Source organism: Antechinus flavipes, chromosome 5, assembly GCF_016432865.1.
Source record: "Antechinus flavipes isolate AdamAnt ecotype Samford, QLD, Australia chromosome 5, AdamAnt_v2, whole genome shotgun sequence".
Lineage (NCBI taxonomy): Eukaryota > Metazoa > Chordata > Mammalia > Dasyuromorphia > Dasyuridae > Antechinus > Antechinus flavipes.
In genome coordinates, this window is record NC_067402.1 from 191,293,267 (window position 1) to 191,410,390 (window position 117,124).

The following is a 117,124-nucleotide window of genomic DNA, read 5'->3' on the forward strand; positions in this document are numbered from 1 at the left end:
CTGCTGACTCCTAGTGGACTCCTGATGAACTCTAGGTCAAAGAAAGCTCCTTCTTTCTCCCCATAGCTTAAATAGGGTCTATGAGGTCACACGCACGGCCAATCAGAGAAGGAGAAGCCTCCCATTAATAATACATTTTCAATGCGCCCACAGTTCCCGTCCAGAAGGCAGTCCCTGTTTATTCACAGAAATCACATCTGGGAATCTTAGGCTATATTGCCTGTTTACTTCCTGATTGTGAAGTGCCTGACTCCTCCTCTGACCCTTACAATGTAATATAATTAAAATTATCCATTTTGCATTTCATAATGATCTCTATTTCTTTGGCTATAAATTCCTCCCTTCTCCACAGATCTAAGAGGTATGTCTTGTGCTTTTAATTTACTTATAGTATCACCCTTAATGTATAAATCATGAGCCTATTTCAACCTTATATTAATATAGACTGTTAAGTATTTGTCAATGGCTAGTTTCTGCCATACTATTTTTCCAGTTTCATGATTCCCAATTGGAGCCTTATCTAGAGCAGTAATCTATTCTTTTTTTTTTCTTTGTGATTATGGTTGCTTTTTCCCTCTTTCATTTATTTTACTTTTGAATTTACAAGCATTTATTTTCTCTCCCTCCCATGTACTCTAAGTTTCAAAGAAAAAAATGTAACAAATATGCATAGATAAGCAAAACAAATTTCCATATTACCTATGACTAAAAATGTGTCTTATTCTGCATCTTGAATCTATTATCTTTCAATCAAAAAGTTGGAAGCATAGATCATCATTTTGTTGATTAGAGTTCTTATCCTTGTGATAAGTCTAATAGTTGCCCACATGTTGCCTCATATTAGGAGATTCACCATGAACCACAAAGATTTGGCATCATATACCACATGGATGTTGAGACTTAAGATTTAACTCTTTTAAAGATAGAGGGTAAGGAATCTTTGGCTTTGGTTCTCTATATTCTTCTTATTTTTCTTCTTTTTCCTCCTCTTCCTTCTCCTCCTCCTCCTCCTCCTCCTCCTCCTCCTCCTTCTTCTTTTTCTTCCTCTTACTATTTTGCTTCCTTGGGAGATGTAGCTATAATTCTCCTCCTCTTTTTGTTCTCTCCCAACTTTTTTTTAACTAACCATGCCAGGAGGAATGCCAAGTAAAACCCTCATAAACATTTAAATGGTAGAAAGTCCTTTAGAAGATCTTTAGGACCTTGCTACCAAACGGTAGTATGTATCCAAACTAATGTTTCTCTTGATATAGTTGTTCTTCTCTTACCCACTTGCTATTCACATGAGTAGGTATAAATACCTCTTCCTTCTCCAATCCTTAGAGATTTGCTTTTCCTAAAAAGAGACAAAACTATTCCCAGAACATAATTGGAACCTTTATATAAGGGCTACCCTTACAATTTTAAAACATTATTATGGGGTCATATGGGCCACTTAAGTAATATAAGCTTGTCTCAGTGGAAAGCATTTAAGGGATAGATTCAGTTTTGTATCTCAATAGCTCTAAATATTTATGAATTTCAAGGATATTAAAACTTATTTTGTGGTTAATAAATGGCAAAAGCATCCTTCCTAATATTTCTATTAGGAGCTTCAAAATCCAAAACCAAGCTATTGTTTTGGAAATTCAGTAACTTTTGGTGATGATCGATCAGTCAAAAAGCATTTATTAAATGCTTACTAAGTGCCAGGAAATGTGCAAAATGCTGGGAATATAAATACAAGCAAAAAGAAAGCTTCTTCATTTACAAATCTTACATCCTAATGGAAGCAGACAATTCATAAAGTGGAATGAGAAGGAGGCTGCCTGGAGAAGTCTAGTTTGCAACTTGTTAAGAAATGAAGGGACCCTTGGCTTCAGAGTCCTCCTTAAATAGAGGCTCCGAGAAGAATCATTCAATGAGAGAATGACTGATGGATGGTATTTGTGGCAGAGAGTATTTCAGAGTTGTGAGTTCCATCTTTGAAGTGTTCTTCTCAGGATGAAAAGGTTCCTGGGATATGATGGAGAAGTTCAGAATTCAAACTAATGAGAAATGAAGAGATAGTTGGTCTGGGTTTCCTCCACAAATGAGGAATGAAGTAGTATTTGCTAATTAGATAAATAATATTCAATGGCTCTCCATTAACTATAGGATAAAATAGAAACTTCCTAGTTTGATATTTTAAGTCCTTCATAATCTTCCTTTACAATCTTATCTGTGGTGATGGCCTAATACAAATTTTCCACTCTACGTAGACATCCTCCTATTGTCCATTAAACTAGCCATACTCGGGGTCACTTTAGTAGCCTTTATTCCCTTGTGTCAAATAATTTTGGAGATTGGGTTCTATATCTTTTAAGGAAAAATTAGCCTAGCTTGCAATGTTGTAAGCTAGCCTAACCTCTATGGCAAGATATTATGAGATGTTGTTTCTTCTACAACACTTAATTAGGTATTAGTTAGTAGTGTTATTCAATTTTTAATGTGTATTTTTCTGAATTGATCAACTAGATTATAAGTCAACCTCTTTCAGCCTCGTTTTTCTTATCTGTAAAGTGGGGACAATGACATCTACCTAATAGAATTGTTATAAGATTCAAAAGAGAATCCGTATGTGTAATTTATTCATATATGTATGTATGTTTATATATACATATACATATTTCTTGGCTCAATATTATTTCACTACATTTATAGACCATGGTTTGTTTAGCCATTTCTTAATTTGTCTCCTTAGTTTCCTTCTGCAAGACCACAAATCTTGGATATCTATATCTATATCTATCTATATACATATATATGTATATATTTACACAAATATATACACATACAATATGTGTATGCTTACATATACACATATATAAATATATACTTTGCACATTTAGATCATGCTTTGCAAATCTTGAAGGCATTACATAAATATTGGCTATGATACTTGATGGCTTTACAACTTCTAAATAATCTCAGTGTGGCTGAAAACACAGAATTTCAGGGATTTGCCTAGTTTTCTACAGCCAGTATATACCAGAGAAGGGTCTTGATACCCATCTCTATACCGGAAATTCCCCTTTCTCCATAGATCCTTCTTTAACCTTTTTTTTGTGTCCTGTCTAACTCTTTGTGACTTCATTTGGGTTTTCTTGGCAAAAATACTAGAGTGGTTTACCATTTCTTTCTCTAGATTATTTGACAGATGAGGAAACTGAGGCAAATGGGGTTAAGTGATTTATCCAGGGTGACACAGCTAAGTGCCTGAGGCCAGATTTGAACTCAGGGAGATGAGTCTTCTTGATTTCAGCCCCACACCCGATCCAGTGTCCCTTCCTCAATCTAATGGATTTGAAATGCATCTGCTTAACAGCTACTTTGTCCAGATGCTCAGAAATGAACAGTGCTGAAGAAAGTCTGAACCAGACTTTAGATCTTTAGCCACAGGGCTCTCTTTGCATATATATCCTTATCCTGGGTGAAGTGAGGTCAAAGAGGCTACAGTGACATCTTCTGGCCACCAGGGGCCGTGGACATGTTGGACGATCTTATGGATCATCTCCTTCCCTTTTTCCCCTGACCTGTCCCCTTTTGTTTTTCTTTTCTTTTCTTCCTACCTACAAAAGGAGCCGAATCAGTCCGAATCTCGATGATTGGCCAATTATAGGCCCCAGCCCAATTCTCTCTTGATCTTTGTTTTCTGAAAGCTCAGAATGAGGGTAAATAGCAATTATTGTTTCTGTTTTGGCCAAAGCCCGGAGGGTCTTCCTCTCCCAGATTGAATTTTTTAATTAAGTAAAAGAGGTCTTTTTTGGGGGGAGGGGGAAGGTTCTCATTTCTTACCTCGCTTTAACCATGGAATGGGCTCTCAGACAAACTGAGCTTAAAAACACGAAAGTCTCCCATTGAACCCAGGGCCACCTCCATTGTGGATCCACATTTTGCCACTGGACTTAAAGGCTGTGGAGGAGGGTCGTGAGACTGGTGACTTTGCACAGCCTTGTCTCACTTAAATCCAAATCATTTGCAAGTCCATTTTTCGACTTCCTGATATTATAGGTCAGAACACTTAGGAAAGAGCCTTGATGTTCTCCCAGGGACTGACTCAGTTGTTACCAAACAAGAACTAATAAGAACCATTTTAGATGGTGTTTTTAAAAGCATAAAACCAAACAATATCCTGATTCCGTTGTTAAGTCTACTGAGCTTCTCAATCCTTTCTCCCATAAAAAAAAAAAAAAAAAAAAAAAAAAAACCTTCAGGGAGTACGCCTATGAATATCATATAACAGAGATGTGATTAAGGCACATTGTAAAGGCCAGTATAATGTTATATGAGCCAGATTTTTCCAGTGCATGAATTCTTGGGGAATAAGTTTGGCTTGATTGGAATCCACCTTATGTCCTAGGGCACCACTTAAAACACTAAATGATACTCTAGTGGTCTGAAAGTATTACTGCACCTTGCAGTAAGTGCCTAATTTACTCTTCGGGATTACTTTAAATGCACAGAGAGAATCTGGCTCACAGAGCATTTCCACTCGCAGTGTGCTTTTCAGGCATTAATCACATCTTTGTTATTTGATATCCATGTGAATACTCCTAAGTAAAAGCAGTTCTTGGTCAAAGTACATTGAAATAAAGCACTGATTATCTGATTGAGTGATTCTCAGTCCTGGGTCTGTGCCATTCCAGCGTGCCTCTAGTTACCCAAGTATCATCATAGAATTGTAAAAACAATAAAAAGTCAATACAAAATCATTTTTATTTATTCTAATTTTTTAAAAAGTATGCTACATCACACTTTTTGGGAGTTTGTGAATACAGAGGACTCATGTTGTAGGTCCAGAAAAACTGTAAATCACTGGTTAAATTTAAAAAGTACCCACCTTGTCAGGTGTATAATTAATGAATTATAATAATTTAAAATATATTATTTACCTTTCCTCCATAAAGCACAGTGACTTGGGAAATCTTGGCTTGGGGGTTTACATTACAAATAGTAGTGGTTTGAGAAGTTTGTCCAGGTTTGTCCTCATGTAAGAAAATTCGAACAGGAAACAGTAACATGTTTGTGTGTTGTTGGTATGAGGGTTTTGTTTGTATTGGGGGGGGAGGATTTTACATTTTGGATTTAGAGATTTAAAAAAAATAAGATTTGGCTACCAAATGTACGAGTTTTCTTAAGCTTCCTTTTCGTTAATGAATCAACTGAAAACATCCTAGGAAAACGAGAATGGTTTTGAGCATAAGGTAAGGAGAAATTTGTTGAACAGCCATCCTATAAAGATCTATTATGGGAAAAGAGCAGGGAGGGAAAGGAAAGCACAGGAGACAAGAAAAGCACCAGGATAGAAAGAAGGAAAGGAGAAAGGGAATGAAGGAGAGAGGAAGAGAGGGAGGAGGGAAGGGGAAAAAAAAAAAGAAAGAGGCGGGAACTAGAGGGAGAAAGAAGGAAGGAGTGAGGAGCGACTTATTTGAATAGCGCCTCATTGTGCAGCCAGGCTCCTCCCAGCTGCCGCTTCGGAACCTACTTGTGAATCAGCCGAATGCAAGGAGGGAGAACGTAATTCTATGCCTTGCACAGATGACAGAGAGCAGAAGAAACACTGTTCTACTATTAAGCATGGAACATTAGACCTAATAAAAGCCGGGTTCGGGTCACTGGGATGGAGGAGCTGGAGCTGCTGTCTCCAAGCCTGGCTCCCGACTCTCCCACTTCGCTCTCTTCCTCCGCCTGTCTCCTCCTTTCCCCGGGGCTCTGCTGAGTTCATTCACTGGGATTGGTTTCAAATGACGCCATCGCTTTATTTTTAAACCAATGACCTCATCCTAGCTTGAAGTTTCCTGACCAGCGACTCTTTCTCTTTTCCCCCAACCCTCCCCCTCCCCCCTGCCTTTTCCCCCACTTCTGTGTATCCCTGCTTTTTTGGGGGGGAGGGAGATTTAATTATTTTAGAGAAAAAACTATTATTATTCATCTTTCTCCCCCTTTCACTTTCTCCTCAAGTGTCTTTTCCTCCCGAAGTTTTTCATCCTTTTAGACTTTTTTTTTTTTTAACTCAAGGCAGGTTGGGGGTGGGAGAAGAAGAGTTGCAAATTTCCTCTCCTAACCCTCCCATCGCTAAGCTTCGGAGAAGGAGAAGATAATAGAGAGAAGAGGAGGAGGAGGAGGAGGAAGAGGGGAGGAGGAGGAGAGAAGCCGGGCCAGCGTTGGCGGCGGCGGCGGTGGCTGCTCCTCGGAAGGGGAAGAGCCCCCGGGAGACGGACGCGAGTGACAACTTTCGTTTCTTCCCGGGCAAGCGAGGGGAGCGCAAAAGAGAGGTGGGGAAAAGTAAGTGGGGTGCTGAGTTGGGTCGGTTTTTTCTTAAGTCAGGCGGCCGAGGGGTGAGCGGAGGCGCCGCAGGGGGCCCCGGCCCAGGGACGGCCCCCCTCCCCGGCCGGGGACCCCGGGAGCAGCAGTGCGCCCCGGCTCACCGCGCGGGCCCAGCCTGCGCAGCGCAGCGCAGCGTGGACACCTCGGGACGGGCGGCCGGCGCGGCTGCTACTCTCTTGGGGCTTTCATTCACTTTTTCCCTACCCCTAGCCACAGCTTTTAGAGGGGAGGGATGGTCTTGGGACCGGGAGGAATCCGTAGGCCTCTACTGGGGGGGTCGGGGGGGTACTCCGGTGAAGAGGAGCAGCAGTTCCAGGAGTTGGGGTAGGGGTCGGCGCGCGGGGCGAGGAGGAGCCGGGGGGTCGCCGCCCCTCGCCCGCGATCCCCTCAGAGCTCGCTGCTCGCGCCCAGCCGGGAGGCGCCGCTGCCCCTCAGGGGGGGCGGCCCGGGCGGCGCTGCTCATTTCCAGGCACGCCACTTTGCCCCGCGCCTCGCGCTCCTGCCGGGCTAACGTGCTTTGGCTACCGGGGCTGGGGGCATTCAGGGTTCTAGCAAACGCGTCTCTGTTCCTCGGGCGAATCGCGCGTGGGCTTGGGTAGAAAGAGGGCAGTGACATTTCCCTCTCTGGCCTGGGGTCGCGCTTTGGAGGGACGGGAGCCTCAGGTGGCCAGCTTCTGGGGATCCGGCTGCAGTTTATGTAACAATAACAGTGACTCACTTTTCTCTAACCCTTTGAGATCGGCCGAGCTCTTTCCTCACCTCCTCCCCGCCCTCCGCGGAATACTAATTCAGGATTTAATCAATTCTTCCACAAGCCTAGGTTGAGGGCCTACTGTGTGCCGGCACCCGGCTAGGCTCTGGGGGCGCCAGGATTGAAAACAAGCCGAGCACACTCGTGCAGTTCACGTTCTGTGGAGGACCTTGGAGGCAAAAAAGAAAATATAAAATATTTGCAATATAAAAACAAAGTAATGGGGAGGGGGGGAAGATGTATTGACTGCTGGGATCTAGGTGGGCTGCCTGTGATGGGAGGCGGGGGGCGCCACTGTAGCAGCTCTGGGCTTCAGATTAGGCGGAGTGTAGGAGGTGGCATTTAAAGTAAAACTTTGAAGGTAAAGAGGAATTCTCCGGCGGAGATAGCGCATTTCAGCCATAGGGGATAGACCTCGTGTACAAAGGCACGGAGGTGGGAGATGGGTAATTTGGCTTGGAGCAAAGACTGCCTGAAAGGGAATAACGTTATAATTCCGGAAAAGTAACGTGGAACTAGGTATCTCCCAGAGCTAAGCAGAGAAGCTTGTGTTCTAGAGAAAGATATTTTTATTTAGAACCAATGAAGAAGCAAAGGAGTTTGGCTTTAATGTTTAGTTTATTCTTGATGGAAACTGTTAACTTTGGAAAAAATAAAAGTGAGCATTTTTAAAAAGAATAAACATTTTGCTGTAACAAGATCTTTTCAAAAAGTTTGTTGATAACCTGCTCCTCACAGCAATTTGTGAGTTAGGTAGTATATTATTTCATTTAAATTATTTTAATTGCCAGGGGCTAACATCTTTGATTTCGTACTCAGCAGATATGACTTCCGAATTTTTTTTTTTTTAAAGAAATCTCAGTGGAGGAAAGATGGAGACAGCCTGTTGTATAACCTGATTTGGAGAGTGTTCTGGGTCACCAGTTAAAACTCTACTCTCTTGAGCCTATAAGAAAATGCCGGACATAACCTTTGAAACCCTTTGCTTCTCCAAGATTCATCCCCACTGCCACTTTGTGGTGATTTCTCATTTTGCCCATAAAAATGAAGAAAACTCATTCAGAAAATGGTCAGACATTTTGTCTTGCTAATTTTTTTTTTTTTTTTTTAGTAGAACTTCATTTTCTAGAGGAGGACATGCTGGGAAAAGAATGCCTATTTGTATGTTGGGAATTTATAGGGTTGACTGTGTGTATCGTGGAAATATAACTTTTTCTTGAAAGTATGAAAGAGTGCTTCCTTCATCTTTGGTCAGGAAAACAATCATTTTTCCTATTTCAAGTTCTAACTGAATTAACCATATTAACAAATTGACTCAAACCCAGATTTACATGTCAGTTGATCAGTGTGGTTTTTTTCCTTAATCCCCCCCAAAAAATCTGTGGGTGTGAAATTTAGGTAGTCATAATCAAGAAAAACCTGCTGACTTTGTAAATGGCAAAAGTGGCAGTGAGAAATTAATTAAATTTCTTTATCAAGAAACTGTTGGCAAAACATTGACCACACACTTTTATATTTGTCAAAAAAGCATTTTTCTTCAAACTTATGAAATTTATCAAGTAGTTTATATGGAATGTTAATATTTAAAAATTTTTATTACATTTATTTTGAGTTGCAGCAGGCTTAAAATATGTTCCCTAAATAAGATTTACAGAATCATTCTAACTGAATAGACTAAAAATACATAGGGCAAATAACAATAATTTGAAACCGGAGTTCTTGTTTCTGCTAATAAAATAAATAAAAACAAAAAGTAATGACTTTATGTTGACAAAGTCAGTCCATATACCGGCAGTGTAAAATTGGAGTTTAATCTATCATTTTACTAATATGATATAGAAAATTTTTCAAACTGTGAGCAATGAGAAAGTAACTAAAAGTTGAATATATAGTCTTTGGTCTTAGAAATACACATATTTTATTTGGGTGTTTATATTCCAGCTCTTGGAATATTGCTGTTCCAATAAAATATTGTGTTGGGAGAGGGGAGGGAAAACAGAAGGGTAGAGTTTCACAGTTCTACCATCCTCTGGACTGAATGATGGTGGATTCTTGTTTTTTGTTGTAAAGATTCAATTTAATTTAATAATAATTCATTAAGCATCTATTAAATCATTGTGCTAGGTGATAGGGATACAAGGACATATCAGAATCTGGCCTCAGGGAGTTTGAATTCTGACTGGGGGATTGAACAGGTACAGATAAATAAATACAAGATAATTTCAGATGTTACCTGTCCTGAGGCTTGAAGGAATTCTAGGAATTCTGGGAGCTGAAGTCAGGAGGGAATGCATTTTAGACAGGGGATCTAGATATGGAAGTTAACTGGTAAAAGGGATGGAGTAATGCTTATTGAATTTATTTTATGTAAAGCCAGTAATTTTGGATTTTGTCTTTTCAAAGCCTTCCTGGAATCATCTGGAAAATCTCTGGAGGATCCTTTATTATTTCTTTACCATTTTTTACCTTCTTCCTTTACCTCTTTACTTCCTTTTGACCCTCAGTTTTTTTCTCTTTTAAATTCTAAAACTGTGTCTGACTATAGTTTTGGGTTTGAGTTGATGCCAAGGTCGGATTTAAGAACAGGACCCAGAGTGGCTGCTGGCCTTGGTCAGTGACTGGGAGCAGAGCCAGCTTTGGCGTTTTGGGTTTGTTTTGCTGTTGTGATATCTTCCTCTTCTCATTTCCTCCAGTTTTTTAAAATTGCTTATGCTGAGAATTTAATGGAGCTGAGCAGGTGTGTAATATGGAATGGTCGTGATCAAATAAACTTAAGGAGATGTCTAGCATTCAACTTATTCAACCAATAATAATTTCAGTTTGGGATTCATAATTGATCCTTGATAAAGTGTAATTTCTGTTGGAAAAACTGTGTTTTCCTGGATTATCAGGTAAAGTTATTGTAGTTTTTCTCACTTAAGTTCTCTAAATTACGGCCCAGGAAATCATGTGGCATACAGAAGTATAAGTTTTAGTGTTTACATGCTTGGGCTTGGAAGAAAGGTTTTTGACAATAAAACTATAAACCAATTTAACAAAATGATTGAGATAAAACACCCAGAAAAAAAGTCAAATACCTGAGAAAAATGACATTTTAAGAAAGATCTATATAATGACAAGATTGTCTTCTATTTCCCTTCTGCTCTGACTTCCTGTGATTATATTAGACAGATGGAGGGAACTGGGCAAAAAGACTCATCATAATGTAAAGAAAGTTCTTATTTTCTACTTTTTTGATTATTTATGACAAACTCTTAGTTCCCTGTTACTTCCTTTGCCCCAAGCATCCTTCTGGACAATATCCTCCTCCTATTAATTTGAACACCTGTTAATGGTCTAATCAGAATATATGTAGGTAAATATGGTAAGGAGAAAAATATTAAACTTCAAACCTATTACATTATATAAGTAAGGATATCGTAAGATAGCCCCAGCTGGATTTTATGAATTCAAGACACCAGGCCCAGATGAATCTTGCTTCACACAAGTAGACTGGACCTCTATGTAAATGGATTCCTTATGTAATTCGAATTTGCCCTGGATGTGGGAAAGGGAGGGAGAAAGGCAGGAAGGGAGGCCGGCACACCATTCAAGGACATGTGGGGGCCAGGGACTGAGAAGGGACAACATTGTCTGGTGGCCAGCCACGTGGGGGGCCTGACCTCAGAGGAAGAAGGGGGAGGAGGGCCAGACAGGGACATAGACAGGTGGGGGCTGGGGAACGATACTGGGTACCACAGCAATGATGGGGAAAACCACTCAGTGGCCAACAGGCAGTAGGGTGGCCCGATTATTAAGAGTGCTGTGATTGAATGAATATAGAAGGAAAACCGTCACTGTTCTCAAGAAGCTTACATTCTAATAGAGGAGACCACAAGTGAATGATTGCAAGGAAAGGCATTTTAATCTGGGAAAGCACAGGGACAAAGTGAGTAGAATAACTGGGCAGTTAGGTTACCTTTTCCTTCCAGAAACCATGGTAGGGTTAGTTAGATTACAGTTCCCAGATCTTGTAGCTGAGTTAGAAAATGACTAGAGGGTTTTATCCGGGTCTTTGCCCAGCTAAATAATGAGGAGTTACCAATCAGCATAGCCCAGTAGCAGGACAGGATTTCCATAACACAGTCTCTGAAAGTCCAGTGGGAAGATGTCAGAGCGGGGGTGACAGGTTGGGAAATGCCTGCCATAGAGAATATTGTCACATCTGGGACTTAACAGAGAAGTTAATGTTTATAAGCCATCTAAAACCAGTGTAATTTTTAACAACTATTGTCCCCTTCTCTGCTACTGCATTACTGCAGAAATGCAGACTTCTTTTTCTTTTCTTTTCTTTTTTGTTTATTTTGTTTTATTTCATGAGTTTCCATGTTCAAAGAATTCTTCACTAAGTGACCAGTCTGATTGGGGATGAGTTGCTGGGTACTTAGCCAGACTGGTCCTTGGAAAGCAGACCAAATCTGTTGCCAGGACCAAACTTGAAATTTTTTTCTTTGAAGGCTATTGCAGTAGCCTCCTAATTGATTGCTGCTTTAAATCTGTCCTCATTCTCTCTGATCAGGCTACCATAGAGATTTTCTAAAGATCAGGTTAGCCATTTCACTTTCCCTGAATGTGTCATGCTACCTCTAAGATGAAATATAGATCTTATTTGGCCTCTTAGGCACTTTACAACTCGGTCCTTTCCTTAACTTTGTTTGGTCTTCTTGAATCTTTATCCCCTTCTTGCATACAGTTCATTCATAGTAGCTTACTTGATGTTCCTTATATATAGTTCTCCATCCACCATTTCTGTGCCTTTGCATTTTCCCATGACTGTAATTCTTCCTTTATCTCTCTTCTTTTTTTTTTTTTTTTTTTTTTACCTCCCTTCTCTGATTTTCTTCAAAAAACAATTCAAATGCCACTTTCTGCAAGAGGCCTTTGCTGGCCCCATCCCCAACCTCCAGTGTTTTCATCTGTAAGGTTACCATATATCTACTTTATATGTCTCTTATAGTTATTTATATAGTAATTATCTCTTTCCTTAGAATGTAAGCTTTACTTATTCTTTTGTATCTTCAGAGCTTATCTTGGTGCCTGACACATAGAAATGACACTCCTAAATGTTCCTATGTTTGATTGAGAACCCCAAGGCCAAATGCTTGATGTAATGAAGCCCTTGAGAGGAAGACTTTGTGGAGAATCTGTAGCTAAATGAAAGGGTGGCTTACTTCCTCTTGGAAAGGAGAGTTGGTTTTATCATACATCCAAATGCAACAAGAAATATTTTCTGGAACACTTGGTTATCTCATACATAACACAGTGATCATTATACACTTTTTCAAAGGGATCACCACAAAGATAATTTCAGCTGGGACATCAATATGTGATGAAAGAGAGAAATTTTAGGAAAAACTATATAAGACTTTAAAAATTAAATCAACTCATGCTTTTGTACTTAGTATACTTGTGTGGGCATAGGGAAGAATGATAAAAATATGTTGTGAAAGCATGGTTAAGGAATAAGAAACAAGAGATTCTTTGATCTTGTATCATGTGATACAAGAAACCAGAGGCTTAGAGACTGACTACATACAGAAGCCTCTTCCATGTATATATGTGTATATGTGTATGTGTGTGTGTATATATATATATATATATATATATATATATATATATATATATGCATATGTGATTTCTTCAAGAAGGATCATGACCAAAATTATTGATTACTAATGAATTAATTTCTGGGTCAGCTATCTGTACAGTTATTCCTTCCACGTTTTAGGGGAAGAACAAGATGTTAGGAGTGAGCCCTGAGATCTAGAGAATTCCTGTAAAAGTTTTTGACCCTGCCCTTTGTATCAGAAAAGTCTGAATTATTATGGTGTTAAAAAAATAAATGTGTTGTGATTACACAATACTCTACATGTGTCTTATACATTTCTCAGTTTCTCAGCTTTTTTTGTGTTTTCTGCTGGCCAGTGTCATCTCTGGCTTTCACAAAACTTCCCCCCAAATTCCCATTTAATTTCTTATGCTTACTTGCAATATATTAAAACTGGAATGCGGAAAATTGTGGAAGATATAACCATATAGTAAAGACATATATAGTAAAGAGAAAAGAAGAAAAATGTTAATTTAGAAGGAAGAATAAAAATGATAAACTATGGTATTATGCAAATGATTTATCTCCAACCTGACCTATTTAAATAAGTGATTTGTTACTGAAGAATGGGGAAATGAATAAATGAAAAGTCATTGACAGATTTTCACTATTTCATAAGGAAATTTAGTTTACATAAATTAAATCTTATAGTAAGGAGAATAGAAAAGCCCAGAAACTATGTTAATTAGCAAAAGTTTGGGTCTCCTTGTTAAGCAGAGAGTTACCAACCAAGGGCAAGGATAATTTAAAATATAAACTCAGTGGTAAAATACTGTGAATAAGGAAGCATAGAAGATTATGAGTAGTGTTGCCTCAAAAAAAGTGGAAGGTAATAGTTAATTGACAACTTGACAGGAGACCCCAATTAATCCAGGTCATCTCTAAGACAAAAAATGAAAAAGTCTTAATAATAATTTTTTATAAAAAATTACTTTCTCCATGAATCATATTAGAACCATATTTGGACTCTTAATATCCCCTGCATGAGAAAGCAAAGAAAAAGATGGAAATTAAATTTGGACTAGATTAATATGCATACTGAGGTCTGTATGAAGGGTATTGAAAAATATATCCTTAAAGTATCTGAAAGAGGAGTGAGTGCTAAGAGTGGAGAAAAAATATTAGGCATTATTATTACTGGAAAAAAATACAGCAAACAAAATATCTTTGACTAATGAGCCATGACCACTTTGCTGTCTCTGTAAGATTTTTTATTAGAATAATCAAGCAATCAAATGACAAGTTTTTATTAAGCCTACAAGTGTGCTAAATGTAGGACATTTAAGTCAATTCATGTCAACAAGCTTTTATTAAGAGCCTGCTATGTAGTAGGCACTGAGAATTTTTTGTAAGAAGGGAAAAAAAGAAGTAGACCTACAAGATAAGTTTAATTGGATTAATTGGAGATCATCTTAAAAGGAAGATACCAATATCAAGGACAGTACTCTAGCTAGTACTTTAAGGAAATCATGGGAGGCCAAAAGACAGTGATAAAGAGGAAGACAATCTAGGGTGAGGGTGAGGGAACATTCTATAAAAATGTTCCAACAAGAGGGAGATGGAATATCTTATACAATGAACAGCTGGGAGGCTTGTATAGAATATGAGGAAGGTAGTAAAGTGTAAGATTAGAAAGTAGAAAGAGACCATATAATGAAAGACTTTAAACACCAAATAGAGGTTATTACAGAGCCATTGAAATGTAGACAAAGACAGAGAGAAATCAGACCTGTGCGTTATTTTTTCTATCTAATAATATTTTGTTTTTTCCAATTACATGTAAAGACAATTTTTCAACATTCACTTTTCTTTTTAATTTTAAATTCTACTTTTTTAGGTTATATATGTAAATTCATTTTTTTTTTACATATTTCCATATGAATCACGATGGAGAGAAAAATCAGAACAAAAGGGAAAAACCATGAAAAAAATAGGTGAAAATAGTATATTTTGGTCTGCATTCAGTCTCCATAGTTCTCTCTGGATGAGATGGCATTTTCCATCCAAAATTTATTGGAATTGCTTGGATCACTGAATTGCTGAGAAGAGCTAAGTCTGTCATAGTTGATCATCTTGCTATTGCTGTGTACAATGTTTTTCTGGTTCTGCTTGTTTTACTCAGCATCAGTTCATGGAAGTCTTTCCAGACTTTTCTGATATGGACCTGTTCATCATTTCTTATAGAACGATAATCCATTACTTTCATAAACTATATCTTATTCAGTCATTTCCCAAGTGATGGGCATCCACTCATTTTCCTATTCTTTGTCACTGCAAAAAGAACCACTATCAATATTTGCATACAAGTAGGGTTTTTTTTTTTTGGCATAAATGGGTCCTTTTCCTTCTTTTTTGATCTCCTTGGAATACAGACCTAGTAGTGACACTGCTGGATCAAAGGGTATGCACAATTTTATAGCTCTTTGGGAAAAATTCCAAATTGCTCTCTAGAATCAATATTCACTTTTATAAGATTTTGAGCTCTACATTTTTCTCCCTTCCCCCTCCCCAAGATGGCAAGCAATCTGATAAAGGTTGTACTTATACAGGAGGAAGATCCAGCAAAGGAGACTGAAAAAGAAGAGATCAGACAGGCAGGAGGAGAACCAGGAAAACTTAGAGAGAAGAAAGTCTCAAGAAGAAGGTTATTCATAGTGGCAAAGATGGCCAAGAAGTCAGGAAGGACTGAGAAGAGGCTCTGAGGAGTGACAATTAAGAGGTCATTATGGCATTGGAGGGAACAGTTTCAGGTGAATGAGATTGGAAACCAAACTGCAGGGAGTTTTTGGTTTCTTACTTTACCATTTAATGCCTCCTCCATCCTGAGGATCTGAGCTAGGTTTCTGCCTAGAGGAAACACTAAGGGGAAGGAACTGGTGCCATCTGGGTTACCAATTCTATTGGACATGATCTTTCCTCCCAAAGAGTTTTTATTATTATTTTATTATTTATTTATTATTTTAATTTAGTTGCTCTCTTTTTAAATTTTCGCATGGATCGGCGGATTTGGTATCTGCTTCCTCCTGTGGGACGTGGTAGCATCCAGCTTGTTACTGCTGTGGGAATACCAGAAAGGGATCCCCCTAAATCTGTGAGGTTTCTGGCACTGGCCAAGCCCACCATGCTGCTTGGTTTGGAGGGTGGGAATGCTAGGTGGGAGATGGAAATAGTACAGTTGCATTGTTTTGTGAGGTTTTTACCTTGTGTGGCACTTCTGTCTTACAAATTATTTCCATCTGCTTATCTTGTGGTTTTAGTTGAGTTTTTCTGTATTTGAGGCTTAATGGCTCTTTTCTGAGGTTTCTGGGTTGAAGATGTTTGCAGAAAGCAACCTGACACTCAGATGATTCCTAATTCCTCATTTTATAAGGAATGGTACCTGTAAACCCACGATAGAAATGAACCCACTGTTAAATTAATTATTTACAGATATTATGCTTCTTCATGTATTTAGACTTCACCAAATGTTTAACTACTCACTATGTTCAAGGCATCCTGCTAGACTATAGGAAAACAAATAAAAGAATAGTAATCCTTCTTTCAGATAGATGGGGGTGCAGTAGATACAGTGCTAGTCCTGGAGTTAGGAAGAACTGAATTCAAATCCAAGCTTAGATACTTATCTATCTATCTATCTATGGTATTTTTTTTTTTGCTTTTGTTTTTAATTTTTTAATTAAAGCTTTTTCTTAAAAAAAAAAAAAATCTGGGCAGCTAGGTGGTGCAGTGGATAGAGCATCAGCCCCTGAAGTCAGGAGGATCTGAGTTCAAATGTGTCTCAAATACATAACAATTCCTAGCTGTGTGACCCTGGGCAAGTCACTTAATCTCAATTGCCTCAGGAGAAAAAAAAAAGTTTTTTTTATTTTCAAAACATACATAAATAACTGTTAACATTCACCCTTGCAAAACCTTGTGTCCCATATTATTTTTTCCTCCTTTCTCCCATCCCCTCTCTTAAAGGCAATATATGTTAAACATATACAATTCTTCTATACATATTTCCACAATTGTCATGCTGTACAAAAAATTAAATCAGATCAAAAAGGGGGAAAAAATGAGAAAGAAAACAAAATGCAAGTAAACTACAACAAAAAAGTGAAAATACAACAACGTGATCCATACTCAGTCCCTAGAATCCACTCTCTGAGTGCAGATGGCTCTCTTCATCACAAGACCATTGGAAGTGGCCTGAATCACCTCACAGTCGAAAAGAGTCACATCCATCAGAATTGATCATTGTATCATCTAATTGTTTATGTGTATGATATTCAGACACTTATTTAGCTATGTGACTTTGAGCAAGGAACATAACTTCTAGAGATCTGCCTCATCTGCAAAAAGGGATAATAATAGCACCTCCCTTTCCAGAGTTGTTATGAGGATCAAGTGAGGCAATAAATAACATAAATGTTAATGATAATTAAAATGAAAAATAAATAATAAATGAGATAATAAATTGCAAAGCCCTTAGCTCAGTGTCTGGCAAAAGGAGTTTTTAAATAAATGCTTATTTCCTCTTCCTTCAGGGAGCATAGTTTCTTTCTACTAATTAGATTCTACCTTTACATAGCTAAGTAAATGTAAGGTGAATTGAGGAGAAACATGGAGGAGTTCTGGGCAGGCTTCACAGTGGAGGTGGCATCTGAAAAGAGCCCTGAAGGAAGATAAGGATTCTGAAAAATAGGTAGAGGAGGGGGAGGGAGACAGATGAGGAGAAAGGAGGTAGGGGAAGAGAGAGACAGAGAAGAGAAAGACAAGGAGACAGAACAGAGAGAGACAGGGAAGAGAGACAAAAAGACAGGGACAAAGAGAGAAAGAGATAGAGACAGAAGAGAGACAGAGACAAAAGAGACCAACAGAGGAAGACAGAAGGCAGAGAGGAGAAAGGAATAGAGAAAGAAACAAGAGAATAGAGGGAAAGAGCTCCCATTCTGGGCATTCTAAGACTTGAGTGAATCCACAGACAGGAGATGACATGTTCGGTTTGGAGAACAGTTCCTTGTCTGTTTGACTGCACTGCAGAGCTCTTGTGAAATAAGGCTGGAAAGGTAGATTGAAGCCAGATTGTGTAAGGCCTTAAATGCCAGGCCGAGGAATCTGTATTTTATCTCAGAGGCAGTCCAAAGCCACTGAAAGCTTTGACGGGGGAAATGACCTGGTTAATCTTGTACATTAGGAATATGTTGTTTGGGGAGTTCTGTGGAGGATGATTGAGGTGGGACTCGTGCTGAAAGGAGGGAGCCTGGGAAGCTGTTGGAGTACTTCAGGCAGGAGTTCATTAAAACTTGAATTATATTGATCTGTGCCAGTGGAGAGAACAGGACTGAGATTGTAGCGAGAAACTGATGGGACTTGGCAGCCTGATGACTCTCTCCGTGGGTTGTTAAAGAGAGAAAAGGGAAGACTTGAAAATGATTCTTGGGTTGTGACCTGGATGATTGAAGAGGATGCAGTGGTACCTTGATAAGAAATAGGAAACTCAGGGATTGGGCAAGTTTAGAGGCAAAAAGGGTGAATCCATATTGGATATGTTGAGTTTGAAGTAAAAAGAGCAATAGATGAATTAGAGGAGATGGCTTCAAATCCAGTCTTAGTAATGATATTTGTAATATTGAGCAAGTTATTTAATCTCTTAAGTCCCTGGTTTTCTAATCTACAAAATGAGGGTGGGAAGAGAGTTAAATTATATATATATATATATATATATATATATATATATATATATATATATATATATATATATATATACACACACACACACACACACACAACACACACACACACACACACCTTATGTTTCTTTTGGCTCTAAATCCTGTACTGTAAACCTCTGACTTATTTCATATTAATCCTCTTTACCATGGCCTTTGAGGCAGCATTTATTAATCACCTATATTATGTGCCAGCTACTACTAGGTACTGGCAATACAAATATAAAAACCAAATTACTTTTGACTTCAGTAATCTTATATTTTGTCAGAAGAAATAACCCTTAATAAGTGCAAAATGATTTTTTAAAGTGGGAAATATTTATATCATGGCAGAGTGTAGTAGTAGGTAGAGAGTTAGCCTCGAAACTGATGAAAAGCAAAAAGTCAAACCAACAAAATATTCACAATGATTTCCACAGTGTAAATGGAAAGAACACCAAAAAATGGAATGCTGTGTAATTATAGGATCTTGACCTCAGAAAGAGAAAGAAAGAATTTACCTCATTTATTTTGGGTATATATATATATATATATATATATATATTATACATATATATATTATATATATATATAAAATAAGTAATAATTATTAGCATATGGTATAATAAATTAATGCATTTTAATATTATATACATATATACACACATATATTTTTTGTTGTGCTTAGTTATATCTGACTTTTTTTTACTTCACTTGGGGTTTTCTTGGCAAAGATTCTGGAGTAGTTTGTCATTTCCTTTTGTAGCTCATTTTTACAGATAAAACTAAGGTAAACAGGGTAAAGTGACTTGTCAAGGTCACACAGCTACTTAAGTGTTCAAGACCAGATTTGAACTCATGAACATGATTCCAAGATCAGCACTCACCACACAGTATATACTGTACCACCTAAATACTTAAAAAATGTGTGTGTGTGTGTGTGTGTGTGTGTGTGTGTGTGTGTGTGTATTTTAGAGGTCGTATTTGATCCCACATCTTTCTGACTGAGGCTGGCTGACTTTCTTCACTGTGATGACAGTGCTTTGTATGTGCTTGTGGATTTATTAATTTGTATGTCCAACACCTGGCACATTATCAATTTTTTATTGAATGGAATATGACTTTAATTGTTTTTATTGATGGGAGGCTCCTTTAAAACAGCTAATGAGTTACCATTTGATTTTACTGCCACAAAAGGGTCAAACTATCACTGTCAGTGAAACTATTTTTCTTTTAACAAATCCTTTGAAGTGACTAGCAATTGCTTTCATTTTTGATTTTGTGAATGAGTACAAGTCATCAGTAATGTAAATATTTGATTTGATAATTTCTTTATGATCCTCATTGAAGAACTTGTACAGGAAAACCTTCAACCCTTCTTTCCCATATACCACCAAAAATCTTAAAATAAAAAGAACTAAAGCACTGTTGATTCAGTTGAAGGATTTGAGCTTCAAGATGGCTGTTAGTGGCAGTCCTAACAGAAGTCTAATTGTAATGTGGAAAATGCATTAGTTTAAAGAGATATATGTTTGGGGAATTTCTATGTACTGAGTGTTTAGGAAGAATGATATCCATTTGCCAGAAGAAAAAAAAATAAACAAACAGCTTTTATAGTCCTCTTTAGTCAAAAGGATTATGAATGGAATTAATGGAAACTTTTGTTTCAGAAAGGACCTTTAATTCTTTCATTAAAACAAGTTGACTTCTGAGATTGTCAGGGATCTATTTCCCATATTTTTTGAACAAATTACCATTTCTTTTTTTGAAAAGTTATCAAAATCAAGAAATAAGGGACTATGAGGGGGATCATAAGGGATTGAAAGATGTATCTACAAACCCTGTAGTATTTTACTCATCAGCATTATGGTAATGTTGATCTTGGTATTGAATTTAAACCCCCACTCAGATATTTGCTACCTCTATACCATCTTAAAATAGGAGTAATAAAAGTTGTCTGTTGGACTCCAAGAGCAGGTTATAAAGAAGCAAATTTGGCCTTGAGGTTAGGAAAAACTCACTAATACTTAGATCCACTAAAAATGAACGAGTTGTCTCAGAAACAAGAGCTCTTTCTCATCGGTCTTTAAGTAGAAGCAACTTGACTGTTTATAGGTATGTTGTAGAGGGGAGGTGATTGTTCATGTTGTTGTCATGGGTTGTGTCTTACTCTTTGTGGTGCTGTGGACCATAGGTGCATAGGATTTTCTTGGCAAAGATCCTGGAATGGTTTGCCATTTCCTTCTCCAGTAGACTAAGGCAGAGGCTGCTGGAACCAGTTTCAATCGTCCCATTTATTAAATTTTCATTTATAAATAGTTACACCTAAGAAATCACCAAACTCAACAAATCAGTACTTGCTTTTTAGTTTGTTGATTGTCTAGATTTAAGAAAGTGATGGGGAAAATGTTGACAATACCGATTAAATTTGAAAGTGTGTCATGAATACTTTATCCACCCAGAGCCTGTTGTTAGATATTTACCCTGTTATTATCGTTTCTGTTCTGACTAGAAACTCTGAGATTTATTCTTTTATGAAGGCAAAATAGGTCATCTTTTACTTCAGTTCTTATCTAGTCTTTTTTTTTTCTTTTTCTCTCTTTCTTTCTTTATTATTTTTTAATCATTATAACTTTTTATTGACAGAACCCATGCCTGGGTAATTTTTTACCTATCCCTTGCACTCACTTCTCTTCCCACTTTTCCCCTCCTTCCCTCCACCCCCTACCCCAGATGGCAAGCAATCCTATACATGTTAAATATGTCAGTATTTCCTAGATACAATGTATGTTGTGCAGAATCTTATCTGGTCTTTACTGAATGGGTGTTGCCTCAGACAAACTTGAATCTTGGGGAAACATTAGAAAGACCAAGGTCTCCCAGTGCATCTGGGGCCATCACCAGTCATCTTGATCTATGTCTTATCTTTGGACTCTGATGAGAAGAATGAGGCTGATGATTTTGCACAGCTCTCCCTCACTTCAGTTCACTTACAAGCTAAAACTACATCCTTCTGAGGTCATTGGTCATCTTCAATAATCCTCAGATTAAAAACAACAGCTTGATGGGTATGAATTGTTTTTTCAGAATTGTGTTAATTTTCATTATTCTGATAATTAGTCATTTAGGAAACTTTTCTCAGTCTCCTCATTTTACTTATAAAGAAATGGAAAGCCCATACAGGTTGTAATTTTCCTAGTGTTCTGCAGGTATCAGTGGCTGAATCAAGATTTGAACTCAGTCCACTCTCTCCAAATCTGGCAGGGGGTGGGTATTGAGGTTTAGAGCTGTCTTTCTTTCCATTTTAAACATTTTATCATGTGGATGTGGCTCTTTTCAGCATTGAGGTGATACAAGGCAATTCTAATAGATTTGTGATGGAGAAAGTCATCTACATCCAGAAAAAGATTCAATGTGGCTCATAATATAGTATTTTCAACTTTTGTTTGTTGTTTGCTTTCTTTTTTTTCTTTCTCATTTTTCCCCTTTTTTGATCTGATTTTTTTCTTGTGCAGCATGATAAATATAGAAATATATATATAAAAGAATTATACATATTTAACATATATTGGATTACTTGCTGTCTAGGAGAGAGAAGTGGGGAGAAGGGAGGGAGCAAAATTTGGAACACAGAAGTTTTGCAAGGTTGAATGTCAAAAACTATCTTTGCATATATTTTGAAAATAAAAAGCTTTTCAAAAAAAAGAAAATAATGCAAATGAAATTATATTCCAAATTGGGTTTGCCCTTGAGTTTCAGTTTTTTCTACTTGAGAAATAACATTTAAAAATATATTTATCATGATGGTTATTTTATACTTAATCTTCACAGTATAATATAAGACACTGGGTCTGACTCTGTTCTCAGTCTCCAGTATTGTCAAACTGAAAATCTTGCTATCAGTCTCTACCTTCCTGAAGTGAACTCCTAGGAATATATCTGTTACTCAATGTGTCCCAAGACATTGCAGCAAGAGATGGTGTTGGCCTTTGAGTGATGCGTCCTTAGTGGAGAAACCCCGAGATGTTCCTGGAGAACATAACTTCTACGTCCAAGAGATTACAACTATGAAGAAGGGAACCATGTTGTAAAGGGGTAGAAATTTTGTTTTGAGGCAGCTAGGGTTAAGTGGCTTGGACTCGGTCACACAGCTAATAAGTGTTAAGTGTCTGAGTTTGAATTTGAATTCAAGTTCTTTTATTCAGGTCTTCTTGACTCCAGGGCCAGTGGCATAGAAGTTTTTGAAGTCTAGCTTTCTAGAGGAGTTTTTTAGGAAAATATAGGAAGGGATTTCTTGGCTTATGCTGCATTGTTACACAAGTGTAGATCTTTACATTTTAAACCTCTTGAACCCAGTCTTCCCAAGAGAGAAGAGACAGCAGTTCATAAGTCTTAGAGAGAAGGGGACTTTGCACATACATGGCCCTGAAGCTATGATATTGAAGGGAAGACTCAATTCACCTTTGACTATTGTGGGTATCTATCCATAGGAAAGGGAGTTGCTTCTCTTACAATCCCAAGTTCATTTTCTTTTTTGAGGAGTGTAAACCATTGGGCAATGGCATGAATCCCAAAGTTTGCATGTCTTGGGTTTGCCTTCTCCTTAGCCCAAATGTTGTTTCTCTTCTGAGACAAGTCCAAACCACAGGGTGGCACTATGGGTCTGGATAATTATCTAGCTCCTTGGGGGGGAAGGTGGGGTTTATAGGAGAGGGAAGAGAATTGTATCGATTATTTATGGACTCTTCTAACCCTTGAGTTTTCTTTTCTCTCTGGAGAGATAAAATAAAGGCTGCCCTCTGCTTGAGGGTTTACACTGGGAACTCCTTTATCTGTGTCTATGTTCTGGGATCAAAATGGGCTAAAAAACTCTGATATTGAGCCTGCTGTATAAAGCTTGAGGGATAAGTAGGAAAAATGTTGCAGAATTAGTGATTGAAGGTTGAATAAGACCTTATGGCTAATCTAGGCTAATGCCTTATTTACATATGAGGAACTGACACAGTTAAAGGGACATGCCCAAAATCACCTGAGTAGCAATAAGTCTCAGAATTAGGCTTCAAGTCCTCTGATTCTAAATCCAGTGTAATATTGCCTGTTATATATAAGATGATATGTTTGATGTACGGCATCCAGGCTTGTCTAGTACAATGCTATGCTTATTAATTCAGCTTATTAATGATGGTTGATTTGTATTTACCGCAAACTCTTTTGGTTCCTTTTTAAACAGTTGATTCTTTCCAATTTAACGTGATTCAATTCAACAGATATTTATTAATTATTGGCTATGTTTCAGGTGGTATAGGATACAAAGATGAAATCAGATCCAGAACATATGTTGAAGCAGTTTTTAATATAGTAAATGTCCTTGATGGTAGAAGGCCCGCCATCCTTGTAAGGAAGACCTTCTGCTTCAACACTTGTTGATTGGCTTAGGAAGACAGAATGAAATGAGCTTGCCAGTTTTAGTCAAACTGGCCTACTTCTCACTGGTATTCCCATCACTTATTTTTTTAACTTTGCCCAGATCATCTCATATGTTTAGAATGAACTCTTTTATGTCTTCCTTTTGGAATTTCTGACTTTTTTCAAGTTTTGGGTCAAGTACTACCTCCTCTGAAGAACCCATCCTGATCCTCTTCCTTCTCAATGCTTTCTCCCTTACATGCTTTATATATTCCATCCTCATTTGTTCCTTAATCTATATAATACCTTTGAGGGCAAGAAATTTATCTTGTTTTATCTTTGCACCTCTAGAATTTATGCAAATTTATACAAATAGTGGATTCTTGTTGAGTTGCATTGGATTGAATGAAATCCATTCTCACTTACTACGGCAGTTAAGTGGTCCCATGGATAGAACACCAGGCCTGGTAGGCAGAAGGACTTGAGTTCAGATTTGTCTTCAACCACTTATTTACTTTGTGACCCTGGACAAGTCACTTTACCCCTGTTTGCCTCAGTTTCCTCATCTGTAAAATGCACTGGAGAATAAAATGGCAAACCACTCAGTATCTTTGCCAAAAAAAAAAAAAAAAAAACAAACCTAGGTGGGGTTCACAAAAGATTTAGACACTGAAATAATTCAACAACAAAAAACTCCACCTCTTTGAACTTTGAAAGAAAAGAAAACTTGCATCTGGCAGAGATTGCAGAGTAGAATTTTATGTTTTAGGCATAGAGGATAATCTGAAGAAAGTTGGAAATGAGAGAGGCTGGGAGGATGGAACAAAATTGAGTTATTTTGGGAGCTTTTTGGGGGGTGAAGGAAGATTGTCTTCATATCCTCGCATTTACATACACAAGAAGAAAATCTTTGAGCTGTCCTATTCTTCATACACCTCTAGCTAAAAGTTTGGTTCTATAAATGAGGAATAAATATAGCACATACTATCAGGTTCTTTTGTTCAGTTTGACTGAACTGTTTTTCTTTGTTGTAAGTTGGGGTTTGATGGGGTGTTTATCTGGAAATGAGTATGATGTACAAAACAAAAGGCATCAATAAAAAACTTATTTTAAGTGGTTCAGGAAGCAACCACTGCTTTGGAGACAGGAAGACCAAGCAGAGTTGCTGTTGCTGAAAGACTCCTGGGAAATGGAATCAACCATGCTATCTCTGAATTTCCCACAGCTGCAAGAAGAGATAGGCAGGTGAATGGGGGAGGAATGGGGGACAGGTGTCGGGGTTGGGGAGTGTGATTGCATTATGTAGGCAGAATAGTGAAAGGGAAGGATGGTGGTACACTGCATTTGAAATCAAAGGACTTATGATACATTCTAGTCAGTCTGCAATTTATTAGATGAATGATCTTGGACAAATAATTTAACCTTTCTGAGTCTCAGTTTCCTTACCTCTAAAACCAAAGAGGTTGGACTAAATGATCTTTAAGGTTCCCTCATACTATAAATTCTGCATCTGTTAGGTCCTTTACAGGTCTTAAATTATGATTTTTTCTTTTTTCTTTTGCTAAACCATCAGGACTTCCCCAGCCAGGATCACACAGCTAGTATATAAAATGATGATATTTGGAAGACCTGTTGTCTTTATCATTGTCTAGGTCTAGAGAAGACCAGAGTCTCTAGATCTCGTGTCACTTTGGTAATCTCTTGATTCAGAAGTTGGAATAAGGTGTTATTTTAATTATCCTTTGAGTTTTCTAATTTCTCCTGCATTGCTACACACACACACACCACACACACACCCCAATGGCACTTTGAACACACACACACACAAAAAGCCAAGGTCTCCCACTGACTTGTCCCAGTCTATATTTTACCACTGGACCCAGATGAGAAAGTGAGGCAGGTGTCCCTTAAATTCAATTCACTTGCAAGTTATGACATTGTCACTTTCCTGATGACATGGTCCACTTCAAGAAAGCAGAACAGACAAACAACAATAACTTTGAGCACACAGTTCATTTGTTTTAACTTTTGCTAGAGATGAGTCACTTAGGAAGGTGTGCTATAGCCAGAGAGCCCTGTACTTTACCCTAGAGATGAAGAAGAGATTGATTTTTTTTTTTTGGCCTACTTACAGATTAATGAAGTAAGAACCAAAGTCCATTATGTTAAGTTAGACAGCTTGACGTGTTGGTTTTCCTTGAATTTTTTTAAAAAGAGATTTCGACCAGTTGGTTTTTACTTAAACTTAGCTATGTTCCTAATTCTTAAAATAAATTTCTCAAAAGCAGTTTAAAATTTTTGTTAATTTTTTTTTTTAATGATTTCACCAGTGCCTGATATAGCTCCTTCCCTATTCCCTATCCCTAAGTGATCAGACCTGGATACAGAGTAAACAAGAAAGGAAATAATAGATGACATATACAGTGTCTTACATCCATTTTCCTCCACATCTACAAAGAAGGGTAGAAAGACATTTCTCATCTCTTATTTGGGACTAGTTTTGGTTATTATAATTATGTATCATGTTGCTTTGGTTTTTTTGTCTGTTCTTTTTGTTGATATTCTTTAGTCATAGTATTTATTGTTTCTTGATAATTGTTGACTTCACTCTATATTGTTCCATATAGTAATATTTGCCATACTTCTCTGAATTCTTCATATTCTTCATCTTGTTTCCTTATGATGCAATAATATTCCATTACATTCATATACCATAATATGTTTAGTTATTCTCCAGTCAATGAAAATATGCTTAGTTTCCAGTTTTTTGTTACCATAAAAATTTTTCTATGAATATTCAAATCTACATGGTACTTTTCTGGATTTGAACTTCTTGGGGTATATACCTAGCAGTTAGATTTCTAGATCAAAGATTATGAACATCTTAATCTTATTTTTAACACAATTCTGAATTGCTTTTGAGATTTGTTAGACTAATTCACAGCTGGATCAATAATATGTTACTTTAAAAAAACCTTGGTTTTTATTTGAATTTTTAATATTTATTTTATTTAAGTTTTTGTTTCTGTGATATTTTCCACAAAAACTTGGTTTTTATTTGAATTTTTAATATTTATTTTATTTAAGTTTTTGTTTCTGTGATATTTTCCTCTACAGTGATATACTCATTATGATTTTTAATTGTTAAGATTTAGAATTTAACTTTACTTTTTTTTTTTTTTTTTTTGACTGAGGCAGTTAGGATTAAATGACTTGCCCAGGGTTAAGTGTTTGTGTCTGAAGTGTTAAATGTTTGAGATCACATTTGAACTCAAAGTCCTCCTGACTTTAGAGCTCTATCCACTGCCCCATTTTTTTTTTTAAATGGAATTTGTTCCCAGCTACCACCAAGAAACCTGGAATAATATGGACTAGAATCAGTCTTGGTAGTTCCATTTTTGTTCATTTGAGTCATTGCCCTAGTTCTGGGAAATCTAATAGATTTCCAATAACTCCTCTCTAGATTTCCATAAACGTGAATTTTGTTCCTAGGCTAGTATTCAAGGCATAGTATAGATATTGGGTCTGGGACAGTTTTATTTCACTGATACAGAAAATGTGCATAAGGTACAGAAAACTTACAGGAGCTCTTACCCAAGAAACAATAAAGCTCATCAGTTCTCTCCTCCATTTCAGGAGCTGAACTTGAGTTGCTATCAGATAACCCTTTTGAGATACTAGTGAGTCTCTCTTTCCCATAGAGTGCTACATAGTCTCCCTAAGACTCATAGTATCACTGTGTGGTTTAGCCTCCTCCTGGAAGGTAAATATACTTTGAGGGCTGCTAAATAAGCAATTCCCTTCCCATCAGACCCACATTCTGAGTAACTCTGGTTCTCATCCCCAAGTAGGATGCTGTATAGTTACTCTGTGAACTGCCCTTATTTCTCCAAGGAACATGCTACGTCAGGAAATTCCCTTCTTTCCCTAGAAGGTGCAATTCCTGAACTCTTGACCTTGGGCTAAGTGGACGTGTGCCTATCTGTCTGGGCAATAAGCTCTGCCATTGCCCCAGCTGCCATCATGGCTGAGGCTTGGGAAGTCTGCTCTCAGTTCTCCTTTCTCTGACTTGTATTCTTAGAAGCATGTAACCTTTCTGAATTTTGAACTCTTGTCATTTTTGAATGGCCCTAAACAATTTCATGGAGACTTAACAGATTTTTATAGGGTCTCTATTAGTACATGTTACTGTGCACATATCCAAAAAGTCTCTAATGCTCATAATATCTAGTAAATCCACACCGAAGAGGAAGAAGAGGAACTCATGGGTTGCATCCCCTCATTGTCAATTACTGGTTAATTAAGGTCCAGAAAATGCTCAAATAACAGATTTCTTGCTGAGAGAACAGAACTATTTAATTTAACTAAGAACTATGGTTATAAAACTAAGAAACCTAAATCCAAAAGCCAAAGAAAATCAGTGCTAGCTAAAAAGGAATTAAGCAGTAGGTGTATATTAGTGATTTTATTGAGTTTCATTTGTTGTCAAGTTAACTCAGGTTATTGTCTTTCTTTCATATTTGAATCTGAGGCTACCAGTTCTTCATAATATATGTGGGTATGTCATCATTAACCAACACTTTTTTAAATCTTTAACCTGTGGGAAATATCCTTGAGTTTGTGGTTGTAAGCTACTGTTTGCAGAACCTAATGCTATTTTTTTGTTTGTAGCAGCTCTTTTGTAGTGGCAAGGAATTGGAAATTGAGTGGATGCCCATCAGTTGGGGAATGGCTAAATAAGTTATGGCATATGTAATGAGATATTGTCATAAGCTTGGAAAGACTTACATGAACTGATAAGCAAAATGGAATGAGTAGAACCAGGAGAACATTGTACATATTAAAAGCAAGATTATGTGATGATCGACTATGATAAACTTAACTCTTCTCAGCAATGTGGTGATTCAAGATAATTCCAGTAGATTTGGGATGGAAAATGCTATTTGCATCCAGAAAGAGAACTGTGGAGACTGAATGTGGTTTGAAAGCATAGTATTATTACTTCTTTTGCTTTTTCTTTCTTGTGTTTTTTTTTTCCCTTTTGGTCTGATTTTTCTTTTACAGCTTGACAAATATAGAAATATGTTGAAAAGTATAATACATGTATAATCTATATCAGCTTGCTTGCTGTCTTGAGGGGGAAGATAAGAAAGGGAAGAAGAAAAAATGTGGAACACAAAATCTTACAAAAATGAAGGTTAAAAAACTATCTTTATGGGACAGCTCAGTAGCTGCCTACCTGTAGTGGATAAAGCACCAGCCCTGAAGTCAGGAGGACCTGAGTTCAAATCTGGCCTCAGACACTTAACATTTCCTAGCTATGTGACCCTGGGCAAATCACTTAACCTCAACTGCCTCAGCAAAAAACAAACAACAAAAAACCCAAAAAACCCTATCTTTACATGTATTTGGAAAAATAAGATCTGTTGAGGATAAAAAAGAGAGCGTGCAGAAACTAATGCTATTTTTGATTCAGGAATTGATTTTAATTTAGATTTCAGACAGATGAGCAGACCTAAATCATTGCTCATCACATAGCATATATTTAGCACCAAGCTGGGAATTAGGAATCAGTTCAGAAGATCTGAATGTTACTTCTGACTTTTTCATTGGCTTCCATTTCCATTAAGTTGCTGTGTGACCTGAACCTTATTTCTTCAGCTATAGGGTTTTAAAAAAGGATTTGCATTCATTGGCCTCCAATATTTATCCAGCTCTTTCATGCTTTGACTCTGTGTACCTATGAAGTAGTAAGGTCTAGAGTACGATTGAAAAACAGAGACAGAACATATTGCTGAGACTCATTGTGAATTGGTAGGTATCTAAGATAGATTCCTGAGTACGTACGGACATATGTGTGCACTTTCTGCTATCCATCTGAGCAGTTATGTTTTGGTCAGGTACTAGGCCTTGATATTACTTTCCATTTCTTTTCCATACATGACCACATACAGCTGTTTGTGGAAGTAGGGAAGTTAATGAAGGAATAGGAGAATGGTTCAGAAAATCTTTTGGGGAATTGCCAACATGAGCTGCCATTTTGGATTTGCCATTTTGAACTTGGATAATAATTTAGGGAATGATACTCTATTTAGGCAACTTTTTAATGTCTTAGTAAGAGATTCTACAGGCAAAGGATTGTCTAAATCATTTGTATCACTTCTTCATTCTCTTGACTATTGGTTCTTGCCATATTAACAATTTAAAAGCATCTCTTCTCTTGTACTTTACTTTTATTGGAAATAAAAAGATAAAATTCTAGCTAATAGTGGCTACTGTGGTTATGGATAGATAATAAAATTAATCACTCATAATTTTTTGTCTTCTAAAATATGATTTATTAATTATCTAAAATTATATTGACAAATTCTTGTTATTTGCCCAATAAAAAATTCATGTATTCATTTGTGTAGGAAATCTATTGATTCTATGGCAAAACATTTTAGGGTTTTCAAAGGATTTGATAATTACTTTTAATTATAGCACCATTACAATAATTTTAGCTTATTTTGCTTCATACTTGTGGCAAAGATATATAAAATTATGAAGAATAAGTAAGAATCATAGAACTGGAAGGGGATAGTAAAGGTCATATAACTTCATAAAATGGGGATGATGATAATTAACATCTGCCTCACAGGTAGGATAAAATTGTTGTGAAGATAAAATGAGTTCACATATATAAAGCTCTTTGCAAATCTTAAAGCATCACATAAATGCTAATTATCTTCATTTACAGACATTTACTTAGTAGCTCTACATTTTTCTTTGATGAATTTTTTTGACATTAAATTGTCAAAATGATTATTCTATTAAGTATTGTCTTTTGGCACACAGAGATAGTGTGACATAGTGGATAGAAAATTGCCTTAGAGTTGGCAAGAGCTGTCTCTGGGATTTACTAGCGGTGTAAACCTGGACCTTCTTGAACCACAAAACCCAGTACACTTTTATGTAACTCCCTAGGATTTATCTTCTAGGTCAGATAATATTTGTCTTGGTACAGGAAATATCAGAAATCATATCTTCTTTGTCTGCTCATCTCTTAAGCATGTCTCTTTTTCTTTTTTAAGCTTTTTATTTTCAAAACATATGCATAAGTAGTTTTTAACATTCACCCTGAAAAACCTTGTGTTCCAATTTTTTTTCTCCTTCCCCTCTCCCACCCTGTTCCTTAGATGGCAATAAATGTCAGACACATTGTGTGTGGATTACAATATAATATTTTCACTTTTTGTTGTTGTTGTTTGCTTGCATTTTTTTCTTTTTGATCTGATTTTTCTTGTACAGCGTGAAAAAATTCTTTTGTACATATTTCCGCAATTATCACTTTGACCAAAAAAATTATGAAGTTGGTTTCCCTCCTTTACTCTCCCCTCTACCCCCCAATCTATTTCCCTTCTCCTACTAGTGGTCTTGGTAGTTAAGACTGTTGTAGATCAAAACTCTTTGACCTGAAAGGAGTTAGGAGGAGAGATGTTTTGTTCTAATGAATTGACTAGTTACCAAGAACCTTGGAAAACCATGGAGATATGAAAGATGGCCATCTTCCCCACTTATCTGTAATTTCTTCATTCTTGAAGAGGACCATGACATCAGGGAGGTGATACAATGACATGCTAGTGATTTGGATTTAAGGGAGGGAGGGCTGTGCAAAGTCACCTGGCTCACTTCCCCTCCAGAGCCATCTGGAATGGCCTCTTTCACCTAGTCCAAAAAAACCCTAACCCCATCTAAATAGTTTTAAGACTTGAATTTAGGTTCTCTGACTACAAATTTAGTACTCTCATAGCTTTAATGTTCTGTGCTCTATGACTGCTCCCAACTCAGACCTCAGTTCTATGTTGTCTCCTAATATAGATGTTATATACTCCAAATCCCTTCCAGCTCTGCCACCCTGTAATACAGTTGAAAATATGGTTATATTTCAAATATTCGCCATCCTCCCAATTTCTCCAATTCATTACTTAGGTGTCATCCTCCACTTCTAACAAGGCTTGGTGCAGACCCTCATCATTTCACACTTGGATTATAACATTGTCTTGTTGTGGGTCTGCTTTCCTCCCTATTCCAGTCCTCTATTCAGTATCCAAAATGATATTTCTAAAGTGCAAGTGAGTCCTCTCCTTAATAATAACTCCCTATAGTCTCCAAGATCAAATACAAAATCCTCTATTTGACATTCAAAGCCTGTCATAAAGGTTAACTTGTTCTTTCCTTCCCAGTCTTCTTCTTATACCTTATTCCCTACCATGTCTTTGGGGGATGTCTTTCAATTTATGCATAAATTGGATTTCAGTGATTGTCAGATACTTGCTGTTATTCTTTCTTATGGTGTTTTACATATAAGTACTAAATTTTTGAATGAGTCACAAGTGTTACACACTTATGTGTGGGGAGAATTGAACTTAATAAATATTTTCTACTTTGAGGTTTGTAAATAAATCTTCAAGATGAGAAACTACTTGGCTCTTAGAATGCTATCTTTTATATTTTTAGTCTCAGGATTGGCATGGGGCCTAGTTTATTTTCCATTACTACCTATTTTTGTTGAAGTTTTAGACAATTGGCTTTGAGGGAGAATTTCTAAAGGAACTGTTTGCCTTTTGAATGGTAATTCATTCTTTAAAAAAAAAAAAAACAAACAACCAAAAAAACACTAAATTAAATCCCTGGCCAGTGGCATTACTATAATCTTCTTTCTAAAATAAAGTGAATTCCTTCTTCCAATATTTTCCTTCCTGAACAATTTCCAAGATTTTCTTTTTGGCAACAATAGATTTGAATTGGTGTAAAATTTTAAGGAATCTTAAAATAAATACTTTCAAGGGGTTGGCTCAGGGAGAAAAGACATGAAAAGCATAATCTTGGGTTTTTGAGAAAGAAAGAAAGTTCCTGATATTTTAAGTTTTTCTTTCTTTTTAAGTCTTTGGTGGTTCTTGAATTATTATAAGACCAAGATTTATAGGTTTATACTTACATTTTTTTAGGAGCTAGAGTTGTGGGTGGAAGGAATAAAAGTTATTCAGATGTTTTTGTATCCACTAAAGTAAAAAGATTCCTCAAAAACTCTCCTGTTTTGTTAAGCAGTAATTAAAAAAAAAAAAAACCACCACAAATTAATCGCTATTATTACATGCTCTCATTGTGAGCAGTTGTCCAAAGAATTTTCTAATGCTTTCTACCTGGAACAAAAATTCTGAATTTTTCTTTCAACTACTCTTTTGAAAATGTTACATACACTGTTGGCTGACAGATAACAGAGCAACAGATTTGTGACTAAATCCAAATGCTACAGTGCATGAATTTGATCTGTAAGGTGCTTTAGATCTGGAGTCTCTTTTGTGTTTTGGACTCCTTTTGGCAGAATGGTGAAGCATATGAACCCTTTTTCAAAATAATGGTTTTTGGCCTACATCCATAATTGAAGAAAAAGAGAACTTCAGTTAGAGGTCAGTGAAAATGAGTATGTAATTCCTTCTCCCACCCCCCCAAATTTATGGATCCCCTCCCTGAAATCTGCCCATTGACTCCTTGGTGATTTGTGAACCTCAGGTAAGGAATTCATTTTAGAATTTTATTATAGTGGGTCCTTGGTATGCTAGTATATGGTGATGATACAGAATAGTACAAACTTGCTATTTTCAGATTTTCTGGGAATATGTTTTCAAGAAGGAATGAAATAGGCATTTATTAAGTACTTCCTATGTGCCAGGCATGTGTCAAGTACCAGGAATATTGTTGTTGTTGAATCATGTCCTTCTTCATGACCCTATGGACCATACATAGCATGCTGGTCCCTTCCATCCTCCATTATTTCTCAACATCAGAATCTCAAAATCAAAATTCATACTGAGGAGACAGATACAAGTTTACAAAAAGACATCTCCTGCCTTCAGGAAGACCACATATTATAGGAAGCTGAAAAGGGAGGGAAGCCCCAGGAGGAAGTCACTAATGGGAGAAGGGGGCAAGTTTTGCACCCCAAGTTGAGAAGACTTCTGGAGGCAGTGGTTGAACATTCCTGGCCAAGGAAGCCTCAGGTCCTAAGGGAAGTTCCCGAATGAGACAGTAACTAGAAACTTGGTTTTAAAGTTGAAATTAGACCTGGATTAGGGATTAAAGTGATGATTTCCTGTATCTTTTATCATCAGCTTCATATTTATTCAGAAAAAGAATCAAGGAACTACTAGAAGAAATATGCCTCTAGAGAGTAGGTGAGGAAGATCTGGAAAACTCAGTTGTTTTAACCATTAAGTATATTTATAAAACCATAACACAGATCTGTACCTTAGCATGCACACCCATTAGTTTAATCTAGTAGTATCTAGTATTCTTATTTCCTTATTAAGGGAATTTCAGAAGTAGTTGTAGTACTAAGAATCAAATACATGGCCAGGGAGATAATTAATTCTATTTATCCAGTTATGTCTAATCCAGTTAATAGATATGACCTAATCATATTTATATGACTGTGCATCCAGAATTTGAAATGCCTAACAAAGATAATAAGTTACTCCTCCCGTAAAACTTTAAAACAATAAAATGAATTGAATCACTGTTCTCTGTAAACCATACGTGCTCTTAAACCTTACAGTGCTTGAAATCAGAGTGTTTGGACTCAGACTTCTAGCTTTTTCCTTCATACTTTGCCAATGAAAGTGACCTGGACTTTGTAACTTCTTGCTACAGAGGATGGGAAAAACCTCAACAAACTTCCTTCTGAACACTCCTTAAATCGCTACCAATACCCTCTAACCCCAGAGAACACATCCCTAAGCTGATGGCCAACTATTTGTTTATTGATATATTGAAACAAAAAATAGTCTTTAAGGATTAGGAGATCCTGAGTAAAAAAGGCCCTTCCAAAACCTTTTAGGAAAAGTTTCTGCCTTAAGAGATAAGAAAAAGGAAATGCACATTTATACGGTACCTACAGTGTGTTAGGCACCGAACTTAGTTCTGGGAATGCAAAGAAAGGTTAAAAAAAAAAATCCCTGCCCTTAAGAAGCTCCCAATCTAATGGGAGATACAATATGCAAACAGCTATGTACCCAGAAGCTATATATAGAATAAATTGGAAATAACCACCAGAGGGATGGTACCAGAATAAAAGGAATGTGTCAGATGTAGGACTTGAAACCAGTATTCTTGCCAGTATGTCATGTTACCTCTATAGTCTGCAGGAATAAAAAGGTATAAATAAAACAACTTGCCCTCAAAGAGCTTATTTTCTTCTAAAAGGGACAGAGGGATTCTTGGGAAATAATTTTAAGTGGTGGGGACCTTGGAGACCATGAACCAGTGAGTAATCAACAAAGGTTTGATGTAGGCAATGGAGCCTTGAGCAGGAGCTGGGAATTCCAAAAAGCTGATGTGGAAAGAGAGAACATTCCAGGTCTGGGTGACAGTGCCATGGGCTAAGAGGTGGGATGTTTTTGTGCAGAGCATCAGTGAGACCAGCCTGGCCGTGGTATAAAGTGTAAGATGGGAAGTAATGTGCACCTAATCTGGAAAGACAGCTTAGAGAATATTGAGAAAGACTGGAAAAGCTGAAGAAAGAAGATTACCTTTTATCCCAGAGACAAGAGGCAGACAGCAACTTTTTGAGCAGGTTAGTGACATGATCAGATTGACACTTGAGAAATAATAAAAATTTGATAATTGTGTGGTAGAGAGAGGAAAGATTGAAGTTTGAAAAGCCAAATAGGAGACTATTTAATTGTCCAAAGGAGAGATATTAAAGGTTTGAATCAGAGTTAGGGAGATATGAAGGGGTAGGCATGTGATTACAGAGATGGGGATAAATGTGAAAGAGGTGGGAAACTAGTAGAGTGGGAATGGAAGCTTCTTAGCAACAGAAGAAGTGGTCAGTCTTTCCTGTCATTTTTCCCTGTCACTTAGACGCAAATGGATGATTTTTATTGGAAGTCAATAGTCATCTCAGAAAAATGAAAGACAATTCATGTATGTAACTTATAGATTTGAAGTCAGAAAATGAAACTTTGCATTTTTTTACATTAGAAATATGTCAGAAATTCAGATGTTCTTGGCTCTGAGTGGCAAGCAAGTGTGAGAAGAGAATGACTTCCTCAATCTGTCTAGTCTGTGTTCCTAAATACCTTTAAACTTTTGTAAATTTTTTTGAATTTTGGATATCTTTTTAAAAGTAAATTTTAATTGTTAAATTTTGGGGTTTAGTTTTTTTAGTTTGAGGAATAATGACAATATCCTTAATGATTATATGTTCAAATATATATTTTCACCTTAAATAAATGCAATTGTCCAGTTATGTGCCTTAGTAAAATGTGCTACACACATCTATGACCATCCATTGCTTTCTTTTTACATGATGTATAGATCTGGTGTTTAATTATTATCAGAATTTATTTCTAGAATTTGTTCAATTAGTTTTCAGTCATGTCCAACCCTTCATGACGCATTTGGGATTTTCTTGCCAAAGATACTGGAATGGTTTGCCATTTCCTTCTCCAGTTCATTTCACAGATGAGGACAGAGGTAGTAAGGAGTCTGAGACCAGATTTGAACTCAGGAAGTTGAATTTTCCTGGAAGGCCTGGCACTCTATCCACTATGCCATCTAGCTTCCCCAGGCTACCAACCTGTAAAGCAAGTGATTTACACTCAAGTCTTCTTAACATTTTACAGGTAAAACTTGTTTGCCTGTTTTTTGTTGCATATAAATGGAAATTTTTTCTTTTGGGTTTGTGTTTTGATATGAGTTTTCTCCTTGTATTCTTTATTCTATCTAATAACAAAATTATCTTTTCTACTACATTCTAAGTGTTCTTTTGGCTTTTTTTCTTATGTCATTTTAGTTTTATCATCAGGAATCTGCCTTCTCCCACTCTCAGAGAACCATCCCTTATAACAGAGTATTTTTTTCAACACTGATCAATACAGTGCAAGAGACCTCTTACTTGCACAAAGAAATGAGTTGGGGATGTCCTTTCATCTCTCTTGATTTGAGACAGGTTTGTTTTTTATAATTTTGTTAAATTCATTTTTGATTTTTTTGGGTATATAGTTTTTCATTGTTGTAATAATCATGGTGTACACTGTTTCTTGGCTCTGCTTACTTTACTCTTCATCAGTTCATGTATTCATCACATACATCATTTCTTACAGCATAGTAATATTCCATTATATTCCTATACCATAATTTGTTTAGCCATTCCCAGATCAATGGGCATCTACTTTAATTCCCTATTCCATGTTCTTAAAAAAAACTCTTATCTCTAAATATGGGTTTCTCTGTGCTTACCTCAAATATCATTTTTCAAGTTCAGTGTGACAGTTATTGCCATAGTCTAATATGTCAAAATTTCTTTCACTTTGTTTTCATTTCATAGAACTGAAATTGAGATCATTTTCAGCCTTTTTTTTTTTTTTTTTTGGTCAGCTTTTTTTCACTATGACTGTGCCAAGTCATAGTAGCTATGTGAAACATAGCTGTTGTGAAACATCTGTGACATTTTATAACCTCAAATTTTCCCTCTGCTCTTTTGCTTTTTTTTTTTTTTGGGGGGGGGTACTCAGAATTCCCCATACATTCACTGAGTTATACTTCAAGAAATACAAACTTTTTTTTTTAATGTTGTAATAGTCATTGGGGGGAAAAATACAATACTAAATTACAAATGCTTCTGAAGGCATTTTGTTGGCCAAATAATTGCATTGATTAATTAATTAAAATTATGGGACAAAATTAAGCTAATTGGGAATGGGATGCTTTTTTTTCTAAAATCATAGAAAGACATAGTCAAAGAAAATAAATATGTATTTTTAAATGCCAATTATATCATCAGCAATTTTGAATGGCCTGTGTTATTACTTCAATCATTATACATATATTAATGGCTATAACATTTTCTCCAAATTTTACTTCTTTGGGACACTTCTGAAGGCCTCCTTCTTTCATTCCTTCCTGCCTTGTCCTCTCCTGACTTAAGTACATTAAATACACTGACTTGTTATTTTTTCATCTGGATTGTAAATATTATCAACCTCTTCACTCATCTAAATATCCTCAAAAGAGAGAGCCTAAATTCTTGCTCTTTTTGTTTTTGTCCTTTACTTTAAATTACTTTTCAAAATTCTTTTTCAGTATTCAGAATTTTTAATCTGTCTCTCTATGCATTCATTTATTTATCTACTAATTCATTCATTATTTGTTTATGACTTGCAACTTCAGCATCATACTCAATATTTCATTCACACTCACCCCACAAATCTAATCTATTGATAAATATTTTCGTTTCTACCTTCAAAGTATCTATCCACTTACAGAGCCAATTTCATAGTCTATCTACATCACCTCTCACATAGACAAAGAAGCCTTTTTAAAAATTCCTACCATAAAACTCCTCATTCTTATACAGTCTTTGCTTTTTTAAAGTCTCCTTCAGTGGACACACCTAAAAGTCATTATTGGCCACCCTTGCCCTTTCCATGACAAATACCTTCTCTCCTCAGAACCTGACGGAGGCAATCCAGGACCCTGAACCTTGCAAATAGACTAATTATGGTCCAATGTCCTCAGCTGTCATCCTGAGAGGTATCCTTTATGAAACTGTTCCCATCATAGGCACAAATACTAAAGAAGTTCTTACCATCAAAGAAACTTGGCACTGTCCAGTGGTTTAACATCATAAAAATGATTTTTTCCCAGTGGAAATGACATTTAAAAACAAGCATCAACATCTGTTTTGCTAATGCACCCTAAGGACTACGGGCCCTTTCCATTTCACTTGCAGCTGAAACCTCCCATCTCTGTTGTCTCCCTCATAATAATGTGAGTAACTGGAGAGCAGAAGCTCTCTTATCTTTCTAACTATATCCCTAGCACTTTGCAGCTTTGCCTGTAGTAAGAGGTTAATAAATGTTTCATTCATTCATTTGCTGACAATTTTGGGTACTGCTCCAGCCAGGAACACATCTCACCCTTCAGTCAGCATAACACAAATCTGAATCAATTTTTGTTTCAACTGAGAGAAGATTTCTAGGACAGCAAACTGCAGACCATTCTATGATCCAAAAAATGATAAAATTAGGGATGGGGGCAAGAATTGGTTTACTTCTGCGTTTCCCTTCCTTATATTTGGAGACATTTCCAGGTCTGTCCTCTTGATTCCTGACCTAAGAATCTTCTTCTATTTCTATTAGACTATAACTACCAGTCCTACTATTCTTAAAGATTATTCATTCTACAACTAGGTTTGTTACCAAGGACTTAATAGAGTAATTTTAGGTTCTGAAATAGTGTTGTGTCATGAAGTTTTCTTAACTATTTCAGCTAAACAAATGCAGAGAGCTTCCTTCCTGCAAATCTTTATTATTCTGTAATATCAGAATACTTGAATTTCATGATATCTATAGTAGCTAGTAATTCCGGAATCTAACCCCGAAAATAAGTCTTAATACCATGTGTCAATTACACTGTTATCTTGTATGACTGCTGCACCGCTCAGCATGTTAACCTTCAAAATGTAATTGCAAGAGAGTTTAAATGACTTAGCTAAGTTTTTAAAGCTGGTCTAAAATTCAGGTATTCCTGCATTTAAGTCTACCACTCTATCTATTGGTCAACCTAGCTGTCTATTATCATTATTATAGTCAATAAAGGTTACTATTTTTATTTAAAATATATATGTATACTTATACATAATTGCAAGCTCAAACTATAAAAAGGCATATTTAACTAATCTGAACATTTCTATATCCTTGAAATGTCTATTGGAAACTCATCTGATAAGCTACTTCTATAAGTTCTGTTAATGTTCTTGCAGACAATGAGTTGGATTATTACATTCGTAAATTTTGGCATTGGTATATCAAATTGAGAGTAACCTTTTTTGGGGGGGTTGAAAAATACAAAGTCCAGAAATAGCTTTTACCACTGTTGACTTTCCATGTGCTACCTGGCCATTTGCACATATTTTGTTGTTGGCTCATTTGCTGATAACTTTATGTGAAATCAGAGTCAACTGGATATCATTTGAGATGATCAGATTTTATGGAGACAGATTTGGCTGCCTCAGAGCTGCTCCCTCTTCAGTAGTTTTTATTTCCAACCCCCATCCAATTCAAGCTTCAGTATTCATTTTATCATGGTTTTCATTTCCCTTTCTCTCTCACTTGTTCCTCTTTTCAATCTCTTCCCAGATTTACATTTTTAAAGCTATGCTTTGAACACGTGTACTTTACATGCTTTGTTTCTTTTCCCATGTTAGGTTTCCTCTCCTTTTCACCCTTTCATATGTACCTTATTCATGACATGTATTCTTTAAACATCTATCTTTTGAATGGGAGAGCCAATGAATACCACTTTCAACTTTGCAGCTTAGTTTTATTTTTCTTGTTATGTAAGTTAGTAAGGGTCTGTATTTCCAGGACTTGAGAGAATAAACAACCCCAGCATTTAAAAACAGTTTCCCATAAAGTGAATTTTGTGGATACTTATCATGCTTTACTATATTTGAATCTGTGCTGTTTTGCTAGAGAATTTTGCTACAACGGTGTTAGTTATTGAAGGAATCATCTTTCTATTTATCCAAGTTGACTGCCTTTGAATCATCTTCAGCTCTCTGAGCCTCATCCCCATTCTCTAGTCAATTGTCTCATCTTATTGATTCTGCTTCCTCCTTATTTCATATCCATCCCCTTCTTTATACTCATATGGTTATGACAACAGTTCAGGGCCTCCTCCCTTCTCACTATTGTAGTAGGCCCCTAACTTGTCTCCTTATATCAGATCTTTCTCAATTTATCCTTCACAAAGATACCAAATAGCTTCTTTTAAAAAATAGCTTTTTCTTTTTTCAAATACAGGCAAAGATAGTTTTCAACATTCATTTTTGCAAAACTTTATGTTCCAAATTTTTCTTCCTCCCGTTCCCCCATCCCCTCTCATAGACAGCAAGCAATCCAATGTAGGTTAAACATGTGCAATTCTTCTAAACCTATTTCCATACTTGTCATGCTATACAAGAAAAATCAGATCAAAAGAGGAAAAAATGAGAAAGAAAAAAAAACAAGCACACAACAACAAAGATGAAAATACTATGTTTTGATCTACATTCAATCTCCACAGTTCTTCCTTTAGATGTCAATGGCACTTTCCATCACTTGTCTATCAGAACTATCTTGAATTACCTCATTGTTGAGAAGAGTTGATCACAGTTGATCATCATAATCTTGTTGTTGTTGTGTATAATGTTCTTTTGGTTCTGTTTACTTCACTTAGCATAAGTTCATGTAAGTCTTTCCAGCCTGAAGCATCTGTTTTCAAGCATCCATGTGGGCTTCTTATTCTTATGTTAAAGAAACTCAGACAAGACTTCTTATTGTCTCTGGAATAAAATACAAACTGTTCTCTTGTTCTCAGCTTACATTTTCAATTTTCTTCAACATTACTCTTCTCCTTGGGATATTCTCTTCACTTCTGTTTCATACAATCCCTAGCATCTTTCAAAACACAATGCAAGGGCTTACCTCTATAGGAAGCCTGTCCTGATTCACCTAGAAGCTAGTTGCTATTTCCCTATTTTTACTTTTTATCTGCTTTGTATACATTTTTGTTTTATTTCTCAAATAAAAAACTCCTCAAAGGGAGGGTGTTTTGCATCTGGTTTGTCAGGGTCTGTTTGTTTCAGTATCCCCAGTGCCTGAAAGGCAATGGTACAGTGGAATAGGAGCCCTTAGAGCCAGGAAGTCTTGTTTCCAAGTCCTGCCCCTGACACATACATAGCTCTATGTGCTACAGACAGGTTTATAAGACCATTGTTGAGAAGGTGCCCATACTATAGAGTAAGCATTGCTTCTTAATTCAACAAACACTTATTAAGTAACTACTGTTTACAAAGTACAGAGACTAGAGGCTCAGCCTTCAAGTCAGAAATAATTGTATTAAAATGATAAAAAACCTCAGACACAATGCTAATTGTGTCATTGAATATGAGCAGCTTATCCAGCATTTTATAAGGATTTATAAGTAACCCAGGAGTTGTAGATTTGTGAAGGTGTTTCCCCACTAGGAGTTCTCCATGTTATTGAAATCAGAGATCTGGAGTAAAAAACAAAATAATCAAACATCTTCAGAGTACTGTGACTTTTCTGGGTATATTCAAACCCAAACTGAATGGTCCCTGCCTTCAGGAAGGTACATAGAAGTAATGGGGAGAGGCAAAAGGGGAGAGAGAGACAGACAGACAGAGAGAGAGAAAAAAAGGCATAGAGAGAGAGATAGAGAGGGACAAAAAGAAAAAGCAAGATAAAGACAGAGTGACAGACAAAGAGAATGAGACAGAAACGGAGGAACAGAGTGGGGACACAGACAAAAAGAGACAGGGACAAAGAATGACAGAGAGAGAGAGAGAGAAACAGAGAGGGACAAAAAAAAAGCAGAGGAACAGACAAAGAGAAGGAGAGAGAGACAAAGGAAACAGGCAAAGAGAAAGAGGCAGATAGGGGCAAAGAGAGACAGAGAGGGGCAAAGAAAGGTAGAGAGAGTAAGAGACAAAGAGAAAGAGACAGAGGGATAGAGAAAGAGATGATACAAAATAAATCCGCATTAATCATCAGCATTTTTATATATTACCAACAAAGTTCAACAGCAAGAGATACAAAAAGAAATTCCATTTAAAATAACTGTCAATAATATAAAATATTTGGGAATCTATTGCCAAGGGAAAGGCAGGAACTATATGAACACAATTACAAAACCCTTTCCACACAAATAAAGTCAGATATAATCATTTGGAAAAATATCAAGTGCTCATGGGTAGGCTGAGCAAATATAATAAAAATGACAATACTACCTAAATTAATCTACTTATTCAGTGCCATCAAGTTCCCCAAAAAAATTACTTTATAGATCTAGAAAAATTAAAACAAAGTTTATCTAGAAGAACAAAAATTCAAGAATTTCAAGGGAATTAATAAAAAAAAAAGCCAATGAAGGTGGCCTAGCTGTGCCAGACCTAAAACTATATTACAAAGCAGCAGTCATCAAAACCATTCGGTAATGGTTAAGAAACAGAATAAGATCAGTGTTATGGTTCACAGGACAAAATAGTCAATGACTATAGCAATCTAGTGTTTGATAAGCCCAAAGACCCCAGCTTTTAGAAAAAGAACTCACTATTTGACAAAAAGTGTTGGGAAAAGTGGAAACTAGTATGGCACAAACTAGGCATTAACCTACACCTATCACTGTATACCAAGATGAAGTTGAAATGGGTTCATGATTTAGATATAAAGAGTGATATTATAAGTAAATTAGAAGAACACAGGATAGTTTACCTCTCAGATCTGTGAAGAAGGAAGGAATTTGTGACCAAAGAAGAACTGGAGATCATTATTGAACACAAAATAGATAATTTTGATTATATTGTTAAGAAGTTTTGTACAAACAAAACTAATGCAGACAAGATTAGAAAGGAAGCAATAAACTGGGAAAACATTTTTATATCCAAAGGATCTGATAAAGGCTTCATTCTAAAATATATAGAGAATTGACTCAAATTTATGAACAGACAATTTTCAAATGAAGAAATTAAAACTATTTCTTCTCATATGAAAAGGTGCTCTAAATCACTATTGATCTGTGAAATGTAAATTTAAAAAATTCTGAGGTACTGCTACACACCTCTCAGATTGGCTAAAATGACAGGAAAAGATAATGATGAATGTTGGAGGGGATGTGGGAATACTGGGATACTAATACATTGTTGGTGGAATTGTGAAGTGATCCGACCATTCTGGAGAGCAATTTGGAATTATACCTAAAGGGCTATCAAAATGTGCATGCTCTTTAATCCAGCAATGTCTCTACTAGGATTATATCCCAAAGAGATCTTAAAGGCGGGAAAGGGACCCACATGTGCACAAATGTTTGTGGCAGCCCTTTTTGCAATGTCAAGAAACTGGAAACTGAGTGGATGCCCATCAATTGGAGATTGGCTGAACAAGTTATGGTATATGAATATTATGGAATATAATTGTTCTATGAGACAGGAGGATGATTTTAGAGAGGTCTGGAGAGACTTAGATGAACTGATTCTGAGTGAAATGAGCACATTCAGGAGATCATTGTACATGGCAACAAGACTATACAATGATCAATTCTGTTAGAGACAAAGACAAAAGAGACAGATAAATAGGGACAAAGAGAGAAACAGAAAGAGACAAAGAAACAGAATGAGAAAGACAAACAAGAGATAGAGAGGGACAAAGAGAGACAGAGGGAGAAAGAGAGAATAGGATACCTAGGGGACCCAGTTATAGCAAAATTGTGATATGTTTTGAGTATAATCATTTTGGTATCATTGGATATGTGCTATATCATAGCACATGATTCTGCTTGAGTCAGGTAAACTATAGTATTAACAGATATTGGGTTAAAAAAAAAAAAAAAGGAGCCTAGAAGAGTGTTAGTTTCAAGGGGATGCTTAAAAACAGTTAAGTTTTTGATCTTCCATGCTGCTGAAATTAGGTGTAATACTAAATTATAATCCAGTTGATACAACAATAATTTCCATCTGTCTTGTTTAAGAGACCAGGTTTAATTAAATCTCAACCCTCCTCTTCTCCACAGTGACATTAGTGGTCAATCTACATGAGCTTGGCTGTTCTGTTTTTAAACAGTAACCTGACTACAAATCTTGTCAACTGTATAGCATGTATTTTCTGTGGCTGCAGTGTGAGCTGACAGAAATTAGACAGTTTGCTTAATTTAGCCTCCTCTGAGAGGAGTTGCTATAAGGTGTTGACACAATTTTAAGGGCCATCACACAGGGATAATTTAAATAGCCTAGTAAGGAATGTCCTGTTTGGTAACATCATTTGGAGCTTTTAAAGCACCCACATCCATGGGCACTTTGTCAGTACCAAATCTCTTGGTTTTATGAATTCTTTTTAGGTTTCACAGTTACCCTTAGACAATAGTAGCCATCTGGGACCCGAAGCTGTTGTTTTGGGTTTTTTTTTTTTAATTCCATTATTCTAATTCCTTTTCTATAGAACCAAGAATGCGTTTCTTCCTCAATCATGGTTTTTTCATCATCTTTCTGATCTAGTACTTGTAGAAACTCTCTGAGTTTCACTTGCAAGATGCATTGATATGACTATCCCACTCTCACCCCACTTTTACCTTATCAATCTAATTTATCCTTATTCCCCTCATAAGTTACATCAGATAAGCAATTCCAGCATCATCTGCGTATAGATTATTTGCTTCTACTTCCATATATGCAATTCCTTTCTTCTGGAATTCCCTCTGTCTTTCTCTCAGCTGACCGATCAATCAATCAGCAAGCATTCATTAAGCACCAGCTATTTGCTAGTTACTGTGCTTGATGCTACAGATAGAAAAATAAAAATGAAACAATCTCAGCACTTTAAGAAATATAGATTCTCTCAAAGTTTTAGGGGAGAGGTGTGGGACTCCGTGTGTGTGTGTGTTTGTGTGTGTGTGTATACAATGTACATATATATGCATATTCTTTTTTAAAAACTCAAACTCATTTTAAAGGAAATCTTCCAACTTAACTTTCTGTATAATCCTTTTTTATTCATTTTTATGATAATTTTTATTAAAAATAAATAAATATATATTATAAATGTGTTTATATCATATGTAATAGAAATGTTATTTATATTATGTCATATAATATCAATATGTATATTTCTACTTTGTAGTTTGTAATATAAATAAATATATATATATATCTGTCCTGAAAGTATGCTTCCTTCCTAATTAAGTCTTTAATCTATTTTTCCATAATATTTAAAATGATTTTTTTAAAATCGTTGGATCTAATGGGTCAATGCACTATTGACCAGAAATAAGAAATTTACTTCTTTATTTGATAAATTTCTCTCAGTTTTTGATTTTTGAAAAAGTAACCCTTTATAACCTTTCTTTCCCCACAACTCTTCATTCTCCTTCTTCCTTTACCCCACTTAAAGCCCTCACAACTTCTTATGAGAGAGGAAGTGGCTTTGGGGGGAATGATAATTTCCACCTACCTTACCTGTATATAAATTAAGCAGTGGATTAACTTTAAAAGATTTTTTCCGTTGCCCTGCCTTTCTTTCATTTCCTTTTGATGTTTCTGGTTTGATCTCATTTTCAATTAAAGAGGTAAATAATAACTAAGTGGAGCCCCGAGGGTGAAAGGATGAATAAGGTAAAAGCTGTTGAGCCTCTTGCTTCCCTCCCTTGGCATAGGTTGCATTTTCAACTCTCCAAAACTATAGAGGAAGGAAATCAGATTCTTGATGAAGACAGCTTTCCCCACCTCCATACTTTCTGTTTCAAAAAAAAAAAAAATCTCAGCATTGAAATATTAACTTTTTAGCAAATGGTTGTAATATGAACAGCATGATATTCTTTTTGCAGTGTAGGAGGAGGAGCTTGGTAAGATGGCTCCAGAATCCTTCAAGTATCTCCTTAATCAGGTTAATTACTTGGTTATAAGTTTGTCTTGATCTTAATGATTTATCTGTGAATAAAATTTCCAAGGGATGGGAAGGGAAAACAATTTTCCCACTACAAATTTTCCCATTACCAAAAGCCATCATGGTACTTAGGAGAGCCATTCATTGGTTTAGGGCCAACTAGATTCTCTTCTGCAAAAGCATGTAGACTTTGAAGGTTGGGAGATACTACAACGTACTACTGCTTGAACACAATCTAGTTTCTACAGTTCTGACTTTGATGGTTGGAATCCCCTAACCCTAAAATGTTATGTAGAGTGATAACCAAATGTTGGGAAATTTATTTTACAACCTGTATTTCATAGTTGTATATCTGGAGTTTCTCTTTATCTAAGAGCAAAAATGTATGTATTGCTTTCATTTGGGGACCATTTTGCAAAATTCCGCCTGTTCAGTTTTGAGGCAATGAGAAACTTTTATTGATAAGAGAAACCTTAGAGATAGTATAATGAAACCTGTTACTTTATAGATGAGTAGCTCAGGCTGCTGGATGAGGGCCAGTTACAAGTCAACAAACTTTATATATATATACACACATATATACACACATAATTTTTCCAGTTACATTTAAAACAAAATTTTTACATAAGTTTTTAAAACTTTGAGTTCCAGATTCTTTCCCTTCCTTCTCTCCCCCCATATTGAAAAGGCACATATGAAATTATGTAAAACATTTCTATAAAAATCATTCAACAAGTATTTATTAAATGCTTACTTTGTGCTGGGTCCTGCAAATAGGTAAATGAGCAAGAAAAAAGATCATTCCTGCCCTCAAAGAGCTTACCTTATTTATAGAGTTAATCAGTAAATAAAGGGAGCAGAAAAGTTGGAGGGGGAACATACAAACATGAAAGGCTTGTTGTAGATTGAGGAGTGAATGGTCTCTTTTCACAACTCACCAGTTAAGGGGATGGGACAGAGGATATGGACAGAGGAAGAAAGCTGGGAGAGAAAAGATCCAAGTTCTGAAGAGTTCTCTGAGTTAGAAGTGGGGCAAGAGCCAAACTTTCCTATATCTACTCCATCATTCTTTTCAATAAAGAACGACACCACCTTGAAAGTTTAGGACTTTTTTTTAGCCATCAGGACTTCATAGTTTGGAAGTGGAATGAGGGCTGGGTGTTGGGAGTGGGGATGAGATCTGCAATCAGTTGTAGTTTCCTGTAATTTTTGTTTAGAAGCATAAAGACTTGTTTAATGGAAGGGAAAAGCCTGTTGTCACCTTCTGGTCTGGCCAATGTCCCACTTTTAAAACCCCAAAGCTATTTTTGGCTCAATGGCCTTGGAAGCAGGTGTGGTCTTCACATGTAGGTCATGAATGGATTGTATTCAGGTCTTGGTGCACACATCTGAGTGGAAACCTAATGTAACGAGTCCCCTGTAAATATGCTTGAAGCAGCTTGGTCTCTGGTTATTTGAACTGGGCCCAAGTGTTTTAATTTTGTTTACTGAATGCTTTGTTGTTGTTTATTCGTTTTCACATTCTCTGTGACCCCGTTTTGAGGTATTCTTGGCAAAGATATTAGAGTAGTTTGCCATTTTCTTCTTCAGCTCATTTTACAGATGAGAAAACTGAGGCAAACAGGGTTAAATGACTTGCTTAAGGTCTCATGCAGCTAGGAAGTGTCTAAGGCCAGATTGGATGAGTCATCCTAATTCCAAACCCAGTGCTCTATCCTCTTCTCCACCTAGCTGGCCACATTTATTTTTGCATTATGTAGCTGATGTATTCCTGAAAAGTTCTAACTTGAATTTTAAAAAATTACTTTAAATGCACTACTAAATTCATTCTAAAAAAAAGAAGCAATTTAACAAGACTTTTTTTTCTTAAAGGATTCCTTTGCAGTAGGAATAATCAGAATAGTCGGTCACACCTTCCTTTATCTGTTTTCTAAGCTTACATTTAAACATCCAGGTGTGCCTTTATATAGCATGACACACCCTATGGCACCTTTACATAGTGGAAAACACATAGTGAACATTGTACTATATAGAAGACTACTATTTGCAAATATGATCAAACTTTACATTCACTAAGACAGGCTATATTTAAAGGGTCACTAGTTAAGACAGGCTATATTTAAAGGGGTACTAGTTAAGATCAGCTATATTTAAAGGGGTACTAGTTAAGACAGGCTACATTTAAAGGGGTACTAGTGTGAACCTGGGTGTGATGACTAGAATTTATGTAATACTTAAAGATTTTCCAAGCATTTTCCATACATTATCTTATTTGACCCTCTTCCAAACCTTATGAAATAGGGACTGTTGTTATCCCCAATCCTCAGATAAGGAAACTTGAGGCTGAGAGCTTAACTCTGTTGCTCAGGGTCACATAGTCAGTTAAGTGTCTGAGGCAGAATTTGAACTTGGCTGCAGACTTCATTACCGCCTCTGAACCTTCAAGCCAAGATGTTCTCCTATATAGCTTCAACATAAATTCAGATTTTTTCAGCCAACATGAATTTGCTTAAAGCGAAATACACGGTCTAGATTTTCAGTTATACTTAGTGTAGACCTATCTGGTTTGTCAGGGAATTTCTGTCAGTGCTTTAAAAAAAAAAAAAAAAACGAAGTCAGTTCTCCTAATTTTTGTTCAGTGGTAGCCTTAGTGGTTTGCTGTGGGACATCTCAGGTCCCTTCCCCATCCTCCCACACTCACCAGCCTCAGGTGGAAAATGTTCTGCTACTTTCAGTCCCTTAACCCTGGCCCCTAGGAACTGTGACAACCACCCACATTCCATATCTGCTTACTAAGGGTTTTTTTGTTTTGTTCTAAATGTGGTGGTAGGGGAGGGCATGGAAAAAAACACCAGGCCTGGAGTAAGAGCATTAGCAGCCTATTTCATGAATGGTGAGAATTATAAACTGCCCTTTATTTCCTTTCCTGGGCCCTGCTGTTGTTGCCCTTATGAGAAAGTGATATTATGCCCTTTTCATATAATTCTGAAGGTGCCAAGAGGAGACATGCTGAAATTGTGCAAAGACTGATGTGGCAGCAGAGCATGGCAAGGTGGATGGAGAGGTGGTGTCGGGTCAGGAAGGCCTGAGTTTATGTTCTGGTCCATGCTGGCTTGGATTTCCTAAGTGATAAGTCACTTAACTCCTCAAATCCCCCAGAAAACTCTAAGCTAGGAAGAACTGAATTAAAGCCTCAAATACTTGTTAGCTGTGGGATCGCATTAAGAGGAATAGCATTCAGGACCTGGAATGCCATATCCCTATTGTATTCTTCCCTGATCACGTATGGCTCAAGTTTTGTTTTCAGTTTTCTGGGTGCCATAGTTTGGTGTCCAGAGGATGGTATCTGGAGTATGGTAGGTGCTTCAAGATCATGTTAGATGAAGATCTGTGGAAGAAATTGGAAATGTTTAGCATGGGGGGTGGGAGGGAGACTTGGAACACTGTCCTGTGAAAAGATTAGAGTTGATTACTTGACTTTCGAGTGCAGAACTAAGAAACCACAGGTGGGAAAAGGTCACAAAGAGTATAGTCTTCCCTAAAAGTAAATATGGTAGGCCTAGAATTGTGGTGCTCTCCTTAAACTTTTTAAATTTTGAAACATTTTAATTTAAATAATTTACTAAAAATGGCAAAATTGTGGGATTGGGTGGGTGGAAGAGCATGGTTCTTCCCATTATCATGTCTGGATGAAGTCTTCATAAGCATGTTAGATAATTAATTACTTATTTAGTGTTTTAGAGGAGATTCCTATTGAGGTTGGATTAGAGTAAATGATTTGTGTGCTTCTTCCCTAAAACCCCCCTTTTGAAAATACATTTTTATTTTATTGTTAAATATTTCCTGATTATATGTAGAAAAAAAATTTTATCATTCACTTTGTAAAATTTTTATTTCCAAATTATGTATTCTCTTTTAAGGAGATTCTATTATTCTTTAAGTTGGGTCACAACAGGAAGAAAGGGGTCTGTTGAGGGAATTTTCTAGTCTTGGGTCTTATGCCATAAAATATTACTGAGATCTATGGAGTCAATTTGCTTCCATTTTCTAGAATACTTAATTCCATCCGCATATTAAACATATTTTATATGTAAAAGCACAAAACTTACTTGGGTCCAGTGGTAAAGTAAATCCTGGAGTCCACTTCTTTTTTCAACAATTCTAATACCAAAATTCAGTCATTTGACAAACATAGGTGCTTCTGTGATGAACATACATAATCTTCATCATTATTGAATTTCAGACTGAATTAGAATAGGCATAGAAACTGAATGTGTGGAACACAATGGTGAAAAATAATAGGCAATATAGTCAGTCTCTAACTTTCTCTCCAAGATTACCCTAATTCTGAAATGCTGTGGGACTCAGAATCAGTTTTGTATAGTTAGCAGTACAGCTAGATGATGCAATACCCTGGGCCTAGAGTCAAATCTTGCTTAAGATACTAGCTTTGTGATCCCTGCCTCAGTTTTCTTATCTGTAAAATGAGCTGGAGGAGGAAAAGGAAAACAAGTCATGGGGCTCTAAGGTCGTCTTCTAGGTACTATCTGACCACTGGCCATTTGTATTTCTTGTGGATTTTGACCTCTTGCAAGGGACATATTTTCATTAATGTACCTTTTAGAAGGATAGTCACATCCTTACTCGCTACTCAATCTGGAAGGCCAATTCCTAGAACTTAATCTCTTGCAATATCTCTGGTTGGCAGGGAATATATTAGGGATGAGATGCCAGTTAGGCTAGCACAAACTACAAGTGCATTTCACTTATTTCTTTTCTCTTCTTTTTTCCTCTTCTTTTCTTTTCTTTTTTCCTTTTCTTTCTTCATTTCTTTTCCTTCCTTCCTTCTTCCTTCCTTCCTTCTTTCCTTCCTTCCTTCTTCCTTCCTTCCTTCTTCTTCCTTCCTTCCTTCTTTCCTTCCTTCCTTCCTTCCTTCCTTCCTTCCTTCCTTCCTATGGTATCCAGTGTCACTGTGACATCTGTGCTAATATTGTACTAAAATTTGGGGAAAATGGGAAGGTGAATTTATTATATGTCCTCTGAGAAACAAATGAGAATATATGACATAAATATCTTAATATAATTAGTTATAAATGTCTTGCTTACAAGCTTAGAAAGCTTAGATAGAAGAAAGTTTTGGGGTTTTTTAGGATGAAACAGCAAAATGTGGAACAATGGCTTTGGGCTCAGAGATCTTGACCCCTGACCCTAGCTCCTTGTATAATTTTAGGCAAGTCACTTGACTGACTCAGTTTCCCTAGGTGTAAATCGAGAATAGGACTTGATGTTTAAGGTTTCTGACAGCTCTAGCACTGTGATACTATAATTCTTTGATAATTGTATTTCTCATTTGATAGAAATAACAAGTTCCTTGGATTCTTTGTTGCTTTTCAGGGAAGCAGGAAGGATGACAATCAGTTACCGATATTAAGTTTCAAATTTGGAAAAAAAGCTAAAAATGAACTCTTTGTATAAATGATGCTCTCTCTTCCTTGCACTTTTAAACTACAGAGTATGCATGGGCTACACACACACACACACACACACACACACACACACATACACACACACAGAGTTCAAGTGCTAAAATGAGAAAACTGGTTTTTCTTCTTACTGTCAATAAGACTGATAATAGCATTATCTTCAAGTTGAAATGTATTCAGAATATATTTTACCTCATTCTGAGTCACCACACATTTTGAATTTGGTGGTTTGGCTTTATTTATTTATTTAAATAGCTTGACCTAGGACAATTACATAATTTGTATTGTTAGAAATTCAGAAATTTGACTTGGCTTTTTTTTTCTAAAACAGTAAAATTTACTTTTAAAATATAGGTTAAGTTCTTTCTTCATCCCATTCTTATAGTACAGACTGTATTTTTTTTTTCCTTTGTAATGTTTTGTGGGTTGATAGACAGATACAAAATTTACCTTCACTCTGCAAATAAGCCTTTTAAAACAACATACATATCACATATGTATGAATCTCACTTGATCAAATAGCTTCATTACTAAAAGTTTACTATAAAGTAAATTTCAGTAAATCAAATCATACTGTCCCAGGTGTTTTTCCATGTAACAGGGGGAAGATATGTGACCCCAAATACAAAAGTCATCCTTTATAGGATGGTAAATATTTTATAATTTCACATTTAAAGGAGAAAATGGAAGTTTTCTCATAAATCTGATGATCTATGAAAGACCTGTGATTTCATTAATTTGGGAACTCCTCCAATTAGGTGATGGCATAGTGTAGAGAAAGTATTAGCCCCAGATTCAGGAAAACCTGAGTTCAAATCCTGCATTTGACACTTATTACCAGTATGACTCTAGGCAAGTCATTTATAACCTGTGTTTGTCTCCCTTTTCTTGTATGTAAAATGGGAATAATAACAACACATACCTCCCAGGGTTGTGGTGAGAATCAAATGAGATAATATTTGTAAATCACTTAGCACAGTGGCACATTACAGTTGCTTAATAAATCCCTTCCTCTCTCCTTCCTTCCTTCCTTCCTTCTTTTTTTCCCTCCTTCCTTCCTTTTTTCCCTCCTTCCTTCCTTTTTTTCCCTCCTTCCTTCCTTCTTTCCCTCCTTCCCTCCTTCTCTCCTTCCCTCCTTCCCTCCTTTTCCTTCTTCCTTCCTTCCCTCCTATCTCCTCATGGAAATCTCCCAATTGTATCTAAGTTAGAGAGTTGAATGTGATGGTTTTTTTTAAATGGTAAGTTTTGATAGATATAATGCATCGAAATTAAAGTTCTTTGTTCGGGCTAAGTGATTTTTCAGAGTGTAAAGGGGTCCTGAGAGCCACTGATCTGCCACGTTGTGCAATGCTCCCCCATAAATCTTACAGTGTTAATAATACTATCATTTAGGTTTCAATGATTTCATCTAGATGGGAATTCTTCACTCATATACATTTCAGTCCCTTTCATGTCTTTATAGAGAGATGATCTTCACAAATGTTGTGACCTACTTTAGTCATGAGCTTTTGAGGATGATCTTAATCAGGTCTTGGCAGAGGGTTCATACAGTTGATAGGGTGCTGAGCTTGGAGTCAGGAAGACCTGATTTCAAATGTAGCCTTAGATACTTCCAAGCTGCGTGACTCTGGGCAAGTCACTTAACCATGTTTGCCCCAATTTCCTCATCTATCAGATGAACTGGAGAAGGAAATGACTAACTACTCCAGTATATTTGCCAAAGAAAACCCCAAATGGGGTCAGGAAGCGTTGGACATTACTGAAACAACTCAACAACAACAATTCGGTTTTAATGCTGAGTTGGTTACAAAATGACTAGGAATCTGGCTGTTTATGTTCATTTTATTACTAAATCTCTGTCTAAACAGTAAATTAAATTTAAAAAAAAATTTGGCTATTAATAATCATCACTAGTAATCAATCAATAAATATTTATTAAATGCCTGCTATATGCTGTTCACTGTTAAATGCTGGATATGAATTGTGTTTACAGTTTCTTCTCTCCTTCTCAATTCCCTGATTTCTGTGCCCCAAGTATCTGTTTCAGAGTTTCAGATTTGTGAGTTTAGGCAAAACCAGGTGGATTCAAGAGTTTTATAATTCATTTGTTATAGATTTGATTTTCTTCTTCCTGCCTTGTATTTCCTCCATCTGCTAACCCAGAGGAGGATATTGACTTATCCTGATTCTCAACATCAGTCATTTTAGACTGTAGGGGAATCGTCAACTTGTTTTTGTTCTCAGATTCCTCCCATCTTTGCCACCTGGAAGCTAATGGACTAAATGTCACCACCTGCAACAGCTGCAGAAGCAGCATTTATTTAGTGCCTTAAAGTTTGCAAAACATTTTACAAATATCTTGTTTCACCCTCACAATAACCCTGCAAGGTAGGATTTAGTTATTATTCCCATTTAAAGATGAGGACGCTGAGGTAAAGATGAAGTAGCCAGAATCACACATTTAGTAAGTGTCTGAGACCAAAACTGAATTCAAGTTTTCCAGATTCTCAATCCAGTGCTTCGACTCCTTCACCATCTGGTCATGTGGGATATGTTCAGTCTGATTTCTTTCCCGGGTAAGTTACTCAGGGAATAACCAAGAAAGAGCCTTGGTTTGAGAGTGAGAAGATCCTAGTCCCAGTTATTATCCCCAGGACCTAATACATAATGCAGCATTACAATCACTATTAGAAGCCATACATTTTGATTGACTGGTTAGGAAACAACTGTTTTGCTTTCTCCCCTCCCCATTTCACCGTTTTTCCCTTCCTGCTCCACTGAGATTCTAAAAACATGAGATAACATAGGTTTAGTATCCCAGAAGTCCAGAAACATGTCAGTAATGAATTGTTTATTAAGCTCTATCTGAGAAAAGCTCAGCTATTAGAGTACTAGGGGATTTAAGCGTTTTTGTGTAGGTGCATTCAGATGTCTTAGAGACTGTATACATCTGCCAGTTTTCATGCCTGTGTTCAGTTTTAACATCTTAAAAGGATTTTCCCTTTTTGAGATGAGTCTGGACCTGTAAGTTCCTCAGTATGGGAAACATTAGGTGTGGAAACTCCATTCACGAATGCAGATCCAAATCACTTTTTATTTTATTGTGTTAGAGGTACTGCCAGTCTAGATGATTTCTTCTTGGTCATAGAGCGAGCATGTGAAGATTCACAATCTTACTTCTGACACTGTATAAATGTAAAATGTGGGGGGAATCAGGTCATTTTTTTCAGCCTCAGTATCCTTATCTGTAAAGTGGACATAATAGCACCCATCACCCAGTTATTGTAAGAATCAAATAGACAATATATGTAAAATGCTTGTCGACCTGCAAGTGTTGTGTAAATATTAGCAATTATTACATGTCAGAATGAGAAGCTTATTTCCAGTGATCCACCTCCCTCCTCACCGTCTTGTTATGCTGTTTCTCTTATATTTTCTTACAAGATTGTATTATAGAAATGTTGTGTTTCCCCTTTTCCTCTGTATGAAGTATAGCATAGCATAGTATAGTATCATTGTCTCATACTGGGGCTAATGTATCATGGCAAAAATTATCTTACATTTATATAGTACTTAACATTTATAAAGCCTCTGTGCATATAAGTGCATACAGAAGATAAGAAAAAGGCCTGGCTTTATGGCTGGAATGGAAAAACTGATGGTCTTGAAATCAGGAAGACTTTATTTGAATCTTATTTCAAAAATGACTGTGATTTTATGCAAATCTCTTATTTATCTTACTCTCAGTACCCTCATTGGTAAAATGGGAATAATATTAAACCTACTTCACAGGGTTGGTTTGAGGATAAAATAGTATACATAAAGTTATTTGCAGACTTCTGATAATTTCGCTTAATTTTCACAGCAATCACATGAGGTAGAGAGGGTAGGAATCATCCAAATTTTAAATTGAGAAAATAAGGCCCACTTCACTGAATCAAAATCAGTATGTTCCTCCAGAAAGTGACTCAAGAAAAATTCATAAGCTTACGCTCCTAATTTGTAGTTATTCAGTCATTTTTCAGCCCTGGGTGACTCTGTAACCCCATTTGGGTTTTTCTTGGCCAAGCTATTGAAGTGATTTGGCATTTCTTGTGGCTTATTTTACAGATGAGGAAACTGAGGCAAGCAGAGTTAAGTGATTTGCCCAGGATCACACAGCTACTAAGTGTCTAAGGCCAGATTTGAAGTCAGCGACTCCAGGCTGGGCACTCTATCCTAGCTGCCCGGTCCTCCTAATAGCTAATGGCAGAGGCAATTTAAAATCCTAGGTTCTTACTTTTGCTCACCTGCCTCTTTCTTCACACTCTCCCCATTTAATGAGACTGCTGCTGCTCGATCTTTCTTGTTCTTTCTTGTGTGTACTATCTGCCTTATTATGTCTCTTAATTTTTTGTTTCTCTTTCTGTCTTTTTGTGTGTCTCTGTCTCTCTTTTGTCTCATCTTTGTCTCCTTTCTCTGTGGATACAGAATATTTCCTATTCCTGCTCTAGAGGGTTCTCTACTCTGGAATCTTGGGATATTGCCAAATATTAAGCAAATGTGGTGGAATTGATTACCTTTTCCAGTGTGACTTGGTAACTCTCCATAAGGTCATACATTCATGGAGATCGCTCAGTTGGCCCCCACTGCCATTTTACGTTCTGAGTTGGGCGTGAATTTGCTGCTCCCACCTGAGCTTTCTATGGGTATAAACCCATTGCTTTCTTTTTGTTTAAATGAAACAAGCGCCAAATGTAATTATGTAAATATTATTAATTGCCCAGACAGTAATTTAATGTTCTTTCTGTCTTTGTTTTTTTTTCTGTCTCCCATGTTTTTGCTCTTCATATAGGCTTTCATTCCTTCGCAAAGCTCTTGGCGAGAGGATGCCAAGGTAAAAGATGATGTAATGCCGGGGCAGCCCTGAAGCATCTTTTGTTGGAATTGTGAAATGGTTACTCCAGTCATTTCTTTATGAATCAAATGTGAGGGGCCGCTTTGTGGAATGAGCCTTTTGTAACAGCGAATCAACAGGAAAGAGAAAGAGACATTCACTTGGAGGACTCTTGCTGCAAATGGGTTTAAGTTTCATTTTGCCAGTCGCTACCAGGCTGACCTCATACATCTTGGGTACAATGGAGTGGCTAAGCCTTTGAGTACACAACCATTACATCATCGGTGCAAATTTTTAAAAAGGAGGTAATAAAAGGGGACTTATTGTTGACATGGCTGATGAGATGACTGGGACTCAAATTGTTACTGAGAGGTTGGTGGCTCTGCTAGAAAGTGGAACAGAGAAAGTACTCCTAATTGATAGCCGGCCCTTTGTGGAATACAATACATCCCACATTTTGGAAGCCATTAATATCAACTGCTCCAAGCTTATGAAGCGAAGGCTGCAACAGGACAAAGTGTTCATTACAGAGCTGATCCAGCACTCTGCAAAACATAAGGTAACTTCTCTCTCTTTTTCTCATAAATAGATACATTGAATGAGGAATCATCTAAATAAAACATTTCTCCTTTCAGCTGGAAAAAGTAAACGTATGAAAGCTTAAAAAGTACATTAAGTACTTATAATTTGTGAGGCGATATTGTTAGATTCAAGAATATTTTTCAATTACACAGATTTACATTTTTTAAAATGAATTATTTTTTATTTTCTTTCCACTGATATGCCCTTTGAATAACTTTTACTAATTAAATTAAAGCATCATTTACTATATTTTACAAATGAACCCAGAAGTTAAATGGTTGATAAACTTAGAGCTGAAAGAGACCATAGGAGTCATCTAATGATCTCCATCCTCAATTTACAAATAAGGAAACTGAGACTGGCTCAAGATCATACACATAGTAAATGGATTTGGAGTCAAACCCAGTAGCTTTCTGCTCTCCTTAAACACCATTTTTTCAAAGTACTGTGGGGAAAAGTAGACCAATATACATTTGAGAGGGACAAATAAAGATAGACTTATTACTGATTTTGTAGAAAGAAACATAAAACTTTGCCCTGTTTTAGTTTCAGGGTTTAAAGTTCATCCTTTTTTTTTTTTTTTTTCTTATTTTTTTAAAAATTAAATCAAGTTTAAAAGTTTTCCTGAAATATTTTACAAAATGGTTTCCTACCAATAACTGGCTTCTTATATTGTAGGAAATACTTTTTAAAAAGATGCTTTAGTAGTACAAGATTAGTTTTATTTTCTGACCCTGGTTTCTCTCTGTAGTAGTTTTACAGGGAGATTTACAATTGTCATGCTAAGCTGAACTCAGGTGGAAATGGCATCATTATTTTTTCCTTCTAAATTGGTCTTAATATATAGAATGAATATTTGTGAAATCCTATATCCAGTTATCCAGCCTCATCATCTTTTTGTTCTAACTACAAACAAAAAATAGGAGACATCAAATATCACGAAAAAAAAATAAATTGAATATGGACTACAGATGCAAACAGTAATAATAATAGTGGCTAACATTTATATGGTGCCTATTACATGCCAGGCACTGTGCTAAGTGCTTTACAGTTATTATTATTTCATTTCATCTTCACAATAACCTAGGAGGTAAATACCATTAGTACACCCATTTTACAGATGGGGAAGCTAAGACAAAGCCTACACAGCTAGTGAGTGTCTTGGGCCAGATGTGAATTCAAGTTTTCCTAATTTCAGGTCCGGCACTTTATCCATTATACCACTAGTCTAGTTGCCTAGACAACTGCTTTAGGATAATTACTAGCTGGTGGAGTTGAGGTGATCTCTCGTTTTGTTCTTCCAAATATCCCACTTATTTACATTTCAGGTTGACATTGATTGCAATCCAAAGGTGGTGGTATATGATCAAAGCTCTCAAGATGTCGCCTCTCTAGCTTCAGACTCTTTTCTGACTGTACTTCTGGGTAAACTGGAGAAGAGCTTCACCTCTGTGCACTTACTTGCAGGTAAGAATTGGAATAGATGCCAGAAGATACCAAGTCTTCTTTCATGAGGGATGTGCACACCTATAGTAGTTCTTCTACAAGCTGTGGAACAATTTTATTTAATCATAGATTTTCCAGTAAAAAAAAATTTATTCACTTGTAATGACCAAATTTGGATCTGGAGAAAAACTGAGAAAACATACCTCTCTCCCTCCTTTGCAGAGGGTTGGGACTATATATGTTTATGGAGTTATTGCATATCTTGTCAAACATGGTTAATGTATGAATTGTTTATGGTGAACCACTTTTTAGAAAACCTTTGTTACTAGAAATGGTTCATTGGATTCCTTCATGTGTGTGATATAGCCAGAAATCAATACAATAAAAACAAGCTATTTTTAAATGATTTACTTATGACTTTGAAGTGCACCTTAAATCTATATTGATTGCTTTGTGTAAACTGAATATTGTCATTCTTCCAAATGGGTTCTTTTTTAACTCATTAGTTGTGTGCTAAAATACGTGATTGCCACATTGATCAAACTGAAGACTCCATCTTAATCCAATTTATGTTCCTTTCCTCCTGAATTTACTTCTTCTATTGGGATCTCATGCCTATCCCTATCCCTCAGTCCCTCTGTTATACCTCACTGATGGTCTCCCATCAGTGGATCTGTACAGGTACAAGAATAGAATAAGAACTAGAAAATATTTCATAAATTTGTAGTTGAGAATAGATCCAAGGTAATTTTAGCGCCAGTTGCAGAAATTTTTAAAAAAGGGAATCTATTCAAAAGGGGTATGAAGGGGTGTATGTCTGTGTGTTTTTTATATCTGTGTGTCTGTTTCCTCTATATAATTTTGAGTACTGGTTTTCACATTATTATAGGGAATGATTGTGTATGTGTGTGTTTCCTCTGTATAATTTGGGGGACTTTTTTGCTTTATTATTATGGCTGATTTTGTGTGTGTGTGTGTGTGTGTGTCTACTAACTACTCTCCATATTTCATGGAAGGCACTTCCTTACTGATATTCACATGGAGAAAAGGAGAATTGGAAGATACCTAGAGTTCTGATGAGAGGTCTGACTGGTTGAGGTCATTCCTTATTGAATATGCAGTCACTCAGTTGAGTGACCTGGAGTTTTGATTCCTCGGAGACTGAGGCTCCTAGGTGACATTGTAGAGTGAGGGTTAGAGTTGTAACCAAGAAGATCTGAGTTTAAATCCTGTCTCAGCAATTTATTAGCTGTGTGAACCTGGGCAGTCACATAACTTCTATCTCAGTTTTTTCATCTGGGAAAAAAGCATGCATTGTGGTAAGAGTCAAATGAGGTGATATACGTAAATTATTTTGCAAACCTCAAAGTGGTACATAAATGTTATCCATCATAGTTGACTTCTTAGAACCAGGTCACCAACCAAAAAGAAGAATGTATTTAAAAGATGTTTTTTGGTTTTTCACAAAACATCTTAAGATGGTTGTAAACAAAAACTGTACAATTTCCCAGATGCAATCTGCACACTTTCTTATTTTTTACATTTAACTAACTTATAAAGTGCTTTGCAAACCTTAACTTGCTCTCTACTAAAGCCAGCTATTCTAAGGCCAACATATTGCCTGGCTATCTGTCGAATCTGTCCAAGTTGATTGTTCTACTCAGAGTTATGTCATAATCTAGACATTCTCCAAAGTCAGGACTCTGACGGATGTAGTTGGATCCTAAGGGCACTTCAAGTCCAACTTCTGATCAGGGACTTAGCCCAGCAGCTGTTCAGGGCCATTAAAATCTTCCCTGTCTGGAATCTACTCGTTCCCTTGTGGCTAAAGCGGAGATTTGGTTCTATGCTAGGGATTACTAATCACTAAGGGTTCTGTTGTTTGTTGTTGTTCAGCCATTTGTTCATTTTTCAGTTGTATCAATGACCCTACTTGGGATTTTCTTGGCAAAGATACTGAAGTGGTTTACCATGTCCTTCTCCAGCTCATTTTATAGCTGAGGAAGTTGAGGCAAACAGGGTTAAATGACTTGTTCAGGGTCATACACAAATATTTAAGGAAAGATTTGAATTAAGAAAGATGAGTCTTCTTCCTGATTCTGGGCCCTGCCATACTCTATTCACTATAGTACCTAGCTATCAGTAAGAGTCCTTTTTCATTCCTTTTTTTCCCTCCAAGGGGACAGTTATCTATAGTATGAGAATTCACAGGTATGTTATTACAAATCCCAGATTTTGTTTCATTCTCCATGCTCTTCCTTCAACCTACCCTTTTTCTAAACTTTTTCATACAGTTAAGGGGACTGCTGTATTTTCCAGTTACCCAAGTTGATAACTTTTGTCATCCTCAATTCTTCATTCTTCTTTACCTTAGATATTTAGTCAGTTGCTGAATCTTGTTGTTTCTCTCTACAACTCCTCTCACAAATATCCCTTCTAGCTATTTGTCTGACCATCACTCTAGCTCAAGTTATCGTTACCTCTCATTTGAACAATTACAGTAGCTTCCTATTGGGTCTCAAATCTCTCTCCCTTCTACCCAGGTCTAAGTGATTTTCCTAAAGTATAAATCATATTAAGTCAGCCCCCTAACTCAATAAATTCAAGTATTTCTCTGTTGAATCAATGATCAAATATTGTTTAATCTTTTTTTGAATCCTTTAACAATGTATATTACACATAAATATTAGCATATGTATCTAATTTATAAATTAGTAGATAAATATTGGGAATTATTCTGAGAATATTTTTACTGATGGGAGTGCAGAAAAGTTTGGAAATAAATGGATTAAACAAGAAACATTTCTTATCTATTTGGTTTTCCCTGTGTGGATTATTGTTACTAGTCAAGCTCTTTTGATGATTATAGACCTCATTTAGGAGCCTTTGCAACATTCTAGGATTTGATATAATCAGCTCAGGGCTGGGTACCATCCAAAGCACCTGGCGGACTTCAGAATCTATAGAAATCCTTGTCTTTGGACTTTGTGCTAGGCTTCCTTCCTGACACTTTTTAGAGTATTGTCGTTTCAATTGTTTTCTGATGCTTCGTGACCCCATTTAGGGTTTTCTTGGGAGAGATAACTGGAGTGTTTGCTATTTCCTTCTCCAGCTCATTTTACAGATGAGGAAACTGAGGCAAACAGCATTAACTGACTTGCCCAGGATTACATCACTAATAAATGACTGAACCTAGATTTGAATTCATGAAAATGAGTCTTTTTAAGTCCAAGCCTAGGACTTATCCACTCTATCCACTGTGCCACCTAGCTGCCCATTTTTAGATTATATATTATTTCCTATTTTGGACCTTGTTCAATAATGCCAAAGGCAATAGAAATACATAGGCTAGAAACAGGTATCAATGTTAATGCAAACAAAATGCAAACAGAAAAAAAAAATGACATCCAAAAAAATGAAAGTGGGTCATGAATGAGAGAACAGGATAAACAGATAAAGAGTAGACTGGGTCCTTCACTGGTATCCATGGAAGGATAAGGAAGATAAAGGAAGAAAGACTGGATAGGATAGGTCCCCAGCAGAGGATGTGTGAGAGTAATTTGAAATAGAAAGAGGAATGGATTATTGTCAACATGTTGAGAGAGAGGGAGGTATCTCAAATTGGTGATAATAATAGCGAGAATTTACTTAGGGCTTAAGGTTTACAAAATGGGTTTTCATTGGTTATCTTACTTGATCCTTGAGAACCCTGTGAGGTAGATGCTATTGCTATCCCTATTGTACAGATGAGGAAACTGAGGCTGAAAGAGACTACATTATATAGCTAGTAAGTATTTGATAGAAGATCGGAATTCAGGTTTTTCTGATTCCGTCTGATTTTATCAGTGGTATCAACTGACTTGTCTCATCCATGTTGTAATGTATAATTGATTTTAATAGTGTTGTTGGGAGAATCTTAATTTTAAACTTTTTATTTTACTTCTTTAGAGGCAGCCATGGCAAATTGGATAAAGAGCTAATCTTTATCCTGAATTTATGTTGCATATTTGACAGTATTGACTATTAATCCTGGGTACATCTCTTCATCTGTGATTGCTCTAGGCAAATTTTTAAGACTATTAGTCACAGAAAAGGTACTTTTGCATTAATAGAGGGACTTTCCTTGCGTAAGACCACCCTGTATTAATGAAATCACAAGTTTAATCCCATTCCCTATCCCATTAGAAGGTGAGAATTTAAAGCCAGTTCTGTTATTTGATTCCTAAATATTCATCTTCAGTTTTCAAAAAAAGGAGCATTAATCATAAACATTTGTGTAAAAACTGTTAAATTGATAGCAAGTAAGCTTGAATAACTTCTCTATTCTCAAGTTCTCTGAAAAACAACTTTAAAAAAAATCATATTCAGTGAGTCCCCCGTCTCTTCCTTCCTTGTTGTCAAAGAAAGAAAAGTTTTGTTTCATTTTGTTTTCTCTTTGGGACTATGCTCATGCCTGCTGCTTGTGCTATGATCTCATCTTGTTTCTATATCAGTCAAGAAAACTTCAAAATCCAGAGCTGAGAAATTATTACAGTGTTCAAATTCTTTCTGCCCTGATGGTGAGGCATTAAATCACTAGGATGCAGAGGGCCACTGTGTTGCCAGAAGAACTTTCTGAGATAATAAAGGACTAGATATTAAAAATTGATACACCCTCTTTGGTAGGTGTGATTAAAACTGGCTAATATTCAACATTATGCTGAGTAAGGATGGTTCTACATCTCCGGCTGGCTACAGCCAGCATCTCCGGATACCCGATTTGTAAGAATCATTCCTGTAAGTGAGCAGAGATTATCCTAAATGTACTCTGGTTTTTGTCTGAAATCTTTTCACATGTATCTGTGATGGATTTAACAGCTTATCAAGCAGTCATTTACCTCTTCATAGAGGAAGCATCTTCAGCAGTTCCCTGTATATAAGTTTATTTACAATATCTCCATCTCAGCATCTGTTAATGATTCCTCTCCCCTTTGGGAACAAGTGCAGCATCCATAAGCAGACAGAAACTTTCATCTGTTCACAGTTATCAAAAATATATCTTTAGCTACCTGTGCCTCTGACCTGTCAAAGATGACCTTTTTTCTTCAAAGCCAGCATAGTGGATACAGCAGTGGTCTTGGCAAAAGGGAGATTCATCTTCATGAATTCAAATCTAGTTTCAGACATTAGCCATGTGACTCTGGGCAAGTCACTTAACTCTGCCTCAATTTCCTCATTCTGTCAAATTAGCTGGTGAAGAAAATAGCAAACCATTCTAGTATTTTTGTCAAGAATATCCCAAACAGGGTTACAAAGAGTCAGACAAGCTTGAAAAATGACTGAACATACATCTTTTCTACAAACAGAGAACTGGGATAGATGGGAAGGCATGGTGTGAAAGATGTCTGTGATAACTCTGGACAATATATTCATATGCTAAAATTAGATCAGTTAAATCACATGGTAAGGAATTAGGGCATAAGAACAAGTGTGATACTATCCTATTTGGGTAAAAGAAAAAATGGATCAGCATGGAAAGAAATATCTACATCAATAGTTAGAGGAAATAGCAAAGTTGCTGGAGATGATCCATTATTTAAGCCATCAGTTTTAGTTAGAGCTCTTGTTTTTATTTTTAATTTTTACATTAAAAATTTGTCTTTCCATAAGAAATTTTGTTGTTGTTCAGTAATTTTCAGTCGTATCCAACTTTGTGACCCCCATTTAGGATTTTCTTGGCAAAGATACTGGCGTGATTTGTCATTTACTTCTCCAGCTCCTTTTACAGATGAGGAAACTGAGGCACCCAGGATAAAGTATCTTATCCAGAGTTATACAGCTACTAAGTGTTTGAGGCTATATTGTGAACTCAAATAGATGAGTCTTCCTAACTCCAGGCCCTGCCTTCTATCTGCTGCATTACAATGTGTTGTTTTTTTTTAAACAGTTAAAAAAAGACCATCCACTAGTATGATTGGATTTTTTCATTGCTTTTAATAACACAGCTAAAGTGTTCCCTTTGTGTAATTTGCTCTTTAATTTATATTTGCAAGATACTTTGAGATTTTTCAGGACAAAAAGTGCTAGATATGTGAGATAGTCATTATCTACACATGTAAAACGTATGACAAATTATAAAAATACAGAGAAAAAAGTCACAAATGAAGAGAAGTTTATAACAAAAGAGAATAATTTACCTCATAGAATGAAAATATAATTGCTTTATTTAGTAGGATATTTGCATTTGATTCATAGTTTGCCATAGTCAAAAAAAAAAATCATTTCTAGATGGTGGTCCTCTTGGTGATGGACTTCTTTCAATGATTAATCATTGGCTCAGTTTGAAACCAGGATCATACTGAAAGTATTTCCAGTATGGTAGCACCTACCAAAGCTTCTTCTCTGCTACCATAACCTAGAATCATCTCCACAGCTTCATGAGGTTTCATATTAGTACTTTGTGAAAGTCTGTTTTCTTTCTTTTTTGCCATGGCAACTCGTGAAATAAAAATTTAAAAATGACCCTGATTTCTATGTGTCCTCCTATCTATTCTGCAGTGATGGTGGCAAAGTGGGTTTTATCCTATGCCCCAAAGCAATGTGATTTCATAGGAAATTTGTGCCTCATATATATAGTATTAATTATTAGTATTTGCAAGGATATCAGCATATTGCAATTTACTCCATAATACTAGTTTCTGAGGACAAAGGAATAAAGAAATTCTATGAAAAAGCTGAAAACATTCTCCAAACCAAATCGGTATATACTATAATACTTGATAACTTCAATGTAAAGGTGGGGAAAGGTGAGAATCAGGAGAAATGTGTAGGAAAGTATATCTCAGGAGAAGACCCATAAATTTAGATTATGCAGAAGCTTTATGCCTCTTGATCATGAGTATTTAAAAAAAAAACAAATTAGTAGGGATAAGACACAGTTTCTTTTTCTATATTGAAATTATATTTGGTGGAGGGGACGGGGGAAAAAGACACTTTGTGAGAAGAATAACAGATCTGGCAGAAAACTGTTTTTCATATTTAATGTATTAGAGCTGACCTGTTTGAAAGCAGCCCAGGAGCAAGAATACTGTTCTTACTGAGCATAAATATAGCCACAGGGCAGTCTGCTGGGTCTACTTGCATTAAATCTTTCCCCATTTCAATCCAACGTCCTTTCAGCCATTAGTGATTTTTCTAGAATACAGGTCTGATCATATCAAATACTCCTCCCCATTCCCAATTCAATAAACTCCAGAGGCTTCCTGTTGCTTCCAGGATCCAATACAAATGCTCTGTTTGACATTCAAAGCCTTTCCACAAACTGTACACTGTTCCACAAACAATACACTGCATCTCTCAGCTATTTTTCTCTGTCAGTGCTCCATACCTGGAATGCCCTATGTGAATTACCTGATTTCCTTTTTTTTTCCCCTGAGGCAATTGGGGTTAAGTGACTTGCCCAGGATCACACCACTAGTTAGTCCCAACTAAAATCCCACCTGCATCTGGAAGCCTTTCCTAATCCCTCTTAATTCCAATGCTTTCCCTCTTTTCATTATTTCCTCTTTCCCCTGTATATAGTTTGTTCTTGCACACTAGTTTGCTTGTTTCCTCTCCCTATTAGAGTATAAGCTCCTTGAGGACAGGGATGGTTTTTTGCTTCTTTTTGTATCCCCAGTGTTTATAGCATAGTACGTGGCACATTGTAGGCTTTTAATAAATGTGTACTGCATTGAACTGGTCCATCAGTTCCTTTCCATATGATTTCAGAGTTTTGAAGGATAGAGCTGGGAAACTATAAGGCAAAGGCTTTTTTTTGTGGACCATGGGAAACTTTGTGAGATGTCTGCCTGTTCCATAATTGATAAAATTGAGAGTTTTTCATCTCATGTTAGGGGTTGGTCCCTGAGAAGAGGCATCAGAGCAGAGGCAAGATATCCAGTTACCCAGCCGAGATAGCCAGAACACAGATTACAATAAGATAGAGCAGCATTGGCTTCAAGCTGAGGGAGCAGAGATAGAAAAGGTCTCTGACCGCTTTGCTTAGGAGCTATGCTGACTGGAAGAGGTTTTGCTTTGCTTCAGGATCATTCTCTGAAGAAAGGCTATATTGTTCTTTGTCACCATTCATAGCTTGAAAAGGGAGTACTCTTTCTCTTTCGAGCTGTGTTGCACACCTTTAAAAAGAGGGGATGAGAAGGGGAAAGACGGACTGCAGTTGTTTGCTGGGAGCTTTGCTGATGAGAAGCATTGTTGCTGGGAGCTGGTTGGAGATAGCAGAATCCAGTTGTGTGAGGATCTGGGTGGGTTAATCTTGATTGCATTTCAGTACTCAGTAAGGGACAGACCCAGAACTCTGCAGGTGCCAGACGCAGGACTGCTGTATTTGGAAAAGTTGTAGTAGTGATCTATTTTTGCTGAGAGAGGTTAACACTTCCCCAGCGCCTTGCCAAGGGTGGCTGTGTTCCAAAAGAACTTGACAATGCTTGAGCAGTCCAGGGGTAACAGAAAAGAACCTTTGCCTATCAAGTGAAACATGTTCTAAACTACATTTACAGCCTTAACTCCTGCTACTCCCTTATTGATCATTCATTGCAGCCATCCTGGATCTTTGATTTTATTCTTACCATTTGATATCAGAGATGACCTCGCTTTTATCCATGAATAAATATCTTCACCATCTCTAAATCTTGACGGTCCTAAAGTTCACATTCTACCTTTTCTATCAAACCTTACCTGACCAGTGCTCTTTGAACTTTTTATGGTAATTATTGCATATCTAATTTATTTGGCAAATATTCATGTACCAACTTGTAATATCTTGGACATTGTTTTCCTAAACTATTATCTAAATCTTATGTCATTGTTTATCTATGACTTGTTTCTACCTTGTTTCCTTGATTAAATTTTAAACTCCTTGAGGCCAGGAACCTCCAAGACACCCAGGACAGTGTCTTACACATAATAGGGGCTCAAATAACTATTTCATATTTTTGCAGTACTTTTCATTTGTAGGTTAAGGCAATTCTGTTTTATAGTAATATCGTATAATTGCACAAATATGGATCCAACTATGTAATTCTCCTGTTTAATGCATTTCAGTATTTGTCTCTTATCTCTGGGATTAAATTCCTCTTTGTCTTTCAAAGTGCTTCAGAACGTTACCTTCAACCCACCTTTCCAGGCTTTTGAGATATTGCTTCTCTTAAACTTTAAGCTTCACTAACACAGGCCTTCTAATTCTTCTTCATACACTCCATTTTATCTCCTTTTTCAGCAAATTATATATATCAATCCATCTTTATCTCTGTCTTTTAGAGTCTTTCAAAGCTCCCTCCCATTTGAGATTTTTCCTAATTCCTAGCTCCACCATCAATGTCAGTGTCTCCTCCCAAAATTATTTTTGTCTGAATCTCTCTTTCTTTCTTTTGTATTCAATGCCCTTTTCCTCTCTCAATAGTATTTTATTTTTCCACTTACATGTAAAGATAATTTTCAATGTTCATTTTTGTAAGGCTTAACATTTTTTCTCCCTCCCTCACCTCCCTGTTCAAGCAAGCAAGCTTATATGTTAAACATGTGCAATCCTTTTAAAAACACTTCCATATTAAAATGGTTGGTTGATTAATTGGTGGATTGGCCATCTCCTACTTCTGGATATCCTCCTGACTGGCTTTTCCTGTCACATTTTTGTTTTTACTTGTCTGACAAGTAGAATCTCTATGCAGATAACTTCCAGATCGGTATATGTAGCCTTATCTCCCATCTCTCATCACCTGGATGGGTGATCACATCTTCACTGGATATCCCATAGACATCCAAAATGCAATGTATCTGGAAGTGAACCCATTATATTTTCTCCTTAATTTGCACACCCCTCCCCAATTTTATTGTTTCTCTGGTTTTTAGCTATGTAACTTTCTTACCCAAAAGAGATTCTTAACTCCTCACTTATTCTCTCTCTCCTTCCATAAATCAGTTGCCAAATCTTGTAGATTCTATCAATAAATCAGTTGCCAAATTTTAAAGTAAATTAAAATCTCTTCCATAGCTCACATCTGCCCCTTTCTCTTATGATTCAAATCCAAACCATCCCACTTCAGGCCCTCAACATTTACAATAACCTCCTAACTAGTCTTTCTGCATCTTGTTTCTCCCCTTTCTAATCTTCCATACAACTGTCAGATTGATATTAATCAGTAAGCCTTCATTAAGTACCTACTCTTTAGACATAGATGTGCAAAAAAAAAAAGACAATCCCTGGCTTCCGTTGGTTTCTAGTCGAATGGGGAGGACAAAACACAAAATGAAATAGAAAAATGGGGATGGGAAGGAGTCTTGGAGAAGATACCATCATTTTTGGAATTCATGGCTCCAACATCCAATCAGAGAGGCTGAGGATACTTGATGAGGTAGATTACTGAGGCTAATGCAGGGTTTTTACCGGATGATGAAGTTATCCCAATAATGAGCTTCCTTGGGCATGGTGGAAAAGTCCCAAACTAGTGCATCCAGATGAGACATGAGTAAATGGTATTTCTAGAGTGTAACTCTCACCACATCACTCTCCTGTTTGAGATGTTCCAATGGCTTCCTGTTGCTTCTGTCAGGAAATAGACTCATCTGCTTGGCAATTAAGCTTTTCATAATTTGGTTCTGGCATTTCTAGGCAGATTATAATTATTTCTCTAAGCCAAATTGGCTTAATTGCAGTTCTCTGTATACTGCCTTCCTCATGCCTAGAAGGCCCTCCCTCTTCCCCTTTGTTTTTCAGAACTCATTCAAGTATCAGAAAATGCTACTTGGTTCAAGAAATCATTCCTGATTTCCCTACTTGATATTCCTGTGTCCTTCACCCTTCTCTCACCCACAAAAGTACTCTGCTTTTATTTGGCATTTTCTGTTGTATCATTGTAGTAGAATATAAGCCTCATGAGAGCAAGAACTATCTCATTTTTATATTTTTAACTCCGTACTTAGCAAGGTACCTGATGCATAAGAGGCATTTATTGCTTATTTTATTTATTATTATTTAGTGCTCTTCCAACAAAATCAACAAGTCTAGTCTTCTGAAAAATTAAAAGATATGAGAAAGTGGAATTGTGTAAGTGATTAAGGATTGGAAGTTTCCTTTGTATAAACAGAGCCAACATAATGTCTTATGGGAAAGTGCTCAATATCAAAATGTGCCTTTCTGTTTATTTGAGCTAAATTACAGTAATATTAAAATACAATGAAGTAAATGCCCTGAAGACATTTAATATTAATTTATTTTGGCCTTAAAATAGTTGTTTTGAACAAAAATGAGGGATGATAAACCATCCATAAATTAATAACTTCATATTCAAGGGATGATAAGGAGTTGAACGTGTACATGTTGTATGAAGTCCAAATAAATTGTACCAAGAAGAACTTGTTTTACTATGGCAAGGAAAAAAGAATTCCATTTAGTCATCAGTTTACCATGTAAGCAAAGAATTCCATTATAGTAAATAGCCTATATTTCTTCCCAAGGGATACTTGCTGTAACTATCGATACAATGTCGTCTTGATGAGGAAGAATAAATTTAGTTCAGTTTGGAACCTTTTCTTTAACACTGTAGTGACTTGCCAAACTTTATTTAAAATTGAAATTAATTAACAATCCATGAGGTCAATTCCTATCCCACTTTTATTGTGCCTCAAGAATATAAAGAACAGTAATTTGGTGACATTAGTCTTTTCAACTTCAATATAAAACTTTTATAATGGAAAACTGGCAAAGATCCCTGTTTTGTCCAAGAGGAATATATGAATTGTAATGATTTTAGAACTGTTGTTCACCTAATTAGACAGTTTATAATGGAATTGTTGTGAGCTTGAGTCAGAAATATTTATATACTTACGTTAGCAGAAAGACACAGTGTAAGTGAGCTGGAGTAGGGAATATAAATTTCTTGAGAATAGGGATTATTTCATTCTTTGTATCTTTATATCACCCAATGCTTAGCACATAGTAGAGCTGTTAATAAATATTTGTTTATTGATTCATTATCACTAAAACATCTAAGACAGGGAGAAAGGAAGAAATGAAAGGAATAAAAAGAAGAGAACAATATCAACAGTAGCATAAATGTAGTGAATTTAAGGCTTATAAAATACTTTATAAATATCTCATTTTATTCTCACAACCTTGGGAAGTTGGTATTATTATTAGGTTGCTGCTGTTGTTATTTCCATTTCACAAATGAGGAGACTGAGGCATATAGTGGTAAAGGGGCTTGCCTAGCGTCACACAACTAGCAAATGCCAGCGACTGCATCTGGGCTCAGGTTTTTCTGACTCCAAGCCCAGAACTCTTTCCATTGTACCATCTAGCTGTCATTATGGAAAAAAAAATAGTAAAGTACCAAAGAGTGGGAATTATAGATTATCAATAGTATGTTAAATAGTATTACAATAATACTAGTAAACTTCAAGACTCAAGACACCATGTAATTTATTTTTTTTTTAAAGACAAAAAATAGCTAAAGAAAATGAAATAAAAGTGACAGATTTAATTAGCAATTCTACTTACTCTTCTCTCCCCTAAACAATTCCCTGCCTTCTTTAAATAGGAGTAGTAAAATGGGTCATGAATATTTATGCCTAATCTGTGGCTCAGAACCACAACTTTAGATTTATGGAGAACAACTTAAGTCTTAAAGGCATCTTAACAACTCCTCTGGCTAAATAATTACTCTATGTGGGAAACCCTGGAAACCTCTGATTTTATCCTATTTTTATTTAAAGACCACTAAAGTCTTTAGTTCCCCTTCAAGTATCGGTAGTTTGTTGTTGAGTCATTTGAGTTGATTCCAACTCTTCCTGACCCCTTTTGGATTTTTTGTGACAAAGATATTGGAGTGGTCTGCCATTTCCTTCTCCAGCTTATTTTACAGATGAGAATACTGAGGTAAACAGGGTTGAGTGACTTGCCCAGAATCAACACAGCTAAGAAGTGTCTGACACAAGATTTGAACTCAGGAAAAGGAGTCTTTTTGCTTCCAAGCTGCATTCTGTATCCATTATACCATCTGGCTGTATTTAAATACAAGACAATTTTAATCAAAAGTCTTATAAAGAATTACATCAGAATCTAATTAGCAGAGAAATAGTTAGAAGCTCTCTTTTTGATGAGTGACATTCCTTGCTTCTCCCCTTAGGAACCCAGTCACAATCCCTATAAAAACCTTATGGCACTTGTACTGTCATCTTGGTGATTATCAGTCAAGTATCGCTCAGCAACCTGCATCTGTCTCTCCTCCTGCCGGTGTTGTGATGTTACAGAAAAAGCACTGGGTTTGGAGACAGAGAATTCTGGGTTTGCATCCCAGATTTGCTACTTATCTCCTGTGTGACTTTGAATAACACACGTACCCACTTTCCCTTAGGTCTAAAATAAAGGGAGTGGAATACATGTACTTTCCATTTCCAAATCTGATTCCCTTATTTCTTTATCCCAGCTCCTTCCTCTGCAGATCTAGGCTTGGCCCACATGATTAAAAACCTGTAAAATCTGTAAAATGGGAATAATAACTACCTCCCAGGGTTGTTGTGAGGATCAAATGAGTTCATAATTATAAGCACTTAGCATAGTGCCTGGTACATAATAGGCATTTTATAAACATTATCTATTGTTATTATTCATTTCCCTAAACAAACAACAGTAGCAGGCAAGATCTTTAAAAAAAAAAAAAAGAACACTTGGAGTTTGGGGCCTGGTTATTAGTAATATTTACAATAATACATATTTGTATATATATATATTTCTATATTTATAATATAAAATATTCTATTGTAAATTCTGAACAAATTGCCTCAATCTGCTTCTTAGAGGAGCTAGATGTTATTTGGCTAATAGTGGGGATGGGGAGTATTTCTGAAAGGCAGATAAAATTCAGTGAGGCTAAAATTACTTTTTAAGGTTTCAAAGAAAATAGGCAACCTCATTGGCATGTAATTGACAGATCCCCAAGCTCTCTTTTAGTTCTAAATCTTGTGGTCCAGATGACACTGCTTATAGATCTCTTTTGGGAAAGCACATGAGTCCGTACCCAGCTGTTTGGGCTATGGGTCTAAGCTGGTCCCAAACCTAAATATATAAGGACAATTTAAGGCATAGTAGTGGAAAGTTAAATCCTGGGCAGGAGGAGCTTTTGTAAGCAGATTTTTAGTCCCATGGCACAGTAAACAATAGATTATAAAACATGACTGATAATATTGAAATTATCCGATTATAGATTTAAAGAAAGGATCTTAGAAATCATTTCTTATCCAACCCTCTCATTTTAGAGGTAAGATTTTTTGAGGACCAGGAAGTCCAGTACTTTGTCCAAGATCACAGAGATATGCACATTTAAATTTAAAAGTGCAAATAATTTATAAAGCAGAACCAAGATTCAAACAAATGGACCTTCTGACCACTACTGTCTGACTTCGTGAGTCTCCATTTCTCATCTGTGACATAGGGGATTTGGATTACATTTCTCATTTCCTCTCCAGCTCTAAGTGATTTAGGATTTCTGGGGTTCTGTATCTTATTCTTTCTACAGATTCACACTGTAGAATCCAATTACTCCAACTCTAATGTTGTTTCAACTTCAGGAATGCTAGGGATGATTTCTTGCTGGAATAGAAACTAATTTGGGCTTCTTAGGACAGAGAATTATAGTCTGATCCAAGAAAATTATTCTTTATTCTAAATTGTCATTTTTATGTAAGTGAATATATATTCACTTAAAAAGCTTCTATTGTAAGTTTTGAACAAATTGCCCTAATCTGCTTGTTAGAGAAGCTAGATACTATTTGACTAGTAGTGGGGATGAAGAGCTTATCTTAAAAGCAGATAAAAATTCAGTGAGGTTGCAACTACTTTTTAAAGTTTCAGGGAAAATAGGCAACCTCACTAGCAGATAATTAACAGAGTGCACCACGAAGTACACATAGCAATGAATGAAAGGTCAGTGAGTGGAAAAAAATTGTCAGTGAAGGAGGATGTCAGCAGAATGGAACATTGTCATAGATAAGGATCAGGGAAAATGTAGTTAATTAATCCTGAGATAGTGTCTTTCCTAGGAAGTGACATCAGTCCATTGCTAGGGGCATTTAAAGGTAGACTTTGACTCAAAGAGGCTTAGTGTAGAAAACAGTGGTACCCTGACTCCTTCAGAATGTTAGGTTACCTAAAGTTACCTGTGTTTTTATTCCAAATATTATACCATTGTTTAACTAAGTTCTTGTAAAACTTTCCATAAAACCTTTTAAATTAAGATTTGGGGAAAATGGCATTCATTTTAGTTTTGTCTCTGTAAACCAAAATAAATTTCTTCTCTTCTAGAGATCATGTTTTCTGATAGAGGATGGTCTGAGAATAATTTTTAGAAAAAACTTCTTTTGGGGCAGGTAAATGGTACAATGGATAGAGTACTGGCCCTGGATTTGGGAGGTCCTGAGTTCAAATGCGGCCTCTGACACTTAATACTTACTAGCTGTGTGATCCTGGGTACAATTGCCTTGCCAAAAAAACCCAAACAAATAAATAAAAGTCCCAAGAGTTCTCAGAGTGGCTTGCTTGTCTTTATCCCTATCTACACTTTGTCCTTGTGCTGTTCTGTATTAATATTTCATTCATAGGCAGAATAAGAAGGTCTCTTGAAAAGTGACCAGGATGAGTATGAAAGCTACATTTTGTTTGGACACAACAGATTTTCCCCATCAAAACCCAAACAACACCTCCTTCCCCCCCAAACCACCAAGTTCATTCTCTGATTTTTTTTTATTTTTATTTTTATTTTTTGCTGAGGCAATTGGGATTAAATGACTTGCCCAGGGTCACACAGCTAGGAAGTGTTAAGTAGCTGAGGTCAGATTTGAACTCTGGTCCTCCTGACTTAAGAGCTGTTGCTCTATCCACTGTGCCACCTAGTGCCCCTCTGAAAATTGTTTTAACAAAACTACTTAACAGAATGAATGATGTCACTTGTCATTTTCCATTTTACTATTTACTGATTATCAACAGATAGGAAAGATATGTGCTTTAACTTTGATAGTATCATATAATAATTGACCTTTGCACTAGACCTGAATTGTTGGCTTTCCTGGAGCTATTTCATAAAAGTTATTTTCTTCTTTCTTGTCTTTCCTCCCTTCCTCCCTTCCTCTTCTCTTCTTCCTTCCTTCCTTCCTTCCTTTCTTCCTTCCTTTCTTCCTTCCTTCCTTCCTTCCTTCCTTCCTTCCATCCTTCCTTCCTTCCCTCCTTCCTTCCTTCCTTCCTTCCTTCCCTCCTTCCTTTCTTCCTTCCTTCCTTTCTTCCTTCCTTCCCTCTTCCCCTTCCCTCCTTCTTCCTCTTCCCTCCCTACCTTCCTCCTTTCCTTTTTTTCCTTCCTTTTCTTCCCTTATCTCTCTCCTTCCCTTCCCTTATCTCCCTCCTTCCCTTCCTTTCCTTTTCTCCTTCCCTTCTTCCTTCCTTTCTTTCCTTTCCCTTTCCCCTTCCCCTCCTGTCTTCCCTTCTTCCTTTCTTTTGAAATCAATGAACTTTATTGTTACTTGAAAGCTGTTAGCAGAGGCAGTCTTGGTGACCTCCAAGTCCACCATAAGAAATACACAATGAGAATGGGTATTCTCAGCCTAAAAGTCCGATGTCCCCAATGTACCGTATATTGTTTGGGGGGGAAAATAAACAATCCTATTATCTGTAGGACTAATAAAGTAAGGAGATTTTCTCAATTGTCACAGGAGTTACTTTCAATCCCTGTCTCCTATGTGGTATTTCTGAAATTGAAATTTGAAATCACATGTAGAACTTTACATTCATCCATATTAAATATTTAGGTAAACTGATAAAAAGTGAAGTAAGCAGACCAAAAAAACAGTAAACATAATTTCTACAATCATCTCAATGGGGAAGATAAAAGTAACAATATAATTGAAATGGAATCCATTAAAACTATCAGGATTAGTCTTGGGTCCAAAAAAAGAGAGGAAATGATGCATCTTCCATTAATACTGCATAAAATGTCAGAGCTCTTTGATATGTTGCTTGATTTTTTTGAATTTTTTTTCTCTTTCTCTTTTTACAATAGATCGTTCTCTCTGGGTAAGGAAGGGATACATTGGGAGCTGCAAGTGTTGAAAAATATAGTTTTTTAAACTTGTTAACATGGTAATGTGAAAGGTTAGAGAGAAGCCCATTTCTCCCATGTCAGCCTTGGTAAATAGGGACAGGACTTTTCAACTTCTATGGCAAAGACAAAGAAAATCTAAGAGAATTGGAAATGCCTAACTCCAGACCACAAAGAGGTAGCCAGATGCTTTTCAAACCCATAGGCAAGTAAAGAGGTCTTACTGGGAAACCAGTGTGAGTGAGCCTAGATATGCCTGGAAGCTCGCAGAGGGTGGGAGCAAGGTGATGAAAGCAGCCTGAACTCCTGTAACTGGGAAGGAACCACATTAAGGAAATTATCACGAGCACTGGTAGCTGTTAGAGGCAGGTGTCCCAGAGGAGCCAAAACAGAGTTTCACAAATGGCCCTGACACTAGTCGGTGCTTTAAACCAAAGCTTCTTTAAGTGTGCGTCGTGAGCCCACACGTATATGGTTATGTGACCGGAGACACATAACTGAACATGGGGGGTAATGAAATTATGATTTGTTTTTAGTAAATATTTGATTTGTATACTTATTGTGTATACCTATACACCTGGGGTTGCATAAAAATTTCTTAGGGGGATAGAGTCACAAGAAGCCCTGTTTTAAACAGAGGAAATGCAGGACAGCGTCATCTTGAAAAATGTGGTGCCTGAAACCAAATTCTAACCCTGGCCTGTGAGAATGTAAACCAGAAACAGAATCATTCCTGATTGGTCAGTGCCCAGGGAGATTGGGCAAAAATAGTAGTCAAAAGAAATCTAGAAAGGTTTGAACAGTGGGAACAAGATAAATGAAATGTTTACATCCTAATAGAAGGAAAGAGACAAATTTTCCCTTAGAGTCCTTCTGTTCTAAAAAGTTAGAAAGGGTGTTAATAAGACTAACATTTGCTTATTATGAGAGGAAAAAAAATAATATAGTAAGGAGGAAGTGAGGAAGAAGAAGGAAAAACAACTTATTTCATATACATGGGACAGAACCCTCCTAGATTATGCTAAATAAGTGCTTTTTCTCCTTATTAGTTCAAAAATTTAAAAATAAAGTTGCTTGCAACTGTGAAGTTGAACCTATTTGGGTTTGTAACTTGCCTTCTTTTTTATTTGTAACTTTCTTCTGCCTTTCCTTTTACTGAGTTTTTAAAAGAGATTGTCTTGTTACATTTTTTGGAGTAGTTAGGAAATAATGAAGAAATGTGATGAGAGAAGACATTAAAGCCATAGAGTTTGAAAAGTTAAATACCAAAGAAATTAAATTAAGTTATAACTGAAAGAGTTGAGATCTGACTGTGGGGTTTATTAAAAGGGCCAGGCAGAAACTGGGAAAATTTGCTTGCATAATTGATTCTAAGAGAGCTAATCAGTGCTCAGGGAAGAAAACTTAATGCTTCAGTTAAAAAAACCCAGCTTCATAAATGCAGGATAGAGTAGGGATGATTAATTAGCCATTTTTCTGAAAAAAGATTTGGGGATTTTAGTATATCAAAAGTTCAGGTTAAATCAACATTGGGATATAGTTAGTTTTTATAGAATAATAGCATCTATACAGCACATTAAGGTTTGTCCCTATGTCATCATATATGATCCCCACAACAACCCTATGATGTAAGTGTTATTATCTCCATTGTATAGAAGAGGAACTGAGATTAAGAAAGGTAATTTGCCTATTGCAATTGCTATTAAGTGAATGACTCCCAAGCCCAGTATGCTATTCTCTCTACCACCCAGCTGCCCATAAATATGGCAGCCAGAAAAGCCTGTGCAAACTTGTGCATCATTAAGACAGGAGTCAGGACTTAATAGTCCCGCTGTGCTCTGCCCTTGTCAGAACACATCTGGGTACTGCAATTTAGAAGAAAATGGAGAAGCCGCAGAATATTCATAATGGGGTAATCAAGGTGGCTGGTGAAGGGTTTGGAGTGAATTTCATTGTAGGATCCTTTGAAGGAATTGGTGATGTGCAGTTGGAAGAATAGAAAACTCTAGGGGAACATAACAGCTGTCTGGGTATTTAAAGGCCTATAATGTGAAGGAGATGTTGTTTTGTTTGACTTTACAGAGAATAATGGAACAAAGAGGCTAGTTTATATATAAAACAAGAATGAATAGGAAATAAGAAGGGTTTGTGGGAGAAGTCTTTCTGTAGGTGATGTTTCAGTTAGGACTTAAAGGGAGCCAGCGAGGTCAGTAATTGGAGTGAAGGAGGGACAGTGTCCCAGGCACAGGTGGACAGCAAAAGTCGAGGCTCAGATCTAGCCAATGGAGTGTCATGTCACATGTGAGTGACCTAGCAAGCAGAAAGGCCATTTTGACTAGATTAGAATAAATACAAAGGGGAGTACTAATATGTGGAAGATGGAAACAGAGGTGGAGCCAGATTGAAAGGAGTTTTAAAATCTAAACAGAAGAATTTTAAATTTAAACCTGCAGTAAAAAGGTCCCCTGGGATTTATTGAATAGGGATATGGTCAGGCCTGCTCTTGAAGAAAATCACATTTGACAATGTATATAGGAAATGGATTGGGGAGGATCTCAAGGCAGTGCTTATGTTAATACCCTTTACAAATTGATGAGCTATCTGAAGGTGAGACAATTTGTCAGCAAGATAGTCCAGTCTGTAATTTTTCACATAATAAAAACTCACATTTATATAGTATTTTAAGATCTGCCAAACACTTTCATAACAGCCCTCTGAGGTCATAGTACACAATGGTATTCCTATTTAAAACATAGGGAAACTGAGACTTTAATAGGTGAAGTGCCTTGCCCGGCTAATAAATATACAAAGCAGGGTTTCTAACAAATTTAGAGGTGTAGCCATCGTATAATATTGCCCTTCAGGAGGAAAATAAAACTCATTTCTATATATCTCATTTCCAGAAGAGCATTCTTGGAGTAATTTAGATTAAAAGATCAAAATTAACTGCTAGCTTCTTATTTGGCTGTACAGACAGGGTGTGGATTTATACATATATATTAATAATTCAGTTAGTGCTATCCCATTTTTTTTTTCTGAAGCAATTGGGGTTAAGTGACTTGAGGGTCACACAGCTAGGAAGATTAGATTTGACTTCAGGGCTGGTGCTCTATCTATTGCGCCATTTAGCTGCCCCTTGCTGTCCTTTTTTAAACACCATTTTACTTGTCACTATTTTCCAGGAATGTGAATTGAATGTTGTGTTATTTAGGACGTCAAGCATATTAAGCATAGGGTCTTGGAAAAGAGAAAATCCAAGCTTTTGTGAAACAAACAAGCAAGCACCTTAGAGCTACTTCTGAGGAATGCTTTAGAAAACAAGTGAAAAGACATTGCTTTTCTGATCAGTTGCCAATTAATATTTACATATTTACACATTTGTAATATGTAAATATTAGATATTTACATATTTAGGGTTCAGACTTTTCAGAACATAACATAATTACCAGAAATTCAATGAAGACCTTGCCCACCTCCTTTATCATTTGATTTAGCTGAGAATGCTTCTGAAATATAGTTTATTTTTATAGCAATGAGATATAGTACTTAGTGGACAAATATTGCTAGCTATTCTTGGTAGAGGAGTGAAAAACAAACCCCAGAACAGTTCCTAAGTAAGGTCACATAGTATTATCACTTCGGAACTAGAATTAGAAAGAATTCGGTTTTCTTGATTTCTAGTCCACAAACTTCCCACAAAGTTACAGTGTACTTTAAGTAATTAGGATCTGTCAACACTCTTCTGAAGTATCTTGCAATGTGAACACAAGAGCCCAGGTATCAGTGGTGATTATGGTAATCTTGACTAACTGCCAGGGGAATCCCAAATACTTCACTTTCTATTTTCTTCCCTCCCAACCTCCCTTCCCCTATACACACACACACTCTAGATTTGAGGACGGAAACAAATTTATGAAAGTAGGACTGAAATATATCTGCCTGCATCTTTGAAATAAGAAATGTAACATTATGGCAGTAAATGTTTTGTTTTCATTTTAGATCTAGATTTAATTCACATTTTTCTAATATAGCAATAGAATTGGCAATAAATTAAATTATATCAGATTATAGCTACATTTTGTGTACCACACATTATTTGCTACTGATTTTTAACTTTACTTTGGGTTTCTACTTGATCCTAGAAACAAATGCAGATTGAAGGGGATGCGGGTAAGAGCAATGAATATAAGTCTAGAGTTTTATAGAGGGACTTTGTACCAAGGTGGTACCCTGAACTGGAGGCAGGCTGAGTAGTTCCCCTGTACCTACTCTAGTAAAACCTTAAAGTTCTCAACATACCAAATAACCAACCAGTGCTCCAATGAGAACTTCAGCAAGTGCCATTTTCTACCCCAACACTACACAAAAAGCAAGAATAATAGAAGAACCCCTATTTCTTTGTACCCACTCTCCCTTCTTCCTCAGCTCATTTTCTCCCAGCAATTAGTAGTAGGGCCAGCCCACGCAGTCAGTACAGAACTGCTGGATAACACAGTATTCAGACCTGGACATCCCAGACCCTAGAGCTTTGGGGTCCCTGATACTCTGTCCTAAAGTACCAGAGAGTGCCCTGGAATTAAAGCCTAATCCCAGCAGGAGGAAGTCAGCACAGGAACCTAAGGGACCCAGAGTGAGATCAAGTAGGGCCAGCCACCCCATCTGAAAGTGCTACAGTGTGTAAAGCATTACCTAGGCACAAAGCCCCAATTCAAAATCTGAATAAGAGTAAACATCAATCAATATTAAAAATTATTTAAAATTTAACTCTGTAACAGCTTCCCCAGCCCCCCAAAAAAGTCAATATATTTTACCTACAAGGACTATATGAATACCAAGAATAAATATTTTTTAATGAAATAAAAACTTTCAAGAAAGAATTAGGAGAATAGATAACTAAGAATGATATTGGTAAATCAACTCCCTGAACCAAACTGAAATCATTGACTCCACAAGACAACAAAAAATATTAGAACAAATTTTTTTAAAACATCTGATATTTAAAAAAAATAGATGTGAAAAAAATGAATCAAGGAGAGATTATTTAACACCTTCACTCTTACCCCAAAAAGCCTGTTTTTTTTTTTTTTTTTTTTTGAGCTACCATAATTGCCAACTATCCAGGAAAACTAACACTAGGAAGATTCCAGAGCTATAATATTAGAGAAAAAAATACTTCAAATATTTTTGTTCTGAGTATCTGGGGATAATATAGGGGAGTGAATAGTCACAAAGGAAATAAACTTCCTAATTCTGAAGGAGTGAAGAGGAAGAACTAAGATCTAAGACATAACCTTGGGTAGCCTCAAACAACTGGGGAATAGCTAAATAAATTGTAATATATGAAAACAATAGAATATTTCAAAATGACCAAAGATTTTAGGTAATCTTGGGTAAAGTGAAGAGAGCAGAACTAGGATAACAATTTTTTTTAAATAACTTTTTATTGACAGAACCCATGCCAGGGTAATTTTTTACAGCATTATCCCTTACACTCTCTTCTGTTCCGATCTTTCCCCTCCTTTCCCTTCACCCCCTCCCCCAGATGGCAAAGCAGTCCTTTACATGTTGAATAGGTTACAGTATATCCTAGATACAATATATATGTGCAGAACCAATCAGTTCTCTTGTTGCACAGGGAGAATTGGATTCAGAAGGTATAAATAACCCGAGAAGAAAAACAAAAATGCAAGCAGTTTACATTCATTTCCCAGTGTTCCTTCTTTGGGTGTAGCTGCTTCTGTCCATCCTTGATCAATTGAAACTGAATTAGCTCTCTTTATCGAAGAGATCCACTTCCATCAGAATACATCCTCAAACAGTATCATCCTTGAGGTATATAATGATCTCCTGGTTCTGCTCATTTCACTTAGCATCAGTTCATGTAAGTCTCGCCAGTCCTCTCTGTATTCATCCTGTTGGTCATTCCTTACAGAACAATAACATTCCATAACATTCATATACCACAATTTACTCAACCATTCTCCAATTGATGGGCATCCATTCATTTTAGGATAACAATTTAAACAGAGAATAACATTGAAAAAAAGCAACTTTGAAAAATTTAAGAATTCTCATAAAAACAATAACCAACCATGTCTTCAGAGGACCTATAAAAAATCATCTTACTCATCTCTTCACCGAGAGGAGACATGCACAGAATGCAGAGACATAAATTTTGTATATGGCCACTAGGTAGGAGATTAGGAAGAAGGTTCATAGAAGCATTTTTTAACACTAGAAGAATTGGAATTTAAAATCATCTCAAAGAACCAAAATGTGTCAATTGAAAAAAAAAATAGAGATAGCAAGATAAAAGTTTTACTTGGAGTAAAAAAGTTTGCATCAAATATGCCTGGCCTTTCTAGTGTTTTCTGATTTTAGGGTTTTTTGGGTTTTTTTTTTTAAACCACAGGAAATAAAACACAAAGAGATTCATAAAGAAAGCAAGACAATCAGGATAATTTTGAAAGTATGGGTACACTATACTGGATTGCTCACTGTTTCAGGGAGGGTAGAATAGAATTTGCAATGCAAAACTTTTTTTAAAATGCTAAAAACTGTTTTAACATATAATTGAGGGAAATTTTTCAATTAAATTTTTTTAAATTGTAGAAATTACAGGTAGAATTCATTATATTAAAAAATTGAATAGTATGAAATTGAGTCAATTTCACATAAAATCCTCCCTTTTTTGTATTCTGCTGTGTGTATGGAAATGCTTTTTTGTGGGGATTGAAGTTCAGAGTAAAAAATAGTGAGATATGTTTGTTTGGTTTTTTAAACATACACATTATAATCATGCTAGACCTGGTGCTGGGACCCAGGAAATCAATTCAGCAAATTAACTTGTATCTGTGTGATTTTTTTTCCTCCTTTTCAAAACAGTCTTTGTGTAATAATTCCAGAATGTAGACTTCCTCTTTGCACATGGCATAACCATTGTATGACAAAACAAATGTTTGTTTCCAGGTGGGTTTGATGAATTCTCACGTTGTTTCCCTGACCTCTGTGAAGGAAAATCTGCTTTAGTCCCTACCTGCATTTCCCAGCCCTGTCTACCTGTCACCAACACTGGGCCAACCCGAATTCTTCCAAATCTTTATCTGGGCTGCCAGCGAGATGTCCTCAACAAGGTGGGTACTACACAAGCATCCTTTGATAGTGGAGGATGATAATAGCATCAACCTCCTACTGTTGCTGTGGGGATCAAGTGAGATCACTGTAAAGTAATTAGCACAACGCCCGGCATATAGTCAGCTCTGCAGAAATGTTAGTGAAGTGATTATTCTTACTGACTAAAAATTTCATGGAGTTTCAAAAGGCATACCTGAAACCCAAAGAGGAAATGCAATCACTCGTGATTATTTTTCATAATCTTGTTGGGATGTTGAAGCTTTTGATGTCATAAATGTCATGATCAAGTTTAGTCATGTTCTTATGCTGCATTTTTTTTTTCTGGGAAGTAAATTGTAAGCTCTTGATTCACTTTTAAGAGAGGGAGGAGGACAAAGGAAAACCAGCATTTAGATATTCTGTTGGTAGTCAGGCTGTTATAGTTTTCCTAAGAGTCTCCGCACAATTTGGTGCTGCTTCAGACATGAGTACTTGAGAGCTGTGAGGACCAGAACGGGAGCAGCTACAGCAGTTTTACCTATTGGTTAGTGTGTGATACAGAATGATTTCTGAAAAGATCAGGGATATCAAAGCCTACTGTCCAGAGCAGCCAGTTGCTCTGGGGACAGTTTTCCTGACGCATAAGTATGTATGAACCTAGATTTATGAGTGCACTCTATAGGCTCTGTGCTTAGTAAATATTTTATGTTTAAGAGTCAGTGGTGTCATTATGACTGATTTTTGTGTAAATGGGAAGCACACCAGTGGGAGTAAAATATCTTCAATAGAGAGGAGTTCAATAGAGAGGAGAGGGGTTATCCCCCTGGAACCTGAAAGTTGAATAGTAGCCACGTGGACATTCCTTTTGAGAACACTGTCCTAACCTATCAGAAATGAAGTTATAGGTGGGCTACCTAAGCCAGCCCTAGCCTAGAGAGAGACTCTAGGGGGAGCTGGTGCCATGCTAGGGCTCCATATCTTTCTCTCATTTGGCCATCTTCAGCTATACTACTCCAGTAGTATACATTTATCCCCATTCTGAAGCCTTTGGGTGTCTGTATAAACAGACCAATTTTCCCCCACCAAAATTAAGATTGATATTTTTTTTAATCCTATTGGTTTGCTTGGATTCAGATTCAGAGAGATAAAATAAAATAGAAATTTGTTGCAGAACATTAAAATGGTACTCACAAAGATAACTCTTCTTAATGAATGCTCAGGATTCGATCCATTACAGATTCAGGTTATCTTAACTTGAACTAGGCTCTTGCTACTGTACTTGAGTATTCACAATTATCTGTGATTAACTCATGGAATCTGAAAATTCACTGGTCAACCCATCCTGCCACAATCCTCATTAAGGAAGAACCAACTGAGGCAGTGTCTTCCACTCTTATACAGCTCTTTTTGTTGGATGATTTTTCCTTAACGTCAAGCTGGAAGTTAGCTGTCATATTGTTTTGCGACTTTTAAAGATAAATATTATATTAATGCTTCTTTTTGTTTTTAATGATACCTTTTTCTTTTCAAAATATATGCAAGGATAATTTTCATCATTTACCATTGCAAAACCTTGTGTTCCAAATTTTTCTCCCTCCTTCCCCCTCTTCCCCTTCCCCTAGATAGCAAGTAATCCAATATAAGTTAAACATACCTATATATTTCCACAATAATTGTTTCTCCTTTTCCCTTCTTTTTTTCTTTCTTTACAATACTATTCCCTGCTCTTTATTCTGCTGGCTAATATACCTTGTCATACTCCCCTTGGCATCTCTTCTAAATGTTCTTGTTTTTCCTTTAGTCCTCAAATTCACCCTCCATCTCCTTTCTCTGCTAGCAGATGACTTCATCTCTTATTTTCCTGAGATGTGTGAGGCCATCTATTATCCACTCTCCCCCATATATCAAACCACACCTTCTCTTTTGTTCCAGTCTCATGCTGTGACACAGCCCTTCTCTTTTGCTAAAATGAAGAAACTTGACTCTGCCTTTGAGTCTAGCCTCTCCCCTTAAAGCTTGCTCTTTTGATCATTACCTCGTTTATTTTCAGCCTTTCCCTCCTTACTACTACTGACTCCTTGCTTTCTTTACATTTCCAGCCTCCTACTATTAGATCCCTGCTGATTCCCCTAAGATCATGGCTGTTGTTTTTTTCCTTAGGTTCATACAGGAGATGCTGATGTAAATATCAGATCATCAGATATATTTGTGAATTAAATTTCCCCTTTTATAGTTAGTCTCCATCCCCGAGGAGGACCTAAGAAAAGCATTGTGGAGTAGTAAATGGAGTATTGCTCTTGAAGTCGAGGACTCAAGTTGACTTCTTGCAGCTGACATATTACTAGCTTTGTGACCACAGGCAAATTCATTAATCATTCAGTCCACCGTCAGTTTTTTTAAACATTATAACTTACAGATACTTTTTTTGTTTGCTTTTTACTTGTTTTATTTTATTTTTTACTTTAATAGCATTTTACTTTTCCAAATACATGTAAAGATAGTTTTCAACATTCGTCTTTGCAAAACCTTGTTAGACACATTGTTGATAAGTATCCATAGAAAGAGTTAACAGTGGGAATTTCCAACGTGGATGAAATCCTCCCTAGCTCAGGACCAAAAAATAATAAATAAATAGGAAGAGGGAGAAGGGAAAAACAAGCATTTATATAGTACTTTTAAAAAATTATCTCATTTATCCTCATTATGACCCTGGAAGATAGATGCTGCTATTATTATCTGCATTTTACAGATGGGAAACATTAAGGCAAGCAGAAGGAAAATAATTTGCCTAGGGTTATACAGCTAGTAAATGTCTGGATCTGGATTTGAACTCAAGTTTTCCTGACTCCAGATCCCATACTCTTTCAATAGTCACAAAAAGTAAATTATATCAAATTTTTTCCTTGTTCTCATCCTGCTCAGGAATTATAAACTACTAACATACATATATCCACACACCTCCCTATTTACATGCAGGAAAATATATGCATACAGACAGCAGCACAGTAGCTGCCAAAAGAATGGATACGAAGACTTTTAGAGGGAAGGAACTTGCCAGACTTGTGATTTCCTTGGCACAAAGAAATCATGGTGTGGAAGTTTCCTCTGCCCATATAGGTCAGCACCTTCTCTGTGATTTACAGTCTTAGAAAATTTCCTAGGACACTGAGAGGATAAGTGACTCAGTGACATGGTTGCACAGATTTAACTTTAGAAATTCCAACTGCAAAGTCAGCCCTCTCACTATGTCACTGTCTTGGGAGGAATGGAAAGATGATAACTGTCATTTTAGATAGCTCCTTAAAGCTTAGGAAAAGCCTTATTTAGAAAAACCTCATGGTATAGGTAGTGTAAACATTACTATCCTCTGAAAAGTTAAATAATGGTGATATAATTAATAAGTGTTGAGCCAGGATTCTTCTCTCAAAAATCAATTCTTTCCACCGTGCTGCTGAGATCGCACCAAGACCAAACTATGTTTAATTATAAGTAGTGATTTTTAAAATCATTTTGAATTTGGTGGATGAGTTGATTTTATATGACAAATATAAAATGAATCATTTTGTAAATCAGAAACCACCTCTTAAATTGCATTGTGATTTCAGAGGTGCTTTATCATGTTTAATCTCTAATCTAGCCCTGCTACTGCTGAGTGCTTAGTGATTGAAGGACATGAGTATTAAGTATACCTGAAGTGTACTTATTTAAAGTATATTTAAAGGTGAATGTTTTTGTAAAGCAAAGAGTTATTTTATGAAGCAAAGGACCTCCTCATTGATCTGTTTTGTAAATTGAGATTTTTGTTTATTGGATTTTCTTCATTCAGAATGTGCCTTCATACTTTTTAAAATTTCTTTCATATAAAGAGTGGTGTTATCATGGAAAGGGTTAACAACAATGTTAAGAGTATAAGTCTGGGTAGGGTCCCCAAACACTTAAGATCCTTCAAATTTGTATAAGCAGTCCACAATATCAATGAATTGCAATTTTTGTCTTTGGGTCCCCATTCATTACTTAGAACCTTGTTTTGCATGTAGTAGTCGAGTGGTAAATGTTAGCTGATTAATGAATCTTATCTCATTGCTTACAACATTTATTTCATGCCTAATGATAGGTCACCTAGACTATTTTGATTTCCCAATCACGAATAAAAGTAGAAACAAATAGTTTGACTTCTATCACAAATTTGTTAAAGAAAAATTGTAAAAAAATATTGGCATCAATGTAAGTGTCCCTTGATAATTTTCTCAGAAAGCTATCAAATTGCTTTATCTCCCCATCTTCTGAAAGATGTTTGCTAAAATATCCTCAGAGTACTTATAAATTTTGTGATCCAGAGGCTTTTGCCTTTTGGCTTATTTGGAGTAAAAATATGAAAAGTTTTACAAAGAACTTATAAAGAGATCTCCATTACTTTTTGAAGAGTAGAATTTTCTGAAATAAATGTCTGTTCATAAAAATTGATATTTTAAAGTGTTAGAAATTGTACTATTCTAAGATTCAGTTATTTGATACTGTTAGGAGAATATTTGTATTAAGAATATCCAGGAAGAGAAGATGGTCAACAGTGTTGAAGGTAGAAGAATGGAGTTGAAAAAAGAGCATAATTCAGAGATCATTAGTTTGGACATGGTTAGTGAGTGAATTTATTTGCTTTGACTATATATATTTGCTACAAGAGTCTTATTTTTCTCTTTTTAGTCCAAAGCCAGGGAAGGGAGAGAATGTATTTCATTAATTGAAACATTAAATGAAAAAGAAAAGAATCATTGATAACTTTGAAAATATCAATTATAAAGTCAGAATCAGACTGCAAAGGGATAAAGGGTTAGAACAGAGAAAGTGGAGATAACATCCACGAATCATGTTTTTTAGGAGTTCGGAAGGGAAATGAGACAAAATAATGGAGGGGAAGGTTGGGTTTATTAAAAATAATTTTTTAAGGAAGGGAGAGACTTGGCATCTCTAAAGTAGAGAAGAGACTAGCAGAAAAGAAGTTGAAGATTAGAGGGAGAAGAAGATGGTAGTAGAAATAGTCTTTTAGAGAAAATAGGAGGGGATATGCAAAAGTAGCTAACCTTGACAAGAAGATAAGGAGGAAGTCGAGATTATGTCAAAAGATTTTGAGATGAAGAGATGGGGAGAAGAGGAGCTCTTATTTAATGGCCCCAATTTTCTCAGGAAAAAGAAGTTTAAAAGCTTATTCTGTTTTAAACAACAGTGAAAGAAGCATTGTGACCAGGACCAGAGAGGTTTATCCTATGTATATCCTGACCTTAGACCACATTGGGAGTACTGGGTTCAGCTCTGGGTATCACCATTTTGGAAGGGTACTGATTGATTGAAAGCAAGAATGTGCTGCTAAGAGTTGACGGTTAAATTTTTCATTTGAGCACTTACATACATGTCAGAAATCATGAATGCTACAAATCAGGGCTTAATTAGTTGTTTTGTTAATTGTTTAAACTTAAAATGATAGAGAAAAAGTTAAATAATATGAATTAAACTTAAAAGCATGATAAAAGTATTTTGGGAAGGGAATTGGGATGAGAGGGATGATAGCTGTTTTCAAGTATTTGAAGATCTCCATGGAGAAGACGGTTTAAGATTTGTTCTGCTTTGTACTAGAAAACAGGAACTAAGAGCATTAGCTAGAAGTTGAAAAAGTGTTTTTAAACGATGTAAATAATAATTTCCTAGACTAACATGAACTGATGTGAGTAAAGTGAGCAGAACCAGGAGAACATTGTATACTTTAATAGCAAGATTATGTGATGATCAGCTATGATAAACTTAGCTCTTCTTAGCAATAGTGATCCAAGACAATTCCAATAGACATAGGATAGAAAATGACATCTACAATCAGAGAGAAAACTATGGAGACTGAATACAGATCAAAGCATACGATTTTCACCTTTTTTAAGTTCGTTTTTTACCTTGTAGTTTTTCCCTTTTGTCCTGATTTTTCTTTCATGGCATGACTAATATGGAAAAAAATGTTTAAAATGATTGCACATGTATAACCTTTGTCAGATTGCTTGCTGTCCTGGAGAGGGGGAAGGGAAGGGAAGGAGGGAAGGAGGAAAAAAAATTTAATCTCAAAATTTTACAAAAACATCTTTACATGTAATTGGAAAAATAAAATATTACTGAAATTTTTAAAAAAGGACACTGAATGTAAATCAACACATGCTATATTCACTTTTTTCTTTTTCTTCTGCTTTTCTTTTCTCTCGTAGTTTTTCCCTTTTGTTCTGATTTTTCTCTCCCAAGGTGATTCATAATGAAATATGTTTTCAAAAAAATGAATATACATGTATAACCAGAAAACAAGAACAATATCCTATCAGAGATATGTAAAGACGGATTAGGCTGCCTTAGAAGAAGTGGGATCTCTCTATTTTGTTGTTCAAGATGACTTGTTTATTACAATGGATAGGTTGTGTTCTGCACTAGTGTGTGAACGGATTATCTACACTAATGAGATCACACAACTATCAAAATATTAAAGTGCTAAAAAAATGTCCTCACTGTTCCCCTTTCCTTTCCTTACATATTATATACGCTAAACAGTTGCTACCCTTCAATATTGCTCCATATGTCTCTGATCAGATAATACATCAATAGTATAAGATCCTATTGTATTAACATTTTTATAATAAAATCAAATTCAATTTTATATCATTTCAACTCAATTAGGAAAGTATTAATAATAATGGACATTGGTATGTCAATTTTCAAAGCATTTTATAGCCATTGCCTCATTGTTTTTCAGTTGTTTTCAGTCATGTTCAAATGCTCATGACCCCTTTGGGGTTTTCTTGGCTAAGACACTGGAATGGTTTGCGATGCATTCCCATCTCTGGATCATTTTGACAGAGGAGGAAATGGAGGCAAACAGGGTTAAGTGCCTTGCCCAGGGTCACACAGCATAAACACCTGATGATGAATTTGAACTGAAATCCTCCTAACTCCAGGGCCCCTGTTGTATTCACTGTGCCACCTAGAACGCCTAGAGGCCTTTTATTGCCTCATAATTGTTTTAAATGCAAAAGATACTTCAAGTTTATTGATGAGATGACAGTTATTAACTGAATAAACTGATTATTGGGTTTCTCTCTCTCATAGACCCTTTTAAATACTTTATATATCAGTTGACTGTTTTCAAATATCTATGCAAGTTCTTGTTATATGGGGTCCTTATAGTATTGTGAAAATGGGAGCCAAGAGTTTAATTTATCCTGGGCAGGTATATACTTCAGCTTAACCTCCAGGAGCTGTTTGGCATTTCTCTTAATTTTTTTCTCTGTACTTAATTTCCCCTATAGTTCTGAGTTATTCATTCTAGCCTAAGGATTTTTGTGTTAATCTTAGAGAAAATAGGAAGCAAGTACAAGTTTTGAGTAAGGCAAATTACATAGTCAGATTTATGCTTTGAGGAAGATCAATTTGGCAGTTTTGTAGAAGGTGGATTGAGGAACTCAGAATATGTTTGAAATAATCTCCATCAGATTATGAGATTTTATTATAAATCCAAGCCAGCAGTCTTGTGAAGAACACTCTGAGCTGGAAGGTTACATGGAAACAGGATGGAAGTTTCTATCTTTATTTGGTTTGCACCTTTCCACCTTTGGAAGCATCTACCCAGCCTGTCCCCAGTATGGTCAGACTGAGAGCAGGAGATAGAATTCAAAGTATATGGGTATACCTGTCTTAGTATAACTTAATAATCTGAGGACACACTTAAAGAATTTTTTCCCCTTTACTTCTGTGTGTCTTCAGTGAAAATAATAGACATAATAATGTGTTTCATCTTGAAAAACATCATTTCAACCTATATTCATTTTTTAAGTGCCATTTTTAAAGTCTTTTAAGTGCCATTTCAGGTTTGAGATTTCATGAATTGAACAAACTCTAATTCAATTATAGAATACAGATAATTATAATTTTAAAAATTTTCTAAGGATAGTTGTGATCATTGCTTTAAACAGCCTTCTTTTAATAATCACGTCAGTGAATATCTAATTGACGTTCTTGTGTAGGAGCTGATGCAACAGAATGGGATTGGTTATGTATTAAATGCCAGCAATACCTGTCCAAAGCCTGACTTCATCCCTGAATCTCACTTCCTGCGAGTGCCTGTGAATGACAGCTTTTGTGAGAAGATTTTGCCATGGCTAGACAAATCGGTTGATTTCATTGGTAAGTAGCTCAGCTAATATCAACAGACTCTCTGGCATAGATTTTAAATGGTGGTTGTCTTTCAAAGGGAAAACAAGAAGGAAAAGCAGTCTATTCTAAGGATTTACAAAGCTTAAAAACCACATGATGCTGCTTACCTCATTATTGGTCAAAGGTTAAACGTGTGAGTGCCACACAAATCCTAGGGGATTGTTCTTGTGATGTGATAGCTAGCTTGACGCTTTCATTAGAGAGAACACTGTGATACTACTTTTCCAAGTACTGGGAAGTCAGACTTTGGGGACTAGGTTGATTTTGGGGGGTTTTCTTTATATTATTCTAAAAAATCACCTTTGGGAACTTGAAAAAGAAACTAATGGTTGATAAAAAGAATTTATACATTCATTGAATTAGCTTTAAAATTCAACTTAATATATTTAATATATAATTTGATTATTATTAAATTAAAATGTTAATTTTAAAATTTATTTTAGCTTTTTTCCCTCCAAGATGAGGTCAGATTCAAATAAATTACGTTACAACAAAAATCACTGCATAACAAGATTTCCAGATTTTTAGAAACAATAAAACTCCAATTCAATCAAAGAATGTAATTGGTCCCTTTTAGAGATTTTTTTAAGGGATTTTTTTTTTTTACCTGTACCATAGTGTTTTCCACTGAGACCAGTGTAGTTTCAAAGTTTTATTGTCTGTGAACCTTACTTGCTGACATGACATTTCTAGAATTGTACTTAGCCTAGGGGTCTAGTTGTTAATAGGCCTGGTGAGTCATGTCTGGAACATGGTCTAGTTCTTAACCTCTAAGTCATCACAAATCAGTTAGAATTAGTTTCTGTAGATTGAAAATTCTTTTCTTTCTTCATATACATCCATACACACAAACATACATACCTACCAATAGATAGATAGATAGATAGTTTGGAGTTCCAAATTCTGCTCTTCCCTGAATCTTCTAAGACGGTAAACAGTCAGAAATACAATTATGTAAAACATTTCCAAAAGAACAACAAAACACTTTAAAAAACTACAAACCAAAGTTAATGTCCTTTTATGTTTTCCTTGAGGAAATGAGACATCCCTTCAACCTCCCCTCCCCCCCAGCCCCTCCTTTTGGAAAATATGACTATCCTTCAAGCTTTTAAGTTGTAAAATTACCATGAGTCTTAATTTTTGTTTAGGGCAGGGGTTCTTAACCTTTTTTGTTGTTGTTGTTTAATGTTATAATTTATAATATTAATAGGGCAGCCTGGTGAAGCCTATGGACCTCTCTCAGAATAATGTTTTTAAATGCTTAAAATAAAATGTATAGGACTGCAAAAAAACCCAAATATATTAAATTTTCATTTTGCCAAAATATTTTTAATATGCGTTCCAAAAAATAAAATAAAATTAGTCTAAAGACCTCATGTTAAGAACCTCTGATTAGTAAAAAGAAGCAAACTAAATTTAACATAGACTTAATGTACCTAAGCAGCATACAGCATGGTGTTGTACTTTCTTTGTTACTTTTTTAAAGTAACTACCTGGCAGGATTGCGGATCCTGTTTCCAAACCATTGCTTCAAGAGAATTTGGATTCTTAATTTCAGTTTCAACTCTGGTTTTAGAACCCATCTTTGAAGCAGTATAAATTCAATCCATGTAAAACCTACTATCTTTTAAGCTTTTGAGTGGCTGGCAAAATAAAAACAGTACTGTACAAAATATTCTTTCCTAGCCTTTTAGTTTCCTTTCAAACTTTTATTCTGTTTTCCTTTATATTCACTCCTACAAAGAAAAAAAAAAGGTTTTGTTGTTACAAGTTTTTTTTTTTTCCCCCCCAGTTCTGGACCAAAAATTTCCATCTATCAATTAAAAAGGATTTATTAAACACCTACTATGTTATACAGTGCTATACCCTAAGGATTCAAATAAAGAAACAATTCCTACTGTTTGTTGATATATTTTCATTGTTTTATGTGACACTAATCTTATTCTCATTCCCTACATGTAATTGACAACAATAACAAAAACCAGCCTACTTTCAAAATCCAGCCTGAATTCATTGAATAATTGCTTACCTTTCTCTTTAATTTATGGCGGTGGGTCATGGCCACAGAATGAGTATAACTCCAGGGTGGAAACATGTGTCTAAAGTCTTACAATAATAATAAGCCCCGTTGCTCTTTTTCACTTTATGAAATTTAAATGTTTGTTGAGGGAAACTTGGGATCTGGCTTATATTAACTGATATTATAATATAGAAGGATTTTTCAAAATCTAATGTAATTTCTAGTATTCAAATGTCAGTTATCATGATTACTTTTCATCATGCATCATTGGGAGGCTGAATATACCACATGTAATGGAAAGAACATTGGGAATTAGGTGACCCAGATTTCAGGCCTTATTTTAACCACTATCTAAGTACGTTATTTAACCTCTTGTATGCAGCTTTCTCATCTATGAAATCATAGGGTTGAGCTAAATGGTCTCTGAGCTAACTGTAACTTGTGGCTGGAATTCTGTGATTATAGAACATAGAACATTAATATATGTGTGTCTAAGTTCATATGTATGTTTATATGCATGTAAATATATAGTTACATGTGTCTATATGTAAATGTATATAGGAAAAGTATGATTTAATTATATTTATAATTAAGTTTATAATTTTATAATTTCATAATTAAGTATTATAAAGTATAATTTTATAAAATTATACCTTATGAAGTATAATTTTATAATTATTTCACTGAGAAAATTGAGATCTAGCACTTGCCCCCTCCCCTTTTCACTTCAGACATTCACTGCAGTCTCTGCAGTCTTAAAATTTTTTTTACCTGATCCTGCTCTCCCCTTCTTACTCCTTTATCCTTTTTAGCTTCTTTTTTATGCCTCAATTCGCCAATGATTTTTCTCTTCCATTTTCATTTCATATTTGTTTTCATCAAGAAAGGAGAGAACTCAAGAACATCAAGTGGATCCCTACTACTTATCATATAAAATCTAAAGTTCTCAACTTAATGTTCAAGACCTTTCAAAAACTACTCAGAACTTTTGCAAATTATTTCTTCCCAACATGGCCTTTTTGCCCTAGCCAAACTTATATTTCCTCTCAAGTTCTGCCTATTCCTCCATTACTATGCCTTTGCACCAAGCACTTTCTTCTCTGCTAGTCAATATTGACCTCTTTTTTTCAGTAGCCTTTCTCAGATAACCCCATTTTACTCTGATAATTAATTTTCAATAACTATCAACCAGTTAATATTATATACCTTAACTAACACCTGCAGCTTCAATTAGGCTCTTTATCACTTCAAGAGAAATGTAAAAGATAGCCTCTAATCCACAAGGAATTTATAATTTGGACATGGAATCATAGAGAGCACGGCTAAAAAGGGATCTTAGAGATTTGCTATTTTAAAATTCCTGATTTTTATATGGGGTAACTAGTAGGTACAGTAATGAGTGATTAGTACTGAGTACAGGAAAACTCATCAGTTCAAATCTGGCTTTTGATACTTAGTAGCTGAGCAAGTCATCCTGTTTGTCTCAGTTTCCTCATCTGCGAAATGAACTGGAGAAAGAAATGACAAAACATTCACATATCTTTGCCAAGAAAACTACAAATGAGAACACTGAAGGCTAAAACAATTGAACAACCAAAAAATTTCATAGATGAAGAAACTGAAGGCTTAAGAAATAAATATTTGTCCAAGATCATAAAGGTTGAGAAGATGAGAGTTAAACACAAGAAACAAGAAAAGAACAATCTAAGAGAAGTATGTAATATGAGGGAAAAGGTTGAAAAGAAAAAGAGGAGTGAGAGAAAATATCATAGCAACAGGATATAAATACACACACACACACACACACACACACACACACACACACACACTACTTTGCACTTGCCTTATTTTGATTTATTTTCATTTTGCAGTTGTTTTTTATATATAAGCTAGGTATCTCCAACAAATTTTAAACTTTTTTTTTAATTAAAGTTTTTTATTTTCAAAATATATTTCAGCATTCACTCTTGCAAAATCTTGTGTTCCAAATAAATTATAAATTTCTTAAGGATCTTCTATTTCTTCTCACCACCCATACCTAAAACTATAAATATTGTGCTCATGAAGCACTCAATAAAATGTATTCTCTCTTTCCACAGAGAATGGGTATCATATCCTTATCTACAAAAGCTCTTAACAGCACTTTTTTTTCTCTTTTGTACTTCTGAACCTTGCTATGATATCTTGAGGTTTACTGACTAGATTTCTTTCTTAAGGACCAGGCCTTAAACCAAAACCAATCTGATTCTCAGTGGTCACCTAGGTCAAACTCCATTAAGTCATGGTTTGGGTTCTGATTACTCAGATTGAATGTAAGTAGGAATCATTCCTACTTTCACCAGAAACCCTGAGGGTCTTTCCCTTCCTGATTTATTTGTTTTTAGATTTTTTTTTTTTTGGATTAGGTAAAAAAGGAGATATTGTGACCTAGCCTTAATCACTGAATGGTATGGCTTCAGTCAAACTGAGGCCTGTTGGAAGACCTTAGCTTAAAAAGGCAAAGGTCTCTCATTGCATCCAGGACCATCTCCTGTTCTACATCTGGCCCTGGACCCAGATGGTTCTGGAGGGGAAAATGAGGCAGGTGACCTTGTGCAGCCCTCCTTCCCTTAAATCCAATTCACTTGCATGTCATGGCCTGACTTCCCTGAAGGGAACAAAGGATAAGCAACAACAACAAATGTTGTGTTGAATAATGAATAAATTGATTTTAGTGCTTACAGATAAGTAGCCAAAACAGATATGTTTGTTAATTTGTTTTTTAGTCTTGTAAACTCACTATCTGTCATCTCTTTGGGTCATTCAGTGTTATATAGATCTGATCTGTGGGACTTTTAAAATTCAAGATGGCAGGAGGGAGGGGAGATTTTGAATGGCTCAGTAGATGGGTAAATTTCAAGCTCTCCAGATTTCCCCTTCAAACAGAACAAATTTGCACCTCAGGGTAAACACACAAAGACGTGAGACCTAACAGGGGTCCTCCTGGTACAATGTGAGAAGACCTGAAGAAAGACCCACGCTGGTGATAGGAATCTCGACTGATTAGAAAGGTCAGGCCTGGCTGTGTCGCAGGGATGCAGCCCTGGGCAAGAAGGAAACAGCCCCACCTTTGAGCAAAGAAGCAGTGGGGCAGGGATGCTGCTGGTTTTGGGCATTTGCTGGAAGGGGAGCTCTTGGTTTGCAGTGCCAGGTCAGCGGGGAGAGTTGAAATGAAGCTAGAGGCACCATCCTCTCACCCCACAATTAGAGGTGCTTATAATAATACTTCTCATTAAAAAAAAAATAATAAAAATAAGAAATGAACAAAGAAGAAAAAACCCACCATAGAAACTTACTATGGGAATAGGGAAAACGGACTCATCGTCAGAGGACACTGAAGTAAAAAAAGCTTTTAACCAAAGAGTCACATGAAATGGTTTCCTGCCCAGAGAAAATTTATAGAAGAACTCAAAAGAGAATTTTTAAAACTTAATGAAAAACATTGAAGAAACTAAATAAAATACACTAAAAACCATCCAAGAAATAAAAGATGGGGGAAAAAATGTTAACCAACTAGAAAAGGAGATACAAAGTCTTAAAGACAAAAATAATTCTTTGAAAATTAGAATTGGGCAAGGGGAAGTCAGTGAAGCTATAAGAAACCAAGAAATAACAAAACAGAATATAAATAATGAAAAAATAGAACAGAATGTGAAATGTTCTGGAGAACAGATCAAGAAGGGAAAATATAAGAATAACTGTACTATCTGAAAGCTGTGGTCAAAAAAAAGAACCTTGACACAATAATGCAAGAAATAATCCAAGAAAATTATCCTAGATAAAACATGAAAATAGAAAAGTCTTCCAATCACCACCTCAAAGAGATTCTTTGTGGATAATACATGGGAATATTGCCAAACTTTGAAACCCCCAGAATAAAGAGAAAATCTTGCAAGAAACAAGAAAAAAAATTCAAATACACTGGAGCTACAATTAGAATTGTACAGGATTTATCAGCCACTACAATAAAAGATGGCAGATCCTGGAGTCATATCTACTGGCAATCAAAAGAACTTAACCCGTGGCCAAAAATATCATATCCAGCAAAATTATCCCTTAATGTTAAGTGGAAAAAAAAAAAAGGAGTATTCCATTTGAAAGGTGCTCTAAATCACTATTGGTCAGAGAAATGCAAATAAAGACAAGTCTAAGATACCACTACACACCTCTCAGATTGGCTAAGATGACAGGAAAAGATAATGATGAATGTTGGAGAGGATGTGGGAAAACTGGGACGCTGATACATTGTTGGTGGAATTGTGAATAGATCCAACCATTCTGGAGAGCAATTTGGAACTATGTTCAAAAAGTTATCAAACTGTGCGTAACCTTTGATCCAACAATGTTACTACTGGGCTCATATCCCAGAGAGATCTTAAAGGAGGGAAAGGGAGCCACGTGTGCAAAAATGTTTGTGGCAGCCCTGTTTGTAGTGGCAAAAACCTGGAAAGTGAGTGGATGCCCATCAATTGGAGAATAGCTAAATAAGTTATGGTATATGAATATAATGGAATATTATTGTTCTGTAAGAAACGATCAGCAGGATAATTTTAGAAAGGCCTGGAGAGACTTGTATGAAGTGATGCTAAGTGATCTGAGCAGAAGTAGGAGATCATTATACTTAGCAATTCCAAGATTATGCAACAATCAATTCTGATGGACATAGCTCTTTTCAACAGCAAGGTGATTTAGGCCAGTACTAAAGGTCTTGTGATGAAGAGAGCCATCTGTACCCAGAGAGAACTGTGGGGACTGAGTGTAAGTCACCACATCATATTTTCACTCTTTTTGTTGTTTGCTTGAATTTTGTTTTCTTTCTCTTTTTTTTTTTCTTTTTGATCTGATTTTTCTTGTACAGCATGGTAGTTGTGGAAATATGTATAGAAAAATTGCACATGTTTGATAACATATATTGGATTGCTTGCCATCTAGGAGAGGGAATAGGTGGAAGGGAGGGAAAAAATTTAGAGCACAAGTTTTGCAAGGGTGAATGTTGAAAATTATCCATACGTATGCTTTGAAAATAAAAAGCTTAAATTTTTTTAAAAAATGGACATTCAATGATCTTGAAGATTTTTCGAGACTTTCTTTCAACCAAACCTGAACTCAATAGAAAATTTAACATATAAGAACCAATATCCAAGATCAATTTCAAGGAATTTAACATGGACAAATTCTTTATTTTTTTTTAAGATGGAAATGTATGCCATATATTCAAGATTGACATCAGCAATTGGATAGCTAAAAATAAAGATTGGGACAGAGTTAAAATAGTAATTATGTTATACAAATGAGGTACAGAGGAAGAATAGGTGCAGAGGCATTAGGGAGGGAAGAGGGTTCATAACTGTGAAAACCTGCTCACATGGGTTAAATAGGCATATATATATGTATATATATATATGTATATATATATATACACACACACACACACACATACATACATACATCACATATGTATATGAAGGTATAGCACCTTCCAACATTTATAAAGAAATAAGGGGGGAAGGATGGAGATGAGGGGAAGCAAAGAGTGGGGGGATGAAGACAAGGGAGGGAGCCATATGTAGGGGGAGGTTACAATAACAAGGCAAGTTAAGGAGCAGAATCAAAGCAAAGAATGAACAGGGATAGGAAAAACATGTATGGGAGTAAGGAGGGGAAGTGTATATATGTAAACATAAATATATCCTTCTTAACTATAGCTTGCTTGGGGGAGGTAGGGAGGATGAAAGGGGGAAAAAAAAGTAAAAAAAAAGTATGCAGCAGAGAACAAAAGAATAACCTACAAGGAATCAAAGAAAAGATGGATATTCGTGAATAATTTCTTCTATTATTATCCTTTCTTGAATTGGCAATTTATTATTATATATTTTTGAATCCTCCCTGATGTTCTCCTGGGCACATGACAGGGTTTTGTTTTGCTTTGCTTTTACTCTTTTTTTTAATAAAATAAATTTAAAATATATATATATATATATATATATTTTAAATCGAAGTGATCACCCATTAAGTATAATATCCACTAAAACCTAAGTAAAGAGGGTGACAGTTTTATTCCTTGGCAATCAATACTGGAAATGAAACCTGCTTTTAATTTTGCTGATTTGGAATTGTGTCTAGTACTTTACATAAAATGTAAATTGCTTTAAGTCTGAACAGCATGACTGTATCATTCCTAATGCCTTCCTCATGAAAACATGGTTTAATATCAATCATTTACGTACAAAAATGCTCTAAGCCTTAGATATTCCAGCAACAGAATTCAAAGTTCTTGCTCCTGATACTGCAGTGCAAATAGAAAACTGTTGTGATGAGATAATAATTTTACTTTTCTACTAAACTCCCAAAGCGGGGGGCAGGGGGTATCTCCCACTTATTGTTACTAGTGACAAATACCATATTTTTTTTGGTTGAATTTGTTAAACAGAGCAAAAGTACTTCAAAACACTATGGAAAAGTAGATAAACTGACTTAAAGATGAATTCTTTTTTAAATTTCCAAGCATTTACTACAGAATGAAGTGATTCTCAAACCAATCTTTTCAGGTTTGTGTCAACATACTCAAGTTGATGACCTTAATTTCATGATATAAACATGCTAAAATTATAAGATATTTAAATGGATTTGGGGAGAATTTCGTAGTCATCCTCCGAGATTATGGCAGGTAGGACGGATAAAAACAATAGGGTTGGGAATTATTAGGCAAAAACACTGAAATAGGGAAGCAGGTAAGCTGGATTGTAAATCAAATCACTTAACTCTTCTGAAGTCTTCTGTTTTCTTTTTAAAATGATGCTTATTGCAAAGCCTTTGTGAATGACATTACTTGAATGTGATTCTTGTTTAGAGAAAGCAAAAGCCTCTAATGGATGTGTGCTGGTACACTGCTTGGCTGGAATTTCTCGCTCTGCCACAATTGCTATTGCCTACATCATGAAGAGGATGGATATGTCCTTAGATGAGGCCTACAGGTAAGGATAAAGAACTGACTTCATCTTGGTGGAGAAGGGAGAGAATAAACATTTTAAGTGCCTAATATGTACTAAGTACCGTGCTAAGCACTTTTTGCATATGTTATCTCATTTGATTCTCACAACAACACTGGGATTTAGGAGCTATTAGCATCCCCATTTAACAGATGAAGGAATTCAGGCAAACTGGTTAAGTGATCTATCCAGGGTTACACAACTATTAAGTGTCTCAGCCTGGATTTAAACGCAGATCTTCCTGATTCCAGATCTGGAACTGTATCCATGGTGCCATCAGCTGCCTTGCTTATGGATTCTTGTGTTGGTAGTCTATGAAAAAATAAAAGAATGAAGTAGAAAGGTCAGAAATTTTCAAGTCAAAGGTCTAAGGTACCCTTCAGTAACTGACCTTCATCACAAACCAATCTACTACCTCAGAGCTTGATTGTAAACATAAAAGCCCTATACAAAGGGGAGCGATGACTAAATGAAGTGAAATACAAATATTTCTCCATCAATAGTACTTAATTGGATCTATAATCTCAATGTTATGAGTATTTCCTCTACTAATACAGAGCATCCACAACTTGTGAACATTTATACTGCTCTTGTCCATGCGATTTGAGTTTCCCTGAGTAACTGTCCAACATGGCGGGACCCTCCTTAAGATCACTTTATGTTATATGACTACCACTGAATGGACTTTTACTAACTAAAATAATAGGAACTGTGATCCTTTGAATAATGCTCTTTACTAGTTGCTTTGGATTTAAATATGAGCTTTCAAAAACTGGGAAAGATGCCATTTTTGTACTAAGTATTCATTCAACATTACCTCATTTCCAGTGAAATTTAATAAATTTCAGACATATTAAATGATCCACTGTTACTCCAGTTTATTTCTTACTCAAATCAAGGGAAGATATAATTTTTTAATCCATTAAAATCAACATTGGCGTGTATGTGATCGACGGCTCATGATATGCCCTTTTCTTGGCATCTGATATGACTCCCTTTCTATAAGAGCTGAGAAACCATCTTTTGAGCAGTTTTCAGAGTATAGAGATTGAATGATACACCTAAATGCTGAACCCTGTAGGGTTCATTGAGGGGCATGCACTCTATTTTTTGTCAGCAACACAGTACTTGTTCAGAGTTTGATCTGCTCTCTGCTGTTTCATTCAAAATGTAGGTCAAGGAAATGAAGGTACCACCAATTTCCTAGCAGGGAGTGAGTAGTGGGCAAAGTTGGAAACTCTGATCTCATAGGGACTGCGGTTGGATTTTGATAGATAAGGACTTTCTAGGAGAAAAGTTTATGTGACAAATGACAATTATATAGCATCTAGATCGGCATAGGTTGTTGGCAGTTCAGTTCTTTCTTGTCACACTGATAAACATATTTAAATAACCACAAGGGAGAAAACACAGTGTCAACGTCCCCCTATTTCTTTTCTGTAACCTATTTTGAGCCATTTATGAAAGCCAACAAAATAAATTCTGTTATCTCAACTTAAGTTGCTAAATTATTTGGATTTCTTTCTTCATACTTAAATTAATGTTCAACTAATTGCTTGGATCTCTTCTTTTGTTTTAAACTATTTTATTTCAGAGGGATTGTTTTTCCTTAGTTTTCTCCATTCAAAAAGCAAACTGTCACCTTAATTCTATATATTAAGTTTTGAAGAAACTGCACCTTTTCTGACATAAAAAGGCTATGGAGAGATTTTGATAGTTTTTCTGAGTCTTTTATTGCTGTGGATGCTTCTCTTCCCTTTCCTTGTTCCCCTTTTGACTAACTTGTTGTTAGTGAGGATTTTCTGTGGAAAGGCTTAAACTGAGCACTCATTCACAAGCTTTCTCATCTAGTTTCCTTGAGCACTAAAATGTGTTGGAAATGAGCCTTTCAATGTCTTGGACATTTAATGTGTTTTTCTCTAATTAAAATCTTGAACTTTGTTGAAAGGTCTTGAAGACATGATTATAGCATTCTGATGAGTCACACAGTGAAATGGAAGCATTAGTGAGCCTCTGCCACAGCCAAATGTGTCCATGGTGTATAAGCTCTCTGAACCTTTTGGGGCTCCTAATCTGAGTCTTGATGGTGAGACCGATTTCGGCACCTCTAACATTAGTTCTAATTTTAATTACCATTCCTTGAAAATAATTCTTCTGGAATTGCACATGTTTAACATATGTTGGATTACTTGTCATCTAGGGAAGGGGGTGAAGGGAAGGGAGGGGGAATAAAATCATCCATGCATATGTTTTGAAAATAAAAAGCTTTAATTAAAAAAAAGAAAGAAAAGAAAAGAATTCTTCTGGCACAATAGCTTAAAGGCACTGGGTACTCTTTCTATTGCATGGAAAGACACTATGATGTCTAATATCACCCATTTTTATCACTCTACTCTTGCCTGTTAATGTGTTGGAGATTTTCCTGTGAAGAGGAATGTTCTTTAGGCTGAAGTTTCTCCATTAATGTTTAATCTGTTTTAGCTTCCAAAGTTGTCACCCACAGAGTATCATGTTAATTTGGCTGAAGTGTTTCCCAAGATTTTCATTCCTGCCACTATGTTTAAAAGAAAAAAAAAGTTTAACATTTTTCCTTCTATCCATCAGATTTGTGAAAGAAAAAAGGCCAACGATTTCTCCAAACTTCAATTTTCTGGGCCAACTGCTAGACTATGAGAAAAAGATTAAGAACCAGACTGGCACACTGGGTACAAAAGGCAAGCTGAAACTTCTGCACTTGGAGAAAACCAGTGAATTTGTCGCCACCACTTTAGAAGGAGCACAAAACAGCGAACCCTCCCTTAGTACCCACTCTGCTACCTCAGACACAATGGGGCAGAGGTCTGTGCACCCTGTGGGTCTTCCAGGCATGCAGCTAGCATCCTTTGAGGACAGTCCACTGGTACAGGGAATCAACGGACTCCACATGTCTTCAGACACTCTAGAAGACAGCAATAAACTCAAGCGTTCCTTCTCTCTAGACATCAAATCGGTTTCCTACTCCTCCAGTATGGCGGCGTCTTTGCATAGCTTTCCCTCCTCTGAGGATACTCTGGAATACTACAAACCCTCTAGTGCTTTGGAGGGAAGCAGTAAACTGTGCCAGTTCTCTCCAGTTCAGGAAGTGTCTGAACAGACTCCAGAGACCAGTCCGGACAAGGAGGAAGCTTCCATCCCCAAGAAGACCCAGCCTACTTGGCAGTCAGAAAGCCAGACCAAGAGGTTGCACCCTGGAAGAACCAACAGTGGGAACGGCGCCCAAAGGCCCCTCCTGTCCCCGCTGCACCGAAGCGGGAGCGTGGAGGACAACTACCGCACCAATTTCCTGTTTGGCCTTTCTACAAGCCAACAGCATCTGGCCAAGTCCGCTGCCGGGCTGGGTCTCAAGGGCTGGCACTCAGACATATTGGCTCCCCAAGCTTCCACCCCTTCCTTGACCAATAGCTGGTACTTTGCCACCGAGTCCTCTCACTTCTACTCGACTTCTGCCATCTACGGGGGCAGCTCCAGGTACTCGGCCTATAGCTGTAGCCAGCTGCCTACTTGCAGTGACCAGGCCTTTTCCGTACGCAGGCGGCAGAAGCCGAGTGACCGGGCCGACTCGCGGCGGAGCTGGCATGAGGAGAGCCCTTTTGAAAAGCAGCTGAAACGCAGAAGCTGCCAGATGGAATTTGGAGAGAGTATAATGTCAGAGAACAGGTCACGGGAAGAATTAGGAAAAGTAGGCAGCCAGTCAAGCTTTTCAGGTAGTATGGAAATCATTGAAGTATCCTGAGACAATAAGGACATGTGGACTGGAAATTTTTATCTTCCTGTTTAACGAAAAAAAAAAAGAAATTCCCTGTAAATCTGAAATATATGTATGGACATAGATATTTTTGGAAAGTGGGGCTTTGGTGTAAAAGCTGTTTTCTCTTACTCTAATGTCTACATGTGGGAGAGCAGCTAATTTTTCTCCCAGTTAAAAGTGGAAGGGCAGATGTTTAAGATTTTTTTTCCCCTGGACAGATGAAGCAGTCGTATGCGATAAATTGCACATCCTCTTGTTCTTATAAAAGAAAGCTTTATTGGTATTAGAGGACAGCACCATTTCCAAGTTGTGCTACTAATAATTCTCAAAAGTTAGTCCTTACCCAATTCTTTCACAGTGCACCTTAGCCCTGAAACTGAGCCAGCTTTTGGGTCAGGCGGGTAGACCCTATTAGGGACAGAAACATAGTTGTGAATCCAAAAGAAAACTCACTGCAGCAGAGGCCCATCTGAACATCAAAGCACATTCAGTAAACCCAGTGACATAAAATATCATTCTAATGGACAGGCCATTAGATGATTTCCAAGAGCTGCTTTATAAAAAGCAAAAACCAAGTACCTCAGATAATACAAATTAGGGCTTTTACTGCTACCCATTTCTGGTAGCTGGTTTTGTAAGCATTGTGAATAAGTAGTTAGCTAGTCATAATTTTAAGGGCAATTTAAGCTGTCTATGCACAAATTTCCAGTTGGGCCTAGATAAAAGTGGGTTTAAAAAAAAAAAGGTTTTATTCTCTGACTTGGGAAGGAAAAGACTGAAAACCATTTTGTAGTTCATTTAAATAGCTAGGAATCAGGCACTCTACTGATTTAAACAACAATTGGGTGGTTAGCCAAGTCAGCATCCATCCAGCAGATCAAAATGGAATTTTAAAAAATGAGATCACTAACCATTGTGTTTTCTGTAAAACCAAAAATATGTTTGGTGGCAACAGCAATGGCTCAGGTGATCTAGGCCTAGCAGCATGTTTTCCACTGCTCTTAATATGAGTTTAATCACTGTGCAACCCGAAGACATTTTTTTTAAAACAGGAAAGCCAGACAAAAGAGGGGGAAAATCTGTGGAAGGATTTAATGGAAAGAAAAAGGGCAGAAGGAAAAGAAGAATGTATCTGTTTCCCTAGCAGCATTTCTTTTTTTGGTATAAGTTCCATCTGGGAAAATGTAGTATTCACCTTACAGTGGTGCCATAGCTGATGGCCATCCCCAAGCAATTCTCAAAAGCAAATACCCTTGTTATTTTGGTAGCTTGGGGCAAGAAAAAAAGAGTACTCAGTCCTGAGCTGTAATCACTGTATGGCCAATCACTCGAGGCAGCTGAAAATTTAAAGTGATTATGGCAGGTATGTAAGGGATATCACTTATTTACTTTTAAACTTTTTAAGCTTGAGTCTTGTCAACTACAATGTGGTCCTCATTTGAAGCCTTAATTCATGTCAGCAACTTGGGTTTTTTTTTTTTGTTTGTTTGTTTTGTTTTCTTTTGTTTGTTCTTTTTATCCTCTTCAAGGGTAGCTAGTTGCTGACTCAAATCTCAGGTTTTTTATATGGTGAGAAATGGACAGGTCTTTTTTGACCAGGATGTGACTTACATTTCCTGTGGTGATTGCAAAAATCCAGCACAGAATGGAATGATTTGAAGATGACTGAACTTGATCATGGTGAGTGTGAGGGTTTCATAAGTGCAAGTAGTGACCTAGTTGTTGCATATGAATGAAATGCAGGTAGAGAGGGAATAAACTGCTCAGTGTGCCACTTGGTTTCTGTTATGCAGAGTTCGAATGTTTGACATAGACCCATTCTCAAGGTTTTACACAGACAGACGTTCTGAATGTGTACTATTACTGTTCTCTTGATACATATCAACTCTTAAATTGCTCATTATTCAAGTTGATGAATGGACACAAATCATTCATTGATGTGAATAATATGTACATGTGGACAATCAGGTGTCCAAATCCCAGTCTCAACTGTCAGACTTCTTAAATGTTAATAGTTTCAACCTTACGGACTTTTCATGAAGGTTTGTACGACTTTATATCTTAACAACAAAAACGTATCAGCCGAAACCCAAATCACAGACCTCTCCCTAGGGTTTCTCTTCATGCAGCTCTGAAATGGTGTCACACCATAACCGACAGGCCTAATAGCTAATATCACATCATCAGCTCTTCAGCGTTGAAAGTATGGCCTTCTGGACCACTCAGACAACTCTGGGTGGCATGGTTGGTACTCGCACTCAAGAATCCATTCTTAGGGTAAGCCTTAGAGCCTATTTAGTGCTACACAGGATGGTGATTAAAAACAAAACAAAATCAAAACAACAAAAAACGACCAACTAGAATTCTATGAGAAATGCTGGAAATGGTTTTAGGACATTTGTAAAAATTAGGTGGATCGAATGTGTACATTGTATACATGAATCTGAATATAATATTCTTTGGGTGTAAGGCAAGCTACATGGTTAAAAATTGTGCATTTCTCACTTTGTGTCATGAACATTATTGTATGTTAATATGATGAATAAAATCAGAATTGGTACCTGTTTATATGTAAAATCAAAGAAGGGAGTTCTTTTCACAGCAATCTTTTCTGTGTGTTGTACTACAAGGGCTTAATCACATCATGTGGCTTCAAAGCCTTCCAACAGCTTCAAGGTCAGTGTCTTCAAGAATCATTTTCAAATAGCTGCTATCTACATAAAAATCAATGTGAATTAGAATAAACTCTCTTCATGTGTAAAGGGACAATGGTTTTAAAAAATGATGTCATTAAATATGTTTAGTTCATTGATGTATTACACTTCTCACTAGTAACAATAACTAGGTCTCTGATCTAGTAATAGTAATCTCTACCTTTAACTAACAGATTTGATTATAAACTTGGTGATGGGGACCCTGGTCAATTTTCATTTTGTAAAATATATACCATGTAGGCATTGAATAAATGTTTACTGATACCCCTCATTACATAGAGGAAGGGTAGGAAGTTTAAAAGATCAAATTAAACAATCAGCTAGCATTTATTAAACATTTACTGTAAGTACTGAAAATAACAAAGAAAGACAAAAAATAGCCTCTGATGTCAAGGAGGGTATGGCAACAAACTACATATACAGCTAGGCTGTGTGCTGGGTAAGTCACACATAATCTCAGAGGGACAGCCCCAGAGATAAAGGAAGAATTGGAAAAGCTTTTTTTTTTTTTTTTTCCTTAAAGAAGGGGAATTTAAGTTTGAATTTGAAGGAAACCAAGAAAGCTAGCAGGTGCAAATGAGGAGGGACAGATTAGAACTGTCAATGGAGTTGGGAGATGGTGAGTCATGAGTAAGGAACAGCAAAGAGGGTGGTATAAGTTATAAGATTAGTATAAGGCTGTGGAGTCGCCTTTGCATCAACATCTGTTTCTCCATTTGTTTAAGAAGTCTTATGATGAACAGGGACAGTCTGTGTAAGAAGCCAGAGGCAGACATGGATGAACAGATGAAGAATGATTTACCTAACTTGAGAGCTGAGAAATGGCCTTTTCATCATGCAGTACAGAGATCTAATTTCATGGATAAGGAAACTGAGGTTTGGAGAAATTGAGTGGACTTATCCAAAGTCCATTCCCCAGACTAATATTCAGATGTCCTAACTCTTGGTACTCTTTCCAGTATGCCATGTTAGGTTAAGAATTAATAATTAAATAATAATAGCTAGCATTTGTAAAGAAGTTTACAAACTCTGAGGGGGAGGTGTCATCCCCATTTTGCAGATGAGTAAACTCAGCCTGGAAAAGAAATGAGCCTTGGGATTGTATTTGAACTCTGGATCCAGCGCTCCTATCCACTGCTGCCAATAATAAAAATTTAAAGAACAATGAATAGAAGAGAGAGGCAAAAATAGGTATAATAAGAAGAGGCTTTGTGTGCTCAAAGCTAGCACATTAGCTAGCTCATGTATACTTTTCTTTTGTATAAAAAGACACAAGAAAGCAGAAGCTAGACATGGAGTAGGGTCACCCAGATTCACAAATCACCTCCAACACCTACTAACTGTAAGTCACTTAATATTGCAGACTCAGTTTATTCTCCCGTAGCCAGGGATGATAGAACCTGGAGTTACTATCTCATTAGGGGCTTTTTTGAAGATCAGATGAAAATATGTAAGTAAAGCACTGCATAAGCTTTTAAAAAAACTAAGAAAATGTTACCTATTTACTACCATGATAGAAAAAAGGCAGAGATAAGAAACAATAACTCACAATGGATAGATAGATAGGGCATCACAGAATATCAGTTTTGGAAGGAGCTTCAGATCTGGGTTTCTTATATTTTTTCTACCCATGACCTCCTTTTGCCTGAGTAATTTTTATATGACCCTGGGTATATGGGTATATAAATCAAACATTTCCTGATAATAAATCATGATTTTGTGACCTCCACATTCAGATCCCACATGGATCTGTTTAAGAAGCTGGGGTTTAGAGCTCATTTGGACCAACCCCTTTGTCTCACAAATGAGTAAGGTTCAGTCTAATATAATTGTGAGCTTCAATTTGAACCTGATTACAGAAGCAAAGATCTCAGAGATCATCTGAGACCTGTACCTGAACAAGAATCATCCAGCCTTTGTTAGAAGCCCTCTAGTGAAGGTGAGCCTCTCAAGGCAGCAGCCCATTTCCTCTCTGGAGATGGTTCTAATTAGTAGGAAGTTTTTCCTTAACATGGAAACAAACTTGCCTCTATGATTTCCACCCATTGCTTCTAGGACTACTCTCTGGGACCAAAGCAGAAAAAGCTAAATCCCTTTTCACTTCACTCAGGTCCCCATTTCTTTAAAAATACCCCCAGTTTATTCAGCCAATTCTCATATAGAATTCTCAAAGCCCTTCACCTTTGCCTTCCAGCTCAACACTGCTCTTCCTACAATGGGAGGCCTCCCAGAGAACAACATGCACCAGATGAGGTCTGACCACGGTAGAGGGCAGGGAAAAGTTGCTGGTCTTGTGCTTTATGCTTTATCTTTATGCTGCCTAAGATTGCATTAGCTCTCTTATAAAATCAAATTACTAACTCATGTTATAACAGCTAGCTTTTATGTGGTACCTACCTTCTATGTGTGAGGCATCGTATTAAGCACTTTACAAATAATTGATTGGCTCTTTATAACAACCTTATGAGGTAGATGTTATTATCTCCATTTTAAGGTTGAGGAAACTGAGGCAGGAATTAAGTGATCAAACAGCTAGCTAGTGTCTGAGGCTGGATTTGAACTGAGGGATCCTTATCTCCGGGCCTACCATTTACTGTATCACCTAGTTTGCATTGCATTAAAACCTATGGATCTTTTCCAGATGAACTGAAGTCTAATCAGTTTTTACCATCTTGTACTTATGAAATTGATTTTAATACCGAGGGTTAGCTTGACATTAATTAATATATATATTTTGAAAGGCAGAATGGCGTACTAGGGAGAGAGCTGAGCTTGGAGTCTGATTGATGAAGCCTCCTCTGCCATGTTGGCTGTGTGAGCTTGGACAAGTCACCTTCTCAGTGACCCAGACAGCTCTGGAAAACTAAACTGCAGAGCAAGGACTGATCTGTAGGGATAGAAAATGTTCTTCCTCCACGCTAATGAAATCACGAAAGAATGTATTTATGGGACCCAGTAATCTAGTCTGTTAGGATCTTTCTACACTCTGACTACCATCCAGTAGAAAAAAAAGTTCTCTAGGGCACATCACTGGAGATCTTTGACCAATATTCCAATAACCCAATATTCTTTCCACTGTTACCAAATTGCCTCTAGGATAGAGGCATGAGGGAGAAATTAAATTAAAGCTAGACTGTTAGTGACAAACATATTGATCAACATTTTAACCTGTCCACTCTCCACTGTGATGTAGCTTTTGACTCTTGCAGACCTTTCTAGGGTTACACTGTGCTAATACTGGGGATAATCAGTCCTGCAAGGAGTTAATCAATTCAGTTCTGGAACAGTTGCACTGGGGCCCATGATTGGTTGGTGCTAGTGGGAAGGGCAAACTCTGGTAACCCACTGGACCTGGTTGACACCAAACAAAGCTTCATATTTTAATCATTTGCCAACTCTGGCAATCTTGCCATTCAACCTTGCCATTCTTCTCCCCTTATCCCCTTCTGACTTTGTGATTTTGGCACAGTAATCAAATCAATAATTTTGTTTTTGTTGAGCCATCTCAGTCATATCTAACTTTTTATGACTCAATTCAGATTTTTCTTAGCAAAGATACTTAAGTGATCTGCCTTTCTACAGATCATTTGAAAGATTGGGAACTGAGGCAAACAGGGTGAAGTGACTTGCCCAATCACACAGCTAGCAAAGCACCTGAAGCCATTTTTGAATTCGGGAAGATAATCCTGATTATCTACTGTGCAATTTAGCAAATCAATACTACCACACCACCATTGTTCCTGGGAAAGCTATAACTCCATTTCCTATCCCTGTAATACCCTAAAGACATTCACTAGCTATGTAACCCTGGACAAGTCACTTAACCCTGCTTGCTTTAGTTTCTCAACTGCAAAATGAGCAGGAGAAGGAAATGTCAAACTACTCTTTGCCAAGAAAACCCCAGATGAGATCATAAAAAGTCATATATGACTTACTTCTCCAGCCACCCTTTCCATATATATCTTCCATAGGTAAGCTCTTTGAGAGCTGCTGTTTCATTTGTATATTTATAATCCCCAGTATTTAGTACAGAGTAAATTTTTACTAAATGCTTTTCATGTGTTAGCAGAAGAAAAATATTTTTCAGGTACTTTTTAACCTGTTGATAAGCTCACTGTTACTTCTGCCATTTAAAGAATTCTATGAATCCCATCTACTTGCCTTTGTTTTAAATGTGTGTGCAGAATAATTATATTTAGTTTATATGGTTAAAGGGATACAAAAAGACAAATTACAGAGCTGATCTAGAAGATTAAGATGTTAAGTGATTTTGATCATTACAATTTTGATATAATTATAAATTATGTGTACACACAACACACACTGTAGGACTTTTGATTTTGTTGTTCTGTCATTCATATTGCAGTGGTTTACCGTTTTCTTCTCTAGCGTGTCCCCGTTTTACAGATGAGAAATGGAAGTAAATAGAGATTAAGTAAGTTACCCAAGTCTGAAGCCAAACCTGAATTCAGATCTTCTAAATTACAGGCCCAGTGCTCTATGCACTGTACCACTTAGCTGGTTGAGTTTACAGAAAAGGAACTTTTCTCATCTCTAGTTCTAAGAGGGATCTCCAACAAAAGAGGTGATATTTTGTTAAGAGAATGCTTCATTTATTGTTACAGGTTCCACAGGCAACATAGAATGGGACCCTGTATAAGTAACCGCAGAGATCAATGAAGACAAATAAACTCACATGAGATCACAGGTTTAGAGATAGAAGGGTGGTCACCGATTTAGAGCCCTAAAAATTAAATAGGTTGGCCATGGTCACACAGCCAGTAGATATTAGATGTGAGTTTGAACCAAAACTGCCACTCTATCCACGACACCACACTAGCATTTGTATTGTGTTCAAAACTTTTAAGATTAAAAAAAAGAACCTTCCTCACAGCCACCCTATGAAGCAGGGAGGGCAGTACCCTCAGAAGAGGCAGATATGACTGAAATAACTCACCTTTCAAAAAACAAGCCCAGGAAATAATAACTGATATATGCCTGAGGGGTTGAGTTCACCTGACAACCGGAATTTGAACATGAGTCTAACATCTAAGAACAAGATCTTTTTTTAAAATCCCTTCCTTGCTCTCTGGGAAAACAGCACAGCCCTGGTCTAGATTCTATCTGGTCAATGACGATCATTTTTGTCTGGTCAGAGGGTGGAGAAAATTCCCTTGGCAGGATCAGAATCAGTGGGACCACAAAGCTTTTGTATACAGATCACATCTCATTCACTGACTCTTAATTATCATTACAAAGCCCTTACGTGGAGAAAAATAACTGGGCAATAAATGTTTTCCTTTGAATTTCTGACACTGAAGATCGGAGAGCATTTGCTGACCAAAAGTAATATCTACATACTATCTTAAAAGGCTGGCCAGATTTGGGGGTAGACATCGAATATACTATTGGCAAGGTGAATTTACAAACCAAATTTTGCATTTCCAACATGTAGCTAGTTGAAAGGTTGGGTTACAAGTTCTTTGTGACCATGAAATGTGAATGGAAGACACCATATATGTCAGAAGCTATGAGCCATTCAACCCTATTATAAAATGTAAATGAACCTTTTACACTATCTGGACGAGGCTGAGGGACCTGGCTCAAACAACCACTGACCTAATTTCTCTTTCTTTGCATTACCTTGGGAGAATGTCACAAAAAGGAGACTTATTGTCTGAGTGGGGCAGTAAAATATACCAGGCAAGGGAGTAGAGAGAAAATGGTTGGGAAGTTCCATTGAGAAAGGAGCGACAAGTAAGCTCAGAAAGCTGAACTTTTCGAAGTTGAATGTGCCTGAAGAATAGGAAAAAGAGAAACCCACTAAATGCAGACAGACGCCAGAGTATTCCATTTCTCCCATCAGCTCTGGTAGAGGCAAGCAGCCAGTCATTCATGTCTTACTGCAAACTCTTGGTGCAGAGATGGTGTGTTGGGAGCAGAGGAAGCTAGGTGGATAGGGGGCCACCTCTGAATCTCCACTGACCCAGGTTCAAAACCCCCCCCCCATTGGCTATGTGATCCTGAGCGGCCACCCAAACACCGTCTGCCTCAATTTCTTCATCTACAAAATGAGGAGAATAATAGCACCTCCTTCTCCCAGGTTTTGAGGAGCCACTGAGTGAAAACTCCTAGCTCTGGGGCAGCCAACTTAAAAGATAAGAGGGCTGAGGTTGAAGTCAGGAAAACCTGAGTTCAAATCCAGTCTCAGATAATTACTAGCCAGGTGAGCTGAGCAAGTCACAGCAAGTTACTGTGAGCACAGAGCCTGACATAGAGTAAATGCTATATAAATGTTCATTGTCATTATTATCATTGGGTTCTTTCAGCTTTTAGAAGAATACAGCAAAAGGAAAGAAGCAAGCATTTATTAAAGTCACTGCACTAAACACTTTACAAATACAAACCTGTTAGATGGTTGTCCCCACTTTACAGATGAGGAAACTGAGGCAGAGGTTAATTGACATATCCAGGGCAACACAACTTGTAAGTGTCTAAGCCTGGATTTGAACTTAGGTCTTTCCAATTCCAGAACCTACTACTCTATCCACGCTTCACTCCTCTGAATTGGAGTCCTTAGAATGGAAGGAAATGGAAACCAACATTTGTTCCCACTTTGCTCCATGTCCTCCCTGTTTCATCCCTCTCTCTAACATGAGTACAGGATGGGAGGGGGCAGGCTGCCTGAGGAACCTTCCTATGCCCTAGAGCCGGGGCATTTATAAGTGGATAACCACCAGGTTCATTATGTTTGAGCCAATAGCATTACTAACCAGAGTTAGAGGCACCATGACATAAACAGATCCAAATGGATATTCCCGGTGAGTTAGAAGAGCCCCACTTCTCTCCCAACACTGCCATTGTGACCGTGGACCAGGTTGGAAGGTGATCCCAAATACAATGAAGTCCCTGGTTCAGATCAAAACAAAACCCCCAAACAGAAATATATAGCAGTTTTCATCAAGTACCTTACAGACAAGGGCCATTTAAGGCCTGGGAAAGACCTCTGTGACCTCTGTCAGCCAGTTTTTTTTTCTTTTTAAAGAATGAGAGGTTTTCCATCAACACCTTTCTATAAAAATACACCACATCTTTTCAATTATCCTCCAAATAAGAGAGAGTAGAATTAAGACCAGGGACTGAATTAGCTCTAGTAATATCAATTACTACATATGTGACTTTAGGCAGATCACTTGACGAATGGGCCCTTTTAGTTTTTTGCGGGGGGAGAATCATTTATGATCTATTAGATTCTAGATTTAGAACTAGATGGGATAATTTATTTAGTCCTACTCCATCCTAATTTTACAGATGAAGACCCTGCAGCCCAGAGAAAAAAGTGATTTATCAACAGATATAAATGTAGCTAATTATTAGAGTCAGGAGTTGAACACTGCTCTTCCAACTCAAACTTTGAGGTTCTTTCCAATAAGTTCAACAAGGTGGTGCATTGCATAGGGCACTGAGCCTGGAGTCAGGAATACTCATCTTCATGAGTTCAAATCTGGCCTCTGACACTTACTAGCAATGTGACCCTGGGCAAGTCACATATCCCTGTCTGCCTCAATTTCCTCATATGTAAAATAAGCTGGAGAAGGAAATGGCAAACCACTCCAGTATCTTTGCCAAAAAAAAAAAAAAAAAAAAAAAAAAACTCCAAATAGGATCATGAAGAGCCAGATATGACTGACTTCAGACCTTCAGGGCATTTTATCACTGTGCCACTTTAGCTGCCCATTATTCCAGCAGCTAGAGGCTGCTCTGGCAAAAGGGAATAAACTCTTTTCAAAAATTAAGTTAAATTGTCAGAATAGTAACTGCCCATGTAGGATTATTAAGCTAAGATACTGATTTTGTCACGCCCAGAGAGGAAAACCTCCTAGTGAGCCAGTGTCAGCCAAGAAGTAAGAGAGAAGTTCATTTAGGTAACTGCTTCTCTCAAGAGTTGAAGGCAACTGTAGCTCCCATTCCCCACATTGTAATGGGATCAACTGGTCCAGTAGAAGAGAAGCAGGTACCCAGCCTATATGACAACCTACCTCCTCCATTTCTTCATGTATAAAATGAGGTGGTTAGATTATAATGTCTGATTACCTCTAAATCCTTTTCTTGCTTTGACAAACTGTCCTTGACCACAAGATCATCAATTTGGAACTTGAAGGTTTTAAACTCCTTCATTTTACAGATAAGGAAGCAGACCCAGTCTTGACTTGCTCAAGTCCACAGAGCTCATAAATGGCAGCTGGAATTAGAATCTGGCACTTTCCAATGCATCACTATGCTGCCTCCATATGAACTCTAACTCTCTCAAGCTAAAACATTAAGCTGTAGGTTTATAATGCCTCTTTGTAAGGTAAGAGATACTTCTAGCTTGCCTAGAACACATCTTTTCAAAATTAAACTATTAATTTTGAAGTTTTCTTAGAGTTTGACAAGAAAAAATGCCCAAAACCTCCAGCTTAATCCCTAGGAAAACTACTAATTTAGACTAGTGATGGCAGACAGTCTGCTCCTTACATTTTTAAGAAGCTCTACTTCGCTGGGAATCCTCTTAATTTTAAACTAATTCAAAAAGAAGGCTCTTTTCCTACTGGGGAAAGACTATCTTTGTTACTGTGCAACAAGGCAGGCTTGCCTATATTTCCTAAAATAACTAAATGTAAAACTAATCAGGAATAAAAAGACCTAATAAAATTGGCATAGCAGATCATCCACTTTCTATAAATCCAGAAGATAATAAACCTCGGTATCTATAGGAGGGGAAGGAAGGAGAGGAAAGGTTTAAGGTTCATAGTCTCCATGAAGATTAACATTGCCCCGGCATTTGGCAAGAAGGAATTATTTCTAGCTGTGTGGCCATGGATCATAACTTTTCTAAACCTTTTTTCCCCCCTTAATCAGTACTATAAAATGAAAGAATTGGACTAGCTGGGCTCCAAGGTTCTTTCCCATGCAGTATTTTATGAATTTTCTAGTAAAGGTTGAATTCATTCTTCCTTAAATAGACACCAAATAGAATTTGTTTGTCTAGCTTTTTGGCTATTTGAGCTTGTCTGCATCCAGCACTAGAACAAACTATTTGTTCTTAAGGTCACAGATTTTGAGCTAGAAGAGTTCTTAAGGAGTGTCTTAATACTTTGTTCACGTGTACTTCTTCATATATGCTTCTGGGAATAAAATAGATTTTTTGGTTAAGGGAGAGAAGGGGGATGGAAGAAAAGAAGGAGGGAAGGAAGGAAGAAAGAAAAGGGAAGGAAGGCAGATAGTCTCTTTTACTTCTAAAATTCTTTGATTCTATGTTAGTCCCTCTTCATGCTTTTCTTGAGAAATTATATTTTTAAAATTTTTGTGAAACTTCTCATGCCCAGAAATCATTAATCCTTAAAAAGAGTTTATTCCCTTTTGCCAGAGCAGCCTCTAGCTGCTGGAATAATGGGCAGCTAAAGTGGCACAGTGATAAAATGCCCTGAAGGTCTGAAGTCAGGAAGACTTATCTTTCCAAGTTCAAATCTAGCCTTAGAAGCTTACTGGCTGTGTGACCTTTGACAAGTCACTTAATCCCATTTGCTTCACTTTTTCACCTGTTAAATGAGCTAAAGAAGGAAATGGCAAAACCACTCCAGTAACTTAGCCAAGAAAACTCTAAATAGGGTTACAAAGAGTTGGATATCACTGAAAAAGTGACTGAGCAATAACAACAAACCAGGCTAATGGGACTAAGAGATCTCTTGGGGCTCTTAGTCCCAACCTCATTGGCTTTTTACTGCTCTCACCACTTTGGCTGGGTACCTGCTTCTCTTCTACTGGACCAGTTGATCCCATTACAATGTGGGGAATGGGAGCTACAGTTGCCTTCAACTCTTGAGAGAAGCAGTTACCTAAATGAACTTCTCTCTTACTTCTTGGCTGACACTGGCTCACTAGGAGGTTTTCCTCTCTGGGCGTGACAAAATCAGTATCTTAGCTTAATAATCCTACATGGGCAGTTACTATTCTGACAATTTAACTTAATTTTTGAAAACACATTTTAAAACTGGGACTGAAATATCTATTATCCTCTCCATTTGGTTATTTAATAAGCTTAACTGAAATCTGAGTTCCATGAATTTCACAACAGGGTGTCTGGTTAAAAACCAGCCAAGATGTTATTTCACCCAAGGGATCACATTTTAAAAGGGTTCACTTGAAATTTTAAATTCTTAAAGCTACCTCATAAAACACCTTTTGCTACCTTTAGACCCCATGCCTGGAATGTTTTCCTTCCTCATATCTGTCTCCTGGCTTCCTTTTATCCAATCATTCAGCCAGCCAGGGCTCACTGAATGTCTAGAAGGTACACAATACTGGGCTGGACACTGAACAGGCCTTTTGTTTTAAAGAAAATTATTACATTTGCC

The 117,124-nt window shown here is 36.6% G+C and overlaps 1 protein-coding gene across 1 annotated transcript; it reads left to right on the plus strand.

The window, feature by feature from the left end:
* Positions 1-4,961: 4,961 nt before the first annotated feature.
* On the plus strand, positions 4,962-106,598 carry DUSP16 (dual specificity phosphatase 16). The gene is made up of 7 exons (XM_052000099.1): positions 4,962-6,306; positions 56,644-57,244; positions 58,596-58,734; positions 82,803-82,966; positions 90,989-91,148; positions 100,088-100,211; positions 102,831-106,598. The coding sequence occupies exons 2-7, from the start codon at positions 57,017-57,019 to the stop codon at positions 103,996-103,998; spliced, it is 1,983 nt and encodes a 660-aa protein (XP_051856059.1). The 5' UTR covers positions 4,962-6,306; positions 56,644-57,016; the 3' UTR covers positions 103,999-106,598.
* The last annotated feature ends 10,526 nt before the right edge of the window (positions 106,599-117,124 follow it).

Bases quoted from the DNA above. Each gene is read 5' to 3' on its own strand.
- DUSP16 (XM_052000099.1), top strand. From the start codon at position 57,017: ATGGCTGATGAGATGACTGGGACTCAAATTGTTACTGAGAGGTTGGTG. The intron at 82,967-90,988 runs GTGGGTACTACA...GTTCTTGTGTAG, and splicing joins AGCGAGATGTCCTCAACAAG to GAGCTGATGCAACAGAATGG. The intron at 91,149-100,087 runs GTAAGTAGCTCA...ATTCTTGTTTAG, and splicing joins CAAATCGGTTGATTTCATTG to AGAAAGCAAAAGCCTCTAAT.